At 43.4% G+C, this 144179-nt stretch overlaps 1 long non-coding RNA gene across 2 annotated transcripts; it reads left to right on the plus strand.

The window, feature by feature from the left end:
- Positions 1–10521: 10521 nt before the first annotated feature.
- Positions 10522–118595, plus strand: LOC130282245 (uncharacterized). Of its 2 annotated transcripts, none has more exons than XR_008846304.1 (4): positions 10522–10644; positions 76664–76769; positions 85390–85509; positions 118356–118595. It is a non-coding gene; the product is annotated as an uncharacterized LOC130282245 (long non-coding RNA). The 2 variants fall into 2 exon arrangements; XR_008846303.1 differs by lacking the exon at positions 118356–118595 and adding an exon at positions 92668–92820.
- Positions 118596–144179: the final 25584 nt, after the last annotated feature.

The following is a 144179-nucleotide window of genomic DNA, read 5'->3' on the forward strand; positions in this document are numbered from 1 at the left end:
AGAATGCTGCTTCCGGGTGTACGGCGCGCGGCGCATGCGCGGCGCATGCGCGGCGCTACCCACGTGACCTACACCAGGAGGAAGACTGCGATGAGGCAGCCATGAATATTCATAAGCCGGGCAGCAGCTCCGCCCGGCGAAAATGACGTAAGCGAGTCCGTGCTGATGCTGCAGACCTCCCACTGAGCCCCAAGCCTGGGAATACCATGTAACTAAAAATGAAGATATCTGGCGAACCGCTGCACAGTTTTTAATGAGGTAAGAAGCGTTTTAATCAGGATCCCCCGCACTACAAGCCTGTGAAACAGGTTTAGTGCAGGTGATTCTGATGACAGATTTCCTTTAAATAGAATTGGTGCTTATTTGGAGGGGACTTTAAAGCGGAATTTGGCTTGGAATACATTGACTTCATGGGATTTTACTTTTGGACTCCGGCAGAAGATGGACATGCCCATTCTTCAAGCAGAGTTCAGATCCACGGCAGAATTTTTCGCTCCGAAATTACTCTGTGTGATTCATGTAAATCCTATTAAAGTCAATGGGAGTCTGATTTAAGGTGGATTCTGCACATAATTTAATACGGATTCCACCATTTTTTCCTCAATGTGAACATACTTCAACTTACACAAACTACACCCAGGTGGATACATGAAGAAGATCTTATCGGAAGAGCAGTCAGTCTGGGAAACTGGGACCCATTATACATTATGTAATACAATCTAGAAACCACAGGTTACTTTTCTTGTTTCTGCTGAATACACAACAAAATATTTGGACTTAACCCTTTAAGGACGCAGGGTTCTTCTGTTTTTGCATTTTCATTTTTTCCTCATCACATTCTAAAAATCATAACGCTTATTTTATGTGCCACCAATTCTACTTTGCAGCGACATTAGTCATTTTACCCAAAAATCCACGGCAAAACGGAAAAAAAATTCTTTGTGCGACAAAATTTAAGAAAAAAATTCCATTTTGTAACTTTTGGGGGCTTCCGTTTCCATTTTTTGGTAATAATGACACCTTATCTTTATTCTGATTTAAATGATCCCCTATTTATATAGGTTTGATTTTGTCGTACTTCTGAAAAAACTCATAACTACATGCAGGAAAATTTATACGTTTAAAATTCTCATCTTCTTACCCCTATAACTTTTTTATTTTTCTGTGTACGGGCCGGTATGAGGACTTATTTTTTGCGATATTTAACGATATATTTTTATAGTTCAGACGTTTACGCACGCGGCGATACCACATATGTTTATTTTAATTTACACAGTTTTTTTTATGGGAAAAGGAGGGTGATTCAAACTTTTATTAGGGAAGGGGTTAAATTACCTTTTGTTAACTTTTTTTTTCACTTTTTTTTTGCAGTGTTATAGCTCCCATAGGGACCTAGAACACTGCGCACACTGATCTTTTACCCTGATCCCTGCAAAGCCATAGCTTTGCATGGATCAGTGAGATAGGGGCTCGATTGCTCAAGCCTGTAGCTCAGGCTTGGAGCAATCAAACCCAGATCGGACGCGGCAGAGCAATGTAAGGGGGTCTCCACTCGCGTCCTAGCTGATCGGAACATCGCGATTTTGTCGCGACGTCCTGATCAGCCCGACTGAGCTGCCGGGAAGCGTTTACTTTCACTTTCAGACGCGGCGATCAACTTTGATCGCCTCGTCTGAAGGGTTAATAGCACGTGGCACAACGATCGGTGCCGCACGCTGTTAGCCCAGGGTCCCGGCTATGACTAGCAGCCGGGACCGACCCGGTGTGATGCGGGGTCACGGTGTGACCCCGTTTTAAACACCGGCCGTAGGGCGTACAGGTACACCCTACGTCCTTAAGAGGTTAAAGGGGTACATTTTACTTCTTTTTTTTTTTTTTTAATCAACTGGTGCCAAAAAGTTAAACAGATTTGTAAATGACTTCTATTAAAAAATCTTTACCCTTCAAGTACTTTTTAGCAGCTGTATACTACAGAGAAAATTATTTTCTTTTTGAATTTCTTTTTTGTCTTGTCCACAGTGCTCTCTGCTGACACCTGATGTCCGTATCAGGAACTGTCCAGAGAAGGAGAAAATTCCCATAGCAAACCTATGCTGCTCTGGACAGTTGCTGACACAGCCAGAGGTGTCAGCAGAGAGCACTATGGACAAGACAAAAAAGAAATTCAAAGAAAAGAATTCCCTCTGTAGCATACAGCTGCTAAAAAGTACTGGAAGGGTAAAGATTTTTTTTTATAGAAGTAATTTACAAATCTGTTTAACTTTCTGGCACCAGTTGATTTTTTTAAAAAAAATTCCACCGGAGTACCCCTTTAATCTTGTTTTTTATTTATTTAATTATTTTTGTTTTCCAGAAGTTTTACTTTTTACTTACCCTATCTCTATACCCCAATCCCCTTCTTTCTCCCCCCTACCTCAGATTTTACATTGGGAACGTGTCTGTATAGCTTTTGATATGTTTTATGTTAGTTTAATCTCTCCGAGGTGCTATTTTAATGAGTAAAGCTTGTTCATTCCAGATGTTAATCCACCTCAATGTTTATAGTGTTGTTTATACATGTTTAACAAAGACTTAATAAAAACAAGAATTTAAAAGAAGAGAAAAGCGATGGGAGCTGTATTAAGACTTTATATAACTTGAATTGAACCGGGTCATAAAATGTCTTTTTGCATAAGCGCTAAAGGGTACCTGTCGTTCACAAAATCTTTTGATATAGTGTAGATAATACCATTATATTATAACCATGTCACAGAGGTACATGGAGGTGACCCTAACGTTTTAGCGTTCACAGGCCTGGAGATAGTTTATGCCCCCCAAAATGGAGGTGACAGAAATAAAGCCAGGTGGATACTGAAAACTGACGCGATGGGTCCCTCCGGCTTGAATGATAAAACTGACATGTCAGTGTTCTTGGAAGCATGTAACTTTGATTTCTTCCACGGTATTATTAACCAACTTACATTCTTTAAAAGGGTACTCCGGGGCTTACACATCTTATCCCCTATCCAAAGGATAGGGGATAAGATGCCTGATCGCGGGAGTCCCGCAGCCGGCGGCGTGTGACGTCACGCTCCGCCCCTCAATGCAAGTATACGGGAGGGGACGTGATAGCTATCACTGCGGTCGACCGTAATCAGACCCGGAGCGAACGTGCTCCGGGGACTGATTACAAACGGGGTGCCGCGTACATGATCACGGGCGTCCCCAGCTGCGGGACTCCCGCGATCAGGCATCTTATCCCCTATCCTTTGGAAAGGGGATAAGATGTGTAAGCCCCGGAGTACCCCTTTAAGTGAATTGTTCCTATCATGTCCAATGATGTTTTTTTATGTGATAGTAGGTGTAATACGGTAACACACTCCCTGGCCATGCCATGTAGTGCTGCCGGATGCGGAGGCGTCACGGAGGTCGCCGGGCAACGGGGGTCACGTGTTCAGCACCTCAGTGACGCCGGCGCTGTCTCACGTGGGAGGTTTTACTTCTCGACGTGGGACGCAATGACGTCGACGGAGGCCGGATCATGTGACCCACGGGACTAAGGGACTTCCGGTGTCTGCCACGACATCCGATATGTATGCGAGGCATTGAGCGGGAAGTGATTTTAACCGGAACCGCAATCAACTCTTCAGGTGAGTGTCTTTGACATATGTCAGGAAGGGGTAGATGGATAGATACAGGAGTCAGATGATGCGCTGAGGCCCGAAACATATGTCACCAGCCCTGTGAAAGCACCCGCTCGTGTGTTGTCCCCCATGTTGTGGATCAAATAAAGCACAGTTGAGAATTTAGTGGTGAGTGCAGCCTCTTCTTGTTCTAAATTGTGGATAATGCCATTGTATGTATTATTGTAATATACATTGATTTAAAATAACATTATTTTTGGGTGAAAAAATTCTGTCCCTGCAGCTATTGCCTGTGTGGATACGTGAGGAGACCAAATACAGGAAGTGACGGGGGGACAAGCAGGGCTCTGTGTAGGCGTCCTCGGTGCACAGAGCCCTGCTTGTCCTCAGTGCACAGAGCACTGCTTGTCCTCAGTGTACAGAGTCCTGCTTGTCCTCATTGTACAGGGCCCTGCTTGTCCTCAGTGTACACAGCCCTGCTTGTCCTCAGTGCACAGAGTCCTGCTTGTCCTCAGTGTACAGAACACTGCTTGTCCTCAGTGTACAGAGCCCTGCTTGTCCTCAGTGTACACAGCCCTGCTTGTCCTCAGTGTACACAGTCCTGCTTGTCCTCATTGTACAGAGCCCTGCTTGTCCTCAGTGTACAGAGCCCTGCTTGTCCTCAGTGTACAGAGCCCTGCTTGTCCTCAGTGTACAGAGTCCTGCTTGTCCTCAGTGTACAGAGTCCTGCTTGTCCTCAGTGCACAGGGCCCTGCTTGTCCACCACACTTCCTGTATTTGTAATTCCTCACAGAGACACACAGACAATAGCTATAGGGACAAAAATATACACATTTTTTAACCAATGTATATTACAAATATACATACAATGGTATTACATACATTATATAAAAAGTTCTTGTTAATGACAGGAGTGGGCATGACATCACAATACTTCGACTTCTGTATTACCCGTCATCAGGCAGCCGTCACGCACCCCATAGACTTGCATTATGTGGGCGGTCCGTGATGTCACGAGGGCCAGAGCCGTGACGTCACGATGCTCCAGCCCCTGTATCATCCGTAATTACGCACAGAGCGAGTTTGCTCTATGCAGTAATGAAATCGGGGTGCCGCAGCCGAGATCCCGGGGTCCCCAGCAGTGGGACCCCCGAGATCTGACATCTTATCCTCTATCCTTTGGATAGGGGATAAGATGTATAGGGGCAGAGTACCCCTTTAAGGACACATGTTTTGGCCTTGAGGACACAGTCAACTTGGAGACAGACAAGGAGCGGTTATTAAAAGACAGTAGCTCTGTTTTTCTCTTACTGAATAACCCCTTTAAGCAATATTACATTGCTCATATTACACAGCATTTCTATTATTATATTGCTTTATAAAAAAAGTTAGTTTTTTTTTAACCAAATCAGTATGCCTTAAATTGCCCTATTCTGACCCCTATTACACTTTCATTTTAGCATTTATGGGGCTGTGTACGGGGCTTATCTTTTGTGTCATGATCTTTAGTTTTTGTTTGTACAATTTTTGTTTTGATGGGACTTTTTCGATCACTTTTTATTTATTTTTTATGTGATGTGACCAAAAATCAACACTGGCATTTGGGTTTACGTTGGTCATCGTGCGGGATCATAAACAATATATTTTACGAACTCAGACATTTCTGCACGCAGTCATACCAAATATATGTTGTTGTTTTTTTTGTTTTTTTTTAAAGGGGGCTGATTGAATTTTTTTTGTTAGGGGAAGGGACTTTTTGTATATTTTTTTTATAACATTTTCTTATTATTTATTTTAAGCTTAAAGGGGTACTACCGTGGAAAACTTTTTTATTTTTTTTAAAATCAACTGGTGCCAGAAAGTTAAACAGATTTGTAAATCACTTCCATTAAAAAAATCTTAATCCTTCCAGTACTTTTTAGGGGCTGTATACTAAAGAGAAATCCAAAAAAGAAATGCATTTTCTGTGATGTCCTGACCACAGGACATCACCGGATGCTGACCTCTGCTATCCATTTTAGGAACTGGAGAAAATCCCCATAGCAAACATATGCTTCTCTGGACAGTTCCTAAAATGGACAGCAGAGAGTACTGTGGTCAGGACATCACAGGAAATGCATTTCTTTTTGGATTTCTCTTTAGTATACAGCCCCTAAAAAGTACTGGAAGGATTAAGATTTTTTAATAGAAGTCATTTACAAATCTGTTTAACTTTCTGGCACCAGTTGATTTAAAAAAAAAAAGTTTTCCACGGTAGTACCCCTTTAATTCCTCATGGGAGACTCTTATATGCAATCAGAGGCATAGCTTGTAGCTTCGGGGGCCCTGATGCAAAATCTACAACAGGGCCCCATATACCAATTATTGTACTGCACTCTAATGGGGCAGATGTGCTTTGGGGCCCCCTTAGGCACCAGGGCCCTGATGTGACTGCTACCTCTGCTCCCCCTATATGCAATCATGAAATTGTATGCACTTTTTATAACCACACAGTATAATACAAAGTACTAATCAGTACTATCAGCGGTCTTCTTGTAAAATCAGCGTAGGCTGATCACACAAGAAGACTAGAGGAGAGTAAAAGACCTCCGCAACCATACTTCAGGGGTCCAATGAGTTCCCTGGACCCATTGGCATTTGTTATCTTCCTTATAGATGCCATGATCTGTATTGATCATGGCATCTAAAGGGTAGATGGCAGAACATCAGCAATCATGCAGCCGGTTCCACTCTTGTGCTCATTTCAAAGATGTTCCAGCGTGCAGTGGTTTGCATTTATGTCCCTTAGGGGTTTAGGTGCCCATACACATTCGATTTATACCGACCAAACCTGCCAACTATATAAGTGGAATCAGTCAACCATCTTATATAGGGAGGGCTTTAGCATAAGAAAATTGGGCTGTTGAATTTAAACATGCCCAACTATTTTGTTCTCAGGGGAGATAAGCCGATGCTAGAGGTGTCTGGCAGCTGTTTACTCTCCCTTTTTACTATTCAAAACACATGCATGCTTAAAGGGGTTATCCAGGAATCGAAAAACAGAGATAATTCCTTTCAAAGACCTCTCCTTGTCTGTCTCCAGGTTTGGTGTGGTTCTGCAGCTCAGTTCCATTGAAGTGAATGGAGCCAAGTACCACACCCAACCTGGAGACCGACAGAAAATAGGTCTGTTTTTTTTTATTCCTGGATAACCCCTTTAACTCAGGACGAGATAAGACTAATCAAATCTTATATAACCATCTTTAAAGTAATGATGTATGCACAAATGTACACAGGGTTAGATTTAGGTTTTGTTGGAGTTGGTGCCCATAAGTTGTTGGCTTCACCCCTTCCGATACCTTCTTGAGTATTTTCCTTGTACTCCTCTTTTGGTTATCAAATATTTTTTTCTGATATTTTTTCCCTTTTGTAGATCAATATTTCCACCACCTGTCACATGGTAAAAGCAGAAAACAATCCTCATAAATAGAGAAGGTGTTAATCATTCATTATGTATTCAAACCCAGAGCAAATATATTCATGAAACATAATTAGGGACCACAATATGATTTATATTCTCCAGGAGAAGATTTATGCTAAAATCAAAGTACATTTTATGAGCGGGCTACCTACAATACCGTTACCCTGACGCTTATCGCAAGATGCCAATTGTGTCATGTTTGTAAAATATGCAATTAATTTGAAGAAATGTATTTTCTCATAAAAAAAAAAAGTTACATAAATAATGCAAGATGATTAAGATAAATGCAGCAAAGAAATTCTCCGCTAAGATGATCGCCAAACTTCAGGCAGCTTTTAATTTCCAAAAACGTGACATTGAATGGGAAATCTCATGGCCTTTCATCTGGGATTTTGTAAGTGCACCATAAAATGGGTAAAAAGTGGATGTAGATTTGGTGACTTGACAGACAATGACCAAAAAGGTGCACAGGCCGAGCAGGTCCTAATAATGAGTGCCGACCTCAATGATCAACCATCGTTAAAAGAATCTTAACATGGCTGAATTATCAAGCAGGCTGGGCCGTACGACCCATTGATATACCCTTTCATTTCATTAATGTTGGATGCCCATCCTCTGTTTACACAATCTTTTCGGCTCGCAAAAATCCAATCAACCGAGGTGGGTTAAAGGGGTACTCCGCCCCTAGACACCCGCTCGTGTGTTGTCCACCATGTTGTGGATCAAATAAAGCACAGTTGAAAATTTAGTGGTGAGTGCAGCCTCTTCTTGTTCTAAATTGTGGATAATGCCATTGTATGTATTATTGTAATATACATTGATTTAAAATAAAATTATTTTTGGGTGAAAAAATTCTGTCCCTGCAGCTATTGCCTGTGTGGATACGTGAGGAGACCAAATACAGAAAGTGACGGGGGGACAAGCAGGGCTCTGTGTAGGTGTCCTCGGTGCACAGAGCCCTGCTTGTCCTCAGTGTACAGAGCCCTGCTTGTCCTCGGTGTACATCACATAAAAAATAAATAAAAAGTACGTGCAGAGCGAACTCGCTCTTAGCAGTAATGACAGCAGGGTGCCGCAGCGGCAATCCCGGGGGTCCCCAGCAGTAGGACCGCGGCGATCTGATATCTTATCCCCTATCCTTTGGATAGGGGATAAGATGTCTAGGGGCGGAGTGCCCCTTTAATTCCCAGGAACGAGCATTTCCACTAACTATTACTCGGCTGATAATCAGCCCATAAAAAAAGGGCTCTAACTCCAGTACCAGTATCCTCTTGACATTCCGGGCTGCATAGGCAAACAGTATGTACATGTATGGCTGCCGAATGTTAGGGTTTGTGTCTCCCTCCTTTGTGTTCGGTAATAACCAAATGGCACCAGTCCAACACTTCACCGAGTCCTGATGTGGCTGACATTCCTATGTTCATGTAGACCAGGCAAAGGTGAAGTATTTGCACAAGCCTAACCTGGAAGTGGTTGTCAATCAGTGGGGTTACTTTGTATCTTGTATGGGGCCATGCTGAGGAGCAGAGCCAAAGGGTCCATGAGACTGTGACTTTACTGCAGGGAACACCCAGGTTTTTGCCTGCAGTCTAGTAGCTTCTGACGTCTCCAGGAACTGTACAATTAAAGCAGGCAAAAAGGAGTTGTCAAACAGGCATTGGTCTGGGCAGGCAGAGTTTCGTCATTACAGGTAACCGGCAATAGTTCAGGACAGGTTACAATAATGAAAATGCCAGGTCAGAACCTTGGAAACACTTTCTTTGCTGTTCACTTGAAATAATAATCCTCAGGTAAGGATCTAGAGTACCTCTTAAATATGATATGGTGTCAGAAGATTGGAGAAGAAAGGAGATCAGGGAGCAATATCCCTTTGAATTTGAGAGCCAGAGAATGTGCACTCTAAAGAGCCAGAGCATGCGCACTCTAAAGAGCCAGAGCATGCGCACTCTAAAGAGTCAGAGCATGCACACTCTAAAGAGTCAGAGCATGCGCACACTAAAGAGTCAGAGCATGTGCACTCTAAAGAGCCAGACCATGCACACTCTAAGGAGCCAGAGAATGGCCACTCTAAAGAGCCAGAGCATGTGAACTCTATAGTGCCAGAGCATGTGCACTCTAAAGAGCCAGACCATGCACACACTATCGAGCAAGAGCATGCACACTCTAAAGAGCCAGAGAATGCAAACTCTAAAGAGTCAAAGCATGCGCACTCTAGGAGAACCTATGAGGGTTGAAGCAGAGAGGATGCCCCAGCCCTCACCGATCTCTGTCCTGCGGGCCTATGGACTTTTAATGGATGGAAATCACTACAAGCTAGAGAGTGAAGGGCCCTACAACATGCTTCTTCTTTCTTGTTCTCCTGATGGGTGAAGGTCTCAGCACTGAGACCCTGAACTATGAAAACTTTTGACATGTCCCTGGGACATGTCAAAGGTTTATGCAAATGACAGGGACATTTCAATTTATATATTTGTAAGAAACAGTCATGTAATGTCCCCAAGTTTCATTACTCTGTCTAAACTGTGTTAAAATTCTATGTATTTGCGTTTCTGTGTTGCTCTGATCACTTGCTGGTTTTCTCTCCTTCCTGACTGTGCTGAGCAGAGAGAAGGAGGATGTGAAGAGACTTGAGCAGCAGTTGTCACCATTTTGGCAAGACACAGAACATGTATTTTTGTTGTATTAAAAGTGTGTAGAGATACAAAAAGACTTCCCTGTAAAGCCAGGCTGGGTGAACTTCGGTCTAGAGGCGGACGGAGTACAATGAAATAGTACATTTAGTGGAGCCATGTTGAACAGGACTTTGTGCAACAACTGATCAGTGGAGCTGACATTGGGCTGTGTGAATTATTACCAACAGTAAGAGACTCGCAGTATTGTCGAGGTACCGGACAGTAACTGTAATATCCTGGATTACATCACACTCCAGTATATACACTCTGAAGGACGAACAGAGTGCCAAGGAACATCTGCTATTGAACCCCATTATATCCAACTGGTTTTCCCACCTGCTGGGTAGGACTTCATGTTGTGGATCTTACGTCACTCACAGAGAAGGACGACATCGGGCCCTACCGTGCACTTATACGGACTGTAAGAGGTCTGTCGTGTCCCGGTGCAGAACATGGTTCTGTACAGTCCTAAAGTCCCCTCAGGTAGAGTCCCTCAAGTCCACAGGGCTCTCCTGCAGGATCCCCCTATGTCATTATTATGATTTCTATTGTACATTAATTATGTATGTTTATTTTAGGTATTGTACAGTGAATATAAACTATGTGCAAAGGTTATTAGGATGTTTACACTGTATCGGAGCTTCCTAAGGTCATGTGATATGGTCATGTGATATGTGATCACCTGACACCCAGATTATCAGAGGCACAAGTAACCACTGGCAACCAACTACCAATGGGCTTTAGTCCAGCCCCCTGATATATAAAGGGCTGCAGTCTCTACATTAGCTCTCTTCCTCTTTCTGCTGAGTAAAGCAAAGCACCAGTCCTGTACAAGTTCCGTCCAGTCCAGCTAGGCCAAAGCCTACAAGTCTGCAGCCACATCTAATCTGTAAGTCTCATCTATGTCTGTAAGTCAAGTCTCTACTGTCCCTATCAAAGTGATAACAGTACAGTGGCCTGAATCATCATTATTACTACTGTGGTGTCCCGGTACCGTATTGCATACGGTACCTAGTGTAGAGGTCCCCAAAGTCAGAGTAACAACGCTCAGGTAGGGTCCCTCAGGTGGGACAGCCCCTAGTTGCCTCTCCTTAAGTCTGATTCTTTAATGCTAATAACTGTATATATTTAATAATAGTATATACCTAACATAATGTATATTACTTACCTTGTTTAGCGTTGCAGGACCTTCGGTCATGTGACCATGTTAATAACCTCTATGGTATGTTGTAGGACCTTAGGAGGTCCTTGGGTCACGTGTTACCCACAAATCTTTGTAATGGCGATTGACATCAGTATTGGACCAATTTGCACTAGTCCAGCCCCTGCCCATATAAGGGAGCTGTAGCCAATTATCGCTCTCTTGGGTTGCTGCTCTCGTGGATGCCGGACTAGTAGGACGGATGTGCGCAACTTTCAAAGACACGCTAGGCCTCAAAACCTACCGGCCTCAGCAGAAACTAAAACCGTGAGTTCTAAACTACCCCCGCTAAATCTAGCCTGACTACTGGACCGCAACTAAATCCCCTAAATCCAGTGGAACAGCGCATACTACCTAAAGACTCTGAATTGCTAAAGTCCCAACCTTTGTCAATCTCCAGAGAAAGCAGTTGTATACATAGAGACTGTTCAGTTTATGAAGCTTGCAGAAAATCTTCAGTTAAAGTTATACCTGTTTCAGAAAACTCTCCGGTTGTGGACATTCTATTATTATCTACCTCCCTATCGCTCTTGGGAAGGGTGGCGGTAGGACATGCAGTACTGAGGAGCCCTCACCCTGGCGTCACGAATAACAAGGGTTAACAAGCACCCTTTAGTAACCGCACAGCTACACTCCCCATACCCTACATCCCCCAGGCTATCACACTACTACAAGACCAAGCAAGCCGGAGAGGTTCCCCGTGTCCCGGTCACCTCTGTGGAAGTTGGCTAGTTGTAAAGACTGTTTTCTGCCTTCTTCAGTAAAGTTCCAGTTGCATCAAAACCTGCTTTGGACTCTCATTTAATATATGCTGTTTCTAGGTTGGTTGTCGGCGGTGCCCAACACCATACAATCACATCCTGGCGTCACGAACACTATAAGGGATTACACTATCATCATCTGTCCCTGGGCTATTATCACCTGCCCCTACTACTACCTGAACTACACCACCCGGGTACCACAGGTCCACTTAGACCACTGGGATAAGGGGGTGCACACCCAATTGTGAAGATTAGGTTCAGTTAGGGGCACTTTGTGGGACTATTGTTTATTGAGAGCCCGCACTGCAAATATGGACGTGAAAGAGGTGAAAATTGTATGATTTTACTTGAATTGTTTACGTTATTCTGAAGGTTTTGCTTGTCTTTACCTCTGTTATCTCACCATTAAAGGGGTACTCCGACCCCAAGACATCGCGCTGGGGACGGAATATCGTGACGTCACGACTCCGCCCACGTGTGATGTCACATTCCGCCCCCTCAATGCAAGTCTATGGGAGGGGGCGTCACGCCCCCTCCCATAGACTTGCATTGAGGGGCCGGAAAGTGACGTCACACGGGGGGCGGAGTTGTGATGTCACGATACTCCGCCCCCATGGTCAGGAGGCATAAGACTGAGAGCCTCCAGCGCTTCCAGCAGTACTTACTGCATACTAGATTGCAGGGGTCCCCAGCGGTGGGACCCCCGCGATCAGACATCTTATCCCCTATCCTTTGGATAGGGGATAAGATGTCTTGGGGGCCGGAGTACCCCTTTAACCTGCCTTTATTAATCTATAGTAAATACAATTTTCTTAAACTTGACCACTGCGTACGCACCCTTTTCTGGTCGCGGAGCCAAACCACCTGCCTTGCTCTCGGTTCACATATTTATTAATCAATTAATTAATTTATTTATTAATTAATGGAAGTCAATGGCAAACACTCATAGCTATCCAGGCCCACAGTTCAATATGTGTAGCTGATTGGTAGGTTTGTGCATCCTATGACACGATAAATCTTCGACAATATTTGCAAAGCTGAAAAACGTTCTCTGTGGCGGCAATTACGTACGGTCTGACATATAGGAACTCCCCGATCCAGCACAAATTATTTTTCAGATCACACGATATTGAAGAGCAGAACATATGAAACGCGTCTACATTAAATAGAAGAAAAAAGGGTTGAAATGCTGAAATATTCAATTTCTCCATAAAAGCTTTCTATAGATGAGAAGAAGCGGAGATCCACTTGAACCACATCAAATGCTATATAACCTTGAGCTGTGGTATCAGGGCTCAGATTCCTATAGATAGGATTACATGTATAATTTAATGGGGCAAAGCACCTGTCTCTCACATATACATCCCCGAGCTGCAATCCATCTGTTGTTATGCAGGGACGCCAGTCGAACAATTACCAAGCGGGGGAGACTGAATGACACTTCACTAACAAATACTGCAGGGAACGGATGCTAAACAGTAGTCTTCACATTGGGTTTACCCTACAAAACACGCCGGTTAGTGCAGGAAATTATACATTCGGTTTACCAAGAAATTATATATACACAGGATCTAATAATGTACGGGAATAACTATAGGACTGGAAAGGCTGTGGGGTAACTCGGATCTCCAAGGCCCCAAAGCAAAACGTGTAAAAGGGCTCCCACCTATCATGTGCCCCTTATAATACTGGTGTCCTCTTACATGACCATAGTTGTGGCCCTGAATAGATGTTGTGGGTGAACCCGAATTCTGGTGCCTGATGGAGTCCTTAAGGTCCCATATAAGGTGACCAGTGGTATGGAAGACATGTGATAGTAAGGGCCCATTCACACTATGGACTATCCACAGGAAACATTGTGTATATTCCATATGTATTGTTTTAGTGTGAATTTTTTGTACTACACTCTCTCCTCCAACCCTGATGAACCCTAAGCCAACATTTGGGTGAAACGCGTTGGAATAAGGAGCATGAGCAGTAGGGATCGACCGATATCGTTTTTTTAGGGCCGATACCGAGACCGATAATCGGTGGAGGTTAGGGCCGATATCCGATAACTTATAACGATATTCCGGTATAAGTTATCGGCTATTTATCCCCCCGCGACACCGCTGCAGATCATTGATTTAAAGCGGGCGCTTTAAATCAATGCACTGCAGTGGCTTTTGCGGTGCCATAGGCCGCTGCCGCCACCCTCTTCTCTACCCCTGCCTGTCCGGGGGTCCTGAGTCCTATCACCGCCGCCGCTCCCCCCACCCCCGCACCGCTCCGCGCCCCCTACCGCCCCACCGCACCGGCCCCATTGCCTCTCCCATCCCCGGGGGGACGCAGCAGGACGCAGCAGGAGCCAGAAGTAACGTGGGCCCCGGGAACAGGGAATTATAAAACCGGGGATGCGGGAGGCAATGGGGCCTGGGCGGTGCGACGGTGGGGGCGATGCGTGGGGCGGGGCATTATCGGCTTATCGGCAATGTAATTGCCCAAAATCGTGATTATCGGCCGATAATATCGGCCAAACCGATAATCGGTCGATCCCCAATGAGCAGTTATTGTACATTTGGTTGTGACATATAGTAGCATTATCTAGGTGGTCTCTACATTCCTCCCCGTCCACACTTATTGGCCCTTATTTACTACTGAAAACCAGACATGTTTTGTCTGGTTGTGCGCCAGATTCTGTCGCATTGCGCCAGAAATTCTGTCTGCGCCAGAATTTGCGCCAGAATTGAAAAAACCCCAACCAACTCTCCATTTTGCTAAGAAAACACGAAAAAGGGGGCGTGGTCATTGAGAAAATGGGGCGTTGTCTCTGTAAAGGGGCGTGTCCCCGACATTTTCACAAAAACCCAACATATTTACTAAGGTTTCCACATAAAATGTGGTGGATTTGAACTGAGGAAAACTCTACAGATCAGAACATGTGTAAGAAAAGTAAAGTCTAAGGAAGGTGGAAAATGTAGGGAAACCTTAGTAAATACCATGGAAAATAAATTGTAGGGAATTAAAACCCACAAAGAAACCTCCACAACACTTAGTAAATGAGGGCCAATGTGTATATTCCAAATGTAGCAGCGGCTGTAGATATCAATTAGCCCTAGGTCGGCTCGAACATGCGCCGTCTTCATTGACGACATTGCATTTCCAAGCAGGTTCAATATTCATTGGCAAATAAAAAATAAAAAAAATTTTGCCATGTAAATTCCGTAGTGTGCATGATGAAGCAAAATCCCATTGGCCCGAGACAATACATCACAAGTCATGTGCTGAAAGGGGGCTTGGCTGCTTCGCCTGTTGTGTGTGAAGCCGCCCCCCCCCCCCCCCCGATGACTTTACCGGCGTACATGTGCGTGAATTCCTCATCACACAGATCCAAAGCTTGTGTGTCAGAAGGGGGCCTCCCGGTGAAGATGGACGGCCCGGCCCACCCCATCACTGGTACGCCTGATCTAATTTCACTCAGATTTATTTTTTGACTTGAGTATAAGCCAAGGGGGACGTTTTCAGCACAAAAAAACATGCTGAAAAACTTGGCTTATACTCGAGTATATACGGTAATTACTAAATCGCCTTATGTTGGATGATCCCTTTAACTCCTTAAGGATGCAGGGCATACCTGTACACCCTGCGCCGACTCCCCTTCTATAACGTGGGCTCAGGAGCTGACCCCACGTCATAGCGGAGTGGTCCTGCTGGGACCCTTGTCTAATGCCGGAAATTACTGATCGCGGTGATTCCCGGTGTAGTGCCATATTTTGTGTTTTGCCATGGAATGTGTGACATCACTGTGATGTGTACTGTGAACAAAGAAAAAAAAAGTGAATATTCGTAATTGCGAATATAGAGTGCTATATTCGTGAATTCGCGATTAAAATTTTACTTTTGAATATTCGTGAGCAACACTAGTGATGACCACTGATTTTGAGAAAAGGGGGTCAATTGTCCCCTGAATGAATGGAGTGGCACTGCGCAATTTCCTTCACTATGGGGCTTCCAAAACAATCCTGAGTACTAAACATGCCAATATATTCCAAAGACCCATAGACAGTGTATAAAGTGGTGGCCAAGCAGGCGAGCTGCTCCATTCAACTGGGGCCCTCCGTTCTCGGGATCGGTGGGATTAATCAAAACCTTTGTAGAGGGAAAAGTTGACCAGTTGCCCATAGCAACCAACTAGATTGCTTTTTTAATTTTTAAAAGGGCCTCTCAAAAAAGAAATAAGCAATCTGATTGGTTGCTATGGGCAACTGGTCATCTTTCCTCTACACAGGTTTTGATAAATCTCCCCCGGAGGCTCCAGAAAGTTAAACAGATTTGTAAATTACATCTACCGTATTTATCGGGGTATACCACGCACCGGCCTATAACATGCACCCTCATTTTACCAAGGATATTTGGGTAAAAAAAGTTTTTTACCCAAATATCCATGGTAAAATGAGGGTGCGTGTGTGCACGTGTATACCCCGATATACCCCCAGGAAAGGCAGAGGGAGAGAGGCCGTCGCTGCCCGCTTCTCTCCCCTGCCTTTCCTGGGGTCTAGAGCGCTGCTGCCGGCCCTTCTCTCCCCCTGGTTATCGGCACCGCTGCCCGTTCTGTCCCCCTGACTATCGGTGCCGGCGCCGATAGCCAGGGGGAGAGAAGCGGCGCCGACAGCCAGGGGGAGAGAAGGGGCAGCGGCACCCATTGCCGGCGCCGCTGCCCCGTTGCCTCCCCCCATCCCCGGTGGCATAATTACCTGGGTCAGGTCCGCGCTGCTGCAGGCCTCCGGCGTGCGCCCCCTGCGTCGTTGCTATGCGCGGCGCACTGACGTCATGCGCCGTGGACGCAACGCCGGAGGCCTGCAGCAGCGCGGACCCGACTCAGGTAATTATGCCACCGGGGATGGGGGGAGGCAACGGGGCAGCGGCGCCGGCAATGAGTGCCGCTGCCCCTTCTCTCCCCCTGGCTGTCGGCGCCACTTCTATCCCCCTGGCTATCGGCGCCGGCAATGGGGTGCCGGCACCGATAGTCAGGGGGACAGAACGGGCAGCGGCGCCGATAGCCAGGGGGTGAGAAGGGCCGACAGCAGCGCTCTAGACCCCAGGAAAGGCAGGGGAGAGAAGCGGGCAGCGACGGTCTCTCTCCCCCTGCCTTTCCTGGGGGTGTATCGGCGTATAACATGCACACAGACTTTAGGCTAAAAATGTTAGCCTAAAAGGTGCGTGTTATACGCCGATAAATACGGTATTTAAAAAAAAATCTTAATCCTTACAGTACTTATCAGCTGCTGAAGTTGAGTTGTTCTTTCCAGTCTGACCACAGTGCTCTCTGCTGACACCTCTGTCTGTCTCAGGAGAGGTTTGCTATGGGGATTTGCTTCTACTCTGGACAGTTCCTAAGACAGACAGAGGTGTCAGCAGAGAGCACTGTGGTCAGACTGGAAAGAACTACACAACTTCAGCAGCTGATAAGTAATGAAAGAATTAAGATTTTTTAATAGAAATAATTTACAAGTCTGTTTAAAGGGGTACTACCATGCTGAAAACTTATCCCCTATCTAAAGGATAGGGGAATAAGTTGCCTGATCCCGCGGCATCCCGCTGCTGCGGACCCCTGCGATCTCGCACGCAGCACCCCGCTCTCATCAGGCCCCGGAGCAAACATCCACGACGGGGCCGGTGATCGTGACATCACAGCTCCGCCCCGTGTGACGTCACGCTCCTCCCCTGAATGCAAGTCTATGGCAGGGGACGAGACAGCTGTCTCGCCCCCTGCCATAGACTTATATTGAGGGGTGGAGCGTGACGTCACATGGGGGCGGAGCTGTGACGTCACGATTCTCCGGCCCTGTGATTGGCAGTCATCAGACCCGGAGCGGATGTTCGCTCTGGGGCCTGATGAGATCGGGTTGCTGCGTGCGAGATCGCTGGGGTCCCCAGCGGCGGGACCTCGCGTGATCAGGCAACTTAACCCATATCCTTTAGATAGGGGATAAGTTGTCAGCACGGTAGTACCCCTTTAAACAGATTTGTAAATTACCTCTAGTAAAAAAAATCACAATCCTTCCAGTACATATCAGCTGCTGAAGTTGAGTTGCTCTTTTCTGTCTGACCACAGTGCTCTCTGCTGACACCTCTGTCTGTCTCAGGAACTGTCCAGAGCAGGAAAGGTTTGCTATGGGGATTTGCTTCTACTCTGGACAGTTCCTGAGACAGACAGAGGTGTCAGCAGAGAGCACTGTGGTCAGACAGAAAAGAACAACTCAACTTCAGCAGCTGATAAGTACTGAAAGAATTAAGATTTTTTAATAGAAATAATTTACAAATCTGTTTAACTTTCTGGGGCCAGTTGATATGAAAAAAAAATGTATTATTTTTTTTTTCTGGAATGCCCCTTTAATGATGTTCTATAGGACGGCTCAGCATCGTACCTCATCATAACAGACGTGCATTCACTTAGCATGAACCCATCTAGATTATGTGGTCAAATGAATATTTAAATAAGAACTTTCCTGCTGGGATTAATCTTCCAGTAAGAGTGAAGGCGCTTGATGGCGAAAAGCGGGAAAAAACACCTCAATACGGGGACCACGTGACCGAGTAGAAATATGTCTGGCAGCTCATGGTTGACCCCGTAACAAGGTTCAGCGTTTTCTCCGGAGTAAAGCGAAAAATAAGAAGAAGACCATAGTGATAAGAGGCTCTCATAAATCATTCACCAGGCATGGAAGATGGCCACTTACTGTAATTCTCCACAATCTAATTGTTCGTACAAATAAAAAAAATCATACTAAGGATCCCCACGAGATCGCAGTGATCCTCCGCTCTCCACCAGAAGGTAACGTAAGACCATATTGGGCAGGAATGATGTCTATTTCTCCTGCACCGCACCCCAAATAATTGGAAAGTGGCACATAGCTTTTAATAATGCCGTACCCACTTTTAAATTTCGAGGCAATTTTGGCGAAATTCTGGCAAAAAATAAATAAATAAAAAGAATATATTACATTTCACTATAATATTTAGAAGAAACTGGGAAAAACTGTGGAGTAAAAAAAATATAGGAATTGTGATGATTTGATAGAGGTTTAGTTTATATGGAGTTCACCTTGAACTGGATATAACAGGTGATCTTGATTATTCCGTACGGTTACAACGATAACTAATTCATACAGCTTTTGTTATGTTTTACTATATACAGATAGATAGATATGAGATAGATATGAGATAAATAGATAGATAGATATGAGATAGATAGATATGAGATAGATAGATATGAGATAGATATATAGATAGATAGATATGAGATAGATAGAAAGATAGATAGATAGATAGATAGATAGATAGATATGAGATAGATAGATAGATATGAGATAGATAGATATGAGATAGATAGTAGATAGATAGATATGAGATAGATAGATAGATATGAGATAGATAGATAGATAGATAGATAGATAGATATGAGATAGATAGATACGAGATAGATTTGAGATAAATAGATAGATAGATATGAGATAGATAGATAGATATGAGATAGATAGATAGATAGATATAATAGATATGATATAGATAGATATGAGATAGATAGATAGATATGAGATAGATAGATAGATAGATATGAGATAGATAGATAGATATAATAGATATGAGATAGATAGATATGAGATAGATAGATGAATATGTGATAGATAGATATGAGATAGATAGATATGAGATAGATAGTAGATAGATAGATATGAGATAGATAGATATGAGATAGATAGATATGAGAGATATGAGATAGATAGATATGAGAAAGATAGATATGAGATAGATAGATAGATAGATAGATATGAGATAGATAGATATGAAATAGATAGATTTTTATTTTTTATTTATTTTTTTATTGCCCTATTGTGACACATATAAATATTTTTCAACACTTTTTCACCATGATCTGTCATTTTATTTTATTTATTTATTTTTTTAATCACACATTTTACAGTAAGGTACAGAGGCATTGAAAAGGAGTTTAGCTGCCACAGTAACCTATTGGCACCCCGTGATTGTGTCCCAGGGGGGCCATCCATGACAGGTGCAGCATTTGTCGACCTCTACATGTCACAATATTGATCGCAGCTAAAGTCCCATCCCAGCAGTTGCAGGCAATTGTTAGATATAAGATAGAGGCGGCACCTGTAGCATTCTGGTGGATGGGGGGTGGGGGGAGGGTTCCGCTCACGAGCCCCTTCCAAATGCAGTGACCACCTAGGTGATCAATTGGTGTTTATACCTGTAAAATGTGGAAGGTTTTCAAAGCCACTCCCCTCCTAATATGCCACACCCACTCTTAAAAACATTCCCTAGGACACCATAAACGCAAATGAATAGTTACAAAAATTCTCAATTAAAAAAAAACAGGCACGGAACAGGCTCAGGAGCAGCATAAAAATCTCAAAAATCTAATAGTCATAATTCCAATCTAACATTCATAAAATCTACGCAAATCTGCAATATCTAAATGAGATTAAATACAGCTACATACATCAGCGGTGGGTGACATAGGTCTTTTAACCCTTTTAATGCCTTGATCAATAGCAACCACAGCATTAAAAGAGCTAAATGACTGGCGCTACACCTGTCAGGTTTCAGATCGGCATTGCCCCGCAATTTGATTGCGGGGTGCCGATTGGTTACTATGACAGCCAGAGGCCTCCATATCTGCCATAGCAAGTTTACCAATAGACATATATTGCAGCCCTGTATTTGTATTTGTGAATGCAGCAGGCATTCCACAAACATCGGGTGTCGGTAAAACATACCAGCGCTAGGACCGCCCCGAAATGCGTAGTCTCCATAAACACATGTCAATTCTTTCTGCAAGGGCCAGAATCGGGATGTTTTTGTCATGGAAATGCCAACATGTGCACGGTAAAGCAGGATCGAAACGGAATTTCCAAGCTGAATTTTTTCGCCGGAAATTCCTTTGTGTGAACATGGCCTTAGGGGGTAACTGGGCTTAACTGATACCAGGGAGCCCCATTACAATTTTTGCCCCTCTTCTCTCTATGGTCACCTTTTTCCTTCCATAAGGAATATGGATATGGAAATGTTTTTGCTATTTTAAAGAGTACCTCTCATGATCTTGTTAAATGTTATAATCCTCCCCGTTCACTGCCCCCATCATGATAAACCATCCCCCTGCCTTAATTTTTATTATTTTTTTCGTTTTCTACCATTGCTCTGTATTTTCTGCTCAGTCTCAGTCAGATTCACAGACTGGGAAAGGGCGTTCCCCAGCAGGCGTGACATCATCATCAGGGGAGAACTTCCTCCCTCACTCGTCTACACACACCCCAAGCAGTTCAGTGTGAGATGAGCTATGATTGGCTGAGGCTGCACACACACACACCCTCAGCACTCCAGACTGCATTTCCTGATTTTGGACTTCTGCTAGGCCAGCAGGAATCCAAAGTCTGTGCAAGAGATGGGGGAGGGGGGGGGGGCAATGTGCTCTGGACAAGTAGGGAGACACCTAGTGGCAGCTTTTTTAAACACAAATAAAACATAGAAAACTTCATTTTTTTTTAAACAAAGTACATTAGAAAGATGTTTTTTTTTACCATAAATAAAACATTTGTGTCCATTTGTGTCCATTTAAGTAACAGAACAATAGTAGAATATATTTTGGGTTAACAAGGTCCAGGAAGAATCGTCACGGATCTATCATGGCGGGAACAGTAGAAACTTTTAGACCAGTCATCTAAAACTGTGGCCCTCCCGATGGAGCAAAACTTCAACTCCCAGCATGCCCGGACAGCCAACGGCTGTCCGGGCATGCTGGGAGTTGAAGTTTTGCAATATTTGGAAGGCCTCAGATTGAGAACACTATTTTAGACCATTGCCCTGCACAGGTCCCGCTACTTCCATGTTCCGGCTATGCACATGGCCCTACTTGCAGTGAAGCTATTTATATCGTGTATTTTATTGTCCACCTTAAAGGACACAAAGCACTTAATCGCGAACCCTTGAACATAGTTCCTTTTTTTTTTCTCCCAATCTTTAAATGGTTCGATTTCCTTTTGCTAACAAATCTGACATAAATCTAGGCGCTATCTGTCTAAATGGCCTATAATGGTGTTCTTACATCCGGCCGGGAGACTAGCGATCATTAACATTTATACTTCTTACTGGTAAAGAGGCAGATGACATAAATGCTGTAAAATGATCCAGTAATTCAATGGCTGTCACATTAGGAATTTTAATATTTAGGCCCAGGCCATAAATCCCAATTTCATGTGCTGTCAGAACAGAACGAATGTTAGGTTGTCTCTTACCGGAGACGTACGCCGCCGCCGTCATCCATATTTGCCATTTAATGATGTAGTAATAAGCCATTTTACATACCTGGATGCAATTTTAGATATCCACTCGGCGGTGCCAACTTCGAAAAACTGTGGATACGATGTCATTTTTCAATGGGTAAAGGTTATTAAAGGACTCAAGCAAAAAAAATGTAATAGAAAGGGGAAAAAAAATTGGTACTGTAATTGAAAAATTCAATACTGTAATTGAATGTAGGTTTATTAATGTAAGTAGTAGTAAAAAGAATGGGGCATCTTTGAGCACCAAGGTGTCATAGTGTTTGCTGGAAATAGGGCCAAGGAGTTGATTCCCAGTGGGGGTATCATTTGTACAGAATTGTTAGATTTTCTCCAAATTGGATTGTAAAAGACTATATTATCGTGGACATCACCAGAGCCATTAAAGAGGGATTCTGGGGAATTCAACTTATCTCCTGTCCACATGAGAGAAGATGTGTCTGATTGTGGGAGGGGGGAGTGGGGGGTCTGACCACTGGGATCCCCCACAATCCAATCTATGAGGCCCGGCAGTTCACCTGTCCTCAGAGCCCTTCGGCCCCAACCATCAGAGATGAGCAGGAGTGACGACCCATGATGAAATCTATGAGGCCCGGCAATTCACCTGTCCTTGGAGCACTCCGACCCCAATCATCAGAGACAAGCAGGAGTGACGACCCACTCAGGGGATAAGTGTTTGTGGGTGGGGTACGATCACTGAGACTCCCTGCGATCTCCTCTAAGGGGCCCGGCAGTTCACCCATCCTCATTGCGCTCCGGCATCAACTATCATAGATGAGCAGGAGTGACGACCCACTCAGCCAATCACCAGCTGAGACAGGACCCTATCTTAAAAGGGTTATCCTGGCAAAAGCATCTTATCCCCTATCCAAAGGACCCCCACCCCCCGTGATCTCCCTTCAGCACCCGAATTTTATACATGAATGGAGGAGGTGTGGCATGACGTCACATGGGGCGTGGCGTTACATCACTTCTCCGGTCCTGGAAACCTCCTGGTTTCCGAGCCTGGAGACGCAGCCCCTCACAGAGTGCAGGTGCTGCAGGGAGATCGCAGGGAGTCCCAGTGATGGCCCACCCTGATCAGACATCTTATCCCCTAGCCTTTGGATAGGGGATAAGATGTTTTTGCCTGGATAACCCCTTTAAAGGTGATTGGTTGACCAGGCCATCACTCCTACTCATCTCAAAATGACTGGAGGATGGGTGGATTTCTGTGCCCCATACAGGAGATCATGGGGGGATGCAACAGACGGACTCTCCACAATGAAACACTTATTGCCCATCTCGTGGATAGGTTATACGTTGAGTTACGATATAGCCCTTCAAACAATCATCCCCTATTTAAATGAAAGGTTATAGGTGTCAGATTGTCTGTGGGGGGGGGGGGGGAGGGAGGGGGTCGGGGGGTCCACAATCCTCTGTGATCTCAAGAATGGGGACCTCCGGTCGGAGTGGAGTGGCGGGTCGCACAAGCACAAAGCTGCTTCCCGCATTGTCTATGGGAGCGCTGAAGATAGCTCAGCACTTGGCTATTACCACCGCTCCCACAGACAATGAATGGACACACGATGGATATGCCATTTCCAGCTCTGTTCCAAGGTGGGGTCCTCATCCCTAAGATTGTAAGGGGGGGGGGGGGTTCAGTGGATGGTTATGATGTTGGATTTCATCTACTTATAATAAAGGTATAATAGTGGTCCGGTTCTGGAGATACCAGTTGTATTAGCCTCCATTGGGTGACACCCTGCCTTAGGGCTGTATATACAAAACAATATGAAGACTATTTAGAAAACTTCCCTTTTCACATTGAGCCATTATTCCATGATACAAAAGTATTCCAACCCTTTAAAACTATAGTTTCCTGACACAAGACCGATTTTATTAACACACACCATTTATTTCAGATGGGATTTCCAGCTGCTTTGAGAAATCGGCTTAGAGGGAAGAATTCATCCGAAAATAACTTTTTTTCCCTTTATTTTGATCAATCCGGAGCTATTGTTCTATACAGTAAATCGCAGAGGTGTTATCTTCCTTGTACAGTCCGTGCACTACAAGTGATGCTGTCATCGTCTCCCGTCCACCTGTCACACATAATCCACTTCTATTTTAATCCATTTCTGAGCTTTGCCGGACAGCCAAGGTGACCTTTCTGCACATACAGCGCTCCCTTTCACATAATCATTTATGTGCCGCGCACAATGCCAATCTCACCATCATCTCCCATTAGAAATTCTGTTAATTTGGAATTTACACGCTTCATATATTCCCAATATAAAGCTTATTATATACATTCATTTTTAATATCTCTGGAGTCGTATCTTTTGTTCTACAAGAAGAAGGTTGGATAAGCATTTATAGGCTCGGCGGAAGTGGATAGAGGATGTCTATTCTGGTTTTCGTGTACAGGCGAAGTAGGATTTGTCGTACCGAAGCATCCCGCTGTAGTCTTGGGCAGATCCATTGGTTGTGTTGGGTTGAAGGATAGCTGTACATGCAAAAATAGCTCTATATTGGAGTAAATGGGAGTTTAGATATCCTACAGAAGTGTTTCTCAACCAATGTGCCTTTGGCTGTTGCAAAACTGGAGGCACAGTGGTTTGGAAACATTGCCCTACCGGTTTACAGTGCTTAAGATTACATGAAAAGCTTATACGTTACCAATATCTTGCTGCTCCAATGCTGACGCTTTTCAGGTCTCTGTTCACCAGGCTCCAACTGTGACATGTGACTGTTGCAGCCAATCCTTATCTTTAGAAATGACCATAGGGGTGTTAACACATCAATAGTAAAGCCAGTGATTGGCTGCAATGGTCTTACTGTATGTCTTCTTGACACATCATTGTAGACAAAGATCAACCAGGGGACCTGAAAAGCGTCAGCGCGAGAGTAGAAAAGGATTGGAAAAATTACACCATTCTCTTTGGTTAAAGGCAAATTTCCATGACATACCAATTCATGCATAGAAGATCACATTGATGGTGAGTCCCGCTGAAATCTTGAGCACAACCATTGGTTGTGTTGGGTTGAAGTATAGCTGTTTATGCAAGGATAGCTTTATCTTGGCGTAAATGGGAGTTTCGATATCCTACAGAAGCGTTTCCCACTATGGCTATCCCGGCAGTCTGGGAGTTGTAGTTTTGCAACAACTGGAGGCCCTTTGGTTGGGAAACACTACCCTACAGGCTTAAAATGCTATAAAATTACAAGAAAAATATATAATAATAATCTATACCTTACCAATATCTCGCTGCTCCCATGCTGACGCTTTTCAGGTCTCAGGCTTCAACTATGACATGTGACCGCTGCAGCCAAACATTGGCATCAGTGATAATCTCAGAGGTGTCAACACATCAATGCTAAAGCCCTTGACTGGCTGCAATGGTCACATGTCCTCTTGGAACCTTATCATAGACATCGTAGAGATCAACCAGGGACCTGAAAAGCGTCAGCACGGGAGTAGGATTGGTAAAATGACATAGTTCATATGAGTGAAAAAAAGACAAGAGAACTTATAACTCTATTATTCAGTAGAAATATGAAACGTTGGCAACTAACCGAATCTTCTCAAATCTTTTTATTGACGTAAATACTCACATACAAGTAACTATCGGGGGATACACATATCGGGGGGGGGGGGGGGTACAAAAGGCGACAGCAGCAGCCGATGTTTTGCACGGGTTACGTGCTTCGTCGAACTTATAACTCTACTGTGTTGAGCCAGAGGAAGGCAAATAAACAGAATTAGAAAAAAAATCCATAAATGGAGTTGGTAAGAATTTTTTTTTCAGTGCTATGGATAGGGGATAACAAACTGAGTTAGGAATACCCCTTTAACATGAAGAGCCCCCTCCTGAGTACTTGTTTTCTCCACCTCCAGGACTTCAAAACCCATTCTTCTCGGTCATGCGTGGTATCACTACACTGCCTGTCCTCTTTATAATGTGGTCCTATAATGCGGACTGATTCCCTTTAACCCCTTAACGACATTGGAAATAAATGTACATCACGGTCCGGTGGCACCATGATGTACATTTACATCATAAACATGCTATAAGCAGCCGGGGACCCGCTGGTAATGGCGGACATCAGCGATCACGCCGATGTCCACCATTAACCCCTCAGATGCCGTGATCAATACAGATCACGGCATCTGCGGCAGTGTGGCACTTAATATGGATGATTGGATCGCCTGCAGCGCTGCCGGGCAGATCCGATCATCTGTAATGGCGGCCGGAGGGCCCCTTACCTGCCTCAGGCCGTTACTCGGCATCTTCTGCTCTGGATATTGTCATGTATCAAAAGAGGCATGGACTCAAGGGACAGGGACATAATACTTCCCCTTTATAAAGCATTGGTACGGCCTCACCTGGAATATGCTGTTCAGTTTTGGTCGCCTGTTCATAAAAGGGACACTGCAGAGTTGGAAAGGGTGCAGAGACGCGCGACCAAACTAATATGGGGCATGGAACATCTTAGCTATGAGGAGCGATTAAAGGAGTTACAATTGTTTAGTCTTGAGAAGAGACGTTTAAGGGGGGATATGATAAACGTATATAAGTATATTAATGGCCCATACAAAAAATATGGAGAAAAACTGTTCCAGGTTAAACCCCCCCAAAGGACGAGGGGGCACTCCCTCCGTCTGGAGAAGAAAAGGTTTAGTCTAAAGGGGCGGCACGCCTTCTTTACCGGGAGGACTGTGAATTTATGGAACGGTCTACCTCAGGAACTGGTCACAGCAGGAACAATTAACAGCTTTAAAACAGGGTTAGATACATTCCTGGAACAAAATAACATTAAAGCTTATGAAGAAATATAAAACTACATCCCTTTCCCTTATCCCCTTACATCCTTCCCTTCAATCCCCTGGTTGGACTTGATGGACGTATGTCTTTTTTCAACCATACTAACTATGTAACTATGTAACTATGGTCTGAGATCGAGCAGACCAGAGCAGAAGATGGCCGAAAACACTGATTAGTGCTATGCCCTATGCATAGCACTGAACAGCATTAGCAATCAAATGATTGTTATAAATAGTCTCTAATGGGGGCTATTAAAGTGCAAAAAAAAAAAAGTTAAAAATGTAAAAAAAAAAGTTCAATAAAAATGTTTAAAAAAACCAAAAAAATGAATTAATAAAAATATTTAGTATTGCCGCGTGTGTAAATTTCCAAACTATTAAAATATAATGTTAATTATCCCGTATGGTGAACGGCGTAAATGTAAAAAACAAAAAAAGGCAAAAATTGCTGCTTTTTTTTTTGTCACATCATATTCCCAAAGAAAGTTATAAAAAAAATGTATTACAAGTTTTTTATATACGCAAATGTGGTATCAATAAAAAGTACAGATCAAGGCACAAAAAATGAGCCCTCATAGGTTGTCAAAATAGAGGGATTTTAAACATACTCATTTGGGTAAAAAGTTAGAGATTTTTTTTAAGCTGTACAATAATAGAAAAGTACGTAATCATGGGTATCATTTTAATCGTTTTGACCCACAGAATAAAGAAAACATGTCATTTTTACCATAAGTTGTATGGCATTAAAACATAACCTTCAAAAATGTGCAAAATTCTGAAATTCCATAAAATGAGTGATGTCATTGCAAAGGACAACTGGTCTTGCAAAAGACATGCCCTCATACTCGTCTGTAAATGAAAATATAAAAGAATTTGGGTTTTTAAAAGGCGAGGAGGAAAAAACGAAAATGCAAAAATTAAATTGGTCCGGTCCTTAAGGCCAAAATGGGCTTGTCCCTAAGGGGTTAAAGGGGTACTCCAGTGGAAAACATTTTTATTTATTTTTTTCAAATCAACTGGTGCCAGAAAGCTAAACAGATTTGTAAATTGCTTCTATTTAAAAATCTTAATCCTTCCAGTACTTATCAGCTTCTGTATGCTTAAGAGGAAATTGTGTAGTTCTTTCCAGTCTGACCACAGTGCTCTCTGCTGACACTGTCCGTGTCATGAACTGTCCACGGTCCACAAGCAAATCCCCATAGCAAACCTTTCCTGCTCTGACAGGTTCCTGACATGGACAGAGGTGTCAGCAGAGAGCACTGTGGTCAGACTGAAAAGAACTACACAACTTCCTCTGTAGTATACAGAAGCTGATTTTTAAAAATAAGTCATTTATGAATCTGTTCAACTTTCTGATACCAGTCAATTTAAAAAAAAAATTGTTTTCCCCCGGAGTACCCCTTTAAGGACTGAAAATACTCACTGGATATGCTGACTTTCAGTAGAGATAATTTATTTAGTTTACCAACATATCTACAGGGAAGGAGGATACAGATAACACTTCGCGGGTCACACAGTAAACTCAGCTCTGCTATATCTGTAGTAGCACCTAATAGCAAACACAATGGCTGTAGGGGGTAGGGGGGTTATATTCCACCAAAAGGGGGGACACCAATCCCTAAAAAAGCCCTCGTTATAATTTGAAAACTCATAATAAGCTGCTTAAAGCAAAAGTCACATAATAAACCTACAAAGAACTACAATTGCAGCAGCCAATTTGTGAACAATGAAAAAAAACTTTATTTAATAAATTAAAGGGGTACTCTGCCCCTAGACATCTTATCCCCTGGTAGTGAGGCGTTAGGATGAGAGCCTCCAGCGCTGCCGAAAGCCGCAACAGGTGGGTGCTGCAGCCGAGATCCCAGGGGTCCCCAGCGGCGAGACCCCCGCGATCTGACATCTTATCCCCTATCCTTTGGATAGGGGATAAGATGTCTAGGGGCGGAGAACCCCTTTAAGACATACAGATAAAAACCATCATAAAATGACATACAAAGAGATGGCGGCAACAGAAAAACACAAGGCTCATGAATTAGTTAACTCATAGTAGAGAAACATAATAACTCATAATAAATAAGAAATTATAATAACATGTGAATAAAATCACATTTATACATAGTGGGTATAACAGACTGATTAAAACTCATTGGGGGAGATTTATCATAGGATTTAGACTATTTTCCCGTCTAAAATTGTCGCACAGAAAGTCGAAGTCCAAATAGGTGCAACTTTTTCGCGACTTTTTCTTTAGAGGGTTTTTAGAACATGATGCATTCTAGGCTATTATAGATGGAAAAATGCATTGGTGCTGAATTTATCAATAGCGACTTTTCGGCGAAAAGTCGCATCGGCCGAAAGTACGCCGAAATGTCAGACCATGCTGGAGCAGGATTAAATACAGTGTAAACCGTAGATCTCGAAGTCCGTGCACAGAATTTATCAAGAGCCGTGTGACTTTTGATAAATTAAGTGCACAATAGAACGGCCTAACGCTCTGCAGGTTGGTCCATATTGATGCGGGGAATAGACAACTTTGATAAATCTCCCCTCCCCCCCCAATTGTCTCTATATAATTACAATAAGAGAGTTCCTGGCCATATTAGAGAGACTCCACCCTGAAAATGATTCATCTCCTATGCAAATGAGACGACGCATAGCTGACAGTTGTCTCATTTACCTCCCACAAAGGATGCTGGGAGTGACAAATGGCTGCTATTAACAGTATATAAATACCGTATCTTTCGCCGTATAAGACGCACTTTTTCTTCCCCCAAACTGGGGGGGGGGGGGGGGAAAGTTGGTGCGTCTTATAAGGCGAATACACACCTATCGCAGCGGTCCCTGCGGCCATCAACGGCCGGGACCCGCGGCTAATACAGGACATCACCGATCGTGGTGATGCCCTGTATTAACCCTTCAGACGCGGCGATCAGAGCTGACCGCCGCGTCTGAAGCGAAAATAACACTAACCTGGCTGTTCAGTCGGGCTGTACGGGACCGCCGCGATTTCACCGAACAGCTTACAGGACACCGGGAGGGACCGTACCTGCCTCCTCGGTGTCTGCTCCGTGCCGGGATCCCCTACATGGCCGGCGCTCTCCTTCATCGTCATCACGTCGTCGCGCACGCCGTCCCGTTATCCAATAGGAGCGGCATGCATAGCGACGTCATGGCGGCGACGGAGAGCGAGGATACCGGGCAGCAGAGACGTTCCGGAGCGGCGGGGACACCCCGGGGACGTGGCGACCGCGATTGAGTGCGACATCCAGGGCAGCGGTGACGGGTCCGGAGCGGCGGGGCCACGTGAGTCTTACCTCCAATACCTGTGATCTTCAACCTGCGGACCTCCAGATGTTGCAAAACTACAACTCCCAGCATGCCCGGACAGCCAACGGCTGTCCGGGCATGCTGGGAGTTGTAGTTTTGCAACATCTGAAGGTCCGCAGGTTGAAGATCACTGTCCTATACTTTACATTGTATTTGGTTCAGAATCTTTATTTTCTAGATTTTTCTCCTATATAATTAGGTACGTCTTATATGACGAAAAATACGGTATATGTCAGTAATTGCTGAAAAAAATAAAAAGGGGTTATGGGGTGTGTTATAAATCTTTTTTTTTTTTACACTCGTGATTGATTTAAGTTATTTGCGCGGCTGCGCCTCATATAATGCCGGGGCCTAAAGTGTTGCATTATACAGTCGGCTACAACCAGGCTGCGGAGTTCCTCATTTTCCTCTGCATATGAGCGGGAGCTGCTTTGCATCAATGTAACGGTGGAGCATTAAATCTCTTCTATGACAATCATATATTTATGCTGCTGACAATAATGCAACAGCTCCAAAGTGGCGGATGTCATTGCCCAGTACGAGAGTGAATTATGGGATCTCGGACCCGGCCCCCGGTAACAAACAAGACACAATGCCGGATGACGAACTGTCAGTTCACATGTCAAAAAGCAATTGATATATATTAATATAAAGTCAAGCAATTGAAGGCCAAGGGAGCACATAGCAAATAGCGTTTGTAATTTAGCCATGCTCAATTCTGCCTCTATGATAAGACCTGACATATCTTAAATGAAAATGTACTAAGGAATAAAACTCAGAATGAGACACTGTGTCAGAGAGGATCTTTCCCTGGCTGGGTGGAATGAAAATGCATATTGCTTGCTCACCAGACAATAAAGTATGTCATAGCCAAGGAAATACATTTTCCACATATAAACACTGTATTTCACTCTTCCGGTGCTGTAGACAAAAAATATCCCGTCAATCAAAAAAGTAAAAAAAAAAAATACTGAAAAAGCCAATAAAAACCAATAAATCCGTTAAGGAGGTTACATGAAATATAGTCGAGGATAGAATAGAAATAAAAAATATGGGGAGAAATCATGGAATCATAACAGTGTGCACCCCCCCCCCCCCCCCAAAAAAAAAAAAAAAAAAAAAAACAAACAAAGCCGAGTTGGTTCTTTTAATTCTTTTATTTTTTTTTCTCATTTCGATTGTTTCCGATTGTTTTTTTTTTTATTATTATAATTTTTTCTAAATAGAATAAAGAAAAGATGTCCAGCGCAGCCACAACTCGAATGCTAGTGATTTATTGTGGACACAGCAACACACATGGAGACAGCAGTGACGCGTTTCGATTGCCTAAGCGATCTTAATCATACTTCAGTATGATTAAGATTGGCTTAGCCGATCGAAACGCATCACTGCTGTCTCCATGTGTGTTGCTGTGTCCGCAATAAATCCCCAGCATTTGAGTCGTGGCTGCGCTGGACATCTTTTCTTTATTCTATTGGATTACTACTAGCTTTGTTCGGGCTGAGTCCATGTGCAGCTGGTGGATATTGGAGGGGTGAGCTGGATCTACTCTACGTCTTTTTTTGTCAAATGTGTTTTCTGGATTAGAAAAACTAAAATAGTGTAAAATTTTGAAACTACTGGTAGTAAAAAAAAATAATAATAATTAAATCAATTAATTAAAATAAATAAAAAAATCTAATCTTTCTGGTGCTTCTAGTAACTTTATGGAGCAGTAGAAGTTGCGTAGTTCTGTTCATCTGCTCAAACTGTTAAAGGGGTTTCTCCAGTGGAAACCAATTTTTTTTTTTTAAATCAACTGGTACCAGAAAGTTAAACAGATTTGTAAAAGACTTCTATTTAAAAATCTTAATCCCTTCAGGACTTTTCAGCTGCTGTATGCTCCAGAGGAAGTTGTGTAGGTAGTTCTTTTCTGTCTGATCACAGTGCTCTTTGCTGCCAAGCAGACGAAGGTTGCCATGGGGATTTGCTCCTTCTCTGGACAGCTCCTGACATGGACAGAGGTGTCAGCAGAGAGCACTGCCGTCAGACAGAAAATAAATTCAAAAAGAAAATAACTTCCTGTGGAGCATACAGCAGCTGATAAGTACTGGAAGGATTAAGATTTTTAAATAGAAGTCATTTACAAATCTGTTTAACTTTCTGGCACCAGTTGATTTTAAAAAGATTGTTTTTCACTGAAGTACCCCTTTAAGGATGAGAACAAGGTGGTCTGTCCTTCAGGTGTGTTGGCTTTGTAGCTCCTCCTCCTTCTCTTCAACCATGTGTCAGCCAGGCAGACATGTCATACAGTCGTGTGACTGTACTCATTTGAAGGAAGCCGAGTCAGATGACCATTGACTAATGCACCTGCCCCATCCCTGGCTTTATCGATTCCCCATGTTAAAAGTGGCATGATAATACATAAAAAAGCACATAAAACCTAAGTAGCCGGAACCAGAAAGTTATTGTCATGGCGTGTTATATAGTTAGCGTCAGTCGAGAAGCATCCATGTCCCGTTATAATTCACTACTGAAAAGAATGGATGCTATGAAAAGATCAGACTATGAAAGTCCACTAATATTTTGGACATTGGTGTCTTCAATGACCCATTCTTGGAATTATTGAGGGTCTTAGTGGTCTGTTCAAACTTTTACAATATGTCTAATATATTTCATAAGCAATATTTAGGTGAACCCCATATAAAGGGTGTCTCCAGAGCTTAGAATAGATCATCAATGTTTAAACTTATGAGGTTTGATTAGAGATGGGCAAATTTTTCAAAAATTTGATTTGCACGCTTCACCGAATTTTCCGAAAAAATTTGGTTCAATCCGAATTTATTTGAAGTGAATTTCGATTAAAAACAGCTATTTCCGGGCTACAGAGAGCCTCAATAGGGGTGCAGAAAACTTGGCCTTGCCGTAACACGCATATGGAGTGTGCTGGGATAGTGAAATAATACTGTTATTCAGTATGACATGCAGATTACAGGCGTCAATAATAGAATCACTGTCGCAGAGGGGCACAATGACAGAGCCTGGATGTGGCAGCAGAATGACGAGACCATAGGCAGCACAGTGAAAGAGCCTGGAGGTGGCAGCAGCTTGAGGAGACCATAGGGTGGCACAATGACAGAGTCTGGAGGTGGCAGCAGCATGATGAGACCATAGGGCAGCACAGTGACAGAGCCTGGAGGTGGCAGCAGCATGAGGAGACCATATGGCGCACAAGTATAGAGTCTGGAGGTGGCGGCAGCATGAGGAGACCAAATGGCGGCACAATGACAGAGCCTTGAGGTGGCAGCAGCATGAGGAGATCATATGGCGGCACAATGACAGAGCCTGGGGGGTATGGCAGCCTATGTAGGCTGAAGAGTGGCACAATGACAGAGCCTGGAGGGGGCAGCAGCATGACAAGACCATATGGCGGCAAAATGACAGATCCTGGATGATCAGCCATTGTTTCCACCATCAGCTGTAGGAAATGAAGCAGTGGAATGACGTTGTTCATCCCATAATCCTGGCCACTGACAAATAATGTGGCTTCCTCAAAAGGCCTAAGCAAATGGCAGGTGTCACGTATGAGCTGCCACGGGTTGACATCGAAGTTACACAGGGCAGTCCCCCTATCTGCTTGGATCATCAAGTAATCATTGATGGCTTTTCTCTGTTAATATAGTTGGTCCAACATATGGAGGGTGGAATTCCAAGGAGTGAAAACATTGCAAATCAGACTATGTTGGGGGATACCGTTCTGATGCTGCAGCTCAAGGAGGAAGTGCTTTGCGGTGTACTGAACGAGTGGCTGAAATGCCTGCAAAGTTTCCTGGCCATTTTTAGAATGTCTTACAGATGGGGGAACACTTCAGGAATCGCTTGACAACCAGATTGAACACATGTGCCATGCAAGGCGCATGACTCAGGCTTCCTTGACACTTCGCAGACAAGATGTTCTTCCCTTTGTCGGTCACCATGGTTCCCATTTTCAGTTGATGTGCAGAAAGCCATGATTTGATTTCTTGGTGAATCACTTTAAGCAGTTCCTCCCCTGTGTGACTCCGTTCGCCAAGGCAAGAACAGCGTGACACTGCCATGCCCTGCACACTTGTTATGCTGGAGGGGCACTGTGACTTGTCCGTGCAGTGAAGACTGAGGACATGGTGGAGGATGAGGAGGCAGAATTGGACATTGTCGCAGGACCAAAGGCGTGAGAGCATGGAGGCGGAAGCGGCGTGACCTGGCCAAGTTGCCACTTTAGACCAACGCTGGTTAAACTTTGGCAGTTCTGTCCAACTGTATAAAGTTCTTCAATGTTTGAACTATGAGGGAATGATCTCCAGGACTTCCACTGATTGGCACAACATATGAGTCATAGTGGCACTCAAGAGCGTTGTCTCTTATCCATGTAAGCGCCTGTGCCTGATACTGCTCGTCCCGTTCAAGGAAATTCAATGTTCTGATCAGAAGGGATCTGGATTTCCATAGATCAAACAATGATATCTGATTCTGAAGGTTCCCATTCACTTTAGACCAATGTTCGTTGAACCCCCAACTTTGGCAGGACTGGCCAACTGTCTTAAGTGTATGGGATTCTCCTGAATTTATGAAGACTTGGGAATGTTGGATTTTATCTGCCCGACCCTACTGCTCTTGGAAAGAAAAGTTTAAATAAGCAGTTCACCCCTCCTGAGCTGCTCATCTAAACTCATCTTGTGTATAGAGAGTTTGTAAAAGAAAATTCTGCAAACAGCTAATGAAAGTGTGTGGCCACTTATAGGATTGGTCATCAATATTGTTGTCCCAAGGAACCCCTTTATGGCCCCAGTTGTAAGAATGTTGTTCTATATTAGATGGCATCCTTCATAGTCAGTCTCCTTCGTAGACTGATGAACAGGTCCGGTATTGTTGACGTTTCAGAATGTAGCGAGTTTTGCTAACTTATCTTCTATTTTTCCGCTCTAAAACAACAACATTAGAGCCGAGAAGAGAATTTCACAAACTGTCAATTCTTTGACAACATGAGGTCTTCACGGACTCTCCACACGAGGAACGTCTGCATCCCGGACCAAAGTGAAGCTGTCACATATAATCAATGCTATGACTATAGCCGGAGATGAGGCTGTTTTTCTTACATCATCAACAACACAATCATTATTCACGTCCCACTCAGCTCTAAGACAAGGAAAAGGCAGCATTGGGATAAAGAAGGATTAATTAGATCCCACTCACTATAAATGAAGAACAAGAGCATGTCATCGGCTGTCAGCAGACAAACTGCGCGTCATGTTCGCGCTCTAGAACCGTCTACAAATAGTAAAACGCAATTAGAGACAGACTGGAAGTATATGATGTGTAATGCGGAGAGGCAATAATTAAGACACATAAGCAAAATACTCCTAAATTAACCCCACAACGGAGACACCATCACGGACTGTGAGTAGAATTTAAATAAAGCCAGTGGTTTGTTCACATGAGACAGATCAGATATTCTCCTAATTGGGCAGCAATGCTCATCCCGACATTCTGGTCTGCGTCTCTCAGCAGAGTGGGGGCTGCTTTCAGAGAGGGATTTGGACAGATACAAAGTGGATGGCTGGATGATGTCCTTCCCTCACTCCCTGCATGTAAGTGGCAACCAAAGAGCGGAAACAATATTCAGACAATTACATAGGTTGATGAGAGGGAAAGGACGGGCTATGGGTTTAGCTCTTTAGAGTATTCAGACACAGACAATTATTTTCCTTTTTTTTTTCTAACATTTTAAGAGCGTGGTCTGCATTCAATTGTCCAGTCCTACTACAAGTCCCAGCAAGCCCTTAAGGTCTCTGCATCACTGGTCACCTCCTTGGGCCCTGGCTGAACTGTATAGACTTTACCATCTGTCTACCCTCAGTAAAGCTACCATTGTCCGTAACTTGGCTTCGGAGTCTTTCTTGCCCCCTTGCCTATCCCAAGATCCAGCAGTATACCTTAGGGTGGTTATAGGCTAAACCATGCCCTGGTGTCACGAATACAAGGCATTAATGCCATCTGCCCCTAGGGTAGCAACATCTGCCCTCATCACACCCCGCTACCACACTGTCTCCTGATAAACCTAGAAGCTGTATGTTACATAAATACAAGCAATGATTGAATAACCTGGAGTCATGTGATCTTGCTGCTAGCTGCAGGGTATGCTGGGCTATCCTGGCTTCATCTCAGTGTTCCCAGTACTTCCTCCATTTATTCAGGTGCCAAAACCGTCATGTGTTCCTCAACCCTTTTCCTAATAATAGCGCCAATGTCATGAGCCTGGTACAGTTTGAAAGTTCTACGAGCCAGTTTTACCCTAAAGCTCTTAGCAAGACCAGGTTCGCTCGGCTCACTCATCTCTATTCATTACTATGTATTGGCATAGCACTTGTAACGAATCGATCAGGTGACTGGTGGTGGATCCACTGGACCAGAGGGGCGATGACGTGGGCCGTACCATGGGAACGGAGTCAAAGGGGCTACTGGTCTTCACCAGGGCCCGCCGCAAAGTGGGATTATTTATTTTATTTATTTATATAGCACCTACCGATTCAGCAGCGCTTGTTCTTGCTGCGGCAGGTAACCCCCAGGTCTCAACCCCTCTGATTGCTGAGATGGACGCGGTACAGGAGGAGCAGACAAAAGCCTAGTCGGACTTAGCAATGGTCAGGTCAGGCGGCACAGGTTCACAGGCGATAGTCAGGCAACAGGGCAGGCAGCAAGGGTTCACAAGGCGGTAGTCAAGGGCAACGGGTCGGAAAGGGCAAACACGGAACAATAGGAACGCTTTCACTAGGCACAAGGCACTAAAGATCCGACGAGGGCAGGAAGGGGCTGGAGACATTTATTAAAACAGTAAGGGTCAGGCACCAATCAATGGTGCGCTGGCCCTTTAAATTTCATGAAGCCGGCGCGCGCCATAAGGAGCAGGGCCGTGTGCGCCAGGAGTCAGAGGCAGCACACGAAGACGGGGCCGCGGGTAAGGGGACAGGGGATGCGGCGTGTGTGCGGGGACCGGCCGCCACGCTAACCGCATCCCCGACGGAGGAGACCCTGCGCTCCCGGTCAGCGTGTCTGACCGGGACGCGCAGGGACACCGCAGACTGGGGCAGAGACAGCGAGCGCTCCGGTCCAGAGGACTGTCACTGTTACAGCACTGATCAGTGATATCGGCAATCTACTTGTACAGTCTGCCAGACCATACAAGAACATTCCCAGAGCAGCTGTGGGAAAGGTAATGAGAGTTCTGGCCTCCATATTGACTCATTGAACACCTACAATTACACTGCAGGTGGTCCGATAAGCCTCAGAAAGTATTGATTATGGCATCTAAAGGGGTAATGGCAGACATCAGCGGGACCATGAGCTGGCTGTTGATAGAAGTTTGGACCTGCCCTGCATGAAGCAAGTGTAGCTCATGTTCATGAATAAATGCATATCATGGTGCACTGAGTACAAGGGCACCATGGCGTACAATGGATCAATAATAATGTGAGTTGTAGTTCTGCAACAGCTGAAGGTCCACAGTTTGGAGACCACTGCACTAGAACATTGCAAAGATCTAATTTAAAAGAAACAAAGCAAAGAAAAGTTAAACAACAACAAACAGATGAGGAAATGTTTTCTTATTTTTTTTCTTATGTTTTTTTTTATTTTATTTTTATTTTTTTTAATTATTCCTTACAAGCTGAACACAACGGAACCTTCTATTGAACCTGAGAAGGAGACATCTTTATTGCCACCAATTTGGCATAAATATCACAGAATTCCACGGTGCGGCGAAGAGGTCTCCCAGCGGCGCTGATCCGAGTTCAGGAGGTAACGCTCCCTCCGCCGCGCGCCTACTTTTTATATCTTCCCCATAATGTGTTTCGAAGACGACAACCGAGGTTGCGACCGCGCTTTGTGTTTAGTATTCAGAATTCGGAGTCTGTCAACACTATTTAATTTCCTTTCCAGTCTGTTCCTATGTTAATGCAATTTACACGTTTAACTGTATTTGCTGACTGTAAGAATAAATGGGAGATTAATAGCGGCGGCGCTTTTTTTTTTTCTTCCAATTTGTTAATTGACATTGCTAAAATGTAACACGGTCTCTCTAGAAAAATAAAAAAAGGGAAAGACTGTGTACAAGTGCTGACGCATCTGGGCCGCAGAAATGGGAAATTGATTCCAATGGCTATTAAAATGTGTGTAAAAATAAGCATTGCTCCGTAATCCAAAATGGCCATATTAATAGAGCTTGTACTTTGCTTAAAAGCAAATTTTTTTGGCATTTGACAGCAAGGCTATAAAACAACCTGTAGAACATGACAAGCTTAACCCCTTCAGGACCAAGCCCATTTTGGCCTTAAGGACCAGAGCGTTTTTTGCACATCTGACCACTGTCACTTTAAACATTAATAACTCTGGAATGCTTTTAGTTATCATTCTGATTCCGAGATTGTTTTTTCGTGACATATTCTACTTTAACATGGTGGTAAATTTTTGTGGTAACTTGCATCCTTTCCTTGTGAAAAATCCTAAAATTTGATGAAAAATGTGAAAATTTTGCATTTTTCTAACTTTGAAGCTCTCTGCTTGTAAGGAAAATGTATATTACAAATAAAAAAATTTTTTATTCACATATACAATATGTCTACTTTATGTCTGCATCATAAAAGTGACGAGTTTTTACTTTTGGAAGACACCAGAGGGCTTCAAAGTTCAGCAGCAATTTTCCAATTTTTCACAAAATTTTCAAACTCACTATTTTTCAGGGACCAGTTCAGGTTTGAAGTGGATTTGAAGGGTCTTCATATTAGAAATACCCCACAAAAGACCCCATTATAAAAACTGCACCCCCTAAAGTATTCAAAATGACATGCAGTCATCATTTTAACCCTTTAGGTGTTTCACAGGAATAGAAGCAAAGTGAAGGAGAAAATTTACAATTTTCATTTTTTACACTCGCATGTTCTTGTAGACCCAATTTTTGAATTTTTACAAGGGGTAAAAGGAGAAAATGTATACTTCTATTTGTAGCCCAATTTCTCTCGAGTAAACACATACCTCATATGTCTATGTAAAGTGTTCGGCGGGCGCAGTAGAGGGCTCAGAAGGGAAAGAGCGACAAGGGGATTTTGGAGAGTACGTTTTTCTGAAATGGTTTTTGGGGGGCATGTTGCATTTAGGAAGCCCCTATGGTGCCAGAACAGCAAAAAAAACTCACATGGCATACCATTTTGGAAACTAGACCCCTTGAGGAACATAACAAGGAATAAAGTGAGCCTTAATACCCCACAGGTGTTTCACGACTTGCATATGTAAACAAAAAATTCTTTTTTTTCACTAAAATGTGTGTTTCCCCCCAAATTTCACATTTTTCCATGGGTTAATAGCAGGAAATACCCCCCAATATTTGTAACCCCTTCTCTTCTGAGTATGGAGGTACCCCATAAGTTGACCTGAAGTGCACTATGGGCGAACTACAATGCTCAGAAGAGAAGGAGTCATATTTGGCTTTTTGAGAACAAATTTTGCTCGGGGGGCATGTCGCATTTAGGAAGCCCCTATGGTGCCAGAACAGCAAAAAAACCACACATGTCATACCATTTTGGAAACGAGACCCCTTGAGGAACGTAACAAGGGATACAGTGAGCATTTGCCCCCCACTGGTGTCTGACAGATCTTTGGAACAGTGGGCTGTACAAGTTTTCATTTTCACGGACCACTGTTCCAAAGATCCGTCAGACACCTGTGGGGGGTAAATTCTCACTGCACCCCTCATTACATTGCATGAGGGGTGTCGTTTCCGAAATGGGGTCACATGTGGGGTTTTGTTTTTTTTGCGTTTGTCAAAACCGCTGTAACAATCAGCCACCCCTGTGCAAATCACCTCAAATGTACATGGTGCACTCTCCCTTCTGGGCCTTGTTGTGCGCCCCCAGAGCACTTTGCGCCCACATATGGGGTATCTCTGTAGTCGGGAGAAATTGCGTTACAAATTTTGGGGGGCTTTTTTCCCTTTTACCTCTTGTGAAAATGTAAAGTATAGGGCAACATCAGCATGTTAGTGTAAAAAATGTAATTTTTTTACACTAACATTCTGGTGTAGACCCCAACATTTCCTTTTCATGAAGGGTTAAAGAAGAAAAAAGCCCCCCAAACCTTGTAACGCAATTTCTCCCGAGTACGGTGATACCCCATATGTCGCCCTAAACTGTTGCCTTGAAATACGACAGGGCTCCAAAGTGAGAGCGCCGTGCGCATTTGAGGCCTAAATTAGGGATTTGCATAGGGGTGGACATAGGGGTATTCTACGCCAGTGATTCCCAAACAGGGTGCCTCCAGCTGTTGCAAAACTCCCAGCATGCGTGGACAGTCAACGGCTGTCTGGCAATACTGGGAGTTGTTGTTTTTCAACAGCTGGAGGCTCTGCTTTGGAAACAGTGGCGTACCGGACGTTCTTATTGGGGGAGGGGGGCTGTGTAGGGGTATGTGTATGTAGTGTTTTTAACTTTTTCTTTTACTTTGTGTTAGTGTAGTGTAGTGTTTTTAGGGTACAGTCACATGGGCGGGGGATTACAGCGAGTTTCCCGGCGCAAAATTTGCTGCATCTCAAGATGCGAGAAACCCACTGTAAAAGCCTCGCCCATGTGAATGTACCCTGTACATTCACAGGGGGGGGGGGGGGGGGTGCACCAGCTGTTGCAAAACCACAACTCCCAGCATGCATGGTCTGTTAGTGCATGCTGGGAGTTATAGTTTTGCAACAGCTGGAGGCACACAGATTAGGAAACACTGAGTTAGAAACAATGTTTCCCAACCAGTGTGTCTCCAGTTGTTGCAAAACTACAACTCCCAGCATGCCCAGACAGCTGAAGGGCATGCTGGGAGTTGTAGTTCGGCAACATCTGAAGGGCCAGATGTTGCTGAACTAAAACTCCCAGCATGCCTGGACAGTCAGTGCATACTGGGAGTTGTAGTTTTGCAACAGCTGGAAGAGCACAGATTGGAGACCATTATACAATGGTCTCCAAACTGGGGCCCTCCAGATGTTGCAAAACTACAACTCCCAGCATGCTTGGTCTGTTAGAGCATGCTGGGAGTTATAGTTTTGCAACAGCTGGAATCACACAGGTTAGGAAACACTGAGTTAGAAACAATGTTTCCCAACCAGTGTGTCTCCAGTTGTTGCAAAACTACAACTCCCAGCATGCCCAGACAGCTGAAGGGCATGCTGGGAGTTGTAGTTCGGCAACATCTGAAGGGCCAGATGTTGCTGAACTAAAACTCCCAGCATGCCTGGACAGTCAGTGCATGCTGGGAGTTGTAGTTTTGCAACAGCTGGAAGAGCACAGATTGGAGACCATTATACAATGGTCTCCAAACTGGGGCCCTCCAGATGTTGCAAAACTACAACTCCCAGCATGCCCAGACAGCCAAAGGCTGTCTAGGCATGCTGGGAGTTGTAGTTTTCAGACTCCTAGAAGCAGAAGTGAACATCTTCACTGCTGCTTCTGAGGACCATATACTCACCTGCCGGTCCCGTCGCTGCTCGTCCACGTGGCCGGTCCCGCGCTGCTCCTCGGTCCCGCCGCTGGATCTGGTAAGGCTGCCGGTCCCCTCGTGTTCCCCCCCTATGCTGCAGAGCCCCCGCAGCCATCGTCCCCTGTTCTGCCCGACTTCCAGGGGCGGGCAGTGCGGGGGATCTGAACTTTCACCCCAGATCACTGTGATTGGTCCAAAGTGATCGCTGACCAGGACCATCAATGGATGATCCTGGGGGTGAAGCAGAAGTTGTCCCCTGCTGGAAACAGCGGGACTTCTGCCAGTTAACCCGTGCGATGCTGCGCATCGCCGGGTTAACTGAATGTCATTTATAAACGCCGGGATGCGCGAACGCACTGCACAACCCGGCGTTTATATATGACATTCTGCGGGAAGGGGTTAAAGGGGTACTCCCATGGAAAACTTTTTTTTTTTTTTTAAATCAATTGGTGCCAGAAAGTTAAACAGATTTGTAAATCACTTCTATTAAAAAATCTTAATCCTTCCAGTACTTTTTAGGGGCTACATACTAAAGAGAAATCCAAAAAAGAAATGCATTTCCTCTGATGTCATTACCACAGTGCTCTCTGCTGACCTCTGCTGTCCATTTTAGGAACTGTCCAGAGCAGCATATGTTTGCTATGGGGATTTTCTCCTGCTCTGTACAGTTCCTAAAATGGACAGCAGAGGTCAGCAGAGAGAGCACTGTGGTCATGACATCAGAGGAAATGCATTTCTTTTTTGGATTTCTCTTTAGTATACAGCCCCTAAAAAGTACTGGAAGGATTAAGATTTTTTAATAGAAGTGATTTACAAATCTGTTTAACTTTCTGGCACCAGTTGATTTAAAAAAAAAAAAGTTTTCCACGGGAGTACCCCTTTAATTACAGTTAACTTTCCTGATGCCTGTACCCATAGCTACATCAGCCCAAATATGTATATACTCAGGAGAGTTTACTGTATGTATATATATATATATATATATATATATATATATATATATATAAAAACATACATTAACTATATATATATATATAGATAGATAGATAGATAGATAGATAGATACATTAAAAACAAAAAAACATGTACATAAATATATAACAGGACTGGTGGTCAGAGAATATCTATCTGTCTGCAAACCCCATACAGGGAAAGCAAGTGGGGTGAGATTTCACAAAACTCAGTAAAGAGTTAAATATTTAGCTAGCTATGGACTGTTTTCAGGCATGGATTTAAATGTAGTGAAAAGCAAGATTGGTAGTGAAGCCCTTAATTCCATTCGGACTAGCTCAGATCAGCACAGGTGCTGAAGTCAGCTCATCACAGAATATTACAATAAGAATATCAGTCTGCTTAGAGAGGTTGAGAGGCACCTGATGTTGTATTCAGAAAGGCTTCAGCCTGAACAGGGGGACTTTCTTACAATTGCCAGTTGTGTTAGGTAAAAAATGTAAATGTAATGTAAATGTAAATGTAATGTAAAGTTTGTTTTGTCAGGTGGGCGGTAGTTAGCAGCCACCTATTTAGTAAGGACAGATTAAAGTGTACCTGGAATTTTCGGGATAAGCTGCCCTGTTTGTGGGAAGAACAGCACTTTTTCTAAAAAAACTTGAATAAAAAAATTTCAGCAGATTTCTGCTCTGAATGCTTCTTTACAGTTCTCCCAGAGTTTGTGGGTGGAACTCCTCCTCTCCCCCTCAATAGACTTGTATTGCTTGTCTTGCACTCCCGCCTCCCCTCCATAGACTTGTATTGCTTGTCTTATGTTCCCTCCTCCCCCTCTATAGACTTGTATTGCCTGGCTTGGGCTCCCTCCTCCCCTCCATAGACTTACTTGTATAGCTTGTCTTAAGTTCCCCCCTCCCCCTACAGACTTGTATTGTTTGTCTTGGGCTCCCTCCTCCCCTCCATAGACTTGTATAGCTTCTCTTAAGTTCCCTCCTCCCCTGTATAGACTTGTATTGTTTGTCTCGAGTTCCCTTCTCTCCACCATAGACTTGTATTGTTTGTCTCGAGTTCCCTTCTCTCCACCATAGACTTGTATTGCTTGTCTTGCAGACACAGGTCAAAGCTGGGATGATTTTCAGAGTGGAAGAGTTAAGAAGTGTGGGGGGGGGGGGGGGGGGAGCAATAATACACATCATTACTGTGATGTGTACTGTGAAGAAAAAAATGAAAATTCAACATTACGAATATATATAGCTATATTCTAAATAGTCGCGAAATCGCGAAGTGCCAATATTCCCAGTAAATATTCGCATTTCAAATATTAGCGCTCAACACTATTAGCAAACCCACACAGTAAAACTGAACATAGATAGATATGAGATAGATAGATATGAGATAGATATGAGATAGATAGATAGATATGAGATAGATAGATAGATAGATAGATATAATAGATATGAGATAGATAGATAGATATAATAGATAGGAGATAGATAGATAGATATAATAGATATGAGATAGATAGATATAATAGATAGGAGATAGATAGATAGAATAGATAAAGTAATAGAAATAGATACACATGGCACCTACAATACTATGGATATGTATCTGTAACATATCATCATTTGGTCGCACTTTGTACATACAATCTGTTCATAAACCTTTCCCAGCCGGAGTCACGTAAACGTCCCCACAATAGGCGCATATTATCCGTCCTGGTTACATCGCACCCAATGTCATTACATTTTGTTATCACACACGCCGGCTCCTCCGCACCAGATTTGATTCATAATCGTCACTTCAGACAAGATAATCTGGAGGCATCTCTGTAGTGGAGCGTGTATTCCTTTAATGCATGTATTCTTATCACAGACGCAGATAATCATCATTGGAAGATGCACGGACGAGGAATTAATCATTCCATGAAATGTCATCGCCGCATTTCCATCTCTACTGTTTATTCTTCAACTTATGGTCTGAAGAGTAGCATCCCACATCCCTCCACAATACCGACACTCACATCTCACATCCCTCCACAATACCGACACTCACATCCCTCCGCAATACCGAAACTCACATCCCTCCGCAATACCGACACTCCCATCCCTCCGCAATACCGACCGACACTCCCATCCCTCCGCAATACCGACACTCCCATCCCTCCGCAATACCGACACTCCCATCCCTCCGCAATACCGACACTCCCATCCCTCCGCAATACCGACACTCACATCCCTCCGCAATACCGACACTCACATCCCTCCGCAATACCGACACTCCCATCCCTCCGCAATACCGACCGACACTCCCATCCCTCCGCAATACCGACACTCCCATCCCTCCGCAATACCGACACTCCCATCCCTCCGCAATACCGACACTCCCATCCCTCCGCAATACCGACACTCACATCCATCCACAATACCGACACTCACATCCCTCCACAATACCGACACTCACATCCCTTCACAATACCGACACCCACATCCCTTCACAATACCGACACTCCCATCCCTCCACAATACCGACACTCCCATCCCTCCACAATAACGACACTCACATCCCTCCAAAATACCGACACTCACATTCCTTCACAATACCGACACCCACATCCCTCCACAATACCGACACTCCCATCCCTCCACAATACCGACACTCCCATCCCTCCACAATATCGACACTCCCATCCCTCCACAATACCGACACTCACATCCCTCCACAATACCGACACTTACATCCCTCCACAATACCGACACTCACATCCCTACACAATACCGACACTCAGATCCCTCCACAATACCGACACTCCCATCCCTCCACAATACCGACACTCCCATCCCTCCACAATACCGACACTCCCATCCCTCCACAATACCGACACTCCCATCCCTCCACAATACCGACACTCACATCCCTCCACAATACCGACACTCACATCCCTCCACAATACCGACACTCAGATCCCTCCACAATACCGACACTCAGATCCCTCCACAATACCGACACTCACATCCCTCCACAATACCGACACTCACATCCCTCCACAATACCGACAATCACATCCCTCCGCAATACCGACACTCACATCCCTCCACAATACTGACACAGGTACAGAGCTCTAGATCAGGCTTTCATTAGGAATATGTCTGTGCTTTGCTTCATTCAGCTTTCTCTCAACCCTGACCAGTCTCCTTGTACACACAGCATGATGCTGCCCCCACCATGATCACTGTAGGGATGGTATTGGGCAGGTGATGGGCAGTGCCTGGTTTCCTCCAGACATGATGCTGCCCCCACCATGATCACTGTAGGGATGGTATTGGGCAGGTAATGGGCAGTACCTGGTTTCCCCCAGACATGATGCTGCCCCCACCATGATCACTGTAGGGATGGTATTGGGCAGGTGATGGACAGTGCATGGTTTCCTCCAGACATAATGCTGCCCCCACCATGATCACTGTAGGGATGGTATTGGGCAGGTGATGGGCAGTGCCTGGTTTCCTCCAGACATGATGCTGCCCCCACCATGATCACTTTAGGGATGGTATTGGGCAGGTGATGGGCAGTGCCTGGTTTCCTCCAGACATGATGCTGCCCCCACCATGATCACTGCAGGTATGGTATTGGGCAGGTGATGGGCAGTGCCTGGTTTCCTCCAGACATGATGCTGCCCCCACCATGATCACTGTAGGGATGGTATTGGGCAGGTGATGGACAGTGCCTGTTTTCCCCCAGACATGATGCTGCCCCCACCATGATCACTGTAGGGATGGTATTGGGCAGGAGATGGACAGTGCCTGGTTTCCTCCATACATGATGCATAAAATTGAGGTGGAAAAGTTAAATCTTGTTTTTATTATACCAGAGAATCTTGTTTCTCACAGGCTGAGAGTCCTTTAGATGTTTTTCTGTAAACCCCAGGCAGCTTTCATGTGTCTTGCTATGCCTGGAACAGCTTACTGACGGTGCTCAACTCAGATAACCAGCAGACATAGAGTAGCAGGGTGAACAGAACAAGCGGCACTCACCAGGTAAATGAGACTGTTTGATTTCTTTCCAGAAATACAAGGGGCAAACGAAACAACAGGGTACACAAAAAAGAGCTACAGACCGTTTAGTGCATCAGTGCTTCTTCCTGGTCTAAGAGCCAGAAGAGACACATGAAACAGGCTGTAGCTATTTCTTGTTTACCCTGTTGTTCTGGTATTTCCGAAAGAAATAATGCAGTCACGTTCACCTGGTGAGTGCCGCTTGTTCTGTTCTTCCTTCTACTCCTTTATCAGAAATGGCTGATGCTGCTTATGTGACCATCCAGGTTGCATCCCCTTATGGCCGGCCCTCTAAAAACAGGAGTTCCTTCTTAAAGTGAAAGCAGCCATATTACCTTCCACTTAGTTCTTTCCTGATAACAATGTGACTGTAACGGAGTCGCGTATCAGACAATAATTTCCGCAGAGTTAATTAACAATTATAAAGTTTTAATACAGATAAGCGTTGTGTTACTCTCCGCTATATTTGGAGCCTTCACTCATTATTCACTTAAGTCATTTCATCTTCTGAGCTTAATATTATGTCAGATCATGGCAGATTATGGCAGATTTCCATCTATAATACAGATGTCTTACCTGTGTCGGTATTACATAGGACTGCTTGAAAACCTGGTGCTATAGCTTAAAGAGGATCTGTCACTACTTAGGAGAATGTGCAGATCTCTAGACCCATATTTCCTAACCAGGGTACCTCCATCTGTTGCAAAACTACGACTCCCAGCAAGCCCGGACAGCCAACGGCTGTCCGGGCATGCTGGGAGTCATAGTTTTGCAACAGCTGGAGGCGCACTGGTTGGGAAACACTACTCTAGAAGCAGGAAAAGTTATCTAGAGGTTGACATGTTGGATTTTAATTGCCAGATACTTTTCTTCCACTGTTAACTAATAGTTACTTACCTTTCCGATCCTGTGCTGAGAGGTTGTCATGTGACCACTGCAGCCAACCAGTGGTCTTGGCAGTAACAGGCCGTACTTCAGGCATAATGGCCCCAATCAGCCTTGTTGGGTCCTCCAGGTCAAAAGATCATCGTACTTGTAGTAGTAATTCTTATTTTTTGTGTGTAATATTATTTTTATTTTTTTATCGATCTACTTATTTATGCATTTACTCCTTTATTTATTTATAATTTTGTTTGTGTTTTATTATTGATTTTATTTTTTATCAATCAACTTATGTACTTATTTATTTATCTATTGTGTTTTATTGTTGCTATTATTATTATTATTATTATTTTACTTTATGTATCTATTTACGCATTAATTAATTAATAGTTTTTGTGAATTATTATTATTATCTTATCAATCTACTTACGGTATTTATGCATTTACTCATTTATTTATTTATAATTTTTTGTGTTTTATTATTATTATTTTTATCAATCAACTTATGTACTTATTTTGTGTTATTGCTATTATTATTATTACTATTATTATTACTATTATTATTATTATTTTATCATTTTACTTTATGTATCTATTTACGCATTCATTTATTAATACATTTTTTGTGTATTATTATTTTATCAATCTACTTATTTATGCATTTACTCCTTTATTTATTTATAATTTTTTTGTGTTTTATTATTATAATTTTTTTTATCAATCAGCTTATGTACTTATTTATTTATTGTGTTTTATTGTTATAATTATTATAATTTTATCATTTTACTTCATGTATCTATTTACGCATTAATTCATGAATTTATATTTTTTGTGTATTATTAGTATTATTATTATCTTATCAATCTACTTATTTATGCATTTACTTATTTATTTATTTAGAATTTTTTTGTGTATTATTATTTTTGTTTATCAATCAACTTATGTACTTATTTATTGTGTGTTATTGCTATTATTATTATTACTATTATTATTATTATTTTATCATTTTACTTTATGTATCTATTTACGCATTAATTTATTAATACATTTTTGTGTATTATTATTATTTTATCAATCTACTTATTTATACATTTTCTCATTTATTTATTTAGAATTTTTTTGTGTTCTTTCATGTTATTCTGTCGTGTTATTATTTTTTTTATTAATCAACTTTTGTACTTATTTATTTATTGTGTTTTATTGTTATTATTTTATAATTTTACTTTAGGTATCTATTTACACATTAATTAATTAATGACATTTTTTTTTTGTATTATTATTATTATTTTATCAGTCTACTTATTTTTTTTATTTTTTTGGAGATGGATAAAAAATAGATAATCAGGTAAAGATAGAAGGGGTTGGTTACCGGTTGGTCCTCTGGGTCTCACCAACCTAAAGGGGAATAATATTGTACATGTTATATAGGGCATGATACTAAGCGAAAAAGAACCTGATGGTCTCCAAATTGAATATATTTTTATTGTATAAAGCTTTATGTAATTTTATAATAATAAAAAAAAAAAAATAATAATATCAAATCAAACGTTACTCCGGACTCATATGTGGCGCTCCTCTGTCCACATTCAGTTGTTTCTTATCAGATGATCTTACCTGGTAACTATGGAAACTTGCAGGATATTAATCTTAAAACAGTTTCTGCATAAAGCATAGACAGTAAATGATTTCTCCAGTGCTCTGGGGTCGGCAATGTCCAGGGATCCAGCCGGTGTCACTCCAGTAACCTGACAGTCATTAGAGGCAAAGCCTGACACAGGCCCGAGGGCTGGAAGCTGATGCCCTTCCCGGGAGCAGAGAATAATACAGAGACATGGTAAAAAAAAAAAATACTAAAAATATATAGAAACAGGATTAGTTCTAAATAAGAAATAAGAACGCTCTGTATTAGCATGTATAAATACAACAGCAAACAAAGTTTTGTATCAATAGATCAAGAATAGTACTTATTACAATCAGCAGAAAAAGAGATTGGAGACACTTATAATATAAAAATTATATAATTTTATTGGGTATGCATTAAAAAGTTAATTTAAAATCACATATAGGGAGAAGGATCCACAAAGTGGAGAGACAAAGGCGTTGCTCACAGGCAGATCCACATTAATAAATAAGCACATATATAGGCAATACAATGCTCTAACTATCATACAGTACAATGCACACAGTGAAGACAATAAGCATACCAAACTGCAACATCCAATTCCTATCAGGGTCTGCTGGAGCAACGACACCCCAACGCACGTTTCGGCGAGTCCTTCGTCCTGGGGGGTGGCGTTAACTCAGCAAGCAATCCTATTTAAGGTGATGTCCACCAATCAGAATCTGCCATAAAATTACCTTTGGTGGAACCACCTGTCTGTCTGCCATAATCGGCACACGAAGTGCAGTCTCGGCCGGGCACCGCCACTTCCGGAATCTGCGTCACACGCCGAATCACATGACCGCATCACATGATCGGCCCTACAGCCACAGATCCGGAAGGACGCCGTCCGCCGGACCGCGCTCATGCGCACAGCAGACATAGAGGTACTGGGTCTATTGATCAGCATTAACCCCGACGGCCCCGAACCCACTATTGGGAGGCGGCGTCGTGTCCAGGCAAACCAAGAGACCCAGTACTTAATGGACTTAAACTTCATGTATACTAACAATGGGGACTGGCACTAAGGGTATATAACATTCATCAGAAGATAAGAGGGTTATCATTATATGCTGTCATGATTAAGAAATAAATAAACATTATGAAAAATTAATATGTATATATTCATTATAAATAAAAATAATAATAATAACAACATGTAACTGTGCATAATATATACTATAGAGAAAAGGGATTATTGATGATAATTAGGAGTGATTTGTCTCTACACTTTGTAGATCCTTCTCCCTATATGTGATTTTAAATTAACTTTTTAATGCATACCCAATAAAATTATATAATTTTTATATTATAAGTGTCTCCAATCTCTTTTTCTGCTGTATTAGCATGTATTATATCTAGAGATGAGCGAACTTACAGTAAATTCGATTCGTCACGAACTTCTCGGCTCGGCAGTTGATGACTTTTCTTGCATAAATGAGTTCAGCTTTCAGGTGCTCCCGTGGGCTGGAAAAGGTGGATACAGTCCTAGGAGACTCTTTCCTAGGAATGTATCCACCTTTTCCAGCCCACCGGAGCACCTGAAGGCTGAACAAATTTTACGCAGGATAAGCCATCAACTGCCGAGCCGAGAAGTTCGTGACGAATCGAATTTACTGTAAGTTCGCTCATCTCTAATTATATCTCATACTGGAGGTAATAATGACTATTGTAAAATCATGACCCAAAATATGCAACTCAATAGCATAAAGTGGGCAGGGGCAAATTTTTCTATTTATTTTTAATTCAGCAAAATAACAGTGTAAAGTTTCACTAACTGCAAAGTTAAAAAGAGACTATTGGAAAGCAAATAAAACAGTGTAATGCTATAAAAGGTATAGTATGTCCGGTGGGATAATATAATAAACATTGATCCCCAAACACTGCACCTCCACACTGCAGCACACTGCACCTCCACACTGCACCTCCACACTGCAGCACACTGCACCTCCACACTGAAGCACACTGCAGAACACTGCACCTCCACACTGCAGAACACTGCACCTCCACACTGAAGCACACTGCACCTCCACACTGAAGCACACTGCACCTCCACACTGCACCTCCACACTGCAGAACACTGCACCTCCACACTGCAGAACACTGCACCTCCACACTGAAGCACACTGCACCTCCACACTGAAGCACACTGCACCTCCACACTGCAGCACACTGCACCTCCACACTGTACCTCCACACTGCACCTCCACACTACAGCACACTGCACCTCCACACTGCACCTCCACACTGCACCTCCACACTGCACCTCCACACTGCACCTCCACACTGCAGCACACTGCACCTCCCCACTGCACCTCCACACTGCAGCACACTGCACCTCCACACTGCACCTCCACACTGCAGCACACTGCACCTCCACACTGAAGAACACTGCACCTCCACACTGCAGAACACTGCACCTCCACACTGAAGCACACTGCACCTCCACACTGCAGAACACTGCACCTCCACACTGCAGCACTGCACCTCCACACTGCACCTCCACACTGCAGCACACTGCTCCTCCACACTGCAGCACACTGCACCTCCACACTGTACCTCCACACTGCAGCACACTGCACCTCCACACTGCACCTCCACACTGCAGAACACTGCACCTCCACACTGCAGAACACTGCACCTCCACCCTGCAGAACACTGCACCTCCACACTGCAGAACGCTGCACCTTCATATTGCAGAACGCTGTACCTCCCCACTGCAGAACGCTGCACCTTCACACTGCAGACTGCAGAACGCTACATATCCACACTGCAGGACGCTGCATCTCCACACTGCAGAACGCTGCACCTTCACACTGCAGAACGCTACATATCCACACTGCAGGATGCTGCATCTCCACATTGAATAACACTGCATCTCCACACTGCAGAATATTCCTACTCTACATTGTTGCACCTTAAAGGGGTATTACAGGTTTATAAATCTTATTCCTTATCCAAATGCATGATTGCAGACGTCCTCCACAATCTCCGTGACGCCCCCCCCCAGACGGGGATGTGATGTCATGGTCATGCCCCCTCGTGATGTCACGCCATGCTCCCTCCATTCATGTCTATGGGAGGCGGCGTGTTAATCCTGAACACTGCACCTCCACAGTGATGTTTATTTTCTTCACCAAGCTGCCACTTTTAAAGGGTTATTCCGGTGAAAAGCTATTTTTTTCCCCATATTTACTGGCTCCAGAAAGTTAAACAGATTTGTTAATTACTTTGTTAATCCTACCAGTACTTATCAGCTGCTGAAGTTGAGTTGTTCTTTTCTGTCTGACCACAGTGCTCTCTGCTGATACCTCTGTCTGCCTCAGGAACTGTCCAGAGTAGCAGCAAGTCCCTGTGGCAAACCTCTCCTGCTCTGGACAGAAAATAACAACTCAACTTCAGCAGCTGATAAGTACTGGTAGGACAACAAAGACGTGGTCTGAAATGGCTTGAGATGCTCAACACCAAATGCAGTTGTGCATTTATACTGGGGGAGCAGATCCTGCCCTTGTAGTCCGTTGCTAGGGGCGATCCCCAGCATAAAAATGCATACAATGGAGGATGCCTGCAGCGGACTACAAGTGCCACAATAGAATCCTACACCAGATAAACAGTGTGGATGTGTAACAATTAGAATAATACAATACAGGAATATGGGTGCACTACTGTGGTAGATGTATACAATGACATTGGCTAATCCCTCAACACTGATGTTAAAATTGAGACATTCGCCAGTATATCCTTATATGAAGAACACACCAGAGCCCGCACACCAACGCCAAGGTTTCTCAAATGGCTCGGGACCTAATGCTAAACCTACCTGTGCGTGATAAGCAAAACAGGGGCCAGTGGGCAATTATGGCAGCATTAGGCCGACTCACAAAGTGCTCCCAGGTACCTTCCAGTGTGACTGAGCACACATACAATGGGAGGAGGGAGGCAAGCTGCAAGCCCCACCTGAGTTGGCTAATATAGGTGCATGGCCTCACAGGTGCAACCCTAATGCTGCCTGGTAAGTGTTCAAGGTGCATTATCTATGGAGTTTACACACCTCAGTAGTGCACCTAAATTCCTATATTAAAGTACTGGAAGGATTAAGATTTTTTAATAGAAATAACTTTCTGGAGCCAGTTAATATGAAAAAAATAGCTTTTCATCGGAGTACCCCTTTAAGTAAAAAAATGCAAATGGAACTGATCTTTAATCAGTTTAGTATCAGTGCATGGGAATACAAATTGTGACCTACAGCCTCAGAGTGTTGTTGAATCCCTTTCTCCAACATTCACAATGATGCAAAATTATCAGGGAAATGTAATAGTGAAAGAATAGTGGATTGCAAATAGCATGTGATCTCAAAGTTTGTTTATATATATATATATATATATATATATATATGTATATATAAAAAAAAAATATATATATATATATATATATATGTGTGTATATGTGTGTGTGTATATATATATATATATATATATATATATATATATATATATATATATAGTAAATGAAGAGGGAGAGCAACACACCGGAGTAATCAAACACAAATAGTGGGTGAGGCAATTGCAGGGGCCCCGTTCCTGGGTCCAGCAAAGTAGATACAAGAAGGTTGACTGCAGCACACCAGTGTGTTCAATTGAAGATGTAGCTTTATTCCATAAATACAGTGACAGAAAACACTGTATTTATGGAATCAAGCTACATCTTCAATTGAATACGCTGGTGTGCTGCACTCAACCATCTTGTATATATATATACATATATATATATATATATATATATATATATATATATGTGTGAAAGCCTGGGGGAGTAGGATATATGGGAGTGTAGCTGTGCGGTTACTAAGGGTGCTTGCTTAACCCTTTCTATTCATGACGCCAGGGTGAGGGCTAATCTCTGTATGCTTGTCCTACCGCCACCCTTCCCAAAAGCGATAGGGAGATAATTGATTGTCCACAACCTGAGATTTGCAGAAACTTGTCGGAACTTTTACTGAAGATTTTAGGCAATAATGAACAGGAACAGTCCATACAACAGAGTCTATTAGAGCTTGACAAGTGGTTGGGACCTCGTGAGTCTATTGAGCTTAGGAAGGTAATTGTTGCGGTGATCCACTGGATTTAGGGGTTTAGATTCATTCCAGTAATCACGGTAGTTTTAGCAGGGATTGAGATTTTAACTCACGGTTTAGTTTAGGGTGAGGCCGGCAGATTTCAGGCCTAGCTTGTCTTTGAAAGTTGCGCAGATCCGTCCTGCTAGTCCGGCATCCACGAGAGCAACAACCCAAGAGAGCGATCATTGGCTACAGTTCCCTTATATGGGCAGGGGCTGGACTAAAGCTCACTGGTCCATAACAACTGTCAATCTCCTGTACAGAGAGTTATGGGTAAACATGTGACCCAAGGACCTCCAAAGGTCTTCTAACATACCATAGAGGAATTAACCTGCTCACATGACCGAAGGTCCTGCGACGCCAACAAGGTAAGTAGATTAATATACACTTTATTAAGTATACACATTATTAAATATATACATAATAGCACTATAGAATTAGAGTAAGAGGAGGCGACTATGGGCTGTCCCACCTGGGGGACCCTACCTAAACGTAGTACCTCTGACTTTGGGGACCATCATACAAGGTACGGTATGCAATACAGTACTGGGATACCACATATATATAATTTTTTTTTTTTTTTTTTTTTTTTTTTTTTACAAAACTCAATGTAAAGTAGAGTTATTACAGTGATACCCGAACCATCTTAACCCAACCCAAAAATCCAACAAGGAAGGAAAAATATAAAATATTTTATTTTATCTCACATAACAGTTAAGTGAGACTCTCCTCGGGGGACATGGCCTGAATCCGTAAATCCTTCTAGCGTCAACGCAGAATTCATAATTAACAGTTTTATGATTTTTTTTCTTCCCATTCGGGAATCAAATTTGTATCTGTAGATATCTATTTGCTGCCTATTAAAAGTCTAGCCACAAAAAAAAAAAAAGGAAATAAAATAAATAAAACAAAATATTTCACTACCAGTTTTTCCTTTATCAGAGGCGTTTGTATCCAGTCCATATACCCCTATCAACCATAGAGAAGATTCTTCTAAAATGTATATCTGTGATCTGTTTATCTATTAAAGGAGTACTCCAATAATAAGGAGATATCACTGGTGGATCCTGGTGGTTAGAGTTCTGCCATTTGGAAGAGTCGGGGTCATTTGCCCCCTTTTGAACGGAGTGACAATTTGCAGTATAGTGCTCAGCTTTCTTCCTAGCATGCCCGGACAGCCGTAGGGTTATAGGTTGAATTGGATGGACCATTCTCTTTTTTAAAGGGATACTCCCCTGGAATTTTTTTTTTTTTAAATCAACTGGTTCTAGAAAGTTAAACAGATCTGTGAATGACTTCTATTTAAAAATCTTAATCCTTCCAGTACTTATCAGCTGCTATATGCTCCACAGGAAAAGCTTTTCTTTTTGAATTTCCTTTCTGTCTGACCACAGTGCTCTCTGCTGACACCTCTGTCCATTTTAGGAACTGTCCAGAATAGGAGCAAATCCCCATAGAAAACCTATCCTGCTCTGGACAGTTCCCAAAATGGACAGAGGTGTCAGCAGAGAGCACTGTGGTCAGACAGAAAGGAAATCCAAAAAGAAAAGAACTTCCTGTGGAGCATACAGCAGCTGATAATTAAGATTTTTAAATAGAAGTCATTTACAAATCTGTTTAACTTTCTTGCACCAGTTGATTGAAAAAAAAAAAAATATTCCAGACTTCTTTAGCCTTATGAACTATGTAATTTTTCCAATCCTCTGCAACTGCCGTGCTGACGCTTTTCAGATCCCTGGTTGGTCCCTGTCCCATATGATGCATCAAGAAGACATGTGACCATTGCAGCCAATCGTTGGCCTTAGCATTGATGTGTCCACACCCCTGAGATCATCACTGAAGCCAATGATTGACTACAGCGGTCACATGTCATAGTTGGAGCCTGGTGAACAGAGACCTGAAAAGCGTCAGCGTGGGAGCAGCAAGATAAGGTATTATATTATTTTACAGCATTTAACCCATTTGTAAACCTTAAGAAAGCCTTTAGGGTAGTGTTTCCCAACCAGGGTGCCTCCAGTTGTTGCAAAACTACAACTCCCAGCATGCCCGGACAGCCAACGGCTGTCCGGGCATGCTGGGAGTTGTAGTATTGCAACAGCTGGAGGCACCCTGATTGGGAAATACTGCCATGGATTTTAAGTAGAGTGTCTATGTACACGCTCCACCATTACTGTTGTTATTACCGGAATACCCCTTTAATATACTTTGTTGTAACCAAAACCCTTGAATAACTCAGCCTAGATAATACATATGGATGAACCCTGCTTGATGTCATTCACACTTGGGAAATAAACCGCTTGGTTTGCGCAATTTTTTCCCCCCACTATTGAAGTATAATACAGAAAATACAAAATAAAAAAAATGTGCCAAACTGTACCCTATTAAGCGAAATCCATTTTCTGCCTGTTAAAATTCTCCTCCACTCCATGTTTCCCAATGGACCAATATCTCTATTCCTATGTCCGTGAGCAAGCGTCCTCCTTACAGTCTGACAAAGCTTTGTGTATCTTGCAGATAGCGTTCTTTCTATTATGACTATTGTAGAGATGTTTCGCCGAATCTACTTCTATGCACAGAAACCAGTCAGCAGTTTTTTTGCAGCAAAACACAACAGTGGTAATTTATTAAAGGGATACTCCGGTGGAAAACTTTTATATATTTTTTTTAAATCAACTGGTGACAAAAAGTTAAACAGATTTGTAAGTTACTTCTATTTAAAAATCTTAATCCTTCCAGTTCTTATCAGCTGCTGTATGCTCTAGAGGAAGTCCTGTAGTTCTTTCCAGTCTGACCACAGTGCTCTCTGCTGCCACCTCTGTTCATGTCAGGAACGGTTTGCTATGGGGATTTGCTTCTGCTCCGGACAGTTCCTGACATGGACAGAGGTGTCAGCAGAGAGCACTGTTGTAACAGTCATGGCAGTAGTGGAAACGCTGTATCTGTGTGGAAGATGACGTGGGCCGTACCAGGGAACGAAGTCTAAGATGCCGCTGGTTTTCACCAGAGCCCTCCACAGAGCGGGAGGGTTTTGCTGCGGCAGGTGACACCCAGGTTGCTACCCCTGGTACGACTCGTGAACACAGGTTGCTGAGATGAAACGTAGCACAGGAGGGATATGGCAACTCGTAGTCAGGATAGCAGAAGGTCAGGGCAGGCGGCACAAGTGTGTGGTCAGGAACGTAGCAGGAGGTCAAAAGGCAGGCGGGACAGGAGCAAGGTCAGGTCATGGAGCAGTCAGGTCAGAAACACGGGTAGGGCTATACAAAGAACCCTTTCTCTTGGACACAGGGCACACAAAGATCCAGCAAGAAATAGTGGGAGGTGCACATACATATAATGGAGGTACAGGTGCAAATCATAATCAGGGGCGCACTGGCCCTTTGAATCTTAGAGACGGGGACACGTGCGCCGGCGATGCAAGAGCACAGGAGGGACAGAAGACAGGGAAGGTGAGTGACGGACCAAGATTCACATGCGGAAGCGTCCCGTGATGGGAATCCCGGCCCCGCCAGCAGAGGTGGACGGAACAGGGGAGCGCTCACGGCCAGCACTCTGGTCAGACTGGAAAGAACTACACAACTTCCTCTGTTGTATACAGCAGCTGATAAGTACTGGAAGGATTAAGATGTTTAAATAGAAGTAATTTACAAATCTGTTTAACTTTCTGGCACCAGTTGATTAAAAAAAAAAATAATAATAATAATAATAATTCCACCGGAGTACCCCTTTAACCTACTATAGCTGCTCTTTTAGATGTAGAAAAGTAAAAAAGTCACACATTTTTGAATAAGACCTCAATTGCAGAAAAAAATTTGCTGCTTTTTGGCCTTTTTACTCCAGTCACAGGGTTTAGGTGGGTGTGGCCGAGTACAGAAGGGGGCGTGTCCTAACTTCATGCCTAACTTACATACAATATAGGCCAGTGAGCTGGTGTATATTGTATCTGCAGTCTACACCAGCCCGGAGGTGCGGCTTGCAGGACAGGATTGGCAATACCTGATTTATTAACAAGGTTATCTAGCTTTAAAAATCTTATCTCTTATCCCAGTGGTCAGACCCCCGCAATCTCCAGAATGGGGCTCCGACTCTTCCCACTGACTGCTCTGGCCCTCACCATTCCAATATGTATAAGTCTTGGTAGTGACAGGTGTCCTGCCATTGTCTGTAATAGGCTTAGAGAGCTGTCACTGCCGAGACTAGCGTGTCTTAGAAAAGGAGAACCTGACCCTGTTCTGTAGATCCTTGGGGGGTCCAACCACTGGGTTTCCCTACCCTTAAATGCCATTTTAGTTTGTAGAATATTCTTTAAACAATACTGCACTTACAGGTAACTTTTCAGGATAAGCTGCCCTGTGTGTACATGAGGAGTAGCGCTATTTGTTCCCATTATGGTATATGACACTTTAGTTTACTCCTCTGCAGGCTCCATCTCTAATTTTCAGTTGTTCTGGAGCTACAGGGTGTAGACTAGCTGCTATGATATCTCCCATACACCGTAAACATAAAGAAGAGGAGATCCTGCTCCTTATACAGTATCTCTATTACAGCTTCAGAAGCAGCAGTAGCATGGAGGACATTGTAGAGCCATACTAAGCTGTATAATCTGTGAACCCAGCACTAGGGTAAAATGTATTTCTTACTAGAGATAGAGACTACTGTCCCCATATACAGTGACCCCTCGACCTACGATGGCCCCGACATACGATAATTTCTCAGAGGCCATCGCATGTTGAAGGCAGCATCAACATACGATGCTTTTGTATGTCGGGGCCATTGCATAAACGGCTATCCGGCAGCGCAGACTGCTTCAACTGCCGCCGGATAGCCGTTTACGGTGCCCCGTGAGCTCCGGTGACGATCACTTACCTGTCCTCGGGGCTCCGGCGCGTTCTCTTCGGGATCCCCTGCATCGTCGGCGCTCTCCATCAACGTCATCACGTCGCTGCGCACGCCGTCCCATCATCCAATAGGAGCGGCGTGCGTAGCGACGTGATGGCGGCGACAGAGAGCAAGGATGCCGGGGAAGCAGAGGCCTTGCAAACACTACAACACCCAGCATGCCCGGACAGCCAACGGCTGTCCGAGCATGCTGGATGTTGTAGTTTTGCAACATCTGGAGGTCCGCAGGCTGTAGACCACTGTCCTATACTTTACATTGCACAGATCCCTCAACATGCGATGGGTCCAACAAACGATGGTCCGTTTGGAATGGATTACCATCGTATGTTGAGGGACCACTGTATAGTTATAGGTCCCACTTTGTGTTCCATAGAGTTGTAGGTCCCCTCTCCTCTATCACCTCATATATAGTAGTAGGTAGAGAGCACCCACAGGGTGCCCCCAGCAGCCAGCCATACTGCCCCCCCTGTTTTGGTGCTATGCTGAAGCATCAAAGCTCAAGGTCATGCCGGAAGTAGTTTAATTATCATCCAGGTACCCATTTCAAGGTCCAGTCTCGCTCTCTGCTAACGTCCTCCTGCTCTGCTTCTCGGGGAATGACATTAGGGGCGTCACAAGCACTGGCAGCGACTGCTCACTGTTCTTTAAGATCAGACAGCATGGGCTGTGGCCACTTTTAGAACAGTGACCAGTGTTTACTGCGGCACGAAAAATGCTGAAATATCAATTTTGACGCGTATTGTTACTGGAAGCTGTAACCTGATCTCTCAGTAAACTGATCTGAGGATTTTTAATGTGGTGACCAAGAGGAAGATGTGTGTGGTTGTGCAGACTAGCTAAAGGTAGTAGTCCCTCTGGAAAAGTCATTTTTAGTGTCACGTGTGGCAGGGTGGTCTTACTAACCAGATGGGTCTCCCTGTGAGTCCATGCAACTTTTGTAATGGAGGGTCTAGCACAGATAAGAAAGTCTTTGACCCCAGGGTACACTTGGCCTTGTGCCTGGGGTTGTACCCAAGTGAGGAAATGAAAATCTATGAGATGCTCAGCGATCCCTAGATTTGATTTGCCTTTAGTCAGCCATGGGCCGCACTATTACTGGAGGAGACCCGCGATAATGGGCTATCCGGTCAGCTGTGTAATAGGGCCCTAAAACAAATCAAAAACACCGACAAAGTTTTTTCTCTTTGTTTTTTGAATCTCCCCAATGCTATAAGCATCAGTGAGTCAAGTTTTGTTATATCAGAGTCATTGAGGCCATTATAAAGATGTCACAGATTCGGCTTAGCTTAGTATGTACCTTTGGATTGCCAGTGCCCACTTCAGAACGTATTCTTTTCGATGGTTATGGCCGTGTAAGAGCTAAACGAGTAAACAGACCCCCCACGTCTCTCCCGTGCCTGAGCTTTATAATGTTATAACTCTCCAAACAATCCCCGGTAAATGCGTCAGGGGATTTTTAATACAATCTACTGATGAGGGAAAGTATTAAGTGTATTCAGCCATGAAAAAGATGTTGATTATAATATACCTCAGCTGCGCTACTACGTGTTGACCATGAAGAAGAATAAAATCAAAAATGAAATGTGATTAGTTCCTGATGGGCTGAGATTCTTGCGGTATAAATGTCATAGAGAGATGATATATATATACATATATATATATATATATATATACACTGTATATATGTATATATATATATATATATATTATATATATATATATATATATATATATATATATATATATATATATCAAAAAGGAGCAATTGACTGCAGCACACCGGCGTATCCAGTAAAAAATTGTAGCTTTATTCCATAGATACAAGGACTACTGTGAGACCACAGAAACATAGTCATTGTATCTATGGAATAAAGCTACAATTTTTTCACTGGATACGCCGCTGTGCTGCAGTTAGTTCCTCCTTTTTGCTGTCTACTTCATTGGACTTAGGACCAGGGTCCCTCTGACTGCTTGCACCCACTGCCTCTGAAACCACTTGGTGTGCTGCTCCGTCTTCTTTTTTTGTATATATATATATATATATATATATATATATATGCCCAGTGCAGGAGATGTTGCCCCGTACCCTTGCTGTCCTGTCAGGCAGCCTCCTTCAGTGTCCCCGGGGCCCCTTACACCTGTTTCCCCCCTGTACATATGTTCTGCAGTGTATTGTATTATAAAATGTGTTATATCTATAAGAGTTATGTCATGTGATATGTCATGTGTTTGTTACCCAGGAGGTACCAGTGATCAGGTGATCCCAAGAGTGACCTATGGGCTCCCTGCTAGTCTCCCCCATATAACCCCTGGGTGGAGCTTCTCTCTCTTCTGCTGAGGTCCAGTGCAGTCGCCTAGTGTGTGTGTCCAGAGTGTTGGAGGCCTCAAAGTCCAGTCCTGCAGCCACCATCAAGTCAGGTAAGATAAAGTCACAGCTTTATGATTCAAGTCAAGTCAGTCCCTGTCATCTGTCAAGTCAGCGTGGTCCAGTCGTACTACAATAGTGTTGAGTGGCATAGGCCATATTCAAATTCACGAATATTTCCGAATATATGGACGAATATTCGTCATATATTCGCTAAATTCGCATATTCGTAGTATTTACGTTTCGCATATGCGAAAATTCGCACGCCAGTCTCACACAGTGGTATTAGAGCCTTCTTTACACCACAAAAGCTGGAAGCAGAGAGGGATGATCACTGTGATGTGTACTGTGAAAAAAAAAAAAAATGAAAAAAAATTAACGAATATTCGTAATTACGAATATATAGTGCTATATTCGCGAATACTCGCGAATTCGCGAATATGCGATATTCGTGAATAAAATTTGCATTGCAACACTATGCTACAAGTCCCAGAAAGCCCTTAAGGTCTCTGCGTCACTGGTCCCCTCCTTGGGCCCTGGCTGAACTGTATAGACTTTACCAACTGTCTACCCTCAGTAAAGCTACCGTTGTCCGTAAGGCTGGGTTCACATCATGTTTTAAGCCATACGGGACCACATACGGCTGGGGGGAGCTAAAAACGGGTGCTCCCGTATCCCTGCCGTATGCCGCCCGTATGTAATTCATTTCAATGAGCCGAACGGAGTGAAACATTGACTCCCGTCAGCACATTTTTGCCCCTTATGTGGTTTTCTACAGGACCTAAAACTGTGGTCGAACAAGGTTTTAGGTCTGGTGGGAAAACCACATATGGTGCATAAATGAGCAGACCGGAGTCAGTGTTTCACTCCGGTCGGCTCATTGAAATGAATTACATATGGGCAGCATACGTCAGGGATATGGGAGCGCCCGGTTTTAGCTCCCCCCAGCCGTATGTAGTCCTGTATGGCTGAAAACGTGATGTGAACCCAGCCTAACTTGGCGTCGGAGTCTTTATTGCCCCCATGCCTAGCCCAGGATCCAACGGTATATCTTCAGGTGGTTTTAGGCTAAACCACAACCTGGCGTCATGAATACAAGGGGTCGTCATATCTCGACCTCATATCCCATCCTCACATCCCGTCCTCATATCCCGTCCTCCTATCCCATCCTCCTATCCCGTCCTCCTATCCCGACCTCCTATCCTGACCTCCTATCCTGACCTCCTATCCCGTCCTCATATCCTGTCCTCCTATCTCGACCTCCTATCTCGACCTCCTATGCTGACCTCCTATCCCGACCTCCTAACCCGTCCTCCTATCTCAACCTCCTATCTTGACCTCCTATCCTGACCTCCTATCCCGACCTCCTATCCAGACCTCCTATCCCAACCTCCTATTCCGTCCTCATATCTCATCCTCCTATCTCGACCTACTATCTCAACCTCCTACCTCGACCTCCTATCAAGACCTCCTATCCTGACCTCCTATCCCGTCCTCCTATCTCGACCTCCTATCTCGACCGGGATATGAGGATGGGATAGGTGGTTGAGATAGGAGGTTTAGATAGGAGGTCAAGATAGGAGGTCGGGATAGGAGGTCGAGTTAGGAGGTTGGGATATGAGGACGGGATAGCAGGACGGGATAGGAGGACAGGATAGGAGGACAGGATAGGAGGTCGAGATAGAAGGTCAGGATAGGAGGTCGGGATAGGAGGTAAGGATAGGAGGTCGGGATAGTAGGAGGTCGGGATAGGAGGTCGAGATAGGAGGACGGGATAAGAGGACGGGATAGGAGTTCGAGATAGGAGGTCGAGATAAGAGGTCGGGACAGGAGGTCGAGATAGGAGGACAAGATAGGAGGACGGGATAGGAGGTCGGGATAGGAGGTCGAGATAGGAGGTCGAGATAGGAGGAGGGGATAGGAGGACGGGATAGAGGTCGGGATAGGAGGTCGAGATAGGAGGAGGGGATAGGAGGACGGGATAGAGGTCGGGATAGGAGGTCGAGATAGGAGGAGGGGAGAGGAGGAGGGGATAGGAGGTCGGGATAGGAGGACGGGTATGAGGACGGGATATATGGTTGGGATATGACAACAATATATGGGGATGGGATATGAAGTGAAAAGCTTCCTCCTTTGTTGATTTTCCTCCCCAACAAGGATGAGCAAGGAAAAAACAGGCAACGCTGGGTACTCAGCTAGTGTGTATACAAATATATATAAGGGACAAAAAAAACAAAATATTCTGATGGAATAAATTCACATTTTTTTCACTACCAAGGAGTGCTGCACTGGCTTTGTATATTTTCTATATATATATATATATATATATACCAGATACAGGCGCAGCACTCCAACAAAATAAGTGATTTAATATCTCATGTCAGCATTACAACGTTTCAGCTCCTCCTGGAGCCTTTTTCAAGCATGGATGCTTGAAAAAGGCTCCAGGAGGAGCTGAAACGTTGTAATGCTGACATGAGATATTAAATCACTTATTTTGTTGGAGTGCTGCGCCTGTATCTGGTTTTTATCTTGGATGGACTCTGATCAAGTCCTTTGGGACGCTGGCACCAATTTTTTGGTTGGACTGGATAAGTAGTGCTGCTTTATTTTGGGATTATATATATATATATATATATATATATATATATATATATATATTCAAAAACAATGCAGCACTCCTTTACCATTAGATGCCCGGTGCCAGCGCCCCGACTCGATCAAAGTCCATGTAATAGAAAACAATGGCGCAGTAAAAATTTAAGCAACGTTTCAGATCTCCAATGGAGAGCTGAAACGTCGCTTAAATTTTGACATGAAGGAATAAATGTTACACTTTTTTTGCAATTTTGGAGTTCTGCGCCATTGTTTTCTATATATATATATATATATATATATATATATACCGTATATATATATATATATATATATATATATATAAAGCAAAATCATTGGTAGTTGCAGTATCTTGTAATAACCTTTTTTATTGGACTAACAAGATTTTGTAGAGACAAGCTTTCGGGATTCCTCCCTTTATCAATGGAGAAAACACACGTTCTATTCCACAAAATATGCAGGGGTTAAAACAACATATGTGGAGAATGGACATTAAGTTGGGCCATAAATTGTATAGCTATAGGACGGTAGATACGATAGATACAGATAAGGATAAGGGGGGGGGGGCTGGAGAGCAGAGGTGAGAACACGCTGGACAGAGGAGAAAGGACAATTTTATTACAGAGCCATAGACTGAAGATAAGACTTAGACAGGGGAGGGGGTAAAAAGCAAAATCATCGGTAGTTGCAGTGTCTTGTAATACCTTTTTGTGAGATAGAACATGTGTTTTCTCCTTGTGAGCTCAGAAATGCTTATGACTTGATAAAGGGAGGAATCCCGAAAGCTTCTCTACAAAATCTTGTTAGTCCAATAAAAAAGGTTATTACAAGATACTGCAACTACCAATGATTTTGCTTTTTGCATCACTGGACTAATACGGCTACTCCTAACTAGTGTTGAGCGGCATAGGCCATATTCGAATTCACGAATATTCGCGAATATATGGACGAATATTTGTCATATATTCGCGAATATTCGCATATTCGTAATATTCTCATTTTATTTTCGCATATGCGAAAATTAGCATATGCAAAAATTAGCATAAACAAACATTCGCATGTGCGAAAAATTTGCATATGCTAATTTTCGCATAAGCGAAAATTCGCACACCAGTCTTACACAGTAGTATTAGAACCTTCTTTACACCACACAAGCCGGAAGCAGAGAGGGGTGATCACTGTGATGTGTACTGTGAAAAAAAAAAAAAAAAAAACGAATATTTGTAATTACGAATATATAGCGCTATATTCGCGAATATTCGCAAATTCGTGAATATGCGATATTCGCGAATAAAATTTGTATTGCGAATATTTGCGAGCAACACTACTCCTAACTACTCTCTCTCTCTCTCTCTCTCTCTCTCTCTCTCTCTCTCTATATATATATATATATATATATACTAGCTGAATACCTGGTGTTGCCCGGTTCAACAAAGGAGAAAACTTTTGACTTCATATCCCGTCCTCATATATTGCTTCCATACCCCAACCTCCTATCCCGTCCTCCTATCTCGACCTCCTATCCCGACCTCCTATCCCGACCTCCTATCCCGTCCTCCTATCCAGACCTCCTATCCCATCCTCATATCTCGACCTCCCATCCCGTCCTCATATCCCGACCCGTACTTCCTATCCCGTCCTCCTATCTCAACTTCCTGTCCCGACCTCCTATCCCGTCCTCCTATCCCGTCCTCCTCTCCCGTCCTCCTATCCCGACCTCCTATCCCGACCTCCTATCCCGTCCTCCTATCCCGTCCTCCTATCCCGTCCTTCTATCCCGCCCTCCTATCCCCACCTCCTATCCTGTCCTCCAATCTCGAGCTCCTATCCCGACCTCCTATCCCGTCCTCCTTTCTCAACCTCCAATCCTGACCTCCTATCCCGACCTCCTTTCTCAACCTCCAATCCCGCCCTCCTATCCCCACCTCCTATCCTGTCCTCCAATCTCTACCTCCTATCCCGACCTCCTATCCCGACCTCCTATCCTGTCCTCCTATCCAGACCTCCTATCCCATCCTCATATCTCGACCTCCCATCCCGTCCTCATATCCCGACCCGTACTTCCTATCCCGTCCTCCTATCTCAACTTCCTGTCCCGACCTCCTATCCCGTCCTCCTATCCCGTCCTCCTCTCCCGTCCTCCTATCCCGACCTCCTATCCCGACCTCCTATCCCGTCCTCCTATCCCGTCCTCCTATCCCGTCCTCCTATCCCCACCTCCTATCCTGTCCTCCAATCTCGAGCTCCTATCCCGACCTCCTATCCCGTCCTCCTTTCTCAACCTCCAATCCTGACCTCCTATCCCGACCTCCTATCCCGTCCTCCTATCCCGTCCTCCTTTCCCGTCCTCCTATCCAGACCTCCTATCCCGTCCTCCTCCTATACATACGTTGAGTTTTATATATATATATATATATATATATATGTATACATCTCACTCTCCCCTGTATATTGTAAAGCAGTCGCAATTTGTAGTGTATCTATCTATCTATCCATCTATCTATCTACATAAATAAATATATATATGTATATATATATATATATATATATATATATACACTAGCCATATAGTGACTGACTGGATCGTATCCTTGTAATGTTTGCCTAGCATCGGCTTTGACGTGTGTTGTGCCCGACGGGGGGTCCGCAAATGGCCCAGACCAATTATTATTGTTTGCCGACACTGCAATTACGCTGCGTGATTATGATATTATAAGTAAAGTATACTTTCAAGGAATGCACAGCATTTACGTTCTGCAAACAGGGACAAGGCAAACATTAAATTGTAAGAGCAAACATTATTAGATCGAAGAAATGATGCTTATTATTGCGGTACACACTGCAACAATTACAGGGGTCACAGACAATACTGGTAAAGTTTACCCTATTAATTGCTAGGAGAAGGCCTGAAAGTCTACTTTGGCAGTTGCCATCGGCTTACTTATACATAAGGACAGTGGTCACCAAGCGGTGGCCCTCCAGATGTTGCAAAACTACAACTCCCAGCATGGCCGGACAGCCAACGGCTGTCCGGCCATGCTGGGAGTTGTAGTTTTGCAAAATATGGAGGTTCACAGATTGAAGACCACCACATTATGGCAGCCTAACAAGTTGGATGTTACTTGGTTAAAACTACATTAAAGGGGTACTCCGGTGAAAACCTTTTTTCTTTTAAATCAACTGGTGGCAGAAAGTTAAACATATTTGTAAATTACTTCTATTAAAAAATCTTAATCCTTCCTGTACTTATTAGCTGCTGAATACTACAGAGGAAATTCTTTTATTTTTGGAATGCTCTCTGATGACATCACAAGCACAGTTCTCTCTGCTGACGTTATTATAATAATAACAACGCTTTATTTATTGTTGTCCTTAGTGGGATTTGAACCCAAGTCCCCAGCACTAGCAAGGCAACAGTGCTAACCACTGAGCCACCATGCTGCCCTTAGCATACATTTGCTCTGCATCTGCTATGCATGGTTGCTAAAATGGAAATGAGATGTCAGCAGAGAGCTCTGTGTTCCAAAAAGAAAGGAATTTCCTCTGTAGCATTCAGCAGCTAATAAGTACTGGAAGGATTAAGATTTTTTAATAGAAGTCATTTTAAAAATCTGTTTAACTTTCTGGTACCAGTTGATTAAAAAAAAAAAAAAAAAAAAAAAAAAAAAAGTTTTCCACCGGAGTACCCCTTTAACATTAATTAGTTAAGGGGTGGACATGTAACTACTGGAAGGAAGTACTGGAAGGATTAAGATTTTTTAATAGAAGTTATTTACAAATATGTTTAACTTTCTGCCACCAGTTGATTTAAAAGAAAAAAGGTTTTCACCGGAGTACCCCTTTAAAGGGGTACTCCACTGGAAAACATGTTTTTTGTTTTTTTTTAATCAACTGATGACAGAAAGTTAAACAGATTTATAAATTACTTCTCTTAAAAAATCTTAATCCTTCCAATACTTATCAGCTTCTGTATGCTCCACAGGAAGTTCTTTTCTTTTTGAATTTACTTTATGTCTGACCACAGTGCTCTCTGCTGACACCTCTGTCCATATCAGGAACTGTTCAGAGCAGTAGAGGTTTGCTATGGGGATTTGCCCCAACTCTGGACAGTTCCTAAAATGGACAGAGGTGTCAGCAGAGAGCACTGTGGTCAGACAGAAAGGAAATTCAAAAAGAAAAGAACTTCCTGTGGAGCATACAAAAGCTTATAAGTACTAGAAGGATTAAGATTTTTTAATAGAAGTAATTTACAAATCTGTTTAACTTTATGCCATCAGTTGATTAAAAAAATAAAATAATAATGTTTTCCAGTAGAGTACCCCTTAAAGGTCCTCGGGACCTGGTTGCAGTTGAATACTATGTCGGAGCAGGGAGTTATCATCTCCTGCTCATTATACATTCAGAATGATGTGATGACATTGCTACAGGCTTACTTATACATTGGGGCAGTGGTCACCAAGCAGTGGGCCTCCAGATGTTGCAAAACTACAGCTCCTAGCATGCCCGGACATGCTCAGAGATGTGGTTTTGCAACATCTGGAGGCCCACAGTTTGAAGACCACTGCATTAGGGCATACTCTCAAGGGGGATGTTACTTGGTTAAAACTACCTTCTTGCACCCTCACCCTCATAAATGGGCACTCTATTTAAAAAAAAATGTTGCTATTGCACTCCTTATGGTAAAAAAAATCTTTCTAATATACTTTGTTTAAAAAAAAAATAATTACGTTTTCTATGTTTTATTTGTTTTTAAATAAGCTGCCACTAGGTGTCTCCCTACTTGTTCAGAGCACATTTCCCCCCATTTCTTGCACAGACTTTGGACTCCTCCCGGCCTGGCAGAAGTCCAAAATCAGAAAATGCTGAGGGGGTGTGTGTGCAGCCTTAGCCAATCATAACTCATCTCACACTGAACTGCTCTGGGCTGTGTGCAGCAGAGTGAGGGAGGAAGTTCTCCCCTGTATGGCTTCAGATGATGTCACACCTGCTGGGGAACGCCCCTTCCCAGTCTGTGAATCTGACTGAGACTGAGCAGAAAATAAAGAGCAATATCAAGGTAGAAAACTAAAAAATAATTAAAATAAAGGCCGGGGGTGGTTTATCATGATGGGGCAGTGACCTGGGAGGATTATAAAATGTAACAAGATCATGAGAGGTACTCTTTAACTATATTTAGGTCCTCAAGACCCAGATACAGTTGAATACTATGGTGGAGCAGGGAGTCATCTTCTCCCGCTCGGCGATATACTCTTACATGTAGAATGGTGTGATGCAGTGATGTCATTGCATTGCTACTGGCTTACTTATACATAAGGGTAGTGGTCTCCAAGCAGTGGACCTCCAGATGTCTTTGATTGTCTGGGCATGCTGGAAGTTGTAGTTGTGCAACATCTGGAGGCCCATAGTTTGAAGACCGCCGCATTAGGGCATACTCACAAGGTTGAAGTTACATAATTAAAAGCCTCTCTTTGCACCCTTTTTACTATATTCAAGCCCTCAGGATATGAATACAGTTGAATACTATGGTGGAGCAGGGAGTTATCAGCTCCTACCCAGTTATACACTCTCGCATGCAGAATGAGGTGATGTAGTGATGTCACTGCGCCTGCCTGCACCATGTCCCTGACAGTGTAGGCCATAGGCTGGGGAAGGCATATAGCCCCAACTGCTTAGAGAGTACATTGAATGTATGAAGACACTAAGGGGACACCTCAATGGTGAGGTTTATTAAGGGGGCACCTAAACTGGAAGAGGTCACTATCAATGTGAAGGGGTATTAAGGCAGCACTTTATCTGTGTTGGGGCACTACGGTGGCTCTATTACTGTAAGGAGGGCACTATGAATGTGTAGGGGTAGGAAGGGGGCACTAAAGGAGCACTATTTATGTGAGTAGGGCACTCGAGTGACACTTTTTGTGCATGGGACACTAAGGGGTCACTATCTATCTGAAGGTGTAGTAAGGGGGCACTTTTTCTGCATGGAAACACGAAGGGGGAACTATTAATTGAGGGAACATACTGAGGAGGCACTACTGCTGTGTAAAGGGGCTCTATTACTGAAAGGGCACTAAGGGGCACTAAAGTAGCACAATGAGGAATATTAACTCTTAAACCACATTAGACAGTCGGTGATATTAACCCCTAAACCTCTCTAAACAACCAGGTTGTTATTATTATCCTCTAAACCAATTTAGATAATCAGTGATGTTAACCTGTAAACCACTCTAGACCACCAGGTAAATTAATCCCTAAACCAGGGACCATCAGGAATATCATCCAATGAACCTATAATAACTCGAAGAGTTAACCCATCTGAGGTTTGGCTTGGCCTGGTTACTTGGCTATGCCTAAGCCAATCTGGGCTGTGAGCAGCTAATCAGGCTGAGCTTGCACCTGTGGGGATAACTACTTAAAGGAAATCTCTCACCAGTGTCACCTGCACTAACCTGTCGGGACCTACAGGTGGTGCAGGTGGCCCTGATGAAAATGGTACTTACCTTGTCCCGTTCCGTGCAGGGGATTTTCGGTAATCTCCTTCATTAACTTCAGCTCCGGCCCGGCTTGGGGTATGGGCGGAGCTTAGTGACATCATCGGTGCTGTTCTCTTCAGCAGGAGCCAGCAGAGAGCAGCAGCAGCTTGAAGCATGGGTGGAGCTTAGTGACGTCACATCTGCTGGGTCCCGCTGCTAGAGAACAGCAGCGGTGACATCACTAAGCTCCACCCGTGCCCCAAGCCAGGCCGGAGCTGAAGTTAACAGAGGTGATTACGGGAGAACCCCTGCACGGATTGGGACAAGGTAAGTACTATTATCATCAGTGTCAGCTGCACTATCTGTCGGTACCGAAGGTTAGTGCAGCTGACACTGGTGACAGATTTCCTTTAAGTCCAGCTCACTCTGTTTGGAGTTGCCAGTGAATGAACTTAGTTTGAGTAACCAGCATTGTTTGTTCTCTATTATCTGGATATTGATCTTGGCTCGGCTTTTGACCTTTCTTCTGCTCTTGTGTTTTGGTACTTCACTATCTCCAGTTGCTGACCCGGCTAGTCTGACCCTGATTTCTGTGTGTGTGATTAGATTTACTTTTGTTAGTTTTGTGTGCCTCCAGATGTTTCCTGACTCTGACTGTATTGTATTTTATTGTTTTTACTTTGTCTTTCCCTGCACCTATATAGGTAGGGACCATCCTAGTGGTTTTGGACCCCTTATTTAGGACGGGTACGCAAGTAGGCAGGGACAAAGGGTGTGGGCAAGATTAGGGCTTTACTCTATCCCTGCCCAACGTGGCAGAACCATTCTAGATAATCAGGGATGTTAACCTCTAAGCCACTCTAGACCACCGGGGAAAACAGTCCCTCAATCTTTCTGGATCACTAGTGATATTGACCCCTAACCCTCTTCAGACCATCAGGTTAATTAACCCCTAAAGAAGGAACCATCAGGGATATTAACCACTAAACCACACTAAACCACCAGGGATATCAACTCCTAAATCTCTCCAGACCACTAGTGATAACCCCTTAACCTTTTTAAGATAATTAGGGATATTAACCCTCACACCACTGCAAGATCACCAGGGATAGTAACCTTTAAGCCTCTCTAGACCATCGGGAATATTAACCCCTACATTTCTCTAGTGAACCAGGAATGTTAGTCCCGGTGTGGAAATTATTATATTTGATGTGATTTTCCTATTTTCTTTCTTATTTTTATATGGTAAGATCATTTCTTTAATTGCATCTCCAGATAACAGGAGGATCGGCTAATACTAATTATTTTCAAACAAATTGAATCAAAATGTGAAAATGACAAGAAAACTATAATAGGTTATCACTGCGTCTGTGCTGGAATCCTAATTATCATTGATCAGCGGCAAAAATAACTCTACCCAGGGCAATAATGAGCCGTTACCTCATAGGAGGACGAGCGGTGACGCCTCACAACAGAACATTTCGCACCGCCGTGTCTGCTATTAATGGAATAACCACCTTAAAACTGAATATTGTTGTGCTTTGTATTAGAATTGATGTTCATGATGTACAGAACAACTTCATAGCAAAACATATCTGTGTAGTGACTTGGGGCATTGTTGTGCTTGTGTAAAATGTCAACTGGGGGCACATAGGGCAGAATACTTGTCTCTTACTCAGGGGCGTTGCTGGAGATGGTGCATAGGTAGCAGTCACATCCTGACCCCGACACCTCTAAAACCCAAAGGTACCCTATCACATAAGAAGACACCAGTATTGTGAATGGCAAATGATGGGTATGGGCTCTATGATAAATTTCGCAGGAGTAAAAATGTAGTCACTATCTAGTTACATGTCCATCGCTAATTAATGTTAAAGGGGTACTCTGGTGGAAAACTTTTTTTTTTTTTAAATCAACTGGTGCCAGAAAGTTAAACTGATTTTTAAATTACTTCTAATAAAAAATCTTAATCCTTCCAATACTTTTTAGCTGCCGAATACTACTGAGGAAATTCTTTTCTTTTTGGAACACAGATCTCTCTGCTGACATCATGACCACAGTGCTCTCTGCTGACACATCTGTCCATTTTAAGAACTGTCCAGAGTAGAAGAAAAAAATCCCCATAGAAAACATATGCTGCTCTAAAATGGACAGATATGTCAGCAGAGAGCACTGAGGTCATGATATCAGCAGCGAGCACTGTGTTCCAAAAAGAAAAGAATTTCCTCTGTAGTATTCAGCAGCTAATAAGTACTGGAAGGATTAAGCTTTTTTTTTTTTTTAATAGAAGTCATTTACTAATCTGTAAAATTTTCTGGCACCAGTTGATTAAAAAAAAAAAGTTTTCCACCAGAGTACCCCTTTAAGAGTAATCTTGCTCCAGCCCTATTCCCAGATTTTAGCCAGTCAGTGAGCACCCATGCTCTGTCAGGCTCTTACTCCATGAGAGAGTTTACAGAAGAAAGCCTCAGGTGTAGCACAGGTAAGACAAACCATTACCTAGAGAGGGCACATCATTCCTAGTCCTGCCTAGCTTGTCCCATTGGAAGCGAAAATAAAGAGTTAGCATCGAGGGGAGACTTATTCTGTGGACCATGGGCATTGCTGGGGTTCTAAAAAATCCCGGGCACGGGCCCTCTGTGTTGTACTTTGCTAACCAGGCCAATAGTCTATTCAGGACTTACAGCCGTAATACAGTCCACAAGGGCGCAAAGGGCCCTGTTGGTTCTGCCTCTACCACATACTGCCATGACTGGACATCATCATAATTGTCATCGACATCACTATAATCATATTGTGTGGGCGCGTTGTCCCCTATGCCTTCCTGTGGTAACTTGACCAATCCCATCTCCATATCATCCTCAGGTTCCACTTTCATTGGCAATATCTTTCATTGGCAACAGAAAGGGTCGGCACTCGAGACCCGTAGTGGTGCACGCAGACGGCAGTGTTCTAGAAGGAAAGAAATCCCAGCAATCACTGTTTTCTTCTACCAAGTCAGGGGTCAATTCCTGGGGGAAAAAAAGTGCAGGAACTCACCCAAGATTTCCACTTAAGAGCTGGTCCTGCAGAACTCATGCTAATGGAAACGGTGTTCCTGTGTTGGAAAAAGTGCAGGAACACAGCTCCATCACGTTCCTGCAGGACTTGAGCCCTGTGCCAAGTGTAACGTGTTTATTGACACGGTTCTAGTTACAAGTAATGACGCGTTTCGGCACAGTGTCAATAAACCCGTTACACTTGGCGCAAGAAAACAGTGAGTGCCGGGATTTCTTTCCTTCTAATATCTTTCATTGTACTGTTGTCCCTGCTGACAAATCTTGTGGTTTACTCAAAAGGCCAGAGCACGCTACACGTGTCTCCGATCAACTACCAGTGCCTGAGATTGAAATCCAACTGGCTCCGAAAACTGTCCATCTGCTGCATTAGGAAATCAATTACCACTTTTTGCTTCTGGTACAAGTGGGCACACATGTGTAAGGTTGAATTCCAGCGTGTTGGAATGTAGCAGATTAAAGGGGTACTCCGCTGCTCAGCGCTTGGAACTGAATGTTCCGAATGCTTAGAGCCTCGTGACGTCATAGCCCTGCCCCTCATGACGTCACGCCCCATCCCCTCAATGCAAGTCTATGGGAGGGGGCGTGACAGGCATCACGCCCCCTCCCATAGACTTGCATGAGAGGGTGGGGCGTGACTTTATTAGGGGGCGGGGATATGATGTCACGAGCTCCCGGTGCCGGCTCTAAGCGTTCGGAACATTTTGTTCCAAACGCTGAGCAGCGGAGTACCCCTTTAAGCAGTGTTCAGGAAGACCATTTTGTTGCTGTAAGTGCAGAAGTGTTTGCCTAAAGGCACAAGAATAACTAAAGTTATTGATCAGCGTCTGACGGACTATCCTGTGGCTAGCCCATTGATCATATTAGCCTAGAAGACTGCTTTTACAGAGTGTAAACTCGAATAAACTGTAAAGGGTTACTTTCTCTGTCACTCGGTCACTCACAGCTCTTGAAGATAGGTGGCCCACCCTGGTTGGCTCAATCCTTTTCGTTTCTGGGTGACGAGAGCCTGTGCAGGATTTCCTTCTCTGAAGGCACTACATTGTTTCGTTTTAAGCTTAAAGGGGTACTCTGGTGTAAAACATTTTTTTTTTTTTTTTTTTTAAATCAACTGGTGCCAGAAAAAGTTAAACAGATTTGAAAATTACTTCTATTAAAAAATCTTTACCCTTCCAGTACTTTTTAGCAGATGTGTGCTACAGAGGAAGTTCTTTTCTTCTTTAATTTATTTTTTGTCTTGTCCACAGTGCTCTTTGCTGACACCTCAGTCCCTGCCAGGAACTGTCCAGAGCAGGGGAAAATCCCCATTCCAAACCTATGCTGCTCTGGACAGTTCCTGACACAGACAGAGGTGTCAGCAGAGAGCACTGTGGACAAGACAAAAAAAAAAGAAATTCAAAAAGAGAATAATTTCTCCTGTAGCATACAAATGCTTAAAAGTACTGGAAGGGTAAAGATTTTTTAATAGAAGTCATTTACAAATCTATACCACAAAACAAGGCAAGAAAATGGGGAGAGCACTCAATGGGCTATATCACCTTTTTACTGCGGGCAGCAAGGTCCCCGGTGACCTATCGTCAAAGTCTCCTGCAGGGTGCACGTACACAAGTATAAAGCATCAAATATGGAACGACCAAAGAACACATAGGTGCACTCACCGCAAAGCAGAGACTCTCGGGTCTGGAAGTCAGATGACGGGATGCTGGATCACTGCATGGGCGCTGGTGAAGTGTGGCACTCGGAGGCTACCAGTAGCCTCCGAGCACCACACTTCACCAGCACCCATGCTGTGATCCGGCGTCCCATCATCTGACTTCCAGACCCGACAGTCTCTGCTTTGCGGTGAGTGCACCTACGTGTTCTTTGCTTGACAGTTTCTGCTTTGCGGTGAGTGCACCTACATGTTCTTTGTTTGACAGTTTCTGCTTTGCGGTGAGTGCACCTACGTGTTCTTTGTTTGACAGTTTCTGCTTTGCGGTGAGTGCACCTACGTGTTCTTTGGTTGACAGTCTCTGCTTTGCGGTGAGTGCACCTACGTGTTCTTTGTTTGACAGTTTCTGCTTTGCGGTGAGTGCACCTACGTGTTCTTTGGTCGTTTCATTTACAAATCTGTTTAACTTTCTGGTACCAGTTGATTAAAAAAAAAAAATGTTTTCCAGCTGAGTACCCCTTTAAACCTTCCCCTTTCTATGCTTAGAGACAAAACCTAGTATCATACAGTAGGGCCCCACTGATTGTTGGCATGGAATCTCCATCTCTTTGTCATCTGATCATTTGAATGAAACACTTTCATGGTGGATTTCCCTCACACCTCTATGTGGACCCTTTGAGACTGCACAAATAAGAATAGTCAAAGGCCGCTCCATCTTCAGTGTACGTCCCAGGAACAGAGAGTAGATTGTTAGCTCACTGGGTCAGAGGGTAATACAAAACATGCAACTCCGCTTAATTTACTTGCATTACATAAGTAGAGGAAACAATATGAATATAGAAGACAATATTATCAGGAATACTAAGAGGTGTTGAGTACCGGGCCCTTATTTAAGACCCTCAATTACCGTCTGAATTCTGTTCGGGGAAATCTAGGGCAGCTCTGTGTAAAATTGTTAAGTGTGACTCAACGCTGGCAGCGCCGCTCAGACGGGTTTCACACAATTTCATTGTGCAGTTTTTGAAAGCAAAACTGTTCACAGCAGTCAGCTTTTGAGAGTAAACCTCAGGGACTAGTAAAGATCTCGGATAAGTGAGAAGAACATTTAGAAAATAGAAACGGCTTCAGAGCAATACCACAAATTGGGTGTAAGATGTTCTTAACAGACTTTGTATATACACAATTCTGCAAATGCAACTGCATATTGTACAGTAACTTATTAACTCCACAGGGACCTGGATCCGGTGCATAAAAAGGCTAGAACGCTATTTGTGGGATTTACCGTATTTGCAAAATGAGGACAGCAAGCGTCACATGATCCCAGCCAAACAGAACTGGTAAAGCGTTACTGCACCTTCTTTCTTTTATCTCTTTTATTTTTAAGTCAAGGGAGTTGTTTTTGTAAAATTTTTATTCGCTACTATGACTTTTAACTATCAAATTATTTTAAATTATTATTATTATCAGTATTAATAATAATAATTATTATGATTATTGTTATTATTTGAAATATGTGTTTTCCTAAAACAGACATTTTAATAATTATTGTCATTGTCGTAATTATACAATTAAAAAAATACATTGTTTTTATTCAATTGCTTTTGTTGTTGATGTTGTTATTATTGTTATTATTAGTAATAATAATATTTTAAATATGATTTTAAATATTTGTTTTCAGAAAACAATAATTTTAATTATAGTTGTCGATGTTGTAATTATACAATTTAAAAAATATATAAAATACAACACATCATTTTAATTTAATTGCTACTATTATTATCATCATTAAGATTAATACATGTAATATTTGTATAAGACCCCCTCGTGCTTCAATCCATCTAAACACCACCCTGGCCTGGACCCCACCGCCCTATGATGACTTCTGTGTGAGGTGCAGCCTCCATGTTTGGGACTGACGTGTAATTTGTCATAAAAACGCGGAAACCTGCCCCACAAAGCAGCAAAACCAAACATAACTCCAGTTCTACCGTATTTTTCGCCCTATAGGATGCACCGGCATATAAGACGCACCCAATTTTAAAGTTGCAAAATCTAGAAAAAAAAAGATTCTGAACCCAACAGTGATCTTCAACCTGCGGACCTCCAGATGTTGCAAAACTACAACTCCCAGCATGCTGGGAGTTGTAGTTTTGCAACATCTGGAGGTCCGCAGGTTGAAGGCCACTGGAAAAGTTAATACTCACGTGTCCCCGCCGCTCCGGACCCGTCACCGCTCGTCACCGCTGCCCTGGATGTCGCTCCATCGCTGTTGCCGCGTCCCCGTGGTGTCCCCAACGCTCCAGACGTCTTCTTCCCCGGGATCCACGCTCCTATTGGATGACGGGACGGCGTGTGCGATGACGTGATGACGTCGAAGGAGAGCGCCGGCCATGCAGGGGATCCCGGCACGGAGCAGACACCGAGGAGGCAGGTAAGGTCCCTCCCGGTGTCCTGTAAGCTGTTCGGGATGCCGCGATTTCACCGCGGCGGGCCCGAACAGCCCGTCTGAGCAGCCGGGTTAGTGTCACTTTCGCTTCAGACGTGGCAGTCAGCTTTGATCGGCGCGTCTGAAGGGTTAATACAGGGCATCACCGGTTAATACAGGGCATGTCCTGTATTAGCCGCGGGTCCCGGCCGTTGATGGCCGCAGGGACCGCCACAATAGGTGTGTATTCGCCGTATAAGACGCACCAACTTCCCCAAAAAGTGAGTCTTATACGGCGAAAAATACGGTAAGTAAGCCAGACCAGATGTCCTGTCCATACCTCATTAAAAAATAAATAAGGTTTAAACATACTTATAGTAGTATTTTGCAATGTCAAGTTTAAAAATGCAATACATAATATTAGAAATTTTTTTTATAAATAAATACCAGTCATCAAACCAAACTTTTAATACATTGTTCCTTGTGTAATAAGACACTTTGCTATTTACTTGCTGTTAAAATTCTCAACCTTTATATGTTTTTAATGTGTTTGAAAAAACGCCCACTAGGTGGCTCTGTTCTGTTTCCTGTGCAAGTCAAACAGTTAGTTTGGTCTCCTCCTGGCCTGGCAGGAGACCAAACTCAGAAAGTGCTTGCGGGGTATGGGGAGGCACAGCTCTCACAGGCTTCAGTGACGTTGCACCTGCTGGGGAACGCCCACTTTCTCCTGCTGGGAGCTCACACAATGTGAGCAAGGGGAGAGGTATGATACAGAGGGGCCGGAGGGGTGTTAGGAATAGTTAGGGAATATAATATTCGAATTTACCGTGAATAACAGCGCTTCGCGATTTTGCAAATATTTAGAATATAGTGATATATATACATAATAACGAATGCAAATTTATGCAAATATTTATAGGAATACCGACATTTCCAGACTGAACACTGATCCCTCCCTTCTTTTAGGTGAAAGATATAATTGTGCATGCGCACTATGCGAATTTTATTACGGTTTTTCGGATGAAAAAACATAGCTAAATATTGCGAAATCGAATATGGCCCCTGCCTCTCACCACTAATGTGAGCGGCAGGGACCATATTAGAATTCACAATATTTCACGAATATATTGACAATTATTCGTACTATGTTCGCGAAATTCGCATATTCGCTAAGTTCGTTCACTTTTTTCCATGCCAAAATTTGCATAAAAATTTGCATGTGAAAAAAAACAAAAAATGTTTCAAAAAATTCTCATTACAAATATATAGCACTATATTCTAAATATTCACGACACAAAATCGCAAAGTGCCGATATTCGCGAAAAAAATTCACTTTACGGATATTCGTGCTCAACACTACTGAGCCTGCAGCCATATTCGAATTTCTTAATATATGGATGAATATTTGTTCTATGTTTGCAAAATTCACATACTCGCTATGTTCGTTCTTTTTTTTCCCATGCAAAAATTTGTTATGAAATTCGCATAGTGTGCATGCGGGATTATATCTTTTACCTAAAAGAAGGGAGGAATCAGGGTCCTCTGACTGAAAGTGCCAAAATTTGTGAATATTTGCATATTCAAAAGAAAAAAAAAAAGAATATTCGTCATTACGAATATATATCACTACATTCTAAATATTATCGAAATCGCTAAATGATGATATTCACGGTAAAAATTAGCATTTCGAATGTTCGCGCTCAACACTAATGTTCACATGGCAGAATTTTGGTGGAATGTCCACGTGGAAAATTTCTTGCAGATATGCCACAAACAGAGGGTGCTGGCAGAACATGCCGACACTAGGACCGCTCAGAGATGTGCTGTCTCCATAGACGGCAATGCATTTCCAAGTGGATTCTGCAGAAAGAATTGACATGTCAATTCTTTCTGCGGATGCTGGAATCTGAATTTTCGCAGCAGATGTTTCCAATTCGTAAATTCCACATGTGGGCACTGTGCAAAGAAATCCCATTGGAAACAATGAGATGCTGCTCCCGCAGAATATTCGAGTGGAATTTTTCTGCCAGATTCTGATTGGAATTTCCATTATGTAAACATGGCATAACATATTTGACAGCTACCCCCTTTGATTTATCGCCAAACTTACCATTTCCATTAGCCAAAACTCACATTTATCCCATCCAGATAGTGATGCCACCCCATTCTCTGTGTCCTAGCCCTGTCCCTCACCTTCTCTGTGCCCTAGCCCTGCCCTTCTCTGTGCTCAAGCCCTTCCCCTCCCCTTCTCTATGCCCTAGCCCAGCCCTCGCCCTTCTCCGTGCCCTAGCCCTTCCCCCTTCTCAGTGCTCTAGCCCTGCCCCTCCTCTTCTCTGTGCCCTAGCCCTGCCCCTCCCCTTCTCCGTGCCCTAGCCCTGCCCCTCCCCTTCCCTGTGCCCTAGTCTTGCCCTTTCCCTTCTCTGTGCCCTAGCCCTGCCCCTCTCTTCTCCATGCCCTAGCCCTGCCCCTCCCCTTCTCCATGCCCAGCCCTGCCCCTCCCTTTCTCTGTGCCCTAGCCATGCCCCTCCCTTTTCCATGCCTTAGCCTTGCCCCTCCCCTTTTCCATGCCCTAACTCTGCCCCCTTCTCCATGCCCTAGCCCTGCACCCCTTCTCCGTGCTCTAGCCCTGCCCCTCCCCTTCTCCATACTATAGCCCTGCCCCTTCCCTTCTCCATGCTCTAGCCTTGCCCCTCCCCTTCTCCATGCCCTAGCGCTGCCCCTCCCTTTTCCGTGCCCTAGCCCTGCCCCCTTTTCCATGCCCTAGCCCTGCCCCCCTTCTCCATGCTCTAGCCCTGCCCCTTCCCTTCTCTATGCTCTAGCTTGCCCCTCCCCTTCTCCATGCCCTAGCCCTGCCCCTCCCCTTCTCCGTGCCCTAGTCCTGCCCAAAAGCCTTACAATGCGCAGTATTTTACAACATGAAATTAACACTAACATCCGTAAAGACTGTATAGAAGCCAATGAAACCTTAATGCACAGCACTTAAAAACTGTAAAAGTGACACTACCAAACCATAAAACGAAAAGCAAAGATCAATTACTTCGTTTCAACCCTTTAGTCAAAAATTATTTTCTTAATATATGATATGACAGCGCCGGAGCTGTTTTCTTGGGTTTTACAAGAGGTAATGACCAGTAAACCTACCAATTACTCACACACTTCACTAAATGTCTTTTTTTTTTTTTTTTGATGGCGCCGCATAGTACGCAAAGGGAAGGATTTCATCTAATAAAGAAAGGGCATTTAGGCCAATTTCATCCTTCAGGTGTTTCATTCTCGGATGTAATGCCTGAATAATTTTATGCAGTACCCGAGATATAGATAGAAGATCTCGAATGTCGTCTCGCTATACACTTAATTGAGCTGTTCGCCGTAAGTTTTATGTGCCAATTCAACCAGCAAACACCTCCAACCTATGTATCACAGGAAAGAAATCATGTCAGCTTCTATACCGTATCTCTCATTGAGATGTCGCCGGCGGAGGCGTCCCCTTCCGCTCGCGTGTCATATTTTTTTTTTTCCAGAAGAGAAACTCAGCTAATTGATAATTATGTCCGCGTGTTTTGTGGATAAAAGTGACTTCGGAATCCGACAGTGCTACGAAATTTGATCAACTGACTTGAAAAAGAAGAAGAAGAAAAAAAAGGGAACTGGATATGTTAGACTTTTCAGAAGAAACCTGTTTAATCTGAGAATTTGTAATTAGTTTTATCTTTTTTTCCCCCTTTTTTTCCTTACTAAGATGTAATAGACTCGCAGAAAATCAAATTTAGGAAAAAAAAAGTGGAGCTGTGGCTACAGCATACAATTCCTACCCAAACCCTGCACAACCTCATTTAAAGGGGATAAGATGTCTAATCATGGGGGTCCCGCTGCTGGGACCCCTGCAATCTCTGTGCAGCACCTGGCCTTCTTTCAGAACGCTGGGTGCTGGCGGCTGGATCGCGACGTCACTGCCACACCCCTCGTGATGTTACACCATGCCTCTAGGGGTGTGGCATGACATCACTAGGGGTGTGGCAGTGATGTCACGACATCACCGTCTGCTCCATGGGATCGGAACAAAATGTTCCTAACACCGGGGCAGCGGAGTACCCCTTTAAGACATCTTATCCCCAATGGATAGGTGATAAGATGTCTGATTGTGGGGGTCCCTCCTCTGGGACCCCTAGTGATATCCGCCATCATGCTCACTTCCATAGACATGAATTGAAGGGCTGTGGCATGACGTCACAACCACTGCTGCCGGAATCTGGCGTTTGGTCAGAACGCCAGGTGCTGCGCGGAGATTGCGGGGGTCCCAGCGGAGGGACACCCGCGATCAGACACCTTATCCCCCATCCTTTGGATTGCGTTCAATGTTCTGGAGGATGTCCACTCCGCAGACATTGCCGTCTAGGGGGGGGGGCGGCAATCCCTGCGCAGTCCTATCCCTGACTGATTCACTTGACGCTGATCGTCGCTGGTTACACTCGGAATCTCCGGCCGGGGTGTGAAACTGGCCAAATTTTTGATAGATATAACCTTCTCACATCTCTAGGGCATGACATGACTATAGGGGGTACAGGGGTAGTTACTCCAGAGCCCTAATGCCAGAAGAGACTCAAATCCGTACATAGTTTCTAACTATGTAAAAGCCAAAATTAAAATGCATTTAGTAGGATCACACACAATGCATCCGCTTTGTTTTTCATGCTGCGGATGCGCTGCCGGCAGTCACAGAGTGGCAACAGAGGGAGCTCCCTGCTCCTGTGCCTGTGTATATGTGTTGGCAGGAGATTAGCCGAACTCTGTTCCTCATTCTCTCTTCTGTGTACGCACCCTCCCGCTGGAAACACACCAGTTTTGCTGGTAAGATTGGCGGGTGGCAGGGAAGTGTATAAAAAAAAAAGATTAAATAAGTAATCAAACAATTAACACTTACTTTATAGGTTAGTGTCATTTGTGGGGTTGTCCGGGAAGCAGAAAAGGTCTTACCTTCATTGCTCCCTGATGTTCACTTCTGCCAGTCAGGATTATGGCATATAGGCAAAACCACACCGGCACACAATAACCAATAGCTGCATGATATCGCCTCAATGGAGGCAACGTTGTGCATCTATAGGTCATCATCATCAAGTCTGCCACCCACACCCTTTTGTAGGAGAAAAAAAGGAAAAAGAAGGGAATGCGCCCCTAGTGAAGTACAGTTAGACAATATTATCAGAAAGAAGGTTGAATCTCACTCACCATATAGTGTTGAGCTGAGAGCACAACACCTCAAATTGCGTGTAGAGTGAGTCTTTTTGGTCCTGCAGCTTACAATCCTTCCGAACACTCCCTGGAGTCGTCCGTGGTAACAGATACAAGTAAATAAAAAAAACAGATTTTTCTGCAGTGCTGGACCAAGTGGAATTAAAAGAGACCAAGCACCTTGTCCTGATGAAGGGCCCACTCTGGGCCAGAAACGCGTAGATGTGCTTCTAATAAATGCTATCCGATTATATTTTTAAAAGCTTGGTCTCTTTTAATTCCACTTGGTCCAGAGCTGCCGAAAAATCCGTTTTTTTATTTACATGCACCCACTCCCTCTTGTCTTAGATGGAATACTTCCAAGACATAGAAAGGGTGTAAGTAAACATCGGGAAGCCAAAGAGGTAAGACCTGTTCTGTTCCCCGAACAACTCCACTCTGAGACTGTTTGGAATGCAGAGAAAGGTTGGGTACAATGCTAAAATTTCTACTTGGTGCTTACATAACTCTTGCTCCATTTTGGGTCCACTTTGTGCTTACATATGTAGCGAGGGTGTGATGAGGACAGATGTTACTACCCTAGGGGCAGATGGCATTAACCCCTTGTATTTGTGATACCAGGGCATGGTTAACCTCTGCACCAACCGAGGTATGGCTGCTGGATCCTGGGCTACGCGCAGGGCAATCAAGGACTCCGATGCCAAGTTACTTAACAACGGCAGCTTTACTGAGGTAGACAGGTGTTACAGTCTTTACAGCTCAGTTAGGCCCAAGGAGATGACCAGTGACTTAGGAGACTTGCAGGCTCACTGGGACTTGTAGTGGACTTGGACTGAATACTGCAGACCCATGCTGACTTTAGCAGATTTGACTGACTTTACTATGACTGACTAGACTTCACCCATGTGACTGCTTACCAGGCTTTGACTTTCACCTGTGAGGCACTTGGTGGTGGAAGCGTGGTTGCGTGGTTAGGTCTCTTCAGGACACCAGACACTCTCAGGTCTTGACTCATCTGTACTCAGAGATAACCGGAACTCAAGAGAGCTAGCGAACTCCTCCCTTAGTTTATATAGGAGGACTTTGGAGGAGTCACCTCCAAGTCACCTGGTCACTGGCACCATTCTTGGTTACATATCTTAACAACAGGACTTAAAAGTATATACATCCAAGTAAAGTACATTAACCATTCGTAGGAACAATCATATAACCAGAGTCCTGAGGAGTGTGGGGTCGGGGGACTAGGACTGAATCCACCTGAAAAGGATCATGGATTGTATAGAAGGGTCACTTCTGTACTGGGTCACCACATCTCGCTCCATTTTGGGTCCACTTGGTGTTTACATAACTCTCTCTCCATTTTGGATCCACTTGGTACTTACATAACTCTTTCTCTGTTTTAGGTCCACTTGATGCTTACACGACTCTCTCTCCATTTTGGATCCACTTGGTGCTTACATAACTCTCTCTCCATTTTGGAACCACTTGGTGCTTACATAACTCTCTCTCCATTTTGGGTCCACTTGATGCTTACACGACTCTCTCTCCATTTTGGGTCCACTTGATGCTTACACGACTCTCTCTCCATTTTGGGTCCACTTGATGCTTACACGACTCTCTCTCCATTTTGGGTCCACTTGATGCTTACACGACTCTCTCTCCATTTTGGATCCACTTGATGCTTACATAACTCTATCTCCATTTTAGGTCCACTTGGTGCTTATATAACTCTCTCTCCATTTTGGGTGCACTTGGTGCTTACATAACTCTATCTCCATTTTAGGTCCTGTTAATTGTCCAGTCCAATGGGGACTATATGTTAGAGTGATCACCAAGCTTTTGTTTTCCCCCAGCATCTGCCAATAATAGTAGCAATAATAATCATAGTAATAACAAGAGGCGGATGAGGAGAGGACACGACAGACGTCATTACAGCAATCCGAAGCGCTGTGTGACTGTGCCACTCGAGCACCAAGCTGTTTTTGTAAATAGTGTCTTTTGATGTTGTCACCATCCTATTTTCGGCAAGCACTGTTTACTTTATCTGTCTGTAGTGTTTATCAGATGAGGAGGCGATAGGACAATAAACACCTTCACACAAACACCTGCAAAAACCTGACGCTTAGTGACAGTAAATGTTAAACTTCTGGGTAGTGACATGCAAATGAGCACTCACGCCCGGACCGAGCCATCCGAGCTGTCACCTGCCAATGGATGCTGTAAATGATGCATATTTATAAATTTAAAAAAAAAGGGATTTTTCATAAAAAAAAAAATTAATAATAAATAATATTTTTTTTCAGACTTTCTAATGGATATGACAATTACCTCTGTTCACAACCTGCAAGGCAGTAGAAGACGACAATGCTCTCTGAAGGCCAGTCCACCGAACCTACCGATTTTGTCAGGAATGGCTTGCTATGGTATGTTAAAGGGGTACTCTGCCCCTAGACGTGTAGGATGTCTGATCGCGATCTCCCTGCTGCACCCAGCGTTCGTTTAGAGCATCGAGTGCAGTGCCAGAGGCACGTGACGCCATGGCCACGCCCCACTCGTGACATCACGGCCATGCCCCCTCAATGCAAGTCTATGGGAGGGGGCGTCACACCCCCTCCCATAGACTTACATTGAGGGGGCATAGCCATGGCATTACGAGCCTCCACCCCACATCGCCAGTCATCTGGCATGGAGCAAAGTTTACTCCATGCACCGGATGTCTGGAGTGCTGCAGCCCAGATGGTGGGGGTCCCCAGTGACTGGACTCCAGGGATCAGACATCTTATTCCCTAGATTCCCTACCAATCCCCCCCCCCCTTTTACCCAACAGATAATATTGGTGAAAATAGGGCCGAACATGTTGTATCTCAATGTCATATCCTTTTCCCCTCATGCTTGGCTTAGCTGGAGGTGCATGTATATGGGGTAGTTGGGAGGACTAGGTGACAGTCCAGCGAGTGTTAACCTACTGCTGTTGAAAGGTGTAAAGGCAAAGAAATCTTTTTTAGACATTATGGTCTCAAACTGTTGCCCTCCAGATGTTGCAAGTTTTGCAACATCTGGAGGGCCACAGTTTGAGACCACTTTACTAGGAGATGAATTCAATGTTTGATCAGTGGGGGTCTGAATGATGAAGCTGACGCCGGTTGCAAGAGTGAACTGGCAAGAGCAATAAAGGGGCTGTTCCCATCCAGACGTTATTCCCTAGTCATCGGATTGAGGATAACAAGCTTGAATAGTGAGGGCAACACCATTAGGACCCTTACCGATCCTGAGAACAGGGACAAAAATGTCCCTTGAATGAATAGTGCACACCACAAACGTGTAGTCTGTAGGACTAATAAACATTGCAGAGATCATCGCTCTCATAGCTTGGCAATGTATGGCAGTCTGCCATACATTGCAAGTCCGATAGAGAATGAACCAAGCTCTAGTTGTGCACACATGATGCACTTTACTTATTCCAGGGGCAATTTGACCCCATACTCAGAATCAGTGGTCCCAGTGGTCGGACCCCAACAGATCAGCTTGTTATCCACTATCCTGTTGATAAGGAATAACAAGGGCAAGGCACATCAGCTCTCTATGCTTTTGGGCTTTTATCAATGGACCTGGTATCAGGGGTGTAAGATTTATTTGGTCATACATGGCACATAAACCATTCAGGCTCAAGTAGACACCACAATGGAATATGTAAAAAGGGGGTGAACTTGCACTCACCGACCACGTAGATCACTTTTTCACAGGACCTCCGTGTGGCAGGGAGATTAAAGATGAGAACGCTCAGAGGCTAACAGACATTTTCGTAAACAGCTGTGTGCTTCTTCCGGCCTCCCAAGGCCACCTTGTATCTTAGGGGAACAAGACTTCTGTGGTTACACAAAACACACCTAAACATTCTAAAGGCATCACCACCAATGGCACTCAAAACCTTTGAATTTGTTTGAGACTTCTATGGTCCCATAGGGCATCAACAATCCAGGATAAAGGTGACACCACCAATGGCTTGACGTCCAAGGATTGTGATCTCCATGTATCCCATGGACATAAGATTTGTCTGGTCACACAGGCACATCAACCGTACATGCTGAAGAGGCTGCCACCAAGGTTTGTCACTGCTAGTGATGAACGGCAGGGGCCATATTCGAATTTGCAATATTTCGCAAATATATGAACGAATATTCGCTATGTTCATTCTCTTTTTTTCCCATGCAAAAATTCGTAATGAAATTCGCATAGTGTGCATGCGCAATTTAATCTTTCACCTAAAAGAAGAGAGAAATCACTGTCCTCTGCCCGGAAGGGCCGATATTCGCGAATTTGCATATTCATGAATATTTGTATATTCGCATATATTTGCATATGTGGTGTGCCACAGCGTGTGTTGTGAGGTGTAAGGGGACAGATGTTATGGCCCCAGGGGTAGATAGTATTAACCACTTCTTGTCATGACGCCAGGGCTTGGTTTGCCCTTATAACCACCTGAAGGTAGTCCCGCAAATCCGAGGTCAGGCAGGCGCAATAAAGTCCAAGGCCAGGTAAAGGGTAACGGTAGCTTTACTGAGGTTAGACAGATGGTACAGCCTATGCAGTTCAGCCAATACCACAGAGATTTGCCAGTGACACAGGGGGACCTCGCAGGCTTTCTGGGACTTGCAGTGACTTGACAGACTATAATGCAGGCCACAGTGACTATAGATGACTTGACTTGAGTTGGTGACAGACAATTGAGATGACTTACTCAGGACCGACTGGTTGCTGCAGTAACTTAGACTTGAGACCTCCAATGGCTGGACGCAGGTACTGGAACACTTGACTGCACTGGACCTCAGCATAAGTAGCAATGTGTTAAGAGAGAAGAGAGATTGAAGCTCCTCCCCTTCTTATATAGGAGGGCTGGGCAAGGAGACCATAGGTCACTTGGGAGGTCACCTGGTCACTGGAGTTCTCTGGGTAACAATTCAATCATGTGGCACAGATTTAAAGGTATATTACACTTATAATACAAAACTACACATAACCTGTAAATACTATAGGGTTTGCTGCAAGGACACGCAAGGACTCTGCCTGACAGGACAGAAGTACAGTACAGCAACATCCCGCAACATCACACATATATCCGGGAAAAAAAAAGAATATTCGTCATTACGAATATATATCACTATATTCTAAATATTCGCGAAATCACAAAGTGCCGATATTCGCTGTAAAAATTCACATTTTGAATATTCACGCTCAACACTAGTCACCACCACAAATCTTAATACTACTAGTATAGATGTATTAATAGTCATTTCATTATTATTGGATTACTTTATGCATAGATCTATTACCTCATGACGTCCCGCCTCGCCCCCTCAATGCAAGTCTATGGGAGGGGGCGTGACAGTTGTCACGCCCCCTCCCATAGACTGGCATTGGGGGCGGGGCTATGACATCATTAGGGGGCGTGGCTATGACATCACAAGCTCCCAGTGTCGGCTCCAGCGTTCGGAACAGTTTGTTCATAACGCTGAGCAGCGGAGTACCCTTTAAAATTTATTACTGGCACCAGAGCCCTGTCAACGCGCTGGAGGATACTGCATAACCTCACATGATGTATTACCGAATACTCATTTTCTCCGCAATTAAAGGAGCCGGCGTCTTCCAGCCCAGCACCAGGTGCGCGTTATTAGTGATTAAAAATCTCATTAGCCGGAGAAATATAAGTATATTTGCAGAAGTAAAATCCCACCCGAGCCAAAATCGTTACCAATAAGAATTTCATTGATGATAACAACAAGGTCTCTCAGACGCCATCTGGAAAATTTGTCATCGCACAAAAATACTTTAAAAAAATATCCATTTGCGAGGTGAATTATAAAGGAGACTGTATAATATGACACCGCGGGGGTAACAAGCAGAACGTTTTACTCAGAGTTTGTTTATTGTTTCCCAAAAAAAAAAAAAAGTGAAATTGACGATCGATTGTGCTTTACTTTTTTTTTTTTAGTTTATTTTTTTTTTCCTTTTTCGGGACATAAAGGAACGTCACGGGAGGAATTTGTAAGGCGCATTTTCATTAAAATGATCTGTATTAGAAGTGCGTAGACGGAAAAAGCAATTAGTTCATGAGGTGCCAAGCTAAGAAACTACACACGATCAATATGCTTACAGACATCAGCGGGAGATTTGTTTGTCTATGTACATAAGACAATAAGAAATGTATCAAGATTTGCAAATTAAAAAGTTTTCTTCAAAGTCGTATTAGAGGCTTTTCTTTTCTTTTTTTTTTTTTTTCCCCCTTTTGTTCAAGAACATTTCAAGCTATTTTTATCAATTTCTAGAAAAAAAAAAAAAAAAAAAAAAAAAAAGATAAGTATCTACACCCCCGGAAACATTTCATTTAAGTATACTTTTTATTGAGGCAAAGTAAACAAAGTATGTGGAAAATCAATGTCCTTGAGTTGTCGAAATTCTTCTCTTAAAAGGGATTTATTATTATTTATTTATTTTTTATTAGGACCCATTTAACTAAAAAGCAAATGATAACCCTTCCCTGTTGCTGTATTTTTCTTTTTTTTTCCACAAAAGTTGTACGTTTTATTGGCACCTTTTAGTTTACCATATGTCATGTATTACTAAACCAGTAAAAAAAAAAAATTGTGGGGTGAATTGAAAAAGGGAAGAAAAAATTAATTGTAAGGCTTCTTTCACACTGACGTTTGTGCCCGTCAGTGTACCGGCCGTCAGAAAATAGTGGGATAAAAATTTGAGCTTGCGATGTCTTTTTCTATCTTCCGGCGGAATAACAAGAGTCATAACGGACAATAGAAGAATCGGATCCTCTTTGCCCATTATGACTCCCATTAGGCTTCATTACAATAACGGATGTTAATGGCACCAAAAGTGAGAAAAAAAAAAGAGCCCTTGACATCCGTTTATAACGGAGCCTCACACATAGTGTGAAAGAAGCCTTGTTCTGCATGTTGTGTATGAGAACATCATACATAAAGAAATACACTTTAATTCCATTTTTTGTGGGTCAGTATGATTACAACAATATCTTTTTTTTTTTTTTACCTGACTACAAAGCTGTTTTTGTGTCGTGATTTTTGTATGCTTTTTAAGTCCCTTAGGGGACTAATACAAGGGATCTTTCATTTGCTTATACAGTACACTGCAATACTAACATATTGCAGAGTACTGTCATTTTGTCATTCTGCAGTTACTGCCTGACTATGGCACGTTGGCACTTTGCAATTATATCATAGCTCTGGCAGATTCCTGGCAGATAACTACCTAGAGGCTGCTATATGACAGTGGCATCTAGGGAGTTCAAAATAATTCATCGATTGGGGTATGGGTGTTCAGACCCCAATAGTAACATAGTAACATAGTTCATAAGGTTGAAAAAAGACCAGAGTCCATCAAGTTCAACCTATAACCCTAATGAGTCCCTACTGAGTTGATCCAGAGGAAGGCAAAAAACCCTCATAATAGAGGTAAAAATTCCTTCCCGACTCCAAATATGGCATCAGAATAAATCCCTGGATCAACGTTCTGTCCCTATAAATCTAATATACATAACCTGTAATGTTATTATTCTCCAAAAATGCATCCAGACCCAGAGTTCACCATGACCACCTCCTCAGGCAGAGAATTCCACAGTCTCTCTGCTTTTACAGTAAAGAACTCCCGTCTCGCTTCTCTCCTGGCTCATTCACTAGAATGAGCCAGGAGAGAAGCGAGATGGCCCCATAGATTTGCATTGGGAGTAAGTTATGGTCACGTGATACAGAGCTAGCACCCAGAGCGCAGACTTCTCATGGCTTGTTCAAGCAAACACTACAACTAATTGAAACTTTTAACATGTCCCAGGACATGTCAAATGTTTTTTTTTTTTAAACCCAGTGTCTTTTTAATGAATATCCTCCCATAGGTCCATGGCTCCTGTTTTACTACTGTTTAATCTCACTGCATTGTTGCATGGTGCCTCTATGATTTTATTGGCTGTATCCTCGAGGGACGCAAACTGGATCTATAATATACATAGTTTGTAAGGTTGAAAAAAAGACCACCAAGTCCATCAAGTTCAGCCTAAAACCCTACTGTGTTGATCCAGAGGAAGGCAACCCCCCCTCCCATGAGGTTTATGCCAATTGCCCCATGACAGGGGAAAAATTCCTTTCCTACCCCAATATTTCATCAAAATTAATCCCTGGATCAAGTTCTATCCACATAAATCTAGTGCATGGAGTTAGGCATCACAACATCATGCGGCAGAGAGTTCCACAGTAAAGAATCTACGTCCATGATGATGGTAACGATGGTAGTGTTTTGGCCATGTCCTCCATGCTGCTGCTGCTGCTCATGACGGTTTGCTATAGAGATCTAAGGGAGCAGGATAACCTCTTCTGTTAGTCTACACCCAGTAGCTCAGGGACAACTAAATATTGGAGATGAAGCCTGCAGAGGGGAAAACTGGTAAAAACCATATACAAGTTTATGTAATGGGCACAAATATTGTTACTTCTTATGTCAACATGACAGCTTATTCCTAAAAGATACCTCAAACAACCGATATGCTTCGAAAGGGTTATTCGGGGAACTTACTGCATCCGCTATCCACCATAGGGTCAGGTGCCTGATCACAGGGGTCCAACATCTGGGACCCTTTGTAATCTCCAGAACAGGGCCCATCTCTTACCTTGGAGCACTTCGGGCCACACCTCTCCAGAAAAACTGGTCTCAGGAGTGAAAGACTGCTCAGCCAATCATCATTTGAGGCGGGTCATAAATGCGGCCAGTGATTGGTTGAGCAGGCCGTCACTACCGAGACCAATTTGTCTCAGCAGGTTTGGACCGAAGAGCTCTGAAGTAAGACACAAGCCCCGGGGACAACACAAGCAGACACGTATGCCCTATGCTGTGGCTAAGGAATACGTTTTATTCTCTGGATAACCACAGAAATGCCTAAAATACGCTGGTCAGTAAGGGGTTAAAATGGGAATTTTGGAGCCCATTGTGTACTCTTTGTAAAGAACACAAGGTTAATAAACAACCAGTGTGCACTACCTAAGCTTCCTCTTGCCTCCAGGCTGATACAATTTTACATATGAACTCTACGACTCTTTAGCTTCAAATAAAGCAGAAGATTTGGAGCTCTGTATCAGAAAAATAGAGTTTGACCCCCTATAAAGCTATACTAAGAAATTTATCAGGGGTGAACATATCTTTTTAAAGGGGTACTCCAATGGCAAGCGTTTGGAACTAAATGTTCAGAACGCTGTTTTTGCGCTGCGGGGGTTGGCCACACCCCTCGTGATGTCACGGCAACGCCCCTCAATGCAAGTCTATGGGAAGGGGCGGGGCAACTGCCACAACCCCTCCCATAGACTTGCATTGAGGGGGAGTGGTCATGATATCACTAGGGGCATGGCCGACGCTGTCGACGTCGACATCACGAGATGCGTGACCGACATCATCGTCGACGACGTATTTCCTATTAGCTGTTTTTTTTTATTTTTCCTTTATTAAACAAAGGTAACATATAAATGTATACATGACTAATTCTTATATTTGTAATCTTATTTTTGCAATAGAACCTACTGTAGGCGAATTAATTAACATGAACCGTGGATGGAGTACAGCATGGAGGAACTCCGGACCTCAGATCCTTGTGATTCAGTGGTGACCTTGCGGATGTTTGGCGACGCGTTCCGTATCTGTGTCTATGAAGGATGGATACATAAATAGTGCCGCTCATTAGTGTTTATTTGTAATGTAAACCCAACAGCCCTTTTACGAGGGACGATCTCTAACAATGCAAATTATCTGCCGCCGGTTATCTAATGATTCATAGCGAGCGGCAAATGAGTGACCATTGTGGAATGGATTATGTGCTCGGTAACATCTCCCAGACGCTCCTCTTAAAGGGGTACTCCGGTCAAAACCTTTTTTTCTTTTAAATCAACTAGCTCCGGAAAGTTAAACAGATTTTTACATTTCTTCTATTAAAAAATCTTTATCCTTCCTGTACTTATTAGCTGCTGAATACTACAGAGGAAATTCTTTTCTTTTTGGAATGCTCTCTGATGACATCACGAGCACAGTGCTCTCTGCTGACTTTATTATAATAATAATAAGTCTTTATTTATTGTTGTCCTTTGTGGGATTTGAACCCAAGGCCCCAGCACTGCAAGCCAGCAGTGCTAACCACTAAGCCACCTGCTATGCACGGTTGCTAAAATGGACAGAGATGTCAGCAGAGAGCACTGTGCTCGTGATGTCATCAGTGTTCCAAAAAGAAAGGAATTTCCTCTGTAGCATTCAGCAGCTAATAAGTACTGGAAGGATTAAGATTTTTTAATAGAAGTAATTTACAATTATGTTTAACTTTCTGGCACCAGTTGATTTAAAAGAAAAAAGGTTTTCACCGGAGTACCCCTTTAAGAGACCGGGTTAAATAAGCATAAAAATATGAGCGCCCTGACTGTAAATCACCTCCTCGGCGGAGCTCCTCGGCACACAGTCACCGTATTCTACACCCCTGGCAGCTTTTTGCCCACTTTCTCAAAGTTTCACGAGCGACGCAGCTGCAAATGTTGTTCGTGTTTTTGCTGAATTGACGGCTTATTGATGACTTGCCTTTCATTTCTTAGTTGAAATAGAACTAATCCTCTCCATACAAAGCCTCCCTGGAGTATGAATATAGAGAAATTCTTTATATAATTATTAGTGATGAGCGGCACATGCCATATTTGAATTTGCGATATTTCGCGAATATATGGCCAAATATTCATCCTATATTGGCGAAATTCGCATATTCAATATATTTGTGGTTATTTTCGCATGCGCGCATGCGTGTGTGGGCATACAGATAGCTATCTACCTGTTTATCTATATTATCTATCTATCTATATTGTCTATCCATCTCCTAATATTCTTTAGTGACGATATTCGTGAAAATTCCCTCTCCAGTCTAATACAGTAAATAGTATAGGAGTCTTCTTTAGACCACAAGCTGGAAGCAGGGAGGGATGAGATCACTGTGATGTGTTCTGTGGGAAAAAATTATGAATATTCGTAATTGCGAATATATAGTGTTATATTCGCCATATTCGTGAATATGCGAATATGCGAAATTCGCATTAAGTATTCGAATTGCGAATATTCACGCTCAGCACTAATAACTATATCCTGAGAAGAAACCATTTTCCTCTAAAAATAAAAAAAAATATATATATATATAAATATTTTTTTTTTATATAAACGTATATCAAAAGGAAACAGCGCCCTTCCAGTCCAGTGGTTGTGACTGGTATTGTGGCTTAATTCCACTTCAGTAGGTGACACTAAACTACAGTGCCACAAATAAGAAGACAACAGTACAGTCCTCACGTGAAGGCAAAGAGGAAAATCCAATGAATGCAAAGTCAGAGAGAGAGAGAGAGAGAGAGAGAGAGAGAGAGAGAGAGAGAGAGAGCAACCAGAGGTCTCATTCCTACACTTTCTATTTGAGAACAGCATCACTGTCAAAAGCTACATCACCCTGCTACGTGACATACAAGGATTACTAAACCCAGCAATACCCCTTTGTAATCTGCAGACTACTACTACCCTGGACAGCTTAGCATCTCCTGCTTTGTACATTATGTTCAATACTGTACTACTACTACTATTACTATTACTAATCCTACACAGCCACACAGTTTCTGCCTTGTCCCTCACTGTATTGCTACTACTGCTTCTAATATCAGCCCTACACAACCTACACCTTCCATACTGTATTACTACTGCTACTACTATTACCACTTCTGCTACTACTGACAAGGACGAGGGCGGATGAGGCCTTAAAATGTGAGTGACTGCTGCTCTATGCCGTTAATTGCCGCCACAAGGAATACACACCAGACCGAATGTTGGTATAATATCTCCTTCTCAGCATACTGGCTAAAGAGCTGCCCCAAGGAGTTCTGTTTAATTACACGGAAGTACATTGTTTTTTCATTAGACAAAAAAGGGGAGGTTTAGTTATGACGTCAAAATCATCTTGTTACATTTTGATTGGTTAGTTGAGCTTTTTCTCTGTTTATATTAGCATATTTAAGCATTTAATTTCTTTTTTGGCTAAAGTTCACTTATGCGGCTCTTTTACTCTGAAACTGGAAAACCCAGATCTTTGTCCTTCCATACAATCAGCATTTTATTCAAATGTTTTTGTCTCCTGACATCATCTTGGGCCTTCTGGCATCATTCCAAGGTCTTAATCTTAGTTTCAAGCAAATAGCAAATATCTTTTTTCAGCATTAGAAATGGCATATAAATATATAAGTATTAATATATATTGATCGGCAGTCAGAATCATTTTAATCAACTTGTCAATTCCCCCCTAAAAAAGATATTTGTTAGGCGTACACGACAATATACAATATACACCTACAATATACTCCGCCTAACAGTCTCAGGTTCAGGTGGAAAAAAGAAAAACGGGTATGGGATGCTTCACTGGTTTGAGACTAGCGGCTTTATGAACCACCTCCCTTTGTACCCAGACTGATCCCTTTTTTCCTGGGACTCATATTTTAGCCTGGAGCTACTAATAAGCACCAACACTACTACATGTCAGTGAATGCAATCTACATTTAACCCAACGGCACAACAATGGTTAAAAAGCAGCACTTCTAAACTGAAAAAAATACAGTATGTTCTACAGGGCCTGATAATTAGTTAAAGGAAAAAATTATACAAGACAGAAAAAGTTACTTAACAGTATCTTTGAGAAAAAACAAACCAAAACAAGGAAAAAAATAAGAAGTTCAGCTGCAGCTGTGTATGTGGCCTGCTATGTTCCCCCCTGTTACATAAGCAGGTTTTAAAATAACATAAGCATATTTTCATACTCCAGAATTTCCATTAATCCGGCCAAAACATTTTTTTCTTCTTCTTCTTCTTCATTTTTTTTTATATATACTAAATGTATTACTGCAATTTTGATTACCATGAAATTATATATTTTGACACTTATTAAACCATGATTTATAAAAAAAAAAAAGGATATAAATCAGGAACATGGCATGAGAACCCTCCTGCAGTGCGAACCCTGCTGACTGGGGGTGGTATGCACAATGATTTATTATTTCTATTAGGTGTCTAGAAATGATCTTTCACCATATGTACTAATTGATATAATTTTCATGCACATTCCACAATGATCACAATTATTAAGTACATTACCAAATATATGTGGGGCCTCTAACTTTAATTAATGGGAAAAAGAAGATGCCCCTGGCATGAAGACCCCCGACCAACATGGACATAGAGTCCATGTACATTAAGTGGTTAAATTTTGCTTTAGCGGGAATATAAAAAAAATAAGAGGATCATTTGAACATTATGCCTTAAGGTGAGGTCTTAAAATGTGACTGCTGTTGTATGTAGTTGAGTGCCGGCACAAGGAATACACACCAGACAGAATGTGGTATAATATCTGGCATACTGGCTAAAAAGCTGCCCCAAGGAGTTCTGTTTAATTACACGGAAGTACATTGTTTTTACGTTTGACAAAAAAAGGGAGGTTTAGTTATGACGTCAAAATCATCATGTTACATTTTGATTGGTTAGTTGAGCTTTATCTATGTATATATTGTGTATTGTATATTGTCGTGTACGCTTAACAAATGTTTTTTAGGGGGGAATTGACAAGTTGATGAAAATGATTCTGACTGCCGATCAATATATATTAATGCTTATATATTTATATGCCATTTCTAATGCTGAAAAAAAGATATTTGCTATTTGCTTGAAACTAAGATGAAGACATTGGAATGACGCCAGGAGGCCCAAGATGAGACGTCAGGAGACAAAAACATTTGAAGAAGATACAGAATTGTATGGAAGGACAAAAATCTGTGTTTTTCCAGTTTCAGAGTAAAAGAGCCGCATAAGTGAACTTTGGCCAAGAAAGAAAGAAATACTTAAATATGCTAGTATATACAGAGATAAAGCTTAACTAACCAATCAAAATGTAACATGATGATTTTGACGTCATAATTAAACCTCCCTTTTTTGTCAAATGTAAAAACAATGTACTTCCGTGTAATTAAACAGAACTCCTTGGAGCAGCTCTTTAGACAGTATGCTGAGAAGGAGATATTATACCAACATTCTGTCTGGTGTGCATTCCTTGTGCCGACACTCAGTGGTATACATCAGCAGTCACTCACATTTTAAGGCCTCACCTTAAGGCATCCTTCACACTACTATTACTACTACTGCTACTACTATTAGTACTACTGCTACTAATATTACTACTACTTTTCCTATGCAGCCACGCATCTCCTGCCTTGTTCATCATGTCCCACACTGTACTGCTGCCACTACTGCTACTACCTTTACTGCTATGCCTTCACAGCCACATATTTCCTTCCTTGTCTACAATGTTCCATACTGTACTATTACTACTACTATTACTACTTCTGCTACTACTTCTACTACTACTAGCCTTACACACATTTCCTGGCTTGTGCATTATGTTCCATACTGTAATGCTACTGCTACTACTACTATACTACTATTACTCCTACACAGCCACACACTGTATTGTTTATCATGTTCTATACTGTAATGCTGCTACTACTACTACCTCTATACAGCCACACATCTCCTGCCTTGTCCATCATGTTCCATACTGTACTACTACTACTTCCATTAGTACTACTATCCCTACACAGCTGCACATCTCCTCCCTTGTTCATCATGTCCCATACTGTACTGCTGTTGCTGGGAACCCAAACCTACACAAGATATATATATATATACATATATATAAAAGACCTGAGACCCGGGAGACCTTTGATTGTCATACAGGACATTGGGCCACTTTTGATTCAGACCAAATCAAGTCTTACCGCCAATTCAAGACCCCCCAAAAAACCAAGCTCACCTCTCTGTATCCTTCCAGCTTGTGCACAACCCATCTTTGGCCTAAAAGTCATAGTGCATGTCCTACATTAAACTCTCTCAGGCATCGGCCCACTGTGGGTTTTAAACTTTGCCAATCATTTTCTCCCAGAGCCGCCTGTTGCATATTCACTAGGATAATGTCTTAAGACGAAACCTTTCAGATCGATACCCAAAGCCACCGAGCCCACAACTTCCCCAGAGATCCGTCGTAATTACATCAAGGCTCTGAATGTCAGCCATTCCTCATGTGTCAATTCTGCATCTCTTCCTTTATATCACCCTGTAATGATCTCGCTGGCGTTATTAATAATACAGCAGAGCCGAAGACGTTGCCCTCTTAGACTTCAGCTTCTCGTACACTGAGTGACTCTGTGAAGCCTTGTACCTTTTAAACAGAGAAGCCATTTATTACAGACCATTTCATCGAAAGTAAAATATGTCTATAAGCTTTCAAGCAAAGTGTGATTCATATTTTTAAACATCAACACGCACGTCCATTAAATTATTTAAGAAAAAAATTTCTTTGTGTGTGACCTTATTCAAACTTTAGCATTTTAAGTTTATTTTTTATTATTATTATTATTATTATTATTTTTTTTTTACGATTTGAAAAATTGTCTCTTCTTAATCGAGCTGGCTTTGTGTTATTTTTCATGAGAGATTTCTGAGAAATGTCTGGCTTATTATGAGTACAATACTGAATAATGAGGGCATTTCTTATAATGAGGTAAGGTCATCTCCGAAAGATTATATGGCAATTTTTAGATTTCGTATTTAAGTTATTATCAGATTTTGAAAATTCCTTATTGTGAATGGTTTTCTGACAATAAACTGTCCTACATGTGCCAAACAATCAGCTATAGTATGTCTGTCACTCTAGCAGTAAGTTTGGGGTTTTTCTGCAGCACCCCCACAGGAGAAATGAAATATTACATCATTCTCATTGAAATCAATGTCTACTGATAGGCCAAGTCCTCCAGAGCCGCTTTCCCACCTGACCCAACTTTATCTAGGATAAAAATTCAGTTTACTCCCTTAAAATTCTTAAATACCCCAGACAAAACAGAATAGGTAGTTGGCACACCCAACTAGGGAGATATGTCCTGTCCTTTCCCTCCAGCAATTTATTTCCTGAACAGGGACCCCCCCCTCCCTCCATCTGTTACCACAAAATTCCATAATAGGACATAAGAAAAGGGGTTTCTAAATTAAACAACTCCAGTAAACTAGTGATTTACAACCAGTGTGCCTCCAGCTGTTGCAAAACTACAACTCCTAAAAGCTAGTGCTGTCCGAACCTTTACTTCACCAATAGCCCAAAAATGTGCGTATAACATTAGCTACAAGCCCTATAAGCACTGTATAACTAGGTCACCTAACAATGTATTTATGGACTTTGGAGCTGTTTTAAGGAAAAAAATAACTTCAGAGATAGTACTAACAGGTTGAATAAAGGGGTTTAAAGGGGTTATCCACCATAAGGTGATTTTAGTACTTACCTGCCAGACAGTTATAAGCATGCTTAGGAAGGATCTGTGCTTGTCTTGGAGCTAAATAACTAAATGGTGTTGTGAGTCCACTAATACATTGCTGCTCTCTTTTTGTGAAATGGCTATTTCCTGTTGGAGTTCCCTCCCCCAACTACAATTCCCATGATTTCTTGTTTGTAAGTGTGAGGACACTTTTCTCTCTCCCTATCATCAGCCACCCCTCCAATTGAAACACACTTGAGCTCCCTTCCATGCAATAGACCAATGGTCTTTGAGCATTTGTGTCTGTTCTTGTAATTCTTGTATCTGCATATCCTAGAGTTATATAATGTCTGTCTTCAGTGTAACCTTGTTCATCACCTGCATCCCTGTATACATTTTATGGTATATAATTCCTAGTTTACCTGTCTTGTTCATATTATCATATCTGCCAGTTATCTTATTTTGGTTCTTAAAGGGGTACTTCGGTGGGAAAAAAAAATCTTTTTTCTTTCTTTCTTTCTTTTTTTTTCAAATCAACTGGTGCCAGAAAGATAAAAAGATTTGTAAATTACTTCTATTAAAAAATATTAATCCTTACAGTACTTATCAGCTGCTGTATGCTCCAGAGGAAGTTGAGTAGTTCTTGCCAGTCTGTCCACAGTGCTCTCTGCTGACACCTCTGTTCATGAACTGTCAGGAACTGTCTGAACTGTCATAGTTTGCTATGAGTAAGCTTTTTAATTTACAAATCTGTTTAACTTTCTGGAGCCAGTTGATATGAAAAAAAAAAAAAAAAAAAATTCTGCTGGAGTACCCCTTTAAGCTGTTGTCTGTACCAAGTTTCCCTGATGTCTGTTTTGTGCTACTTTGTATTCCTGCTGTAATTTTGTATTCTAGTTTATTGACTGTGTCCCCGACCTGCACCTGTTTATTGTTTTGACTATTACTCCCCTGCACCTTAGTTAGGGAAGGGACTGGCGCCCAGTTGTGAGCCGCCATTAGGGTGGTTGAGCAAGTAGGCAGGGAAAGAGGTTCAGGGTCAGCTTGGGGCTCACTCTTCTCTGCCTTACGTGACGCACTGTTATGACAATATACATCAGAACAAGAAACACAATTCCCAGAATCACACACCACATACACACATAGCAAAAAAAAAAAAAAAATATATATATATATATATATATATATATACAGTGATCCCTCAACTTACAATGGCCTCAACATACAATAGTTTCAACATACAATGGTCTTTTCTGGACCATTGTAACTGGAAACCAGACTCAACATACCATGTACAGACAGTCCGGATCTGTGAAACTTGTCAATGGCTGGAAGAACCGACCAATCAGAATGGGCAATTTACTGGTAAAACACCTGTATTACTGAAGTGTATGCACTGACTGATGTCTGGTAGCGCCCCCTACAGTACAGGGAGGTATTACATGTTCTGTACTACTCTTTACCTGTATTACTGAAGTGTATGCACTGACTGGTGTCTGGTAGCGCCCCCTACAGTACAGGGAGGTATTACATGTTCTGTACTCTTTACCTGTATTACTGAAGTGTATGCACTGACTGATGTCTGGGAGCGCCCCCTACAGTACAGGGAGGTATTACATGTTCTGTACTACTTTTTACCTGTATTACTGAAGTGTATGCACTGACTGATGTCTGGTAGCGCCCCCTACAGTACAGGGAGGTATTACATGTTCTGTACTACTCTTTATCTGTATTACTGAAGCGTATGCACTGACTGGTGTCTGGTAGCACCCCCTACAGTACAGGGAGGTATTACATGTTCTGTACACTTTACCTGTGTCAGGGTTAGCTGCTCCTTTTGGACACCAAGTAAGGGCGACTCCATGTTACTTTTTTAGGACATTGTGTACTGTACAGGACCCCGAAGAAGCTCCTCTGGCTCTCAGCCTCTGGCTGTCCGGGCATGCTGGGAGTTGTAGTTTTGCAACATCTGGAGGCTCCCTGCTTGGGAAACATTGACATAGACAGTGATTTACAGCTCCCAGCAGATCTTTCTTAATTTTATATATAAGGATTTGCTTTATCTATATTAGTTATCTACTTATTTTTTCTTTTTAATCCTCACTTTTTCCTATTTTTTGGATGACATTTTGGGGCTTTAGAACCAATTACCAGGTTTCCATAGAGTTCCGGTCTCAACATACAATGGTTTCAACATACAATGGTCGTCCTGGAACCGATTAATATTGTAAGTTTAGGGACCACTGAATACACATATAAAAAAAATACATATATATATATATACAAAAAATATACACACACATAGGGTGGGACCTTAGAGGAGACCCTCCCTCCTTCATAAACATTGTCTGAAGGGATCTTATTATTGGATGTCTCTTCTCAATTTTGATGTTTCTACTCTTGAGAATTCCAGAGGCCTAAAACAAGTGGAATCACCAAATTTCGTATTTTCGATAAAAGTAATTTGTTTGTAACTTGTAAAGAAAGTAAAGGCAAATGTCACTGAATATGTATATGTAACAACTTCAGCATCCCGGCTATGTCTGTAGCTTCTTCATTATGTGATTCCATGTTAATAAGTAGCTTCTTGCTCCGGTCCAGTAATAAACCCACACTAGTAAAGCTGCCATAGTCATTCGCAATAAACTGTAATGTATCCAAAATGGTTTCATGGCGCCTAATAATTCCGTTGCTTATGAAGCAGTTTCCTCTCTTCTGTAATAAGCACTTACAGCCGAGGCTGATTGTTTATTTATTTATTTATTTTTTATTTATTTTTTACTTTTCGTTGCTACTAGAGAAACGTGATCAGTTTTTCCAGTTTCGGCTGCCAAATTTGGGCAGTCGAAAATTTTGGGAGTATTTTAATATAGAAAGTGCAAATAACGTCAGCCAATCAGCCATCTACTTTTAGGACATGTGATGCAGAGCACTGTTATAGCCACACTGAAGTGCAGTGTTGGAACCATGGGCAGTGTGGAGGTTGCTTTCTATACACCAGTGGTTGCTTTGTATACACCAGTTTGGGACCAGTCAGACAGACAGACCATACACAACTGGATGAGTGTGCGTAAAGCACTAAAGCCACAGCTAACAGATGTATTACTCTGTACCTGCAGTGTACATGAAGAATTGAATGCAGGTGCCTTGCTGATTAAAAAAAAAAAAAAAAAGAAAAAAGTAAAACCCCTCCAACATGTTTTGCCACCCTAGTATTGGCTTCTTCAGGGGAAATAGGACAATATAACATTGACACAAGAGTTGGAAAGATCACAAAAATTGAGACCCATTAATATCTGACATAATAGTGCAAAGAGAGGAAACTCTTATAACATACTTATTGTTATTACTTATTGTTATACAATTGTTATTACTGGTGTTGGCAACGGCTACAATGTGGGTAAGCCATTACGATTATGATGATTGATAGAGCTATGTACATAGATGGTGTCTCTGAATATATATATAAACACTTAAACAACCAACACAATGTAACTCCAAGTCAATGACACTTCTGTGAAATCACACTGTCCACACAGGAAGAACACTGATTGACAATCAATTCCACATGCTGTTGTGCAAATGGTACAGACAACAGGGGGAAATTATAGACAATTAACAAGACACCCCCCCAATAAAGGGGTGGTCCTACAGGTGGTGACCACAGACCACTTCTCAGTTCCTATGCTTCCTAGCTGATGTTTTGGTCACTTTTGAATGCTGGTGGTGCTTTCACTCTAGTGGTAGCATGAGACGGAGTCTACAACCCACACAAGTGGCTCAGGTAGTGCAGCTCATCCAAGATGGGACATCAATGTGAGCTGTGGCAAGAAGGTTTGCTGTGTCTGTCAGCATAGTATCCAGAACATGGAGGCGCTACCAGGAGACAGGCCAGTACATCAGGAGACATGGAGGAGGCCGTAGGAGGGCAACAACCCAGCAGCAGGACCGCTACCTCCACCTTTGTGCATGGAGGAGCAGGAGGAGCACTGCCAGAGCCCTGCAAAATTACCTCCAGCAGGCCACAAATGTGCATGTGTCCACTCAAACGGTCAGAAACAGACTCCATGAGGGTGGTATGAGGGCCCGACGTCCACAGTTGAGGGTTGTGCTTACAGCCCAACACCATGCATTTGCCAGAGAGCACCAAGATTGGCAAATTCGCCACTGGTGCCCTGTGCTCTTCACAGATGAAAGTAGGTTCACACTGAGCACATGTGACAGACGTGACAGAGTCTGGAGATGCCGTGGAGAACGATCTGCTGCCTGTAATGGTGTGGGGTGGCATTTCTTTGGGGGGCTGCACAGCCCTCCATGTGCTTGCCAGAGGTAGCCTGACTGCCATTAGATACCGAGATGAAACCCTCGGACCCCTTGTGAGACCATATGCTGGTGCGGTTGGCCCTGGGTTCCTCCTAATGCAAGACAATGCTAGACCTCATGTGGCTGGAGTGTGTCAGCGGTTCCTGCAAGAGGAAGGCATTGATGCTATGGACTGGCTGCCCGTTCCCCTGAATCCGATCCATCCACCACAGACTGTCCAGGAGTTGGCGGATGCTTTAGTCCAGGTCTGGGAGGACATCCCTCAGGAGACCATCCGCCACCTCATCAGGAGCATGCCCAGGCATTGTAGGGAGGTCATACGGGCACGTGGAGGCCACACACACTACTGAGCCTCATTGGGACTTGTATTAAGGACATTACATAAAGTTGGATCAGCCTGTAGTGGGGTTTTCCACTGTGATTTTGAGTGTGACTCCATATCCAGACCTCCAGGGGTTGATACATTTGATTTCCATTGATAATTTTTGTGTGATTTTGTTGTCAGCGCATTCAACTATGTAAAGACGAAAGTATTTCATACGATTACTTCATTCATTCAGATCTAGGATGTATCTTAGTGTTCCCTTTATTTTTTTGAGCAGTGTATTTAGATTTCATATACTGTGCTAAATGATGGATATAGTTGAGTGTAGTAATGATGTAGATTGTTTATGGAGCCACTGCCCTACATATACTAATTATTACCCACATACCTACACAGGACAACTGTTGGAATGTTTTTATTTATTTATTTATTTTCTTATTCATTTCATAACGTAAAGTTTTTATATGGTAGTTATGCTGTTGGTTGCTTTTTTGGTGTTCAATGTAAGGGAGCATTCATAGTTACATAGTTAGTACGGTTGAAAAAAGACATACGTCCATCAAGTTCAACCAGGGAATTAAGGGGTAGGGGTGTGGCGCGATATTGGGGGAAGGGATGGGATTTTATATTTCTTCATAAGCATTAATGTTGTTTTGTTCCAGGAATGTTTCTAATCCTGTTTTAAAGCTGTTCATTTTTCCTGCTGTGACCAGTTCCTGAGGTAGACCGTTCCATAAATTCACAGTCCTCACGGTAAAGAAGGCGTGTCGCCCCTTGAGACTAAACCCTTTCTTCTCCAGACGGAGGGAGTGCCCCCTCGTCCTTTGGGGCGATTTAACCTGGAACAGTTTTTCTCCATATTTTTTGTATGGGCCATTAATATACTTATATACATTTATCATATCCCCCCTTAAACGTCTCTTCTCAAGACTAAACAATTGTAACTCCTTTAATCGCTCCTCATAGCTAAAATGTTCCATGCCCCATATTAGTTTAGTCGCACGTCTCTGCACCCTTTCCAGCTCCACAGTGTCCCTTTTATGGACTGGTGCCCAAAACTGAACAGCATATTCCAGGTGAGGCCGTACCAATGCTTTATAAAGGGGGAGTATTATGTCCCTGTCCCTCGAGTCCATGCCTCTTTTTATACATGACAATATCCTGCCGGCTTTGGAAGCAGCAGCCTGACATTGTGCTATTCTGTAGTCTGTGATCTACAAGAACACCCAGATCCTTCTCTACCAGTGGCTCTGCCAGTTTAATCCCCCCCATTCACCCTGCTATGTCGATATGCTATATTGTAAACTTTTTTTCTTTCAATAGTTTTTTATTGAATTTTACCAAAATAGAAGAACAAATATGTATAAAGGACAGGCGCAGCTGTCAACTTATTATTTTACGACAACAAAAACAGCGAACAGTTGTTTACTGCATATATTGTCGATTCAATCTTACATATAAGATAGGCAGTTGTTTAACCAAACCAAAAGGAAAACAGAAATAAAAAGACTAAAGTAAAATAAATAAAAATAAAGCAAATATAACATCTCCGAGATAACTTACATAGTAGAATGCGTGCGTACCAATAATGTTATATATATATTATTATTATTATTATTTTTTAATCCTTATATATTTGATACATAACGAAACGTTGTAGAAAAGTGCAAATGCCAAGACATTCCTTATAGAACAAGATGATGATAAGGTTTAACTCTAATAATGGATGTCAATGTGCCCCATGTAACATAATGTCGTTTTGTAATTATCATGTCAGTGGAAAAATCACTTTTAATCTAAATATCTCTACAATGAGAGGACAGAGACCATGAAGACCATCTGATGTTAAATTTGTCCAACTTTCCAGAACCCCTAGCTATAACCTTTTCGGATCAATATGTAGTATTTATTTTATCGAGGATGATATCAAAACAAGGGACCAATGGAGTTTTCCAGTTACTCAACAATGTGATTTTAGCAATTATTGTGATAATACAAAATAATTCTCTTAGTGGAGGGGGTATAGTTTGTAAACCTATATAAAGAAGGGTCAGTTGGAGATTCCATGGAATGGAACAGTTAAATAGAGACGTCAAGAGATTTTGGCATTCTAACCAGAACATTTGGATGATTGGGCAGTTCCATAGTATATGAAGGAGAGTACCTTTTTGACCGCAACCCCTCCAACAAAATTTTGAAGAACCAGGATAAGCTTTTGCAATTTTTTCAGGAGTAAAGTACCATCTGAGGATGGTTTAAGGGGGTACTCCGGTAAAAAACTATTTTTTTTAGTTAACTGGTGCCAGAAAGTTAAAACGATTTGTAAATGAGTTCTATTTAAAAATCTTAATCCTTCCAGTACTTCTCAGCTGTTGTATACTACAGAGGAAATTATTTTCTTTTTAAATTTCCTTTCTGTCTGACCACAGTGCTCTCTGCTGACACCTCTGTCCATGTCAGGAACTTTACAAAGCAGGAGAAAATCCCCATGGCAAACCTCTCCTGCTCTGTACAGTTCCTAACATGGACAGAGGTGTCAGCAGAGAGCACTGTGGTCAGACAGAAAAGGACTACAAAACTTCCTGTGAAGCATACAGCAGCTGAAAAGTACTGGAAGGATTAAGATTTTTTAATAGAAGTAATTTACAAATCTGTTGATTTAAAAAAAAAAAAAAAATGTTTTCACCGAAGTACCCCTTTAACTGATTAACCCCTTAAGGACCAAGGACGTACCGGTACGTCCTGAGTCCTTTCCCTTTCCATAACGCGGGGCCACGACGTGGCTAATAGCGCACAGCATTGATCGCGGTGCCGCGCGCTATTAACCCTTTAGACGCAGCGTTCAAAGTTGAACGCTGTGTCTAAAGTGAAAGTGAAACCATGCTGGTTAGCTCAGGGAGCGGTTCGGGATCGCCGCGGCGAAATCGTGGCATCCCGAACAGCTGTTAGACACGAGGAGGGTCTCCTACCTTGCCTCCTGGTGTCCGATCGCCGAATGACTGCTCAGTGCTTGAGATCCAGGAATGAGCAGTCAAGCGGCAGAATCATCGATCACTGGTTTCCTATGAGAAACCAGTGATCAATGTAAAAGATCAGTGTGTGCAGTGTTATAGGTCCCTATGGGATAACAATGATCAGTGTGTGCAGTGTTATAGGTCCCTATGGGATAACAATGATCAGTATGTGCAGTGTTATAGGTCCCTATGTGATAACAATGATCAATGTAATAGATCAGTGTGTGCAGTGTTATAGGTCCCTATGGGAGCTATAACACTGCAAAAAAAATGTGAAAAAAAAGTGAATAAAGATCATTTAACCCCTCCCCTATTAAAAGTTTGAATCACCCCCCTTTTCCCATTTAAAAAAAAAAACAGTGTAAATAAAAATTAAAATAAACATATGTGGTATCGCCGCGTGCGGGAATGTCCAAATGATAAAAATATTTCATTAATTAAACCGCACGGTCAATGGCGTACACGCAAAAAAAATTCCAAAGTCCAAAATAGTGTCTTTTTGGTCACTTTTTCAATCATGAAAAAATGAATAAAAAGTGATCAACAAGTCAGATCAATACAAAACAGGTACCACTAAAAACTTCAGATCACAGCGCAAATAATGAGCCCTCATTCTGACCCATACGTGGTAAAATAAAAAAGTTATAGGGGTCAGAAGATGATAATTTTAAACGTATAACTTTTCCTGCATGTAGTTATGATTTTTTCCAGAAGTGTGACAAAATCAAACCTATATAAGTAGGGGATCATTTTAATTGTATGGACCTACATAATAAAGAGAATGTGTCATTTTTACAAAAAAATGTACTGCGTAGAAACAGAAGCCCCCAAAAGTTACAAAATGGTGTTTTTTTTTTCAATTTTGTCTCACAATGATTTTTTTTCCAATTTGCTATAGATTTTTGGGTAAAATGACTGACATCATTACAAAGTAGAATTGGTGGAATAAGCAATCATATGGATTTTTAGGTGCAAAATTGAAAGGGTTATGATTTTTTAAAGGCAAGGAGGAAAAAACAAAAGTGCAAAAACGGAAAAACCCCCGGTCCTTAAGGGGTTAAGGACTCAGGGCGTACCTGTACGTACCTGTGAGATAAAGGCATGAGCAGTCAAGCAGCAAAATCATTGATCAATGGTTTCCTATGAGAAACCATTGATCAATGTGAAAGATCAGTGTGTGCAGTGTTATAGCCCCCTTGGGGGGCTATAACACTGCAAAAAGAAAGTGAAAAAAAGTTAATAAATATCATCTAACCCCATCCCTAATAAAAGTTAGAATCACCCCCTTTTCCCATTTAAAAAAAATAAATAAAAATAAACATATGTGGTATCGCCACGTGCAGAAATGTCCAAATTATAAAAATATTTCATTAATTAAACAACACAATCCAAAGATCAAATTAGTGTATTTTATAGTGATCATAAGTCTGATCAATACAAAAATGGTACCGCTAAAAACTTCAGATCACTGTGCAAAAAATGAGTGCTCATACCGCCCCATACGTGGAAAAATAAAATGACAAATTTAAACGTATACATTTTCCTGCATGTAGTTATGATTTTTTTCAGAAGTACGACAAAATCAAACCTATGTAAGTAGGGTATTATTTTAATCGTATGGACCTACAGAATAAATAGAAGGTTTCATTTTTACCGAAAAATTTACTGTGTAGAAACGGAAGCCCCAAAAATTACAAAATGGCATTTTTTCTTCAATTTTGTTGTACAATGATTTTTTTTTCCTGTTTCACCGTAGATTTTTAGGTAAAATGACTGATGTCATTACAAAGTAGAATTGGTGGCACAAAAAATAAGCCATCATAGGGATTTTTAGGTGCAAAATTTAAAGGGTTATGATTTTTTTAAGGTAATGAGGAAAAAACAAAAGTGCAAAAATGGAAAAACCCTGCGTCCTTAAGTGGTTACGTTAAAATAATATATAGTGGTATCCACTTGAGGAATCCAGTGGAGGTCTACATCAGGGAATCCTTTCCATATGTCTCATATATCTGTGTTAACACTTCAATCAGAGGTGCCGTTAGAAGCCTCTGTTGGAGATTTCATCTTATTTAACAGAAAGTATAGAAAAGTATGCAACACTATTGTCATAACACACTCCATGGGGCTCACCGGTTGCCACCAGAGCCCATACCATGGGTCCAGCAGTGTGCTGGGATTTCGGTTCAGCCAATGTCCTCCGTAAATAATAAATTAAAGGGTTACTCCACTGGCCAGCGTTTGGAACATTTAGTTCCGAACTCTGAGTGCGGGCTGTGGGGGTCGACCATGCCCCCTCGTGATGCCCCCTCCCATAGACTTGCATTGAAGGGGCATGGCCGACCCCCGCAGCCCACACTCATAGTTCGGAACTAAATGTTCCAAACGCTGGCCAGTGGAGTACCCCTTTAAATTCTATTTTTCTGTTTTCAATTTGAACAAGAATTGGATTTTCTAAAATGTTGGTAAAAGGAATTTTCGAAAAGATTTCTCCCCTTGCTATTTATATTTTATTCGTGGTTAGACTTACATCTTTGGGAAACCTTTAATGTTTGGTATCAAGGTTCTTCATATCCAAGACTGAGAAATCTCTCGAGAGTTAAATCAAATATTCCACCTGTTCCAGTTGCCTAGTAATATTTGACATAAGCAAATTAGACTTTGATAAGTGGCGTTTGAGAATATTTACCCTGATTTCTCGAATAGCTTTGTAAATACAGCTAAATAAAAAACACAAAACACAACAGGATTGCAATGGAGGACACAAATTTACCCATCAGGACTATTGACAAATGTGTAAGGAGTGTACACAATTTTTTATGAGATTTTTGTGTTTGAGTTATGAGAATCATTGGCAGTGCAATAGACAATAGTCAATAATATTTTGAGAGAGGAGTCATCAGCTTCCACTGTGATAGATGAGGACTAACCATGCCCGCATGGGTAAGAGAGGGTCATCATCAGTGTCTGCCTTGGGCAGAACCTGCTTGGCTTCTGTAACCAGGAAACCAGAGGCCGTTCGGAGGTCTCTGGTTGCTATGGCTACCAATGGGACAGTTCCCCCTTTTGATGCTGTGGTCAGCATAACCCAGGAGGGGAGCTCCCGGCCTCTATTATCTATCGGGACCCCGCAATGTGATTGCGGGGTCCTGACAGAGAATAGAGGGAGCTCTCCTCCTCTGTTATGCTGATCGATGCTGCGGTCACATTGACCACAGCATCAAAAGAGGGAACTGTCAAGATCAAAACGCAGCTCCTGTCAGTTGCGGGAGGTGCCTGGCTATATGCAGCAGCTGGCTGATAATCACTTTATATATACACATTCGCGGCAAGGCACTGCTAAAATGGACATATATATATACATCTACCTGTGGGAAGGGCTAACACCCAGAGTGATGAGCAACTAGATCTTATGACCAACTAGATAGAAGATGGTTACCTATACCAGGTTTGGTAAAACGAAAGTTACCGGCACCACTAGTAATAGAGTTATAATGAGCACCCAAGTGTGCTAGAGGAGGTTGAAAAGAGGCTTAAGCACTCTTTTTAAGGACCATGTGACAGAATAGGGTTCTAATCAATGCCCTGGGGGGATAGATGAAGACCATAGGCACCTAGTATGATAGAAAATGTTATACACACCAAGATGATACACCCAGTTTGACAGAACAGAGTTTTTACCAGTGCCCCGGTAGAATAGATGAGGACCATAAGGACCTAGTATAACAGAAAATGGTTATACACACCAATATGGTAGACAACAGGATTAAGCCCCAGAGTAATAGCCACGAGTTGTCATTAGCACCAATATGTGATATGTGTCTGACTAAACAGAGTTTTAACCTGGTGGTTGTGTCCTGGTGGAATAGATGAGGGCCATAGGCACTTAGTATCATATTATACACACCCAGATGGTAGACAGGAGTCATCATCCCGAAAGTAATGGCCAAGAGTTGTCATTAGCACCAGTAATGGCGTAGAGTTGTCATTAGCACCAACGTGTGATAGAGGAGGTTAAAAAGAGACATAAGCACCTGTCTGACAGAACAGGGTTCTAGCTAGTGCCCTGGTGGAATAGATGAGGGTCATAGGCACCTAGTATAATAAAAAAAAAGGTAGGCAAGGTTGACCAGCCCCAAATTCATTGCCAAGGGTTGTCATCATCAATGTGTGATAGACAAGGTTTAAAGGGTAGCTCCCACCAAGTAATATATAATCTAATATGTCCCTACCTAGTAGTAATCTAGCCCTAACCCCCTACCTGGCTTCAAACATTTTTTTAAATCGCTTTAATAGAGCAGATTTAGTGCTTCTATAAAGCAGGGCAGGAAGCAGCGCTCCCCAACAGGCGCGACGTCACTGATGCCTTGCTGGGCGCTTGCTTCCGCCCTCACATCGTCTATGCAGCGCTCCTGTCGGGAGCGCGCATAGATGATCTGCCAATAGCACGGCAGGCAGCTCCGGGGTCTCCTCCTCCCTGTTTACCTGTGCATGTGCTATCGAGGGAGGAGGAGTAGAGCTGTCAGGGCATGCTGAGAGTTGTAGTTTTTCAGCAGCTGGAGGCACACTGTTTGAGAAACACTCATGTGTAATCAAGGTGCCTTCAGCTGCTGCAAAACTACAACTCCCAGCATGCCCTGAAAGCTGATGACTGTTTGGTCATGCTGGGAGTTGTATAAAGTATAAGACCTCAGATCAGACTTACCCATCCGGAGGATCAGCGCAGCAATGAGTGCGCACGCTGCCTCCGGACAGGGTAACGGGGGCGGGGCCACGTGCGAGGCCAGTCGAGCTGGCCAATGCGCGCAGCCCCAGCTATCAGCGTGCTTGCTCTCGCCTGTTTGATTAACAGGCGGTAGCGAGCACCGCAGTGACTGAATTTTGACTCATTTGCCAGGCTGAAATGAGTCGAAATTCTGTAGTGACGTCACTGCCGAATGCATTCGGCCACTAGGAGGGCGACCCCTAGTGGCCGAATTTAAAAAAGTGATTTTAAACTGGTTTAAAATCACTTTTTTTAATTAAAGTATATTAGAGATATGTTGTAGTACTTAAGTACTACAGCATATCAGTTTTTTTTATTTCATGACAGTGCCCATTTAAGAGAGTCTCAGATGGTCACAATAACATTAAGAACTAGATGATAGAAAATGGTTGTCCATGTCAACTGTGCTAGAAAAGGGTCAGCAGCACCAAGGCATGGTGATGAAAAAGTTGACATCAGCAAGTGTGATGGAAAATGTCCAAGAGAACTGTAAGGATATAGTTTAATAGAAGAATGTCTGAGATGTATGATGGTTATGAACACCTAGCATGAAAGAAGATTTTTATCCATTTTCAGCTAGGTAGAAGAAAGTCATAAGTAAAGTTGAGCGAACTTTCGAACATAGCTAGGTTCGGCTTGTGTGAACCTGACAATGTCAGGGCTTAGCTGTGCTCGCAGTTAACAGCCGCGAGTACAGCTCAGCCCAGAAAGGAAAGAGTTTACTGATGGGGGAGGGGGTGAGGGCATGGCTGTATAACCATCTCTTTGGTCTCTTCTTCTGTAGCTCCGCCCCATGGTGATATCATCACTAGAGGCGGGGCTACACAAGAAGAGGCCTGGACCAGCAACTAGATTGTAAGTACCACTCTCTTCACTGTATACATTATACAGCAATATAGATGGATGTAAATTGTATACACCCCCCTTTCCCCTCCAAGTAGTTAACTAGCGTTGCTCAGCAGCACTAATTAACTCCTTGTTCGCTGGGCCGGCACAAAGCACTCAGCCCTGCAAGATGTTGCAGTTAACCAGCAGATTCGTTCATTTACTGTGACAAAGGAGTTAAGTGCTGCACAAATGGTTCAAACACTTTCACTGCTGGTCCGAACTGAACACTTTCCATAAGTTCCAAAAGTCCTGCAAGCCAAACTTTGGCAAAGCTCGCTCTAGTAAAAAGCATCTTCCTTAGTAGACGAAAGTCATCCTTACCCAGTATTCAGAGTCTTCGACAACTGGTATGATGGACAAGGACCATCATCACCCACTGTGATAGGTCTTTAGGCCTATATGCATTCAGTACTGGCGTTAATAAAAAAAAAAAAACTTATGTGCTCTCAGGACAGGATTTGTCAATTCCATGGCTGCCCCTTACATCTAATGCCCACATAGTCCAATGTAGATTTACCGAAATGCTCCAAGTTAAGATATTCTGACTCGGTTGGAAATCTCATCCGTGCATAAGGTGAATCTCAATGCAGAGGGCAAGCGTATAATTAGCTGGATGACCCCATGGTAGTGTAAATCCTTTTATTGCACAGTATTGTTATCCTTTGAAGAGTGAGAAAGAAACATCCAAGAACGATGAAAGAAGCTTTTAATTATTTCTGGAGAACATTCCTTCAACATCGTGAATTTTAAGTGGCTGCTATCCCCATTACCATACCATATAACCGGAGACTGGTCACACAATGCCTTTTAACATTCACATCACTCAATACATGAACTTTTTTTTTTTCCTTTTTTTTTTTTTAAAGTAATATCTCATTATCTTTGCCTGGCAGGAATCGTAACATAATTTCTTCTTTAGGCTTTTACCTTCGTTTTTTAATATTCGTAATAGTTGTTTCTTTTTTGGATGCCTTCTTGAAGTGGAAATTTAATGACCCTAGAGAATGTAGTGTTACCAAACCAGTGTGCCTCCGGCTGTTGCTAAACTATGACTCCCAGCATGCCCGGACAGCCAACGGCTGTCCGGGCATGCTGGGAGTCATAGTTTTGCAACAGCTGGAGGCACACTGGTTGGAAAACACTAATATAATTTCACAATTTCTTCATTTTACGACTTTCACTGTGTGCGGTAAATATTATATGTTAAAGGTGTATTCAGATTACTGTAGCAAAAAAAAAAAAAAAAAAAAAAGCATACTTACCCCTAGCCAGGATCCCCCACAGCTCCTGTCAGGCTCTGTCTCCTAGACTTGTGCACAACCCAAGATTTAGTTTCGGGTTTTTTTTCGGATAAATTTTTTTGGGTTCTGTTAAACCTTCGGGATACAGTAATTAGTTTTATTCTGTTTTCGGACGCATTTGTATATATTATTTTCGGTTCTATTCGGAAACTGTTCGGCTTTCGGATGCATTCGTTATTCCGGATCTATTCGTTATATATATCATTTGTTTCACTTTCGTTTTTGGACAATTTTGTTATTCATTTTAATGCTTATTTCTAACACTTATTCCTAGCGCAGGCCTTGCTGATCCTCTCTTAGAAAAAATAGCAGTTGTTACCTCAGCTTGTTTTGCAGTTGTCTCTGTGCCAGAAGCCAAGTTTTCCTCAGGTAAACCGTCCGTTTTTGCAAATCCGGTGACTCCACACTCCAGTAACACCAAGCAAACTCTCACAGGACGACCTCACAACTAATCAAACAGCCGCACTGTCTGTGATACAGTAGGGATCGACTGGAATAAGCTAATTGGCTAAAAGGTATCATGTGACAATGAACTCTGATCATGTGACCTCCCAAGGACCAATTGAAAAAATCTAATTAATTATTTACTTTCGTTTTACGGTTCACGAATGCATTCGTTATTTTACGAATGTATTTGTTAATCTGATGATCGTATTATCGTGGTTATTTGGAAATGTTCCATATATGTTTTTGTGCGTTCGGATCAATCCGAACGCACGAAAGCGGTAAAATTCGTATAATTTAGCATTTGTGCCGAAACGAATTGCACATGTCTACTGTCTTCTTCCTGCTTATGAAAGCAACAGGACCTGCCTGCTCAGCCAATCACTGGCAACAGAAGTGTCCACCTCTCAGCCAGGGAATGGCTGAACCTGCAGGTCCTGCACTGGGCACTTATCTCGGAAGACAGAAGATCAGGGGACAAGACAGAGATGAGCGGGCGCTGCGAGGGACCCAGCAGGAGGTCTGGGGCTAGATAAGCATGCCATTTTTTTCAGCACCATATTCATTTTTGTACAAGCACCATAATACCACTTTAAATGGGTTGTGCAACGAAAAATAACCTATTTCCCTATCCACAGGATAGAGGATAAGTAGCTAGCGCTCTGGTTCTCCCCATTTATGGAGCACCATCCAAACATGTGTATGGGAGAGCCAGAGATACATGAGTAGAGCGCTAGTGTATTTTCGGCTCTCAATGGGGTTTGAATTTGGGCAAAATTCTGCCAAAATTAAGATTTCGGCAATTCTGTTCAGCAAGCTTTGCTGAACTGAATGTATGCAGAATTATGGAAAATTTGCCTTGTGAACATAGCCTTTGCGTAGGGTCACACGTAATGGATCCACAGCATATTTCATGCTGCGGATCCGCAGATGACCGACCCTAGAGCGAGCCCCCTGCCTGTCCCTAGCAGCGGATCTGGCAGTTATTACTCACAGACATCGCGGACGCTCCTCTGCTCCTTGAGCTAAGCAGAGAGCGGCCGCAATGTCCGAGAGTAAACTGCGCATGCGCGGGCAGTTTACTACAGTCGCGTTGATCGCAGATTGCTGCTACGAGCCGGCACAGGCAGGGGGCTCGCTCTAGGGTTGGTCATCGGCGGATTCGTTACGTGTGACCCTACCCTAAGATAGAATTGCTTATCTATACTGCTTATTTATATAGTTTTGTCTAGATTTGTGGCAAACCTTCAGCTGTGAGAAGTTTTCGTTCTATACAGGTTCTTATCCTCTTCCCAAAGAGCAAAGATCTCGAAAACAGTAAGAAACAGAAATACCGTAACCTATTAGCAAGATGCAGAATATTTTATTGTACAATGATTATATTTTATTGACCTCAAACTGGATAACCTTTTAATGCAGTCATGGCTTGGACCCCAATAACAGCATCTCGTAAAGGGTATATGTACCAAATATATATATACATATATTCAGCTATAAACATCAAGTCTGAGAGGAGGACGGCACCAAGGTGTGATAATAATAATAATCTATTATATGGATTTATTTACATACATCTTCTCCTACACTGAAGTAGTGGAGGAGAGGTTATATCAGGACATGAAAAACCCTCTCAGCTTTATGAGGGTAATAGGTAAAACATGAGCAAAATTTCAGAATACCAATTGACTTTAAATGAATTTTAGGGCCGGAAGCAAACAATTCATCCAAGTGTTGCTCAGAGTAGCAGGAGAAAGAGAAAAATCCTTCTTGATGTGGAGGTGGCAGATGGATGTATTTTTAGAATTTTCTTGCTCTGTTTTAACATAATGTTATTGATGCAATTTCAGCGTGGCCAAATTTTTCGGGCCAGAAGCAAAATTCGCAATTCGCCAACGAATGTAGAGTTGGAGTCGTAGGAATTAACCTGGTTAGTTTTTCTGATTTTGTGACTGATTTATTATGTGACCTTAGGAGCACAGAGAATTTGTGTAATGGGGATTATGAGACACATATTGATCATATAGGGTGACATGGACAGCATAGAGGTGCCTAATCTTCAGTGAATCTGCCTCATCCATGCATTGTATATTAGCTCTTCCTTTAAAGGGGTACTCTTGTTGAAAACAATGTTTTCACATCTGCTGGTGCCAGAAAGTTCTACAGATTTGTAAATTACTTCTAGATAAAAATCTTAATCCTTCCAGTACTTATCAGGTGCCGTATGCTTCAGAAGAAGTTGTGCAGTTCTTTCCATTCTGACCACAGTGCTCTCTGCTGACACCTCTGTCCATGTCAGGAACTGTCCAGAGTAGGAGAGGTTTGCAATGGGGATTTGCTTCCACTTTGACGGTAGCTCAGTAGAGCTCATTGGACCCCCGCAAAGTGATTGAGGGGTTCCGATTAGCTAAAATAGCGGAGGAGGGTCAATTTACCCGCCTCCGGATGCCTGCTCAACGATGCAGCATGGGAGAGCCAGACTGTATCAGTGGAGCGCCGATCTCACTGTACAATGCTATGCCATAGCACAGCATTGAACATGGAGTGCAATCTAAGGATTTATTAAGTCCCTATGGGGACTTAAAAAGTGTCAATTAAAAAAAAAATAATGTTTGTAAAATTATATAATAAAACCCTCCTCTAATAAAAAATAAAAGCACCCTTATTTTCCCATTTTACAAATGAATGAACAAATAAATAAAATAAAAAATAAATAAATAAAAATAATAAGCGTATTTGGTATCGTTGCATGTGTAATAGTCCAAACTATAAAAATAATGTTTATGATCCGATACGGTGAATGGCATAAATGTAAAAAAAAATACCAAACGCCGAAAATGTTGATATTATTTTTTTGCCACATCATAAACCAGAAAACTACATTTAAAAGTAATAAAAAAAATCACATATATGCAAAAGTGCCTATAAGCTGCAGGTGATGTGCCTGTGCTTTGACAGAGCTGGAGTTTAAGGCTATGCTCACACAGAGGAATTTCCATGCGGAATTCTGCCAAAAAATTCCGCATAGAAATTCGGTAGATTTTTAGTGCACATTTTCTTTAATGGGGATTCCACTGTCCTATTCACACAGCAGAATTTCTGTCACGAATAGTTCACATTACATTTTCTGCTAAATTATAAGACATGTCTTTAAAAAGGGGTAAACATTATTATTTTTTTTTTTAATCAACTGGTGCCAGAAAGTTAAACAGATTTGTAATTACTTCTATTAAAAAATCTTAATCCTTCCAGTAGTTTTTAGCTGCTGAATACTACAGAGGAAATTATTTTCTTTTTGGAACACAGTGCTCTCTGCTGACATCACGAGCACAGTGCTCTCTGCTGAACTCTCTGTCCATTTTAAGAACTGTCCAGAGCAGCATATGTTTGCCATGGGGATTTTCTCTTACTCAGGACAATTCTTAAAATGGACAGAGATGTCAGCAGAGAGCACTGTACTCGTGATGTCAGCAGAGAGCTCTGTGTTCCAAAAAGTAAAAAATTTCCTTTGTAGTATTCAGCAGCTAATAAGTACTGGAAGGATTAATATTTTTTAATAGAAGTAATTTACAAATCTGTTTAACTTTCTGGCACCAGTTCATAAAAAAAAAAATTAAATAAAAAAAAAGTTTTCCACCGGAGTACCCCTTTAAATTTTTACCAAATTTCATTTAGAGCCCCATTGAAGTTAATGGGACTCTGAATTCAAGTGGAATCTGTGTTTTGAAAGCACAAAAATTATATATATAATGTATTTTATTATTTTTTTAAATCCAATGCAGTGGTTTTTTTCCCCACAGGTAAAGATAGTTCCCCTGGTGGTGCCCAAGCTCCATTACACCCATCTGATGAATAGACAAAAATATGAAGGACTGTAAAAAATAATTAGCTGGAGATGATTTTCTTGGTCCTTGTTAAGTACAGGTTCGCATTCAACCCTTGTGCCGCTCCTGCAGCTTAATACAAAAACAAAATCATAGACGCTCAGGACATCACAGCCAATATGACTCGCTGATCCTGACCATGCGGCCTGCACGGCCCTTAATCTAATAGTTCTTGATAATGATCTTCGTAAGGTCAAGAGGATCATCATGGAGCACCGTGCGTAATGCGGTGGAAGACAACGGCTGTCAACTCTTATTAGGTTGTGTCGGAAGCAGAGAAAGTAGATACAAGAGCGCTGATCCAGCTGCATAGTCAATATCATCAGCCATACACATTATAGGGACACGTGTCCCATCTCTTCTACATTGACCGAAACAGTATAATTGGAATATATATGTGCAAAGATCCCTCCATTGTTGTAAATCTACTGTGCTGATTCCTTGTAGCTCTAAATCGCTGTTTAATTTCACATTTAACAAATTCTGACTACCTGTATCCACCACTAGTGGGAGCTAGTGCATATAGATTTATATGTGGAGAATTTTCTTTAAATTCACAGGTTTAACTTTGCGATTTGAATAAAGGAGATCAGGTCCTCAAGGAGGCAATAGTGCTATGTCTGGAAGAAGCAGGTATAGAAGAGGAAGACGGAGACTCAAAGAACCCAATATTAAGTATTCATTGAGGTGGTTACAGAATTACCAAGGCTATGGGGATGGGTTATGTTGTTATGACCAAATATTACTCTGTGTGAATCCACTGGCAAAATGGGAGGTGAAAGTTGTTCAGCAGAGCAGGGGTGGAACAGAGCAAAGGGGAAACAGCTGGTGGACATTACACAAAGGTGCAGCTTAATGGGAAAATGTCAGCAGGTTAGAAAAATCTAAGCAGGACATTATACAGAGGTGCAGCTTAATAGAGAGAGAAAGAGAGCTGCTGTAGGACATTACACAGAGGTGCAGCATAATAGAGAGAGAGCTGCTGCTGGACATTACACAGAGGTGAAGTTAAATAGAATGAGAGCTGCTGCAGGACATTACATAGAGGTGAAGCTCAATTGCAAGTGAGAGAGAGAGCTGCTGCAGGACATTATACAGAGGTGCAGCCTAATAGAAAGAGCTGCTGCAGGGAATTACACAGAGGTGCAGCTTAATCGAATTAGAGAGCTACTGCAGGACATTACACAGAGGAAAAGATTGAGAGAGAGAGCTGCTGAAGAACATTACACAAATGAGTACATTGATAGAGAGAGCTGCTGAAGAACATTACACAAAGGAGTACATTGATAGAGAGAGCTACTGCAGGACATTACACAGAAGAGTACATTGATAGAGAGAGCTGTTGCAGTACATTACAAAGAGGAGTACATTGATAGAGAGCTGCTGCAGGATATTACATAGAGGAGTACATTGATAATGAGAGCTGCTGCAGGACATTACACAGAGGAGTACATTGATAATGAGAGCTGCTGCAGGACATTACACAGAGGAGTACATTGATAGAGAGAGCTGCTGCAGGACATTACACAGAGGAGTACATTGATAGAGAGAGCTGCTGCAGGACATTACACAGAGGAACACTGATAGAGAGAGCTGCTGCATGAGATTTCGTCCTGCCTTAAGGTTTTTCAACAACATAAAAGCGGTTTCATATCCTCAGCTACCTCCAAACTGCTGCCAATCTACATAGTCCTCTGTATGATTTTAAAGCACAAATCAAGAAGCTGATAACAAGAACAGCGTGCGGTGGTATATTATCTTAGGATTGTATAGGGGGCACTTAGACTCTTTTGAATACATGCACTGGCGAACCTGAAGTGCTGACCACTTGTACTCCTTGTGCTTTTATAGTCCGACAACTTACTGCAAGATGTTTCCCATATAGATAGCTACACAAACCTGAGATATAGAGGAGGTCCTTGCAGCGATGTCATTGAACTATGTAAACAGGACATGGTGAGGCCCTTGGAATCGACAGGTGGCAATGTAAGCAGGAGTGTGGTGACAAATTCAACTCTGCTACATTTGTATCTGTTCTAAAATTCCAGTTTGTCCTATAGACTTGTTGATCGATAGCTCCCAGTTATCCATAACCAAAAGGCCAACTATTCCCAGTTCACATGTTTACACCGTCATCTAGTTCTCCCCCATCTCCTTTAAACAGCATAAAGTCTGGAAATTAACGTAAAGCGTCGCCGCCTCCATAAAGCTGCTTATCATTCCGATGGTTCTCGGCTCCTCTGCACCTAATTACATGTAACAGCGTCAAGAATAAAAATACAAGCCGATAACCAAAGAAGACTCATAGAGGTCCATAGAAAATGATCAAAATATTTGGACTTTTTTTTATAGAATTCAGAAATGACAAAATCTGCAGTTTCAGATAAAAAGCAGCGCTGGCGATTTCCATCTCTGTACGGCGTCTTTTGCGTGGATTTGATAGAATTCAGTCTGACTGGTTTATCCCAGCTTGGCACAGGCTCGGAATAATAGAAAATGTCGGGTTCATCGGGCATCTTCACATTTTTACAATGTTACCGGGAATTCTAGCAAGGTAATAAAATCTGATAGCTCTGCGCATAAAAATCTCGGCACGCAATTCTAACTATTGGTGGAGTGATTAGGCAACGTAATCGTGTGCATTGTTCTTTTGCGAGACGCTGATAAAAGCATTATCTCCGTCATTATGTTACATTATATGGAATGGTACAGGCAAGGAGAGGCGAAGATTCCTGTAAGAAATTAGCAAGTATAAAGATCCATTAGAACATGCAGCGCCGGGACGGTGCTCGGTGCCAATACTGACAACGGTCTGGGATGCCCTAAAGTGGATTTCTATACATTATATTAATTATTTAAATGGTAATAATAGATTCCTAAGGGGGATTTTTTTTTCTCATTTTTATTTGAGGACTATTTAAGGCTTCAATAAGTGCATAAATGTTTGCAGCTACATGGTGGCAAGCTGGATCATTAAAACCGGACCTCATTGGTTAGTGCAAATGTGTCTTTGTGCATAGCACTACTTTGTTTATTCCATTCACTGAGGTAACAAAAGTGTAAAGAGTTAACATGTCAGCATTTACTGTACAAAGAAGAATGGTGCGTTGGTCACATGATACTCCTAGCCAATCATTGCAGCAGAAAGTCTCTAGTCTAATCTCTCCATCAAGGGAGAAGAGGAAGACTGAAACCTGTTAGAACCAGTTTAGGCCTGGCTTTTGCCAGAGTAACATCTCCTAGTCCTACACTTGTAGATTATTCCAGTCTGTCAGTCAAGTGTGCGTATTTCCTAGCCTGCACTATTGCTACCCAGAGGCGGTTCTAGACTTTATAGAACCATAGGCAAAATTTGAAGGTGTGTGGTAGGAGGATGGGAGGTGGTGGGTAGGTAGTTCCCTTCCATTAAGTAGAGGTCCTCAGTAGGTAGGTACACAGGTAGCAAATCACCCCAGTAGGTAGGTACACAGGTATAGAATCACCCCACTTGGTAGATACACAGGGAATCCCCCCAGTAAGTAGGTACACATGTAGGGAACTCCCAGTTGGTAGGTACAAAGGTAGGGAATCCCCCACTAGGTAGGTACACAGGTAGGGAATCCCCCAGAAGAAAGGTAGGGAATCTTCCCAGTGGGTAGGTATTTAGGGAATCCCCCTAGTAGATAGGTAGGGAATCCCCCCCCCCCCCCGCCAAGGCGTCTTTATCTTCCAGTCTTGGCTCCTAGAGGGGCACAAGGCTTGAACTGTAGGCACTGGGAAAGGCTGTGGCCGCCGCTCACAGCAATCAATACCACCACATGTGGCTAAGACAGGCGGCTCAGGGTCTCTGCCCAGCTACCTTCATATGCCAACAGCTGCTCCCTGTGGGCACACACCTGGATCCTCATGCCGAACTCCAAAGCCCAACTAGTTCCCTCACCATTGTTTCCTCAGGGGACACGCTTCTGCTGCCCTTACCAGGGTGACAGGTAAGTCCGCTGCTATTGCCGTGCAGTGTCACAAATGGGTAGGAGGTGGGAACGCCCCTCGAGGCTGGCAGCAAGATAAGAAGAGGAGCGGAGATCCTGCCACCCATGCTCATATACAAAGCGAAGATACTCGGGAGTGAATAAATAATCCGGGTAAAATAGCGCAATCCACCAGTTTGGCCAAACACATCTGAGGAAGAGGTTCCTATACCTCGCAACGCGTAATGTTATGGCTAATCAATAGTATTGTATAAAGGTGTACTCCGCTGCTCAGCGTTTGGAACAAACTGTTCGGAGCGCTGGAGCCAGCGCCGGGAGCTCGTGATGTCATAGCCCCACCCCATCATGATGCCACACCCCACCCCCTCAATGCAAGTCTATGGGAGGGGGCGTGTCTCCCATAGATTTGCATTGGGGGGGCGGGGCGTGGCATCATGAGGGGGGGGGGGGGGGGCTATGACATCACGAGCTCCCGGCACCGGCTCCACCATTTGGAACAGTTTGTTCCAAATGCTGAGGAGCGGAGTACCCCTTTAAAAGATTCCCGACTGGTGGATTGCGCTATTTTACCCGGATTATTTCTTCACACCCGAGTATCTTCAGTTTTCCATCGGCCAAAGGTCCTGCTGCCGACGCCGGGAAGCGGCACCACCTACTTTCTCCTTGAATGCATTTACTGCTGTTGTGTCATTAAACACAACAGAGCAAGGTGAGCAAGACCGCCTTTGGTGGCCATTTTTCTCACTTTTTCTGCACATTTGTGGTTACATATAATACTGCCCTATGAGGAGCTCTGCTCTCTCTTTTCTATAGAGTATCTACATATAAAAAGTGAGACGTCAGCTGCTACTGTACAATACTGATTTTACTTTCTTGGGGAGGGGAGGGGGGAGAAAGCAGCCACAAGCCCAAAGCCTTAGGTGGCTGCCTAACTTGCCTAATTGTAAATCCGCTTCTAGGAATATATACACCTAGGCCACATGTCTCCCTTCTAGGTGCAAATCTGTGTATTATTCCTTCTTCCTGTTTATGTCCATGCTGTGAGAAGGCTGTCTGAGCATGCTGGGTGTTGTAGTATTTCAATAGCTGGAGACACGCTGGTTGGAAAATACAGATCTAGAAGATAGTTGTAGCGTCACACCGGGAACACCGGGTTAGCTGCACCATCCTACCATGTGACATATAAAATAAAGGACTAGAACTCTCAGCTAGCCTGCACTAAAACTACCTCTATTCCCTATTACTACAACTCCTCATGAACATTAGGGATGATTACCTAACTTTCCCAGACTACTGAACGGCAAGTGTCCTAGCTGAGAATTGATGCATAACACTTTGTGTGGAACCGGCTATACAGCAAGCATTCAATTAAAAATGTTATTAAAGAAATAACCGATGTGGTGTTATGTCTAGTGCAGGGCCGGAGGGGCAGTGCGTGACTTCTTTGGTTTTCTCTCAATGGCTGTGTCACGCTACGTCCCCTCAGGCCCCGCACTAGACATGACACGGTGTATCAGCCTGGAGTGTTCCTTTAATGCTTTGGATGGAAGAAAGGTCTTTGGCGATTTAGCAGTTCTGGGTTCAGATGCACAAGAGGGTCCTTCTAAAACTGAGCTGGAAAAGTTCCTGTAATCGACCGGTTCACAGATAACGACACCATTCTCTCACCTATCAAATAGGATGATCTGATGCAGTAGAGCTGAGTTTGCTATGTAACAGTCTCTGTTATCGGTGTTTTTTTTTCTTTTTAAAGATTATTTTATCATGCTGCACAAATGAAACAGTAAGGCTACGTTCACACAGTGTTGTCTGATGTGCAATGGAATTGGGTCAGTGCTCCCCAATCTGTGGCTTTTCAGATCGTGCTAAACTACAGTTCCCATGTTCTGTTGTCAGGGCATGGTGGGAGTTGTAGTTTTACAACATCTGGAGAGCAAAAGATCGAAAAATAATGTTTTAGGGTTAGGGGGCACAGTGGCTCAGCTCATTAGGGCATGGTAGCACAGATCATTGGGGCATGGTTACATAGGTCATTGGAGTGTAGTGGCACAAGTCATTTGGGAATGGTGGCCCAGATCATTGGGGGATAATGGCACAATTCATTGGGGCATGGTGGCTGGCACAGATTATTGGGGCATGGTGGCATAGAACAATAGGGGGATGGTGGCACAGATCATTGGGGCATGTTTGCACCAATCATTACGGTACAGTGGCACAATTCATCAGGACATTATGGTAGAGATCATTAAAGAATGGTGGCACAGATCAATAGGGGCATGGTGGCATGATGTCACCCTGAATTCTAAACATACTGTTTAGATCGCCGGGTGCTGCACAGAGATGGCGGGGGTCCCAGCAACGGGACCCCTGTGATCAGACATCTTATCCCCTATCCTTTGGATAGGGGATAGAATGTCTAAGGGTGGAGTACCCCTTTAATAGGGCATATGGAAATGTGTTCCCCCAGTGAATCCTTACTGATGTTTCATCCAGGTTTTCCGGCTCCTGCTGAGTCTATTCTGTAGAAAAATGTGTTTGATGTGATTTGACGTTGAAACAACAAATATAAAAAATTTTGATAGATTACAAAGGGAATGAGGAATAAATTTTAAAGCCATAGAGATTGTATAAATCAATGAAGACATCCGGAAAGGAACTTCTGGTTCCAGCGCTGCCCTGGCAAGACGCGGCTAATGGAGCTGTCACGATGCCGGCTGGCAGGTAGTGGATCCTCTGTGCCAGAGAGGGATTGGCGTGGACCGTGCTAGTGGATCGGTTCTAAGTCACTACTGGTTTTCACCAGAGCCCGCCGCAAAGCGGGATGGTCTTGCTGCGGCGGTAGTGACCAGGTCGTATCCACTAGCAACGGCTCAACCTCTCTGACTGCTGAAGATAGGCGCGGTACAAGGGAGTAGACAGAAGCAAGGTCGGACGTAGCAGAAGGTCGGGGCAGGCAGCAAGGATCGTAGTCGGGGGCAACGGCAGGAGGTCTGGAACACAGGCTAGGAACACACAAGGAAACGCTTTCACTGGCACAATGGCAACAAGATCCGGCGAGGGAGTGAAGGGGAAGTGAAGTATAAATAGGGAGTGCACAGGTGAACACACTAATTGGAACCACTGCGCCAATCAGCGGCGCAGTGGCCCTTTAAATCGCAGAGACCCGGCGCGCACGCGCCCTAGGGAGCGGGGCCGCGCGCGCCGGGACAGGACAGACGGAGAGCGAGTCAGGTACGGGAGCCGGGATGCGCATCGCGAGCGGGCGCTACCCGCATCGCGAATCGCATCCCGGCTGGAGACGGTATCGCAGCGCACCGGGTCAGTGGAGCTGCCCGGAGCGCTGCGGTAGCGAGAGAGAAGCGAGCGCTTCGGGGAGGAGCGGGGACCCGGAGCGCTCGGCGTAACAGTACCCCCCCCCTTGGGTCTCCCCCTCTTCTTAGAGCCTGAGAACCTGAGGAGCAGACTTTTGTCTAGGATGTTGTCCTCAGGTTCCCAGGATCTCTCTTCAGGTCCACAGCCCTCCCAATCCACCAAAAAGAACCTTTTTCCTCTGACCGTCTTGGAGGCCAGTATCTCTTTCACTGAGAAGACGTCAGAAGAACCGGAGACAGGAGTGGGAGAAACTAATTTGGGAGAGAAACGGTTGATGATGAGTGGTTTAAGAAGAGAGACATGAAAGGCATTAGGAATACGGAGAGAAGGAGGAAGAAGAAGTTTGTAAGAGACAGGATTAATTTGGCACAAGACTTTGAAAGGACCAAGATAGCGTGGACCCAGTTTGTAACTGGGGACACGAAAGCGGACATATTTAGCGGAGAGCCATACCTTGTCTCCGGGAGCAAAAATGGGAGGAGCTCTTCTTTTCTTATCGGCAAACTTTTTCATGCGAGATGAAGCCTGTAAAAGAGAATCTTGGGTCTCTTTCCATATGGTGGAAAGATCACGAGTCACTTCATCTACAGCGGGCAAACCAGAGGGCAAGGGAGTAGGGAGGGGGGGAAGAGGGTGACGGCCGTACACCACGAAAAATGGGGATTTGGAGGAAGATTCAGAGACTCTAAAGTTATACGAGAATTCGGCCCATGGTAGAAGATCTGCCCAATCATCCTGGCGGGAGGAAACAAAATGTCGTAAATAATCACCCAAGACCTGGTTAATTCTTTCTACTTGTCCATTGGATTGAGGATGATATGCAGAAGAAAAGTTTAATTTAATCTTGAGTTGTTTACAGAGAGCCCTCCAGAATTTTGACACGAATTGGACGCCTCTATCCGAGACTATCTGTGTGGGCAACCCGTGAAGACGAAAAATGTGTACAAAAAATTGTTTAGCCAACTGAGGCGCTGAAGGAAGACCAGGAAGAGGGATGAAATGTGCCATCTTGGAGAATCGATCAACGACCACCCAAACAACAGTGTTGCCACGGGATGGGGGTAGGTCTGTAATAAAATCCATACCAATCAGAGACCAAGGCTGTTCGGGGACAGGCAGAGGATGAAGAAAACCAGCGGGCTTCTGGCGAGGAGTCTTATCCCGGGCACAGACAGTGCAGGCTTGCACAAAGTCCACGACATCCGTCTCCAGAGTCGGCCACCAATAGAAGCGAGAGATGAGTTGCACAGATTTCTTGATGCCTGCATGACCTGCGAGATGGGAGGAGTGACCCCATTTGAGGATTCCGAGGCGTTGGCGTGGAGAGACGAAGGTCTTTCCTGGAGGAGTTTGCCTGATGGAGGCTGGAGAAGTGGAAATCAGGCAGTCAGGAGGAATGATGTGTTGCGGAGAGAGTTCAACTTCCGAGGCATCCGAGGAACGAGAGAGAGCATCGGCCCTAATGTTCTTATCGGCAGGCCGAAAGTGAATTTCAAAATTAAATCGGGCAAAGAACAGAGACCACCTGGCCTGGCGAGGATTCAGCCGTTGGGCAGACTGGAGATAGGAGAGGTTCTTGTGATCGGTGTAAATAATAACTGGAAATCTTGATCCCTCCAGCAGATGCCTCCATTCCTCAAGTGCTAATTTAATGGCTAGAAGCTCTCGATCCCCGATGGAGTAGTTCCTCTCCGCCAGAGAGAAGGTCCTAGAAAAAAAAACACAAGTAACAGCATGCCCGGAAGAATTTTTTTGTAGAAGGACCGCTCCAGCTCCTACAGAGGAGGCATCAACCTCCAATAGGAAGGGTTTAGATGGGTCAGGTCTGGAGAGCACGGGAGCCGAAGAAAAGGCAGACTTGAGCCGTTTAAAGGCGTCTTCCGCTTGAGGAGGCCAAGACTTGGGATTGGCATTTTTTTTGGTTAAAGCCACGATAGGAGCCACAACGGTAGAAAAATGTGGAATAAATTGCCTGTAATAATTGGCGAACCCCAAAAAACGTTGGATAGCACGGAGTCCGGAGGGGCGTGGCCAATCTAAGACGGCAGAAAGTTTGTCTGGATCCATTTGTAGTCCCTGGCCAGAGACCAAGTATCCTAGGAAAGGAAGAGATTGGCATTCAAACAGACATTTCTCTATCTTGGCATAAAGTTGATTGTCACGAAGTCTCTGAAGAACCATACGGACATGCTGGCGGTGTTCTTCTAGATTGGCAGAAAAAATCAGGATATCGTCCAGATATACAACAACACAGGAGTATAAGAGATCACGAAAAATTTCATTAACAAAGTCTTGGAAGACGGCAGGGGCGTTGCACAGGCCAAAGGGCATGACCAGATACTCAAAGTGTCCATCTCTAGTGTTAAATGCCGTTTTCCATTCATCCCCCTCTCTGATGCGGATGAGATTATAAGCACCTCTTAAGTCCAGTTTGGTAAAGATGTGGGCACCTTGGAGGCGATCAAAGAGTTCAGAGATGAGGGGTAGGGGGTAGCGGTTCTTTACCGTGATTTTATTAAGACCGCGGTAGTCAATGCAAGGACGTAGAGAGCCATCTTTTTTGGACACAAAGAAAAATCCGGCTCCGGCAGGAGAGGAGGATTTACGGATAAAGCCTTTTTTTAAATTTTCCTGGATGTATTCTGACATAGCAAGAGTCTCTGGGGCGGACAGAGGATAGATTCTGCCCCGGGGTGGAGTAGCGCCCGGGAGGAGGTCAATAGGACAATCATAAGGCCTGTGAGGAGGTAGAGTCTCAGCTTGTTTTTTGCAAAAAACATCCGCAAAGTCCATATAGGCCTTAGGAAGACCGGTTACAGGGGGGAACCACAGAGTCACGGCAAGGGGTACTGGGAACCGGTTTTAGGCAGTCCTTGAAACAAGAGGGCCCCCAACTCTTGATCTCCCCAGTGGACCAATCCAGGGTTGGGGAATGGAGTTGAAGCCAGGGTAGTCCAAGGAGGATTTCGGAAGTGCAATTGGGGAGGACCAAAAATTCAATCTTCTCGTGATGAGGTCCGATGCACATTAGAAGGGGCTCCGTGCGGAAACGTATGGTACAGTCCAATCTTTCATTGTTTACACAATTGATGTAGAGGGGTCTGGCGAGACTGGTCACTGGGATGTTGAACCTGTTGACGAGAGAGGCCAAAACAAAATTTCCTGCAGATCCGGAATCCAAGAAGGCCATAGTAGAGAAGGAGAAGGCAGAGGCAGATATCCGCACAGGCACAGTAAGACGTGGAGAAGCAGAGTAGACATCAAGGACTGTCTCACCTTTGTGCGGAGTCAGCGTACGTCTTTCCAGGCGGGGAGGACGGATAGGACAATCCTTCAGGAAGTGTTCGGTACTGGCACAGTACAGGCAGAGATTCTCCATGCGGCGTCGTGTCCTCTCTTGAGGTGTCAGGCGAGACCGGTCGACCTGCATAGCCTCCACGGCGGGAGGCACAGGAACGGATTGCAGGGGACCAGAGGAGAGAGGAGCCGGGGAGAAAAAACGCCTTGTGCGAACAAAGTCCATATCCTGGCGGAGCTCCTGACGCCTTTCGGAAAAACGCATGTCAATGCGAGTGGCAAGATGGATGAGTTCATGTAGGTTAGCAGGGATTTCTCGTGCGGCCAGAACATCTTTAATGTTGCTGGATAGGCCTTTTTTAAAGGTCGCGCAGAGGGCCTCATTATTCCAGGATAATTCTGAAGCAAGAGTACGGAATTGTACGGCGTACTCGCCAACGGAAGAATTACCCTGGACCAGGTTCAACAGGGCAGTCTCAGCAGAAGAGGCTCGGGCAGGTTCCTCAAAGACACTTCGAATTTCCGAGAAGAAGGAGTGTATAGAGGCAGTGACGGGGTCATTGCGGTCCCAGAGCGGTGTGGCCCAAGACAGAGCTTTTCCAGACAGAAGGCTGACTACGAAAGCCACCTTAGACCTTTCAGTAGGAAACTGGTCCGACATCATCTCCAAGTGCAGGGAACATTGGGAAAGAAAGCCACGGCAGAATTTAGAGTCCCCATCAAATTTATCCGGCAAGGATAGTCGTAGACCAGAAGCGGCCACTCGCTGCGGAGGAGGTGCAGGAGCTGGCGGAGGAGATGATTGCTGAAGCTGTGGTAGTAGCTGCTGTAGCATCACGGTCAGTTGAGACAGCTGTTGGCCTTGTTGCGCTATCTGTTGTGACTGCTGGGCGACCACCGTGGTGAGGTCGGCGACAACTGGCAGAGGAACTTCAGCGGGATCCATGGCCGGATCTACTGTCACGATGCCGGCTGGCAGGTAGTGGATCCTCTGTGCCAGAGAGGGATTGGCGTGGACCGTGCTAGTGGATCGGTTCTAAGTCACTACTGGTTTTCACCAGAGCCCGCCGCAAAGCGGGATGGTCTTGCTGCGGCGGTAGTGACCAGGTCGTATCCACTAGCAACGGCTCAACCTCTCTGACTGCTGAAGATAGGCGCGGTACAAGGGAGTAGACAGAAGCAAGGTCGGACGTAGCAGAAGGTCGGGGCAGGCAGCAAGGATCGTAGTCGGGGGCAACGGCAGGAGGTCTGGAACACAGGCTAGGAACACACAAGGAAACGCTTTCACTGGCACAATGGCAACAAGATCCGGCGAGGGAGTGAAGGGGAAGTGAAGTATAAATAGGGAGTGCACAGGTGAACACACTAATTGGAACCACTGCGCCAATCAGCGGCGCAGTGGCCCTTTAAATCGCAGAGACCCGGCGCGCGCGCGCCCTAGGGAGCGGGGCCGCGCGCGCCGGGACAGGACAGACGGAGAGCGAGTCAGGTACGGGAGCCGGGATGCGCATCGCGAGCGGGCGCTACCCGCATCGCGAATCGCATCCCGGCTGGAGACGGTATCGCAGCGCACCGGGTCAGTGGAGCTGCCCGGAGCGCTGCGGTAGCGAGAGAGAAGCGAGCGCTCCGGGGAGGAGCGGGGACCCGGAGCGCTCGGCGTAACAGGAGCTGCCATGCCTCCCGTCACTTACCCGACATTATACCGCGCGGCACAGCTCACCGCCTATTCAAGCTTGATGATTTAGAGAACTGCTCCAGACGCAATAATCTACGCATGGTGGGGCTTTATGTGACAGGTGAAACCCTTGGTGCAACCCTTGGACTTGAAGCGCATCTGTGAAGTGGAACTATCTGAGGCCCTGGGGCTGAAATATTATTGTGGAGTGGAAAGGGCTCACTGTCTGGGGCCAGACCAGGGGTTCAATGACTCCAATATGCCCTCATCTCAGTCCAATCAATGCAACAGACCTCGCCAGGTCCTCTTCAAAGTTTTGGATTATAACGACCGCCAGGCCATACTGCGGGCGTTCCGGAGGCGCTCTTCGCCCCTGATGATTCGTGGCTGCCAAGTCCTGCTCTTCGAAGATTTTTCAGTGCCAGTGTCGAAGCCCCGCAGAGCGTTTAGCACAGTGTGTTCGGAACTGTTCCAGAGAAAGATGAAGTTCCAGCTCCAATACCTGGCCGTGCTGAGAGTCTACCATGAAGATGGATCATCCTCAGTGTTCACCAGCCTGACTGCTGCAAAGGTAGGGCTACACAGTCCAGCTCGAACAGACGGTCACAGGGGAAGCCCTCGCTCCATGCAGTAAGATCCTTCAGCTCTATCCCCGAGACTTCCTCGTTCACGGGCTGACTGTGAAAACTTCTGATGTCCTGTGATCAAACTTGTCGCATCCCTATATTGGCGATGCTCGCTGATTGCACCTTCCACTTATCCACCGACTATGTGGCCTTAACTATTGGAAGCCTGGCCTTGCAGTTATGCAGGGGGAGGGGGGGATGTGGGTTGGGTTGTTTATTCCTAGGCTACTATGTCGTCCCTGTGTGGCCTCTGTTGGGACTGACAGTCATGGGTGCCCATGCTATACGGGGGGGGGGGGGGGGGGGGTTGACTTGCTGTACTCTGTTCCGGCGAATAGCCAGAAGGTGGAGCTATCTAGCCTGGGTAGAAAAAAAGAGAAGTCCTTAGTATGGTGCCTGGCACTTACTCTGGTGTCTGGTGGGATTTGGTGGGATTTGCTCAAGCAATCCCCTTCACCCTCGCGGTTGCTGCATCGGCCTCGACGATGATTTCTGTGATTATAGTGCTCTTGCTATAACTTATGCTTAGTGGGTCCTTGACTCAGCTCTGTGTTTGTCGTGTGAGTGAGAGGTGTGAGTGGTCTTTCTTGTTAGTTTTGTACATTTCCCTCCCCCTTTTTATCTTTTGTTCCCTTTTTTTTTCTTCCTTTTTTTTTTTTCTCTCTCCCTCAGATCTCGGCCCCGTTCTTCCTTCATCATGCAGCTAAACTCCTGGAATGTCAAAGGTCTGAGGTCTCCCAACAAACGAACGCATCTGAAACGCCTACACCCAGATGTTGCTTTTCTACAAGAAACTCAGCTGTCCGCGGCAGATATGGTTCGTATGGCCATACTTTGGGTTCAGGAAGTGATAGGGGCTCCAGCGGTGAGCGGTAAGGAAGGTACCATAGTGCTCAGTAATTGAAACTTTGGGGGTGTAGTGGTGGACAAGACGGTGGATGAGGAGGGCCGCTGGGTATGGGTACACATTAGGCATGATGGCCATGATTACAGTCTCTATAGCTGCTATGCTCCAAATGGTGATAATAAGCAATTTTAGCAGACCTTGGAGACCCGTCTCCTCTGTGACCCAATTACCAACAAGATCATGTGTGGGGATATGACTACTGTAGCATTTCCACTGGAAGATCAGAAGGGCAGAGTGGTTGATCGGTCCGTTGTGCGACAGAGTGACAAAATTTTTTCTACATTTCTAGAATCATCAGGCCTCCGGGATCCCTGGAGGTTAATGCATCCAGACAGTAGGGATTATACCCATTACTCTCATAATCACTCCTCTTGGTACCGTATAGATTACCTCCTTACCTCCCCAGAATTGTTAGCCCGTACACATGGATCAATGATCCATGATATGGTTATCTCAGATCACTCCCCTATCTCTGACATTTACCCAAAAGGGACTGATTTTCAGTGGTGCTTCCCGGCGTATATGTCGAAAGACGACAACTTTGTCGATTCCCTGCGGAGTTGGTGGACGGAATTCTCCTGGCACAATAGCGAACATGTCACTGATGCTTCCCTATACTGGGAGTCAGCAAAATTTGTCCTGCGGGGACATCTAATCGTGTTCATGTCTACTGTGAAAAAGAAGTTACTCCACCACTTTCAGGAAGCAAACAGGTTGTTGCAATCAGCCTATACTTATTATGTCTCCTGTCCATCTGCTCCAGCTTTGCAGGCATGGAAGGAAGCCAAGGCAACTTTTGACCTCTGGTCTGAATGCAAATGTATGGCTTCTTTTTCTTGATTTAAGGCGGAACTGTTTCGTTTTGGGAACAAGTCCGTCCGCCTCCTTGCACACCTTGCCAAAGGACGGTGACTTCCCCAACCTTTCCCTGCCTTGAGGGATGAATCGGGGATGCTGCATTCTGACCACAAAACAATAAACTCCATATTCCGTGACTTCTATGTGTCCCTCTATTCTTCTTCCCCAGCTGACATGACAGTGGGTGGATCGTTTCTGGAGTCGGTCTGGTTGCCCTCCCTATCTGCAGAACAGTGTGCTGCCTTGGATGCAGATTTCTCGGAGGCTGAAGTCAAGCAGGCCATAAAACGTCTCCATATTGCGAAGGCTACGAGCCCAGATGGGTTCTCGGGGGAATTTTTTTTAAGTACTGGCTGATCAGATCACGACTCCTTTGACGACCTATTTCAATCACCTACTACATTCGGGTACCCTTCCCCTGCACGCCAATTATGCCACTATGAAGCTCTTACTGAAACCAAACAAAGATCCTCCCCTACCCTCATCTTACTATCCTATTTCTCTCATCAATCAAGTCCTGGAACTGGAATCTAAAATTCTGGCAGACCACCTCAGTGCGTTCCTTCCCTCCCTCATAGGCCCCTCACAGGTTGGCTTTGTACATCATCGGTCAGCCGTTGCGAATATACGCAAGGTACTGACCATTCTGGACAGGGTACAGCACCACCCCCAGCCAGGTGAATTGCCCATTTTACTGGCCCTTTTGACAATGTTCGATGGGGTTGGCTGGGGATGGTGCAGGATAAGGTAGGGATAGTGGGCCATTTTCGCACCTTTTTAGAGGGTCTGTACTCCTCCTCTCGAGCACAGGTCCATACCTCTGGATTTCTCTCCCAACCATTGCCTCTTTTTCAGGGAACGAGACAGGGATGCCCCCTCTCTCCCCTTCTATTTAATCTGGCCCTAGAACCTCTTCAGAGGTACTTAGAAGACTCTGCGTTGTTCTGCTGTGTCTTGATTCAGCAAACAGCGGTCAAACTGACCCTTTTTGCTGATGACATCCTGATTTTCCTAGTGGACCCGAAAGCCCATTATGGACCGTTGATGTCCACACTGTCCCATTTTGGCTTATTCTCTGGGTACAAAATAAACCAACTTAAAAGTGAGGCACTTTCCTTTGGTTTGGCCTGCCCATCCTCCTTTTGGTCAACTATAGGTATCCCTGCTACGATTATTAAACCACACATTACATACTTAGGGATTAACATAGGCAAGACACCATCCTCCTTGTATACCCTCAATTTCCCACCCCTATTTAGACAGATTCAAGATGAGTTGATACGCTGGTCCCATCTTCGTCTTTCCTATCTAGGGAGGTGCCACCTTCAAGATGATAAGCTTTCCGAGGCTATTGTATCATTTACAGACCTTACCCCTGCTTCTAAAGCATAAGGATGTTCAGGCGCTTAATTCTGCATTTACTCATTTTATATGGGCCTTGAGACGCCTCCGAATAGCACTTCAGAAATTAATGTTAAGTAAGGTGGACGGTGCAGTTGGATTCCCCAACATTTGCTGTTATAACTTGACCTGCATCTTCAGACACGCTATGGACTGGCATCTTCAGAAACGCTATGGACTGGCTCCATGAATCTAGTTTTCACTCTAACTATGACACTGAAGCTGATCTGGTCTTCCAATGGAAGCTCTCAGCTTGTCTGCACACCCGGATTCCTTGTCTTCCGATCCACATAAAGCATTCCTTAGTTATTAGAGATACTGTTTTGACCTGGAAAGCAGTTCATAAAGCTTTTGGCCTTCCCTTCTTGCTGTCTGGACGTCTTGACCTCTGGGAGCATCCTGAATTCCCCAGGGACATGAAAGTAGTCTGTTTGAGAGTTGGCACATGAAAGGGCTTCAAGTAGCAAAACAGCTTATATATGCAGAGGAGAAATGCTGGTTTCACCCACAGGAATTGCTAACAAACTTTTCCTTGCCGCACTCTCATTTCTTACAGGTATCTCAACTTCAATTCTTCTACAGGTCGTGCCTCCACGACCCTCCCCCTGAGGTGTCCCTGTCTCCCTTTGAGGATGTGGTAGGTCGTCAACCATGGAAGGTAACATTGTCGTACCTTTATAGTTGTTTTAACGGTTATTTCCTTAAGGTATCCAGGCGGGAGGACTTTGCCAAATGGGAATCTATTTTACAGGATGGGGAAGCACGAGACAAGATCTTGGTGGGTTGGGCCAATGTTCGAGCCAATGTTATCATTGAACGCTGGAGGGAAACCTTTTTCCAAATTATGCACTTTGGTTATCTGAGATTCAATCTCCTGGCCTCCCCGGTGTTTCCTGATAGAATTACATCCTGCCTGAAGTGATCTAACCCTAATAGTGACTTATATTGCAAGGTACTGGAAAGTGCAGGTTCCCATGACTCCTCAAGATCTTCTCTCCCAGTGTGTCGATCCTGAGGTAGCTGTAACAGCTGGGTTACATGGTGTTCCTCCCTTCCTTCATGTTATTCTGTTTGCAGCGAAAGGTATCCTTCTCAGAGAAAGGATCCAACCCCATATGCCGGTAGTGACCGACATGGTTGAGGAATTGAAGTCCTTCCTGGAGGTTGACAGACGGGACACGGAGAGGCATAGGGAGAGAAATGGGAAGTTCTTTGTCAAATGGCGGACATTTATAGTTGCTCACTATCATAGGTCCCAGATTGAGGCTTTTGTTCTACAGTTTAGAAATACTGAATAGTACTGCCGAGCGTCCCTTAGAAATACCTTAAGCCCCTTACGCCTTTCAGATGGTGTGGAATGAAGTGGGAATCCCGCTATTCAGCATGGCAGAGGAAATTTTACGAGGCCGAGTATCCTCTTCTTGGGTTCTTTTTTAAAAATTTTTTTTATTTTTTTGCCCTATTTGTTCTTGTGTTTCCTCTTTCTTTCCCTCTTTCTTTTTCTTTTCTTTCTGTAATGTTTTTTTTTGTCTAGATGAGTGTGTTTGTGTGAAATGGTGGGAAGGGAGGTGACCTGAGTTGTTAACCTTGCTGTTATCCTTGCGTATTGGTTACTGCCCAAGGCACCTTGGGTACCCACTTCTGCCTCCTATGTTTGCAGCATTTTGATATGCTTACTGTTTCGTCATTTGTTATTATAAAATTGTAAAATTAATAAACAAAGTTTTTAAAAAAAATAATAAAAAGACATCCGGAAGGCTCATCTCAGTAAGTAGGGTCTCATCTGTGTAATGACAACATTGCCGTAGCTATACCCATATGCACGCGAAGCGCTGGAGGGGACAGACGGGGATGATTTATTATGATCATTAACAATTTCTAACCTTACAGATGGACAAGTGCAACTTCAGGCCGCCCCATCTAAATCTACTCAGGATTGTCACATAATTATGTCTTTGTTTTTATTTTTCACTACGTTCATAGATCATCTTCTATTGAGTGAGAATGAACCACCGCTTGTAAGGTTTATGTGTTATATACATAGGACCTAGGAAATATGTAACTAATATTCAAATTTTCAAGAGCTCGTAGTTCCCTGCTGAAAATGTTCATAAACCGCCTCAGTAACTAAAACAAATCATCTGCTGTGGAGGGGAGGGGGTGGAGGGGGATGCAGCTGAAGTATCCTACTGTATTTGAGTTTGTGCTGTGAGAGAGGGGAGGGAGCAACTAGGTGAGACATCTGAATTGGTTGAGAGTAGTGAACTAGGAAGAATCTGCTTATTGTATGTCTGTGGAAAAATGTGTACTTACTAACACCAACAGAAGCTCCTTCCTCATTGTTGACAACAGATGAATGCACAATGAGTGAAGTCTTCATGCTTGCCTTGGACGCACCAGACGAGATGATTCTTGGGTCTTCCCTTCATCTTTAGATGTAGCCACTACCAATGTGATGTGTGCCAGCCAGGGGTGTAACTATATGGTGAAGAGGTAGCAGTCATACCGGGGTCCTCATGCCTAAGGGGCTCCCAAGGCACACCTGAGATCAGTATAATAAATGGTACTTGGGGCCCTGTTGCACAAGTCACACCTCTGGTGGCGGCAGCCTACTCTTTTTTTTAAAAGAATACTCCGCCCCTAGACATCTTATCCCCTATTCAAAGGATAGGGGATAAGATGTCTGAATGCGGGAGGGGGGGGGTCTGGTCATTGGGACCCCCCCTCCCGCTATTTCAGCGGTCATGCCCCCTCCCATAGACATGACATGAATGGAGGGGGCATGACATGACTTCACCACCACGGCCACCGGAAGCCAGAGTTCGGAACATAAAAGTTCTGAACACCGGGGTGCCAGACCAGAGATCACATGTGGTCCCTTCCCCTGTGATCAGACATCTTATCCTCTCTCCTTTGTATAGTGGATAAGATGTCTAGGGGCGGAGTAACCCTTTAAGGACCTTAAGCTATCGTCCTTAACAAAAAGAATAGGTCGCTACCAGAGTCGTATCTTAGCGTTGAGTTGTATTATAGCATAGCACAGTCGAAGGATGTACATGTAGGGCAAAGACTGCCAAAAGCTCCCTACTCTACACTGAGCAGAAAAAAACATACTGTACTTTGTGCCTCGCTGCTCAGTTAACATTTGCTGTTCTGTGTGTGAGAGTGCTTGGCCCAACCAATGTATTGAGTGGTCTTACTTGGATCAGGTAGCTGATCTCAATTACATCAAGACAAAAATTTGTTAAAAGAATTGTACATCACAGCTACAACACATGATCAGTATCTTGCTATGGTACTAACCAAATGTAAAAATAATGCTTTATCTGGTTGAAATGAAAACGTGTAGAAATTCTATGGCCAAAGAATGAATATGCAGCATGGAAAGCCTTCGAACGACCCTTGGACAGGGGCATAGCTATAGGGGGTGCCAAGCATCCTATGGAATCGGGGCCCCAGTACCTTCTACCACATTGGTGCCTGGGGACGCGGATCTATAGTCCAATAGTTTTGTCTCCCCAGTTCAGACAGAACACGAGCGAAAGCAAAGGCCAAAAGAAGGTCAAATCTTCTTATCTCCGAGCTACAAACCCCAGACTAACGTTGCAGAATGTGAATTTTTTTCCTAATAGATAAAGGTAGAACGAGCGATGGACGAGGATTAATTTTACATTTCCCATTATCACTTCCACACTTTGTAGCCCTTCCTTTTTCTGTTTCAGATCAAACAGTTTAAGCACATATTGTAATTCCTCCGAACATGAAAGGAAATGGGATATAAGAATAGTAGAAAGAATGTGACTGGGACCTTCTGGAGATAAACCGAAGCTACACGAAAAAAAAAAAGAAAAAAAAAGAAGAAAATATGATCAAACACAAATTTGCATATTTCTTATACTTTTGCTATTATGTTTATAAATAAACTTAAATTGTTTGAGTTTCATTGTTTATGAATTGCTCTGGAGACTGCATACAGCCCAAGCGGAGGCTAAAGATGAGCGGTAACTGTATGTAGATCGGACCCCGAAGGAGCATCCTATGGTGGGCTGAGACTCTGAGGACCCCTAACTTAAAGGGGTTCTTTACTGTTATTAAACAGATGTGTAAATTACTTCTATTTAAAAATCTTAATCCTTCCAGTACTTACCAGCTGCTGTGTGCCCCACAGGAAGTTGTGTAGTTCTTTCCAGTCTGACCACAGTGCTCTCTGCTGCCACCTCTGTCCATGTCGGGGACTGTTCAGAGCAGGATAGGTTTGCTATGGGGATTTGGTCCTGCTCTGGACAGTTCCCGATATGGACAGAGGTGTCAGCAGAGAGCACTGTGCTCAGACTGGAAAGAACTACACAACTTCCTCTGGAGCATACAGCAGCTGATAAGTACTGGTAGGATCAGGATTTTAAAATAGAAGTAATTTACAAATATGTTTAACTTGTTTGCACCAGTTGATTAAAAAAAATTGTTTTCCACCGGAGTATGCCTTTAACCAGATCCCTAAGACACAGCAGAAGACAACATCTAGAGTGGTGGTCTCAAACTGCGGCCCTCCAGATGTTGCAAAAACTACAACTCCCAGCATGCCCGGACAGCCGTTGGCTGTCCGGGCATGCTGGGAGTTGAAGTTTTACAACATCTGGAGGGCCACAGTTTGAGACCACTGATCTAGAGTCTATGTCTCGTGGGATGGTTTATAAATAACCTATTAGATCTTTTTGACCCTATGTTTTCTTGGCACCAGGCAGGTGCAGTCTAGACAAGTTTTTAGGAGCAATATAAATACAAATAGAAGCGAAGTGTAATACAAGAAAAGGGGTACTTTAAAATTTGATCCTCCATGTACAGGATAGGGGATAAGTGACCCAATCACTGAGAACCCTGCGATTTCCATAATGGAGCCCCATGCGTGGAGCGGTGCGGTCGGCATTCATTCCATGTACTGTCTATGGGTTCGCCTGAGAAATACGACTACAGTGCTCGTGTATCTCTGGTGCTCCCAAAGAGAATGCATAAAGCGTGTGCCAACTCTATGTAAGGGAAAGCTGAGACCCCGTTCTGGAGATCGGGGGGGGGGGGGGGGGACTCAGAGGTTGGACCTCCTGTCAACCTTCACATCCAACCCAAATTGGCAGCAAATGGGGCCACTGAGTGGGTCTGGTCTTTGCCATTGCAATGTACAATGGCCAATGGGAAGGTGAAGAGGTGATCTTGAAGGTGATTAAAATGCCACCTGAGGATATCACCATGGTTACTATGAAAAAAAGCCATAGATTCTAATTAGAGATGAGCGAACTTACAGTAAATTCGATTCGTCACGAACTTCTCGGCTCGGCAGTTGATGACTTTTACTGCATAAATTAGTTCAGCTTTCCGGTGCTCCGGTGGGCTGGAAAAGGTGGATACAGTCCTAGGAGACTCTTTCCTAGGAATGTATCCACCTTTTCCAGCCCACCGGAGCACCTGAAGGCTGAACTAATTTACGCAGGAAAAGTAATCAACTGCCGAGCCGAGAAGTTCGTGACGAATCGAATTTACTGTAAGTTCGCTCATCTCTAATTCTAATGGTTGGCCATACTAATGGTGTCGGGTAGGGAAAGGGAAGGTATAAGTAAGTTAATTTTTTTTACATTTATAATAAGATCATATAAATATTACAAATGAAACCCCACAACCTTAGGTCTGAATAATAACCTACACTAAAGGATATTTCTCTTAATATTCCATAATCTAAAAGACTTTCCACAAAGCCCCAGGGCAGGAACATCAAAGGCTTGAAAATAGAACAGAAGACAAGAATATGTGTACACGAATACCAACTATCCAATAACACACAAGTAATATAGCACAGAAAAGGTCACATGGTCCCATAGTACGTAAAGATTGAAGCCATATGGGACGGTGCAAGCTGAATAGTCACCCGTGGCTACAGAATGACAAGTTTCTTGATATGTTTCACATTATTGCCGTAGTATATTGAGCAGAATAACAATTATCAATGGCTCCTTGTTATTATTTTACATCATGGGGCGGCTGTTGGTAATGGCCGCCAAGTTGATGTTTACTTATGGCTTCCCTGTGGTGTCTTCTGTTTGCGGTGTTGATAGCTTCATATTTTGGTCATGAATGTTAAGCCAAGTCGTGAGAGATCTTCCCTTCTTGTGATTTTCCTCTGTCTTTTCCGGCATGATGTCTTTCTCTTTTTCTGATATGTCCAGAATATAAAAGTAGCAGCTTCGCCGTCTAAGGACATCTTCATCTTGATGTCTTCCATCACCAACTGGTTTGTTCTTTAAAGGGGTACTCTGCCCCTAGACATCTTCTTCCCTATCCAAAGTATAGGAGATAAGATGTCTAATCGCGTGGGGTCCCGCTATATCACACCATGCTCCCTCCATTCATGTCTATGGGAGGGTCATCACTCCCCCTCCCATAGACATGAATGTAGGGGGCGTGACGTCATGACACCCACCGCTGGGACCCACGCGATCTCACCCGACGTTCTAAACCTATTGGATAGGGGATAAGATGTCTAGGGGTGAAGTAAGGTAGGGATCCAGCGCTTGCTGGATCAGGAGATGGAGTGAAATGATGACAGATAACTCAAGATGTGGATGAACAGCATTCTATAATTGCAGTTTACAGTGGTTTGACAACACGTTTCAAGGAGGTCTGCACCCCTCTTCCTCAGGTCAGGGTTGACCCCCTCAAAACGTGTTGTCAAACCACTGTAAACTGCAATAAAAGAACGCTGTCTAGGGGCAGAGTACCCCTTTAAAAAAAAAAAAAAAAACTGCCTTACCTAAGCAACTTTCAGTTAACACTTTGCAGTGGTCGCAAGTCGCAAACCCCCTCCAAAATGTCGCAAATCAAAGCCAGGTCTGACCTGGCTTACAAAACTGTCTTAAGAGTCGCAGAGGGTAGAACGAAACATACAAAATGGTGTTCTGAAGTTATTCCCTTGTTTATTTTTTTGCTTATATGTGGCAAATTTATTAACACCCTGCCCCCCCCCATTGATAGTATGAAAAATGTGACACACATAAGCAAAACCAAAGCAAAGAAAGTAAATAAATAAAAAATAAATAATAATAATAATAAATAAATATAATAATAATATTATTTATTTTATTAATAATAAATAAATAAAAAATAAATAAATGAATAAATAAAAAAATATATATATATAAAAAAAAAAAATTATAATGTATAAATAAATAAATTATTATTGTCAAAGACAACAATGATAAATCTCCCCCTATGACAAGAAGACAAGAATGGATTATTTTCTTTTTTTTTTTTACCTCAGGCTTTTAGGGATCAATATCATTGGATGAATGAATAATAATATAGATACTAGGTAATAAAGCCAATGCTAATAATTTCAGACTTTTCACCGTATTCAGCCGACCGAAACAAATCCTGATGGGCCGGCGGAGATCGCGCCTGGTGATTCTTAGCATATCTATCTATCTATATATATATATATATATATATATATATATATATATATATATATATGTATGTATATAAATAAATGTATATATATATATATATATATATATATATATATATATATATATATATACACGCGAATCCTCTGCAAATAAGATAAATGAGAAATCCGATAAAAATCAAATTAAGTCAATGCGGCGGTGTAAACAAGATGGAAAATTGTAAGACAACAGGTAATTGACATAAGTGGCAATGTTTGATTACATAAACAAGTTATTATTTTTTCACGTATCTGGGAGACAAACATAAAAAAAAAAAATCTTAATGTAATTACTTTTCAAATGTTATCAACAGACCGATTTGATATCGCTCTTTATACGGGAATCCATTGGGAAAAAAAATTCTGTTTCCGTGGCAACGCGGCGCAACCGTTTTAAATATAGCAGTTAATATTTTAGGTTGTTCGCCGGTACATGTCAGACAAAGACATGTTTCATTTAAACAACTGCCTACAATAATGTGTTAAATACGAAAATAGACGTATATATCTTCTCTGGAAGTGATAGAGCCGCAGAGAAGAGGAAGCGGAGCCATCTACAATTCAGATTATTTTTTCACGAAGACCCTACAACAACTCATGGCGACTTTTTATTAGATCAGTGTTTCCTCACCAGGGTGCCTCCAGATGTTGCCAAACTACAACTCCCAGCATGCCCGGACAGCCGTTGGCTGTCCGGGCATGCTGGAAGTTGTAGTTTGGCAACAGCTGGAGGGAAACAGTGCATTAGAGGATTATTACCGGAAAAGTCTTTCCAAGTAACTAGTGTTTATTTCACCTGCACTGCCTCCGCAGGACAAATGAAGCATTACATCGTTCTCAATGACATCAGTTGGCTGCCCCTGGAACACATGGACGAGTGAGTCCTCCTAGAGACGCTCTTTGTAGCTGAATAGTTGGAACAGATGAAGGAGAAAATCATTCCTGATAAAATATTTGGACCCAGACGAACTCGATAATATTGACCCAGGCACAAAATGTAAAGGCAATGAGGAGATTTATCAAAACCTGTCCTGACAAGTTGCTGAGTTGCCCATAGCAACCAATCTGATCACTACTTTCATTTTTGTGAGGCCCTTTTAAAAATGAAAGTACCAATCTGATTGGTTGCTATGGGCAACTCAGCAACTTCCTCTTCCTCTAGACAGGTTTTGATAAATCTCCCCCAATGTGTTGTCAGAACACGACTGAAAGGGGAACTCCGGTACCTAAAGGGGTTGTGCAGTGAAAACTAACTCATCCCCTATCCACAGAATAGGGGGATAAGTAGCTCATCACGGGGGAGGGTCCGATGGCTGGGCTCTCCTGCACGGCACTCCGGTTCTCCTACTGCACACAACAGGGGTCGGCCTGTCCATACATGCATATGGGATAGACAGAGATACACGAGCGTAAGTATATAGTTAGATGGGAAGGATGGAAAATCAACTCCAGTCTCTTTCTCTCTTGTCCTCTGTTGTATATCCTACTACAAAGTGTTGGCATCTTATTTACTTTCTGGCAACCTCATAGTGTTATCTACAGGTAAGCAAAACTTCCTCAAATTCACTCAAATTGGGCCATCAAACTGGAAATGGCCTAAATGGCTGATCCAGATTCGTACAGGAGCAGGAAATACTGGCAAAAGATTAACATATGCAAAGTCGGGAGCAGAGCTCTTGAGTCCTGGCTGGAGTTGAGCCACGAACCCGGATTCGATCTGAATTTCGAGGGATTCTCGGCTCGGAGAACTTTCGAACATTGCTAGGAGTTAGGGCTAGAGGAGTAAAAATTTTTGACATGTTTGATTGACATGTCAAAAGTTGTTTCTTGCTGGACTGAGCGCTATGTGCCAGTTGGAAAGTATGCATCTGTTCACATAGGCTGTCTGTAAATGATGGGAGTAGTAGTTTAGCAGTTGCTAAACTAGAGGCTTGCTGATGCTTAATTACAACTCCCATCCTTTGGCTGTCTGAGAATAATGGGGTCTGTAGTTTAATAACAGCTGGAAGCACCCTGTTTAGGAAGACACTGGTTTAAGGGTTATCTCCCCCAGGAAGAGCGCCCTAAATGTACTAACCCCTTTTTTGTGTTGTACTTTTCTTCTCATTTAAGATCTGTGTGTCCCATGGATTACGTTGGATTCGTTG

Source organism: Hyla sarda, chromosome 7, assembly GCF_029499605.1.
Source record: "Hyla sarda isolate aHylSar1 chromosome 7, aHylSar1.hap1, whole genome shotgun sequence".
Lineage (NCBI taxonomy): Eukaryota > Metazoa > Chordata > Amphibia > Anura > Hylidae > Hyla > Hyla sarda.